Genomic DNA, 144,179 nt, shown 5'->3' on the forward strand with positions numbered 1-144,179 from the left:
TCCAGGCACCAGGCAACCAAGCACATGTTTGGGGCGGCACCTGGTAAGGGGCGGCCAATCTTGGGGTGGCGGGGGGCAGCGCGGCGTGGCGCGGCATTCCGTGGGGGGGGGGGGGGGCGGGCTCCAGCGGCGCGGCGCTCGGCGGGGGGGGCGGCGGCGCGGCGCTCGGCGCGGGGGGGCAGGCTCCAGCGGCGCAGTGCTCGGCGGGGGGGCGGCGCGGGGGGCGGCGCTCAGGGGGGAGGGTTCCGGTGGCACGGCGCTGGGGGGGGGTTCCGGCGGCACGGCGCTCGGCGGGGGGGGGGGGGCGGCGGCGCTTTTTTTTGCTGCTTGGGGCAGCAAAAAAGTTAGAGCCGGCCCTGACTCCACAGGGGGCAGGTTTTGCTGTCCCTATGGCACATCGGTGTGACTGCCATGGACACAGCAACTGAAATGGGGTCAGATTCTGGCTTTAAGACCAAAGAGTCTCTATTCCATTAAGTCTCTGAGTCACCAGGACTTCTGTTCCAACATGTTCTTTCTAAATACTTGTGAAAAATTCAAGGGATAGTTTAACAGAATTCCTTTCAGAAGAGAACAGGAGAACACCTCCATTGATATCAGAGAGACTGCAGAATACCTGCGCCTACTAAAAACGAAATCAAAATTCTGGAGGGAAACTGCAGATGAACAATGAATATTAAGACTCTATATGGCAGCGGTGTGAGAGTGTATTGTTGAGAAACACATGGGATTCCCTTTTCTACTAAAACACACAGCCAGCAGTTGTCATCTACAACAACCTATTGCATAGTGAAATGGAAAAATAAAATTCATTCTGGCTGGATCAATCATCAAGAGAGACATGGCTTTGGGCACCCCCTTCTGCTCCCCCAAAGAGTCTTCACTTTGAAAAACCTGTTCTAATTCTGTATGCCCAGCATTCCCGGTGATTTTCATTGTTTAGTCCCTTGGTCTGTGTGGGTCCAGAGTTAATACAATCCAGTACCCTATCTGTTTATACGGCTCCTATCACTGCCGCACAAGTACCAGCATGTTTCACATCATTGGGAGATCTCCAGTCGCAGCATCAGAATTTAACTAACCTGCAGGGAGCGGTCAGCTCCATCTCTGCAACTGAGCAACAATTCATTTCTCGTCACTGCAGCTAGCACTCACTGTGCTGCAGTGCTTGTCCAGTTACTTTTCCCACTGCAATGAGAAAGGTCACAGGTGACTTGAGATGAACGTCACGTGCCAATGAGAGAGGAGAGAAGGGGAGGAGACGTGCAATAAATCAGGGAGTCCCACTCCCACCCCTTTAAAAAAAAAAAGAGGTGCTTCAATGGCTAGATGATAAATTAACAAGGCAAAGCAAATCAGGAGTCAAGACATCTCCCACAATCTGTACAGAAACAACAAAATATACAATAGAAAATGTCACTACCACCCCATTCAGGCAGATGCATTGGTTTGTTTTTGTCAAAGACAGGTTAGCAAAGGAAATTTTTGACCAATGGTATTTTGCTGCATGGCTGTTTCTACAGCGGTCTCATGCAGTCTAAGTGACCTTCTGCTTGATGCTGGGTGTTTCTGGTCTGTAGTCCTTCCTCTCGGAGATGTTTCGCTTCACCTTGACAGTAACTGGAGACTCCTGATTTAATGAGGGACTCGAATGGGATTTCTTCAGTCCTGGCCCATCATTTTCTCCACTACTCAGCAGCTCCTTCCCCCCTTCTTTCAGTAGGGCAACATAAATCTCATAGCGGATTTTCTGGAAAAGGAACAAAGGAATGGATCAGCGTGAGTGAACTTCTCTGGGCTGTGATAGGCAGGAGGTCCGCCTGGATCATCAGACTGGCCCCTTGAAATCTAGGAGTCTAATATGTATGTGAACAATGGTGGCTAATATAAATTACACCACACAGAAATTGTCTGAGCCAGCCAGAGCCGAGGGATGTTGTACAATTGCCAACGTTTATTCCTCAACCAGGCAAATCTTTGCTCTGTACCTAATGGCCCTCAGCCAATAAGAGTGCAGGGAGATTTACATAACTGATGGGTGGCAGTTTCTGAATAGCCATGCAGGGCATGCTGAGCTGTACCTTCCTGCAGCACAAATAGCCCTAATTAAAGCAAACAGGGCTACACACACAGCAGGGCATTACTCAGCGTGCGTACGCATGGCAGGACGGTCCAAAGCAGCCGTTTTCAACCTTTCTTCATTTGTGGACCCCTAAAATAATTTTGAATGGAGCTGCGGACCCCTTTGGGAATCTTAGACATAGTCTGTGGACCCCCAGGGGGCTGCGGACCGTAGGTTGAAAACCACTGGTCCAAAGGCACTGCGAAAATCTCTCTGCTAAGATTTGCCACTGTCCTCAGAACTCCCCAAACTTCTGTGGCCACAATCAGCCTGGCCACCACAGGTTCTGCTCCCCCTGTCCCAGCCCGTGTTACCCTAGATATTAAACCCTAGATCACACAGCGTGCACAGAATCACACCGGTATGCTCTATGTGTGGCTCTCCCACAGAGAGTGGGTGGGTGGGCCAGCCGAACGTTAGCCTTCTCCAGGGCAGCTCTACCCCATTTTGCCTCCAAGAGGATATTCTGCAAGTCCAGTGTTCGGAAAACAGAATGGGGAAGCTCCTCCTGATAGCCTGAGGTCTACCGGACTCTGCTCCCTGTTCAGGCACCAATGTTTTTATGTACAGCAAAAGCACCCAATCCTAATTTGTTCCGTATCCGGACTAGGGTGTTTCCCTTTATTACAGAGCAATTGTTGCTTTGCAAGTCACAACCATACGGCACCTCACACAATGCCACAGCAATCAACAGGCACGAATAGTCAGTCATAGGAATTTGCCTGCAGGAGTTTAGCAAAGTTAGCCAGTACGGCTGGTGATGGGAAAGTGCCAATCCATCCCTCAGCAGCCATTAATGTTAGTGTAGGAATTGGAATTAAGGTGATCACAGTGGAGGGGGGGGGGGGGAAGGAACCCCACACTTCTACTGATTATTAATCCATTTTTCAAAGTAATAAAACAGTCTCTAAATTATGTTCCTGACTGAGCAAAAATGTTTAAAGAGAATTCTTTCCATTTATAATAAAATAATAACATTCAAGCAATAATAATAATTATTTGAATGCAAAATAGTTAAAAGCATTGGGAACTGCTTTGAAGAGGACAAAAGATGAGAGAACGTGACCAGGTTTCCAAAAAGTCCTTTGAGAAACAAAATCTTACTGAGAATGATCACAAGAGAAATCTGCTTAAAAATGAAATGAGGAAAAAACCAGTAGGATCAGTTCCATATCGGGAGGTCCAGCACAGCGCTGCAGAGACAAATAAAAGAAAGCGGTATCACCTGTCACTCAAACAAGAACCAATGAGCAGAATTCTGATGATGTGCCGTGCTTCACTGCATAATGAATGGACAGGTTGGCAAAAGGAGGAAATAGTTATTGCTGCAAGTGCTGGCTCATCATAACATTTATCAATGAGCAGAACTGCGTTCGCTCTGTGTGGCTCAAATGATTAAAATAAACACAAACCTAAGCCAATGGTAACAACAGAAATAAAACCCTGGGCTGGATTCCTGCCTCAACTGAAGTCGATGGGAGTTTTGCCATTGACTTCAATGGGGCCAGAATTCCACTGCTGCTGTCTGTCCTCAGCCTCAATTTAAACAAAGTACAAATAAAGGCTTTCTTTAAAGTTAAACTGTAAACATGCTCTCTTTTACAATTATGAGAGGCCATATGGGGCCAGATCCTCAGCTGATGGAAATAACATGGACTTGTTAAAAAAAAACACCGTAGGAAACCTCATCAAGAAAATAAGAACGTTAAAGTTGCAAAGGAAAATATTTAAAAGTCTAAATGCCCACACAACCTTATCTCTGTCCCCTGGTGCATGTGGATTACAGGGCAGTCTTCAGTGAGGCAGTCACACAGCACAGCCCCTGCCTCCTCTGATGCGCATACACTGCCTCATTCAAAGCCAAAGACGGTTCAGTACATAGCAGAAAGGAGAAACTACTTTGTTAGCAGTACTGTTTTCTGCAGAGAGCAAGAATGGGGGAAGCACAGGTAGCTGAAGGAAAAGAAATGACAAGAGCTTACGAGAAGGGGAATCTGGCCTTCTCCCTCCCTTTGGGAGCCGTGCCATTTCCTTTGGGCGAGTCAGGCCTTTTTTCACTACGTTTCTGTGTTTAATTTTTCCCTTCTCCTGCTGCTTTCAGTGGCCTGGTCTGCAGGCTTGGCTTGAGAGCACTCCCTGCATTCTCGCCCTACCTCAGCAAGGTCAGTCGCTCACTCACATTCGCTCCTCCAGGCTTTGCTCCAAACGATGGAAAAACCGGGGGAAGATTTCAAGTGCTGTTTTTTCACAGCTATCGTACGCTTTCTACAGCCAACCACCGATTTCATGCATTCTGTGAAATCTGTGACAAGTATGAAAATAGCCCCGCTTCACATATTAGCACGTTAAAAACACCTTCTCTCCCACATGGTGAAAGTAGGTGTAACCTCAGAGCTATTTACATAGGCACCTTCGGCAGCTTGCTTCATATCTATTCGCTCTGCAGCATTCAATTTTCATTTGAGGTTCTCTCTAAGAAAGAGGACATTATTTGTTATCATCACAGGATAGCTGGTCTCTGTGGATAGACTAAACCCAGCTCCCTGGACTGGAGCCCAATCCAGCCAATTAAAAGAGGGCTGGACCACACCTGGGCCTATAAAGGGCTGCTAGTAGGCAGCTGGGGAGGGAGGGATGAGACAGGCGGAGGAGCCTCAGAGGGAAGTCACACTGGAGTGGAGCTAGCGCCTGCGGTGGGTCCCGGGAGCAAAGGGCTGGGGGCTCAGGGGAACAGCCCTCTGACTGCTGCTCCAGAGGGGAGCAGAGCTGGCCGAGGCTAGGAAGCTTGCAGGAGCTGGAGGGCTGGAGACCCCTTGGAGGAGTGGCCCTGAAGCCTGTCACTGAGGATTGAGTTAAGACTGTGTTCTGCTTGTCTGATAACCTCTGTTGTGCAAATAAACCTCCTTGAAGAGCCGAGCGCATGGTTTGGAGCCGGGGAGAAGCGACAGCCCTGCTGACAGTTAAACGTGTGGTGGGCCGCTGGTGACGTGTACTGATGCACATGGCCATTTCTTTCCACGCCTCACTGCTAAAACTTGCTAAATATAAACAGGCACAGAAAGAGAACAATATAAACTCCCCAAGCCAGAAACAGACGGGGACACGATTCTCATGGCTGCAGTCTAACTTTCAACACCATATTCCATTACCTGTATTTTATCCTCTTCCCTCTCTGCTTTACCTGTTAGTCACCTGTGCACAGTGCCAAGAGTTCTGATGGTGCAGTGGGTGCATGTGCACTGAGTGGCTGGTACTAAGTTTAGAATGGCTGTTTCTCCTCTGAATACACAAATGACTGATTATTACCATTATTTATATTACGGCAGCATCCAGAGGTCCCAACTAAGATTGGGGCCCCACTGAACTAGGCACTCTGTCTGCCCATGGGGGCTAATAAACTAAAGAGACAGGAAATACAAAGGGAGAAAGGAAACATTATTCCCCATTTTACAGAGGGGGAACTGAGGCACAGAGAGGCTAAGTGACTTGCCCAAGGTCACACAGGAAGTCTGTGTCAGAGGCAGGAACTGAATTCCAAACTCTTGAGACCCTCCTGCCTGATGAGGTAACAGGTGACTGCAGTCAAAACTCTCAAACTGTGTCAAATGTGTGCGTCATTTGTATCTGCAGGCGCAGGAGAAGCTGAGAGTATAATGACCAACTTGCACAGTTTTCATCATATTTGACATACTGACTGCTTGCCCAGGTCTAAGCTTTGACTTATTTTAAGTGTTAAGGAGAGGTAATGTGTTAGGGAGAGTCTTGCAGATGTTTACTAGTAACAAAAAACAAAGAGCCCGCATTTGCACCACTGATAATACAGGCATACTATTACTGTCTTTATTGCTGTAGTAAATACTACAGTATTGTTATTCTTTTTCTTAGTTCTATGAGGAGTTCTGTAATTTCCAGAGCTTCTCTCCAAGGCAGATGCCAAGCCAACAAATTTAGTGCTGCATCCCATACATACCTCAAACTCCAGATAGTGGTCTTTCAGTTTGTAGTCATCTACTTCTTTGCCTTTAAGTTTCTTGTCTGGTGGGTAGGAACGATGCTCGGCTAGCTCGGTAGAGATTTGCTTCAGCTTAGCTTCATGTGACTTCAGCTGTTCATCCTTCAGAAACATATTAGTCATGTAAGTGTCAGACGCTCAAAGATTCAGTAAGTAAAAAGAAGAAAAAGATCTGCCCATACACTGAACAGCAACTTCTGGCAAGCGGCGTTTTTTAAACATTTCATTTTATTTATATGGTAAATTGTTAGGGCTAGATCTTCAAGAGCTTGGCTCCCAGCAGCTTCCTTGTAGGCATCCAGAAGAAATGGCCAGATTTTTTTAAGGTTCGCAGCACCCAGCACCTCCCCAGCGTACAAGGGAGAATCTATCACTCCTCCCCCAGGTAGGGTGACCAGATGTCCCAATTTTATAGGGACAGTCCCGATTTTTGGGTTTTTTTTCTTATATAGGCTCCTATTACCCCTACCCCTGTCCCGATTTTTCACATTTGCTGTCTGGTCACCCTACCCCCAGGTGAGAACAATGGGAGTTGCTGGCTGTGGAGCACTGCTGAAAATCCGGTCCTTCCACTTTACTAACCCCCGGGCCAAATTCAGCCAAGTCAATGATGTTATTTGGGGTACAAGAAAGGGCAGAGTTTGACCCCACACTTAAGGTCATCACAATTTGGAAGCAACTCTTGTGGTGACAGGATTGGTACAATTGTCAGACCCCTCCCCTCTGTCATTCTGCCAGTATGTGCTTTCCAGTCTGTAGCAGCCAGTGGTTAGAGCTATGCAAGGCACAGGCTCTCCTGGGAGGAGGATGTTCTGTCCTCTCCTGAAGGCTTATTTCCTTTTGTTAAACTTTACTCCACTGTGCAGTTGGAGGGGGCAAGGACTTGCTATTCTTTCTTTCTAGGCCATTTCCTTTGCCACAATCATCCCAAACCCACTCACCCCCTCCAGTCCATCTGGGCAGAGAATGGCACTCTTCTGCAACCCCCTTCAAAGCATGCACTCCTTAGGTCATGCAGGCCCTACAGAGTTGTCTTATTTCTGAACTTGGGTTGGACTGGGCTTTAAATCCAACACTGCACTTTAACGTTATTCCTCAGCCCTGCAGGAAAGAGCAGAAATGGTGAAATCTCATCCGTTTCTGACAACACAGGGCCTGGATCAGACCCAAAGTCCATCTAGTCCAGCAGCCTGTTTCTGACAATGGCCAACGCCAGATGCACCAGAGGAAAGTGCAAGGACCCTGCAGAGGGAGGCATCAGATCTCATCCTGATCTCTAACAGATTGGCCTAACCCTAACCCTTTTTTTGATCTAGCTAAATTCTTGGCCTCAACAACTTCCAGTGGCAGTGAGTTTCTCAGTCTAACTACACATGTGGAAAAAGCACTGCCTTTTATTGATTTGAATCTGCCACCTTTTAGTTTCACTGAACATCCCCTTGTTCAGGTGTTATGAGACAGGGAGAACAGAAGCTCTTCATCTACCTTCTGTAGACCATTCATTATATACTTTTATTACATCCCTGTTACCAGCGAACTATAGGATGTAGACACTGGAGGTGAACTTGGTGAAATGACTTAGTACAATTAATTTTGTCTTGTCTCCTCATCTCCTATTTCTGTCAGGGTCTGACCCTGCTGCCACTGATGCCAATGAAAATGACGACACTGATTTTACTCTGAGCAGGCGCAGGTCCTTTGAACTAAGTGCTGTAGTGGTCTTCTTGATTCAGCTCACAAACTCTAACACGGAGACCAGAAAGAGTTGATAATTCATATTTCATCCTCTGCAGAATGAGAAACAGCCTGCTTACCTCTCCAGCTTGCAGATAAAAGCAGACAGGTTTTAGCTTGTCTTTGAATTTATCTGCTTTGAAAAATTTAAGAATCTTTTGCCGTTAGCTCAAACAACTTCACTTATTCTGCTTCTCATGACACCCTTTTACCAGTACGCAAACCACAGGGGTTTGTTGTTTTTTTGTTATTCCTGATAAAATGGAAACAATGAAGCTAGGAAACTGTGCGCTAAATGGAATGATATCTCAGCGCAGTGAACGGTGGAAGGATCTTTTTGATGGCTGTGGGTGAATTATTGAAACCTCAAGCCGTGGCAGAGCGGCAGTGAAAAAATGGCAAAGAAGACGCTAGTTTGTATTAACAGAAGGTGAAAACCCAGAACAAGACAAGTACTATTACTCCTGTTTAAGGCACTTGTTAGACTTCCACCAAAAACACAGCTTGACGTGCTAATCTCCAGGCCACTGGATGAGTGATATTGTCAAAAGGTGGCTTTGAAGAATCTAGGTTATGAGGAAAGGCTCTGAGAGCAAAGCAGTTCTGAAGGCAAGTCAGTAAGTGGTGGTGATGGCATAAAGCCTTTCAAATTTAGGAAAAGGAGTAATGAAGTTCAGAGAGATTTCTTTCACAATGCTAGCAGGAGATAAAATACTCGGGATCGCGTCATTCCTAAGATTAGATTCTGTCCTCTGCTGCTGTGGTGCAAAGGGAGCACAGAGGAGACTCACCCATCCTACAGGACATTCCGCCGCTGGTGGACAGGGGCGGCTCTATGTATTTTGTTGCCCCAAGCACGGCAGTCAGGCGGCTTTCGGCGGCGCGCCTGCAGGAGGTCCGCCGGTCCTGCGGCTTTGGCGTACCCGCCGCCGAAGGCTCCCTGACTGCCGCCCCCATGGCGACCGGCAGGCTGCCCCCCGCGGCTTGCCACCCCAGGCACGCGCTTGGTGCGCTGGTGCCTGGAGCCTCCCCTGCTGGTGGAGAATCTGCGGGGAGCCAAGAGCCAGCCTAGCTAGGTGCATGCCAATCACCCTCACAGCCCGCATAGATGCACTGGGAGGGGGCCCAGAGCACATTATTCTACAGCGTGTACAGCTTAGAGCAGTCCTGAAGCTGCTCTAAAGTGACATTGGATGATGAACCGGCCCCTGGCTGGCCCCAGGGTCAATAAGCCAGGAAGGTAGCTTATGGCCCACTTTTCTCACCCAGCTAAGCCCAAAGAGTAATAAATGCATGGGATAAGATTTCAGGGAAGTCTGTGGGCACAAAGAAAATACCTAAATTCAAGAAACACCTACATTTTGTTTCAGGAGGAGGAGACTGAAGACTAAATTAAATCTTACAGGGTCAAGGAGTATAGGCATAATGTTGTGCTCCTGTGCCAGAAATGTCTTACATTCTTAGCCACACCCAGGAGACAAGGACTTTCTATCTGATGTGTAAATGGGCCTAAGGCTACAGGTGATACCTCCCTTTCTTCAGAAGCACAAACAAATCACATCAAGTCTCCATCCCCTCTCACCCTTAACTTTGCAAATATTTTTGGTCCTAAGAAGCAAGTAGAGATAAACTCCTTTAGATAGAGGTGTTAGCAAGACTGTTTGCACAGGAGCTTTACTAAATTGCATAGCTTCAAGGTTTCAGAAGAACCTTCCAAGCTCGTCTCTGGCCAAAGGACTCTCCACCCCGGGAGATATGCTTATTATAACAACAGCTCACCTGAGATAACTTTGTTGTGGTGGCCGGCAGAAGCGGACGACTGAACTTCTTCTGAGAGCCAATAGCAGCTGGAAACGGTGGAGCAGAAAATACAGCTGCCACACAATTGATTTTGTTGATCCATGCCTGCATTTCTTCTGGGCTCCTGTGGAAGAAAGACGGAGAGCAATCAGGATATTGGTGGACTCAGTGTCTCCTCCCTCTTCCTCCTTGCTGTCAGCTTTATCATCATAGGGACATATGAACTACCATCTAGCGCAGTGTCCTACCTCCAGTAGTGGCTAGTGTCAGAAGTCCTAGAGGGTGGCATACAGAGGAAGTTTCTTCCTAATCCATTTTGATGGCAGCCAAAATGCTCTCACCCCTTAATTTGCACATTTCTTCTTTACATCCTCAGTGGCTTCACTGAACCACAAACAGCCGCACCATTAGCTTGATTGCTAATAACTTCCCTTCCACAATCAACTACTGAGCCACAGAATACACAAGCAGCGACTACTTCCCCATTAAATTTAACCAAAGGAATGGCCCTTGCCCAAGCTTCTACTTTGCCTACCCAAGACACACAATCCTGCCTTTGACCTCACTTTTCCAATCCCTCTTCCCTACTTCTTACTGCAGAAGGGTATTAATAACACAATTCTTTCTGCACTTCTCAACCAACCAGCCTCTGTAAAACACTGAGTTTACTGCCGTGCCAGGACCCACAGCAAAGAACTCCAAGACCTTCAATTAAATCTATTGCATGCTATTAAAAATTGCTTGGGCAGTGCCACTGATTGAGGAATTGATGACCCTGGTGATGTAGGGAAGGGCCAAGCAAAGTATATTGAATGGTATAAAATCTGAGTTGGAGAAAATCATGCGTATGCAAGTCAAACGTGTCTCTTTTCCATCTCTTCCAACTATGGCCCTGATCCTGGCACTGTGATTGAAGTCACACTGCATAAAGACAAGCTCAAATCTTTGCCAGATACAGATGGAAAGGTGTGAAAATCATCCTCAGAAGGACATAACCACTATCAAACTAGGGCTCTTGGTGGGAACCTACAGGTACAGTAATCAACACAAAGAGAGAGACTAGAACTCATCTCTTCATCTAGTGCTTCCAGCCACACCTTGCTGCTTTTCTACCTAGCGGGAAACAGGAGTCTCCAGCCCCTTTCAAACTTGAATTCAAGTGCATTCTTGGGGCTCATCTGCATAGCGCTGCAGTGCAAACGAGGGCTGCGTGATTTCTAGGGCGCTCTACCTGCCCTGTGTAGACCCTGCGGGCAGGATCCACAGGGCACATAGTGCATGTTAACATAGTTCTGTTTGAAATGGGACTACGTCAGTACGAACTAGGTAACTTTTAGAGTGCGCCAGCAGGGTCTACACGTGGCAGGTGAAGAGCAACATGGTAGAGTGCTTTAGATATCACACACACCCCTAGGTCGACTGCAGCACAGCATAGTCAAGCCTTCAGTATGTGCTTACTCTCCAGCAAGCTGTGGGATCATTAATGGGGTTACATTTCTATACCATATCGTGGTTCAGCAGGAACATACAGTAACTCCTCACTTAAAGTCATCCCGGTTAACGCTGTTTCGTTGTTACGTTGCTGATCAATTAGGGAACATGCTCGTTTAAAGTTGCGCAATGCTCCCTTTCTAACCTCGTTTGGCAGCCTCCTGCTTTGTCCACAGCTTGCAGGAAGAGCAGCCCATTGCAGCTAGCTGGTGGGGGCTTGGAACCAGGGTGGACCGGCAGCCCCCCTATCAGCTCCCCGCTCCCCTAAGTTCCCTGTGCAGCAGCTGCCCAGCAGGCTATCAATTGCCAGCAGTTCGGCTGTCCCTCCCCCCACTGCCATGTGCTGCTCCTGCCCCTCTGCCTTGGAGCTGCTCCCCGAGCCTCCTGCTTGCTGTGCGGGGTGTGTGTGTGTGTGTGTGTGCTAATGTCAGGTGTCCCCCTCCCCCCTGCTCCTGCCCCCCACTTATCCCTTCTCCATATAGAGCAGGGAGGGGACACAGACGGAGAGACACAGAGAGAGCTTGGGGCAGCAGCTGCTGTCTTAACTTCCTGATCCACTTAAAAAGACAATGCACTTAAGAGTGGGTCAGCTTACTTAAAGGGACAGTGTGCATCTCTCTCTCCCACACACAAGGTGTGTGTCTGTCTCTGTCTGCTATGCTGTCTCCCCTCCCTCGTGTTCGTGCTGCCTTGTGTGAGAAGCTACATTAATAACAATGTGTTAACCCAGTGGTTCTCAAACTTTTGTACTGGTGACCCCTTTCACATAGCAAGCCTCTGAGTGCAACCCCCCCTTATCAATTAAAAATACTTTTTTATATATTTAACACCATTATAAATGCTGGATGTAAAGTGGGGTTTGGGGTGGAGGCTGACAGCTCGTGACCCCCCACGTAATAACCTCGTGACCTCCTGAGGGGTCCCGACCCTCAGTTTGAGAACCCCTGTGTTAACTCTTGAGGGCTCAGCGAGTGCTAGTTCATCATTTAGCACTAAGGCATTCCCTGGGAAATATCCCACCCTCTTCCACCCTCTGACTCCACCACCTCAACCAAGCTTCACAATCATCATTGCTGTGAACAGTATCAAATTGTTTGTTTAAAACGGTGTGTGTGTGTGTGTGTGTGTGTGTGTGTGTGTGTGTGTGTGTGTGTGTGTGTGTGTGTGTGTGTGTTTTGTCTGGTGAAAAAAATTTCCCTGGAACCTAACCCTCCCTATTTACATTAATCCTTATGTGGAAATTGGATTCACTTAACATTGTTTAGCTTACAGTCACATTTTTCAGGAACATAACGACAACGTTACGCGAGGAGTTACTGTACTGTGAACGGCTGCAAATGGGCTGAGACTACACAAACAAATCAAATCAAAAGCATTTGGATTTTCAGTGCTGAGTGCTGCAAGTGGCAGGTAAATTGCTAGCAAGGGCATGCAAATATAAACCCAGAATGCTCTACTGGTATTTCCTGCCTTCATTACCTGTGATTCAGCTGAGGTCCTCTAGGCCAGTGGTTTTCAAACTATTTTCCTGGCGACCCAGTTGAAGAAAATTGTTGATGCTCGTGACCCAACGGGGCTGGGGATGAGGGGTTTGGGGTGTGGGAGGGGCTCAGGGCTGAGGTAGAGTGTTGGGATGCAGGCGTGAGGGCTGCGGGGTAGGACCAGGAATGAGGGGTTCAGGGTGTGGGAGGGGGCTCTGGGCTGGGGCAGGGGTTGGGGTGCGGGAGGGGGTCAGGGCTCTGGGCTGAGGGTGCAGGCTCTGGGGTGGGGCCAGGGATGAGAGGTTTGGGGTGCAGAAAGGGGCTCCGGGTTTGAGGTGGGGCTCAGGGCTAGGGAAGGGGCTTACCTTGGGCGGCTCCTGGTCAGTGGCGCAGCGGGGGTGCAGAAACAGGCTTCCCGCCTGTCCTGGCCCTGTGGACCCCGCTGCGCCCCAGAAGTGGCCAGCAGCAGGTCTGGCTCCGAGGCAGAGGCACGCAAACAGCTCTTGCCCACAGGCACCGCCCCCCCAGCTCCCATTGGCTGGGGGAGTGGTGCCTGCGGGCGAGAGCTGGCCGCTGGCCGCTTCCGGGGCACAGCGCGGTATCAGAACAGGTAGGAACTAGCCTGCCTTAGCCGGGCAGCACCGCCGACGGGACTTTTAAAGGCCCAGTCGGCGGTGCTGACCAGAGCCGCCACGACCCAGAGCCTTACATTCCGCGACCCGGTACTGAAAACCACTGCTCTAGGCTATAAAATCCATCAGACAACCTATGGACTGGCTGGTATGCTATTTCGCTGCATATTCTAAGGCCCTGAGCGTGTATGCTGATTCTTGCAGGCTGACTCCTGTGCCCTCATGAAGCCTCGCTGGCCTGCTCGGGTCTCTGTGGGGGTGCAGCAGTCTGCCCATGCAGATCTCACGGGAAGATCGGGGCTCAAGCAGAACATAGGTTTTTTTTAAGGCCAGAATGGACCCTAAAATATCACACTTGGAGTTGCAGCTAGCAAGAGATGTTAAGAGTAACAAGAAGGGTTTCTTCAGGTATGTTAGCAACAAGAAGAAAGTCAAGGAAAGTGTGGGCCCCTTACTGAATGAGGGAGGCAACCTAGTGACAGAGGATGTGGAAAAAGCTAATGTACTCAATGATTTTTTTGCCTCTGTCTTCACGAACAAGGTCAACTCCCAGACTGCTGCACTGGGCAGCACAGTATGGGGAGGAGGTGACCAGCCCTCTGTGGAGAAAGAAGTGGTTCGGGACTATTTAGAAAAACTGGACGAGCACAAATCCATGGGGCCGGATGCGCTGCATCCGAGGGTGCTAAAGAAGTTGGCGGATGTGATTGCAGAGCCATTGGCCATTATCTTTGAAAACTCATGGCGATTGGGGGAGGTCCCGGATGACTGGAAAAAGGCTAATGTAGTGCCCATCTTTAAAAAAGGGAAGGAGGAGGATCCGGGGAACTACAGGCCAGTCAGCCTCACCTCAGTCCCTGGAAAAATCATGGAGCAGGTCCTCAAGGAATCAATTCTGAAGCACTCAGAGGAGAGGAAAGTGATCAGGAACAGTCAGCATGGATTCACTAAGGGCAGGTCATGCCTGACTAACCTAATTGCCTTCTATGAGGAGATAACTGGGTCTGTGGATGAGGGGAAAGCAGTGGATGTGTTATTCCTTGACTTTAGCAAAGCTTTTGATACGGTCTCCCACAGTATTCTTGCCAGCAAGTTAAAGAAGTATGGGCTGGATTAATGGACTATAAGGTGGATAGAAAGCTGGCTAGATTGTTGGGCTCAACGGGTAGTGATCAACGGCTCCATGTCTAGTTGGCAGCTGGTATCAAGCGGAGTGCCCCAAGGGTCGGTCCTGGGGCCGGTTTTGTTCAATATCTTCATTAATGATCTGGAGGATGGCGTGGATTGCACTCTCAGCAAGTTTGCAGATGACACTAAACTGGGAGGAGTGGTAGATACGCTGGAGGGTAGGGATAGGATACAGAGGAACCTAGACAAATTAGAGGATTGGGCCAAAAGAAGCCTGATGAGGTTCAACAAGGACAAGTGCAGAGTCCTGCACTTAGGACGGAAGAATCCCATGCACTGCTACAGGCTAGGGACCGAATGGCTAGGAAGCAGTTCTGCAGAAAAGGACCTAGGGGTTACAGTGGACGAGAAGCTGGATATGAGTCAACAGTGTGCCCTTGTTGCCAAGAAGGCTAACGGCATTTTGGGCTGTATAAGTAGGGGCATTGCCAGCAGATCGAGGGACGTGATCGTTCCCCTCTATTCGACATTGGTGAGGCCTCACCTGGAGTACTGTGTCCAGTTTTGGGCCCCACACTACAAGAAGGATGTGGAAAAATTGGAAAGAGTCCAGCGGAGGGCAACAAAAATGATAAGGGGGCTGGAGCACATGAGTTATGAGGAGAGGCTGAGGGAAATGGGATTGTTTAGTCTGCAGAAGAGAAGAATGAGGGGGGATTTGATAGCTGCTTTCAAATACCTGAAAGGGGGTTCCAAAGAGGATGGAGTTCGGCTGTTCACAGTGGTAGCAGAAAGAACAAGGAGTAATGGTCTCAAGTTGCAGTGGGGGAGGTTTAGGTTGGATATTAGGAAAAACTTTTTCACTAGGAGGGTGGTGAAGCACTGGAATGGGTTCCCTAGGGAGGTGGTGGAATCTCCTTCCTTAGAGGTTTTTAAGGTCAGGCTTGACAAAGCCCTGGCTGGGATGATTTAGTTGGGATTAGGTCCTGCTTTGAGCAGGGGGTTGGACTACATGACCTCCTGAGGTCCCTTCCAACCCTGATATTCTATGATTCTAATCTGACCTCCTGTCTAACACAGGCCATAGAATTTCATCCATTTACTCCTGAACTGAGCCCAGTAACTTGTGTTTGGCTAACATAAATCTTCCAGAAAGGCCTCCACTCTTGATCTGAAGAGATCAATAGAGGGAGAATCCACCACTGCCTTCCCTTGGCAGTTTGTTCCAATGGTTACTCACCCTCGCTGCTACACATTTGTGCTAACTTTATCTGGCTTCTAATGACAGCCATTGCTTCTCATGTCTTTCTCTGCTAGAGTAAAGAGCCCTTCAGTACTTGGTCTTTTCTCCCCATGAAGATACTCTCACATACTAATCAAGTCACCTCTTAATCACCTTTTTGATAAACTAAACAGACTGATCTCCGTTAGAGACCCACTTAACCCTCCAAGTCACGAACTTCCTGCACCCTCAGAGGGTACAATCACCCCTCTCTCCTCCCAATCCTTTTCTGCCCACAAACAAAACAGCCCTAGGAAAACTCTGAGTGAACGGAACATACTGGGCTTGGAAAAGCAGGACCCTCCAGTCAGCTGTTTTGAGCTTTAGGACGTTGGGCCTCTTCTCATAGTCTGTTGCCTTTGATGCCAATGCATGGTGCACGCTAACTGCATTTTTCAGATCCTCCTCAGACAAAGCCTTTTCTGGTTTATATTCATCCTGCAGTAATTAAAATGAAAAGATGGCAGAAGTTATTTCAGGTTGTTCATCTCTTCCTTTAACCTAACAAAGGCAATACAGTCATATTCCATAAAAGGCCATCAACAGTGATTATAAAAATATCAATTTAACCTAATCTGTCCTATAAACATTTCCATTTTCGGTTCTTAAAACATTACCTTTTAAGAGTCTTTAATATCTCTGCAAGGAAGTGAAGGAATTCCACCACCTTCCCGACAAGAAGAGGGAAGAACAGTAAGTGTCATGAAGAAGTTAAATAAATCCTAAAGGGCTAAATTCCACAGTGTTATTAAGTCATAGCCCAGAAACTGATTTTGGATCTCACGTGGTGTCGAACCAGTGTAAAATCAGAATCAATTAAAAAACCAGCATTCTAAATACAATCTGAGACCCAGCAGTGTTTTAAAGTGAAGCTGCAAAGACATTAGTCAACCAGGTGTGCATATGTATGCAACAACATGTGAAGGTGGCACAGCCAGCCAAAAATAGGGCATTCCAGAGGTATGTCAAGGGACAAGTCACCTCCCGGCAATGCTGCAGTGGTGTAAGTTTACACAAAGTTGCTTAAAGAGAATTTGCAACTAGCACTTAACCTCTATCCATCCCTAACCTATGACCACATGATGTTGATCAATCTTGATGTCAGATATGCCTCGTTAGGACTCCTGGTGCTGAGCAGGGTGAAGCGTGGCTGCCACATAATGGGGATCTAATGTTTAAGGGGGAAGAATAAGCTCTGGCCGTGGGTGATCTGTCTCCATGATTATCAAACACTACTGGGCAGAGATCTAGTAGGCAGACCTGCTCTAGGAACGACAATGCAGGGGGCAGCAATGCTTTAAACGGAGGCTCCGCTAAGGGAACTGACTCATTTGAGTGCCCTGCACTAGGTCAGATCCTCAGCTGGTGTAAATCAGGGTAACTCCATGGAGCCGGCCAACAGAGCACGAGTAAACCTACGTGGGAATTCTAAGGATATACAGGCCACTCTGCAGTCAGAGTTAATTAAGTTGCTGCCAAGCCTGGAATTAGGATTTCCTCGACTCATCACCTTGGCTAGTTCAGTGTCCACAGAAATTAAACCGTAGACTTGCTGAGTTAGGGTTTCATCAGGATTCCCCCAGGTGGCTCACGCAGCAGGACACAGCCTGCACCTGATCTTCATGCAGGGAGTGCAGTAAGCACACCACTCTCATGGACTGATCATCACTGACCCCTGAGCACAGGACAGCGCTTTCCATCCCCCCACCAGGGTCATGGAGTGACTGTGCTGGTTTGTCCACAGAGACTCTGCTGAGCGAGTGGTTTTCTCAGATACAAGACCCATGCACTGGTGGGTCTGGTAGGTCATTATCACCATTTGCTGTCCAAAACCAATGCACTGGCCTGTAGGCCTCCCCCTGCCTGTCATTTGCAAGAGTCACTGTGGTTCTGCTACGACCTGCAATGGAGAAAACAAGAGGGTAGGAGACTGGAGCAAAAGAACCCTTCTGAATCTAATCAAATGTGGTGTAAGGAGTGTACATGGTCCCACGGCAAGAAGGAAAGATGGAGATTGGCAATGCTTCATGGAGAGATGCAAGCTAGGATAAACCTCAAGCCTGCAGTGGTCTGGCTCTAAAACTGTCACCGGATGTCAATGATCTGGCCAGCTACTGCCCTGTCTCACACTTTCCCCCCTTCTTGGGAGGGGAGATGTTGGCAAGTCAACTCCAGCAGTATCTGACTCCCTCCAGTATCCCCCTCCCAATGAGGCTTCACACCTGGACAGGCATGGAGACAGAAGGATCCCTTCTTATCTACAGACCGAAGTCAAACACCTATGCGAACCCTACTAGGTCAACTGGCAGCCTACAATACCACTGATTTTGGGCCTCTGTTAACTTCCCTGAAAGCCCTGGGAAGGGAACCGTGGAATCTCTTAAAACAATTTTACTTTGTTACTCTCAAAGTCTAGAGAGGCTTGTGATGGGTAGTCAAACTTCCCCCACAAAGGCCCTCAGTCCTGTAGAGCTGATACAGGATGCTGAGACTTGGGCTGAAGGACCCCAGTAGTTGGAGAACACCAGGCTACACATCTCCTTTAAACATGCACAACACAATTCCCCTGCAGTTCCAGTGTCTGAATCGACACTCAAGCCCAAACCCAGTTACAGTGAGGCAGCATGACAGAAGAATTTGGCAGAAACTTTGGCCTCACTATCAGCTGAAGTCATCTTTTAATGCAGTGTTCGCTCTCAGCGTTCTACTGAACTCAGCTCTCCTTGGATATCCAGGTAGCCAGCCAGAAATGCCTTTTCCATTTTCCATTTCCATGACTCACAGGCTGTGCCTTCCTTAATCCATTTTTAGTGAACCCCAGTGTGAAATTTTGCTTGTTACCAGCTATTGTACAATGGGTGGACACCTTCACTGACTATGCAGGATCACTATAAAATTCTTTTCTTCCGAGGATCCTGTACGTGTCCAGGTGCCGATACTTAGGTATGGGCTCTGTCCTTACGTCATTTTTTATCTCCTGTCAATTTTTCCCCCCTCTCTAGTCGAAGAAAAGGGTCTGAGCAAATTTACACACGGAATATCCTAAAGCCCATAGCATTATAAAGATACAGTGCAACATCACAAAACTAGTATCGCTGCAAACAAACCCAATCCAAACAAACCGGTATGGCCTGCTTTACTATACCATTTGTCAAGAAACCATTTTTTATTGCATGAAAGTCAGCCCAAGCTCGCAGTCTTCTACACACACACCCCATTTCAGCTCAGGCTAATGATGAGACATTGTGACAGTCTCCTGTTCTGCTGATTTCCTGTCACATTAGAGCCACAGAGGGCAGGAAATTAACCTGGGGGTTCCATGCACAGGACAGACGTTAAAGCTTGTCAAATTTCTGATCTTGTATAATCTTGGGCAGATGTATTTAGTTGGCTAATTGCAAGTGTTTCAGCTAAGCCCCTCTGGCAGCCTGGCTGCTCATTGATTCAGAAAGCATCTTTCTCAAATCACTCATTTAATAATGGAACAATAGGCAACACAGCAGTTAGCACTGGCCCCGTTCCACCTAATATGTGGCCACAGGCTCTGATTCTGCTGATGCTTATACAAGTGTAAACTTGGAGTTACTGTCCCTTAGATACCTCCGTAATAGGCGTCTTTAAAAAAAAAAAACAAGGATAGAAAATCATGAGAGAGCAGAATCAGGTCCATATTGCCCTTTGGAAGATGATATATCTACCAATTATTATTACTGTAGCAACTAGAGGTCACTGCTGAGATTGGGGCTCCATTGTGCTAGGCGCTGTACAGAGATAGAGTGCCCTTGCAGCGAACAGCTCACCATCTCAACTGACAAAATGTGGGAGGGCAAAGAGAGGCACAGAGAAGGGACATGACTTGTCTAAGATCATACAGTCACTCAGTGGCAGAGCAATGCAATTCTCAGAATAGCTTCCATGGAAGCCAAGGTAGCTACAGCTCTTCTGGAAGTTAGGATAATTTGTGTATCGTTTAGGCTTTGTGTTCACTAGCACTTTTATCGACAAAACTTTTGTCGGTCAGGGGTGTGGGAAAAAACCCACCCCGACCGACATAAGTTTCACTGACAAAAGCACTGGTGTGGACTGTCCACAGAGCGGCTCCACGGGAGTTCTACAGCGGTGACAGCTGTGCTGTTGTAAGGTCCATAGCGTAAACACAGCCTTTGTGCTGAAAACCACAGTTCTGTAGCTTTCACTACAATGAAGCATGCCAGACTCTGCAAAAACTCTGTTTTTCCTGAAACAATGAACTTCTGGACTGCGATTTTCCATGCTTCGTTTCTCCCTAAGGTGGATTTCATGAAATCAAAACGTTTTGCAGAAACCTGTCACTTCTGACAAAAGCTTTGACTGGAAAAAGTCGAAACAAAGTTTTGACTTTCTTGTTTCCTTTTGATATGGTAAAACCATTTTGTTTCCAGTTGATCATTTAGTTTGGTCTTTTATATTTAATATTTCAACACTATGTAAAGTCAAAACAATTAGATGGTTTCAAACTGAATTTTTGTTCACTGCAGGAAATTTCAGCATTTCATGTTGATCTAGAATAAAATCCCCACCCTGTTTCTGGCCAGTTCGAAGGCAAACCCTCCCCCTAGCCTCCTCTCAGGCCATGATTAACCGACTAGTTTCTGACATGCATCATGGCAGATGGGGGTCTCACGAAGGGATCTGAAGGAGAAGGTAGAGGCCTTCTGCATGTGTCCATACACATAGGCAGCATGGAAGGCAGCACAGAGATATGCGTGTGACAAACAGGCAGATGATGTTGTCTTCACTGGTAGGGCAGAATGTGTGAAGCCGTGAATGACAGCAACAGACTAGTAGGGATGGACAGAGTTAAGAAAGAGAGAGCGAGACGTGGTCAAAGTGACAGGCAGGGAGAGGATCTGTGTACGGACTGGAGATGTGCCATGTGGGTCTTGGGAAACCAGAGTGGGTGCCCAACTGAAGGGAGGCACCAAGAGGAAAGGATTGGGAACCCTTGCTTTATCCGCCTCAAAGAAAGCTACTTCTTTTACCTTTTGCAAGTAAAGCACTGTTCCCTTCAGCACAGCGTAGAAGGTTTTCCAGCCACGCTTCCCTCTGGGAGCTAAAGAGAAAACAAAAGAAATGCAACCCATTTAACTCAAATCCATTTTACCCTTTGTCTAGGCAACAGGGAACCTACATTAATTCTGCATTCAACGTCTCTTGTATTCTGCTTTTCAAAGGGGAGCGTAACTAGCCAGAGTGCCTGCTCTGTAGCTAGGGCCGGGGGGAACAAAACAGCCATGATTACAGGCCAGGCCTGGGTCAGCAGGCGAATAGAGCTGATCCAGAAAACAGCTGCAGTACAGGTGCCTGTCCAATTCTGCGAGCCTGACCATATGGATTTCACCAGCCGCAGGAGTGGGAGACGCTATGCAGCGCAGTCTGAGCTCTGTGTGGTGGCAGAGGATTAGAGTAGTGAAGACCACCAGATAGTGGAGTTAGAGGGAACTTCTCTAACTGCAAGCAGGCACCACTCATAACTGGTACAGTGCCACTCTGTAGGGGGTAGCAAACCAAAGCATCCATCCCTCTTGCTGCAGCCACAAAGAAACCAGGATCAAGTTTTCAGCTGCTTCCCCAGTCCCTCCTTCCTGGCAGAAGGAGAGGAAATGATGGAAGACAACTAAAATCCCAGACAAACTCCTATATTAAGCTGGTGTTAAAGTTGAAGGACCACACCAGTGAAAACACAATAAACTTGTAACTATCCCAAAACAAGTATTACAAAGCCAGGGAATTCAGAGTTAAAGCTACACTTCAAAGTATAGCCCAAATAAATTTGTTCGTGTCTAAGGTGCCACAAGGACTCCTCGTTCTTTTTACTTCAAAGACATTCGAACATGTTAAAGTGTAAAAATGCACCATTCGTAGATTCATAGAGCTTAAGGCTACAAGGGACCATTAGATCATCTAGTCTGACCTCCTGCATAACACAGGCCATTACATTTCGCCCCATTATTCTCTGCTAAACCTATTTGTATTTGACTAAAGCATAAATTGTGATTGGCTAAAGCACCTCTTCCATGAAGACATTGAGAGATGGAGACTTCACCCCTTCCCTTGGGAGTAATCACCTTCTTGGTTACAAACGTGTGCCTCATTTCTAATTGGAATTTGTCTGACTTCAGCTGCCAGCCACTGGTTCTTGTTATGCCTTTCGCCGCTAGAATAAACAGCTCTTTAGCACCTGGTATTTTCTCCCCTGAAGGTTCCCACAGAACCTTAACTTGGCCTTGTAGTGACTCCATGAGAAAAATAAACGTGAAAAAAAAATCTATCTTTAAAAATGAGTTTAATCTCACTTTCCTGGGACCACAAAACCTACGGGGAAATTGTCAGAAGTGTCTGAGTGACTTAGGAGACGAAGTCCCATTGACTTTTCATGGGACTTCGGCTCCCGAGTCATGTAGGCACTTTTGAAAATGTCCTAAATACCTTAATCATGTGTATGGTTATCGCAGAAAATGGAATCTCGAGTCCATTCAATAATATGCAATTTTTATTGTTCTGATTAAGCAAAGGAAGCACAATTCTTCCTTAAGATTTGTAAAGGGAGTGGACACCACTAGCAAACCTGGAGTGGGATGTTGGTAAAATAATTCTAAGCCACTCAGAACCGGTTTAGAACATGAAGTTTAACCAATGAGGTGGCCTATTTATTAGGAAGAATCAGGCCACTTTGATTTCAAAAGTACCTAAATATGGGTTTAGGAGTCTATCTTCAAGGCTCCAACTCTGAAAATGTTGTTCGGTTCTAAGACATCCGGACCTAGCACAATACATGGCACAACCTTCAGCTACTTGTACACAACTGAAAAAGAGCAGCAGGTGTTCATAGTCCATAATAAAGTCAGATTTTGTTTTCAGTGTTAAACCCAGCAATTGTAATATGAGCTACCACCACATATACATTAACAACAATCGGGAAAACACAGATGCTCTCAGTAGTCACTGCTCTCAAAGCCACATTTCTGTCGCTTCCCCCACCCTAAAAACCAAGGCTTCATATAGCAGTGACTACAGCAGTTTTCAACAGTATAAAAATAGCATATGCACCAATACACTCCCCACCCCAAAAAGCCCTCAGTAATGAGTCCTCCATTATAGAGTTACAACAATGAGGAAATATGAAATTAAAAGCTGGAAATGCAACCAAACGTAGTTGCACATTTATTATGAATAGGGGGCCAGTAGGTACCAAACAACATCCTATTTCTGAAAGGATGCAAGGTCTAATTTGAAGAAGAGTATTATACCTCACGAAACAAGGAATGACCTGCTACAGGGTTATTCTGAAAGGCCAGTGAACTTCTACAGGGATGGATCAATCCTTGGATTCTCATCTGGGGACTGTGACACCCTGGGGGGGTTGCAAACAGGTGTTTCAACGGGTCAGGACCATCCTTCCCTTCTTTATGAAAAATTTCTGTTGTAACTTGGAATCACGGATGGCAAAAGTTGAGAAATATTGGGCTAGTCCATGAACAGAACCTACAGTAGTTCCAATAAAACTGGTCTGAGTTTTGTGAACAACACTTCAGTTTCTTTAAGCATAAAAGATACACATTGCTCTCCAATATTACATTTTCATTACACAAATTCACTAAAGCAAAGGACATGGGTACCATTAACTTTATGCTATGGGGCACGGAATAGTCCTCAAAATGGCCCAATAGTGTTCTTTTCTGCTGTGATAATCACATGGCTATTTTGTTTCTTATGCCTTCAATAACCTGGATGTAGCAGGCTTGTTCTTGTTTATGGGCACAAGGCCATAAGCCACTGGAGGGTGAAGAGCGGTACCTAAGAGATAAAACAATAAACATAAAAGATGCTCACTCCTCTTTCCATCCATATCTGCATGGATTTTCCGAGCCAGAAATCCAGTTTTATACACAGCAGCATTGGGGTCATGAGGAATGTCCAGGAAGGGGTTATTGGAATGGCCGATCCGAGTAACGGTCTTTGAATGGGGTCCATTATCCTTCTCATCAGTACCATCAGAGTGAGATTTTTTTTTCTCCTCTTCATCTCTAAAAACAGATGAACACAACAATGTTTAGGTGAAAAACCCATCGCCCAGCGCCATTATCCTGCAAGGTTTCATCTCCTTAATTTCTGCACGTGCTTTATTTTTCAGAATTTTTCCTCTCTTTAGGTTATTCTTATCAGCTTTTTTTTTACTATGGGCTTGATCTAAACCCACTGAAGACAGTGGGACGGCTCCCATTGGCTTCCATAAGTTTTGGATCAACAAAGTATTTAAGCACAACCCTAACTTAAAACATTTTGACACAAAAAAGCCATTTTCTATTAACAAAACTTATATGGGAAATATTTTCAGACAGCGCTATTTGTAACTAACCGTTTCTCCATGGCTTGGGTGCCTAACTCTACCATCCGCCCCTGGCAAGCTCTTATGGAAGTCATTGATTGAAAACTGCAGGATCAAGCCCTTGCTTTTGAAGAGACTGCTTCTCCCCTCCTCGCCAGGCAGGAGATATGGAAAAAGCAATCCCATGGCAAATAAATTGGTTTAGCAATGACAAGAAGATACGAATGCTTGACATCTTTATATTTGTGAGGTCCAGTTATGGAGATCTGTACCGCTGCTAATATTTGCCTCCATGAGTTCCAGCCTCTCACTTGACAAACCATCACACTCTCCCAGGACCCCAGACCCACGATGGGGGGGGGAGTAGCAGGAGACCCTGGTTCCCAAACCTAATTCTGGAACAGTGGCAAACAGGATGCATCTGAGAACTGGAGTTTAAAGGAGGCAGTTCCCATGGAGGAGGGAATCTCCAGACTGCATGTGCAGGAGGATCACACAAGTGCAGTTACAAGGCAGATTTCAGAACAGAATTGCAACACTAGTTTACAATACCCTGAATTTTAGCATTATTATTATTATTAATAATAAATTATAATTAATAATGGTAATAATAATTGGTACTACCATAGCACCTAGAGGCCCTAGTGGTAGGCGAGGACCCCATTGTAACAGGCACTGTTACAATTCTCAACAATACATTTAATTTGGGGATTTTCCTTTTCCCAAAAGTAGTAAAATTCTCCATCACAATTTCATTATTTTTTTCTCTTGGTGGAGTCATTTTTTCTGTAGACTTCAGACTAAAAAAGGAATCCCAATACCTCCATTTTATTAAAGGTAAAGTTTGTTTCACCAGCAGACTAAAAGACACCAATGTTTTTCTGTAATCTACACAGCCCTCCTTTGAAAAAGGCCTTACAGATACTGATAATTTGAATGCAGACCGTGGATTTGCAAGTGTCTTCTTCAGCGAACAATTCTTCAAGCATGTATATTATATATTGTGTCTCCAGTCACCCTATTCTACACTCTAATTCTTAATTCTATTGCCTGCATAGGGGAGCAAACATACTTCTTATAAACAATGGGGAAAATGCTGATCTCTGTGCTCCGTCTAAATATCAGGCAAATGAAACATATTTCACTTTAGATTATTCCACGCCTAAAATGGAGCAAGTCAAACTCAGTATCCTTCTCCGCTATGGAGCCGGTAAGGATCCATCTGATTCTATGGGCAGAAGGGTCCATTCTGACCATCTAGTCTGACCTCCAACATAGCACCAGACATGGAAATCATACCCATCTCGCCCAACAGCTTAGGGTTGATATTAGGAGAGGATGGTAAGACTTTAACTTCCTAATCCAAATGTACACACACAAGAACCTCATGGGGATACTGGAGACCATGAGGGGAGTTTAATTCAGTAGAAGGATGGAAAGTTACATACCAGTTATTGAGCTAAATTCATCCCAGCTGTAACTCTACTGACATCACTGGAGTTACCTCAGGGATTAATAGTGTGAAATTCCAGCTCCACTCAAGACAATGGGAGATTTGCTACTGACTTCAGTGATATCAGGATTTCAGTCATTCTCTTTGCCACGTTTCTGTCGCTTCCCCCACCCTAAAAAACAAGGCTTCATATAGCCCCAGTACAATTATAGCTCCACTTTCCAGGGAGCATGAGGCAAAAATACTATCAATCTCTACGTAGCCCGACTCCTCCACGTCTCTCACTCTTTAAACCACAGACCGAACATTTAACACAGCCAGAGGAGATCTGCATGTGTATGTAAACAAGCACAGATTATGGAAGAGTGGAATCAAGAGGGGAAAAGAGAAAGAACAACAACAATCACATTTCCTGGGATTTCCATTTCCCTCATCGTTCAATCCTACTAAACGGTATTTCATGCCAGAGGGATTGGGGAGCGGCGAAAATAAGGAATCTTTCCTGACCATGTTCTTCTCTGAAAAGCGACTGTAAGAAGGAAAAGAGAGATAGGATCCCATATTTACTGGCTTCCAGATCAGAGCTGCACACATTACAAATCACAAGACATGGCTCATTTTAATAGCCGACGGCTTTGCAGTGGGAGCTAAGTTAGCCCTTGTCTTTGATGGTACGTGAGAAGGAATGGACTGCAGCTCACCCTCCCAGAGCCGCACTTACTCTGCCCTGCTGATAAGAGAATAACAAAAAGCTTTCGCTCCTCACTGAAGTGTCTGTGACTTTGAACACACCAGGGAGTGGATGGTGTTGAAGACAGTGATGCTTTCCTGTCTACAGGTTCGATAATGAAATTTATGGGAGCCTTTCATGAACTTCAGTGGGCTCTGGATCCAGCCCTGTGGCTGCACTGTAAACAGCAGCACGGACAGCAAGTCTTTGAGAATGACGACAGGTCTAGCCAGTAACAAGCGATGAAGAATGAGATGAGGATCGTGTAGCTGTCCTCCATATATCATTTATCGTCGTCTTACCCTGCTCTGCCCCAGGTCTTTAATCCACCATGTAACAATTGCTGTCAAAGCTCTGAAACCCTTGTTTAACCTACAGGAACAAACAGAATCTTTGGCTATCAAAGAGACTCTGACCAGATTAACAGTATTTCTTCACACTTCAATATCCTAGGTCAGGGGTCGGCAACCTTTCAGAAGCGGTGTGCCGAGTCTTCATTTATTTACTTTAATTTAAGGTTTCGCGTGCCGGTAATACATTTCAATGTTTTTTAGAAGGTCTCTCTCTATAAGTCTGTATATTATATAACTAAACTATTATGTATGTAAAGTAAACAAGGTTTTCAAAATATTTAAGAAGCTTCATTTAAAATTAAATTAAAATGCTGATCTTACGCCACCAGGCTGCTCAGCCCGCTGCCAGCCTGGCGTTCTGTTCACCTAGGACGGCAGCGGGCTGAGTGGGGCCTGACCTCTGAAGCCCACACCCCCAGAAGGGTGGGTGTGGGGGGCTTCAGAGGTCAGGGCAGAGGGCTGGAGGGGTGTGGGGGGTGCAGGGCAGAAGGCTGGGGGTGTGGGGGGCTTCAGAGGTCAGGGCAGAGGGCTGGAGGGGTGTGGGGGGTGCAGGGCAGAAGGCTGGGGGTGTGGGGGGCTTCAGAGGTCAGGGCAGAGGGCTGGAGGGGTGTGGGGGGTGCAGGGCAGAAGGCTGGGTGTTGTGAGGGAGGGCAGAGGGCTGGGGTGTGTGTGGAGGTGCAGGGCAGAAGGCTGGGGGTGGGGTGGGTCAGGGCAGAGGGCTGGGTGTTGGGGGGGAGGGCAGAGGGCTGGGGTGTGTATGGAGATGGAGGGCAGAGGGCTGGGGTGTGTGTGGAGGTGCAGGGCAGAGGGCTGGGGTGTGTGTGGAGGTGCAGGGCAGAGGGCTGGGTGTTGGGGGGGGGGGGGAGGGCAGAAGGCTGGGTGTTGGGGGAGGTCAGGGCAGAGGGCTCGGGTGTGTGTGGAGGTGCAGGGCAGAAGGCTGGGGGTGGGTGGGTCAGGGCAGAGGGCTGGGGTGTGTGTGGAGGTGCAGGGCAGAGGGCTGGGTGTTGGGGGAGGTCAGGGCAGAGGGCTGGGTGTTGGGGGAGGTCAGGGCAGAGGGCTGGGGTGTGTGGGGAGGTGCAGGGCAGAAGGCTGGGGGTGGGGTGGGTCAGGGCAGAGGGCTGGGTGTTGGGGGGAGGGCAGAGGGCTGGGGTGTATGTGGAGGTGCAGGGCAGAGGGCTGGGTGTTGGGTGGGAGGGCAGATGGCTGGGGTGTGTGTGGAGGTTGCAGGGCAGAAGGCTGGGTGTTGGGGGGGAGGGCAGAGGGCTGGGGTGTGTGTGGAGGTGCAGGGCAGAAGGCTGGGGGTGGGGTGGGTCAGGGAAGAGGGCTGGGTGTTGGGGGGGGAGCGCAGAAGGCTGGGGTGTGTGTGGAGGTGCAGAGCAGAGGGCTGGGTGTTGGGGGGGAGGGCAGAGGGCTGGGGTGTGTGTGGAGGTGCAGGGCAGAAGGCTGGGTGTGAGGAGGGTTCAGGGCAGAGGGCTGGGGTGCTCAGCTCGTGGGGGTGCTCCCAGCCCCCTGCCCTCTGCCCGGAGCGGCTCATGACAGGGGGCTGGAAGGGACATGTCCTGTTCTACCCCCTTCCCTACCTCTTCTCTGCCTCCTTTACCCAGGGCCGGCTTTAGCAAGGGGCCGCGGGGCTGCCGCGAGCCAGCTGGAGCTCCGGCCGGGAGAGCGGGGCCGCGGGGCTTTTGCGGAGCAGGGAGCATGCTGCCACTCCTCCCCGCTCCCTTTGCAAGGGCCGGCACAGGGAAGGAGAGGAGGAGGGGCAGGAAAGCAGGCTGCACCATGGCTGGGGGAGGGGGGGAGCTTGGCTGCTGCAAGAGGAAGCTTCTGCCTCCTGCCCCAGCAGGGGAGAGCGGTGGGCGGGGGGGCTGAGTGCGGCTGGGGGTCGGAACCGCGGCAGGCGGCCACGTGCCATTCAAAATCGGCACGCGTGCCGTAGGTTGCCGACCCCTGTCCTAGGTGCATCTACACCGGGACTCCCCAGCATTTTTCTCACCGCTGGCCTAGCACTACAGCAGCTTTACCGGTGGTAATAAAGTGCTGCTCCATCCACTATGATGGAGCCGAGTGTTCTCATGTGTCCACCCTCCTTTGCAGGCCAGTCTAGAGGGGTGGGGAGGAGTCATGGTCCCTCTCTTTTCAAGATAAGTAGTCCCTGCGCTGCCGAGAGCCCAAGCACTGCTATTGCGAACAGCGACTGCACAACGAGGAAGCAAGCTTCGGGCTCAGCCCTTCACAGCCACTGCTCGCAGTCCAGCCCTAAGTTAACAGGATCGCCATTGGAGCTGTTCTCAGAATGTGCCCTGCATCCTCTGGGGTTGGAGACAGCTTGCTCATGAGCTTGGATTGCTCCTAAGATCCAGGCACTAATGGCTGATCAGTGACATGCAGCATTCCAGGAGGATAAGGTGGCCCTTTGCCCATATCCCAAATTCCTATCCAAGGGGGGTCTCCGATTTCCACCTCCGCGAACCTCCTGTATTTCCCCCCGAATCTCACTCACTATCATAGGCGTGCACAGGGGGTGTGCTGGGTGTGCCTGGGCACACCCTAATGCAGGGCAGGCAGAGCTGTGGGGGGGCGGGGCTACGTGCTCCCGCAAGGCAGCGTGTATGGCGCCGCGCTGAGCCAGACGCTGCTAGGAGCCTCCCTCATGGTTGGGGGGGGTTGGGGGGGTTGGAAGTGGCGGGGGCCAGTCGGGGGCCAGGGAGCAGGGTGGGGTGCTCTCACCTCGGGGGCAGCTCCCCCCTCCCCAGCGTCCCTGCGTGCAGGGGAGAGTCTCGGCAGAGGCCGGGCAACTCTGTACGCTGCCCCCCTCCCCCCTTCCAGTGCTGACCTGGTTCCCAGCCCATTGGCCAGGAACCCCGGCCAATGGGAGCTGTGGGGGGCGAGGGAGGGGGAGGGAGCTGCAGGCAGAGAGAGCCTCAGGAGATTCTTCAGGGGGACATGGAGTCCAGGGCAGCCTGGGGGGTTAGCGGGGGGTCTGGCGCTGGCAGCAGCAAGTGACCTGGCCCCAGCCCGCTCTGCTCCACCCCACCGGCTCCCAGCGTTGCTCAGTGGTGGGGGTTTGGGGGAAGGGGTGGGGCATGCTGGGGCCGGGTTGCTCGCTGGTGCCAGGCTCCCCGCTAAGCCCCCAGGCTGCCCTATACCCTGTGTCCCCCTGAAGCACAAGGCCCCCCAAAGCACGGGGTCCAGGGCGGTTGCCCCGATCCGTCCTATGGTGGGGACAGTTCTGCTTGGGCACCACCAAAAATCATACAAACCTGCCACCCCTGATTGGACAGGGGGTGGGATTATGGGGTGGTGGTTAGGGGCGGAGGTCTCTGGAGGAGGCGGTCAGGGAGCAGGGGGGGTTGGATGGGGCATGGGAGTCCCGGGGTCTGTCAGGAGGCGGGGGGTGGATAGGGGTCAGGGCAGTCAGGGGACAGGGAGCAAGGAGGGTCATGGGGGGGGGTCTTTGGAGGCGGTGGTCAGGGGACAAGGAGCTGGGGGGGTTGGATGAGTCAGGAGTTCTGGGGGGGCTGTCAGAAGGCAGGGGTGTGGAGAGGGGTTGGGGGAGGCAGGGAGCAGAGGGAGTTGTATGGGTCGGGAGTTCTGGGGGTCCTGTCAGGGGGTGGGGAGCAGGTGGATAGGCATGGGAGTTCCGGGGGTCTGTCTGGGGGCGGGGGTGTGGATAAGGGTCGGGGCAGTCAGGGGACAGGTAGAGTCCTAGGGGGGCAGTCAGGGGACAAGGAGCAGGGAGGCTTAGGTAGGGGGTGGGGTCCTGGGGAGCAGTTAGGGGCAGGGGTCCCAGGAGGGGGTAGTCAGGGGACAAGGAGCAGGAGGGGTTGGGAGTTCTGAGGGGGGAAGTCAGGGGGCGGGAAGTAGGAGGGAGTGGATGGGGGCAGGGTGGGGGCAGGGCTAGGGCATGGCAGGGGCGGGGCTCCCTGGGTGCACACCCTAATGAAATGGGCTGCGCACGCCTATGCTCACTATCAGGGGAGACTGGGCTGCGATGGCTAGACATTAAGAGGGCTTTAAGCTACTATCTGAACAGGACTACACCACCCCATAAATCACCTTGACGAAAAAGCATGGGAATAATGCTAGGAGCCAATCAATTCCCACCTAGGCTGTCCACGTGGATTAGTCTCTGTGCACGCTCTTGCCAAGAACGAGATGAAATTCTGGCACATTCCACCAGGCCTAAGGCAGCTGCAGGGGCTCGCCACAAAACGTCTGTTGCTGGGGTATATAAGATATGACATGGAGCTCCATACATATATTCATGCTGCGTTATTCTAGATCAGAGCCTCAGTTTGAGAGAGCAGTCCTGCGAAGTTTACTCGGGAGAGACTCCTCAGATCTACCCCCTTTGAGTCTTGCAGCTGTCTGTTAATTACCAAGAGTGGGGCTCTATGCAGGTAATGCTCACAGAAAGATCGGTTGCTCACCATAATAGCTGCATACTTCCAGACGATTGCGTGCATGGATTCTTATTACCTGTCCACCTTCCCTAATACTCCAAGTAATAAAACAGATGCTTGGTTGAGCAGAGGGAGCTGAGTAGTGGCTGGGGCGGCTCCCTTTTATGACCCCTCAGGTGGGGACACAAGGGCGTAGCCGGGATGCAAGCAGCCCCAATGGACTGTGCTATCCGGGAAGCTGAGCTTGCGTACGGAGCGTGCACATATCACCAAGGGTGTGGAGCCATGCAGGCAAACATCTCAAATAGACATAGCTACTCTGGGGTGTAACCCTTTTCTTTAACACCAAAATCCACTACTGAGCACGGACATCAATCTAGGGCTGGTGCATCCCTTTCCTGTTGGCGTATTCATGCCGCAAAGAAAATGAATAAGTGGAAATGCCGATTAATATGGTTAGAAGCAGAAGTTTTCTCTTGTGTTTAGCACTGAGTGCTGATGAAGTATTAGCTTGTCAAAAAGCAGATGTGTTGGGGGGGGGGGGGGGGGTATATCGGCCACTTCTGAATTAAGTCTCTTTAATATTAGGTTGTTGTCAAATTCTCCAGAGTTAATCCAAAGACAATACTAGACAACAAGCCAAGAACAGGAAACTCAATCCAAAACTTGCATTTCTATTCAGTGATTCCAACACAATGCACTGGAAGATAAAGAAAGAAACTCAACATCTGTTTTATTTATGTAGTCATAGAACAAACAGAGGTTTATATTTCTGCCTTTTGAAGCTGAAGTTTCCTACTGAATTAAATGTCTTTCTTCCTTGCAGACACAGCTGATTTACATAATTAACAACTTTCCTTACTGGAGAAAGGAAGTAGAACATGGAATTTTGCTAATGGAAGAGCGAATCCAATGTTTGAGTCTCATGGAACCAAGACTACAGGTTCCAGAGTCTAATCACAGTACAACGTATGTAGGAAATGGATTACCATACCAGGGACTGATTTTAAGATCATGAATTCTGTACAGTATACTTACACTGCCCAGTCAAGCTTCTCATTCTTGATTGAATTGTAGAGAGCCTGCGAAGAGAAAGAAACAAGAAGGAATTACTGTTTGGACTCTGTCATATATATTTGAAGATGTCAATGGAAAATGTGTAACTACCACTAGCAAGTGAGTTGCCTCTGAACAAGAAAGACCATTAGCCATGCATGGCAACTCTTAGACTTGAGCAGGAGCAAGAATACTGGTCAAGACTGGACAAAAATTTTAGAATATAGGGTCTGAGATTTCAATAATTCTCCAGCGGTAGAAACATCAGATACATTTTTTGTGCAAAATGTTGGTTTCGAAATATCACACAAGCTACTGAAATGCAAGATATTGTAAGACCACAGGACTGCATCTGGGGTCAAACCCTGGCCCTATGGAAATCACTGGGAGTTTTGCCATTGACTTCAATTAAGTCAATTTCATCCCTGGCTTTTATAGAGATCTGTACCAGAATAGCTTACCTGTGAAACACATCAAAATCACTCAGCCTGAAACACACTTTCATACGTCCATCAGATATGCATACACAAAAGCACCCATAAAAATATTGTTTCTATGTGCAATTAACTTGCATTAAATAAACTGCAAATATCCTGTACATTGCTGTAGTACTAAGGGCCAGTGTCTTTGGCATCGGAAGTCCCAATTTGTTTGGTGTCAATGGCCTGTTGTGACAGGTCTTTACAAAGTGGTGGCCTGTAGGGGAATTTGAACTCCTATGGACATCAGATAGTTGGAATGAGTTTCCTCTGAGCGGGAGAGTTCATACCACCTTGGCTAAGTGAGTTTGATCAGGTCTCCCTCATGTGGCTGACCCATATAGTGGATAAGAGCCTACTACTGCTAACAGCTAATGGAGTAACTCCTTTAATTTAAGTGGCCATGGCCTGTATTTTTGTTCGTGAAATGCCCCAGGTTGTAGTGCAGCGTAACCCTACACTTGGGGAGTACTTTACACACATAAGTAGATTTACTCCAGCTATCAGCTTATTCCTAAACACCCCCACACACAACTCTGTTAGCGTCTAGAAAAAGTAGAACTTGAAACAAGACAGACCATTATACACATGGTTACCAAAATACAGCACACCACCTTTGAGCAAATCTAGAAATCATCAGCTAAAGGTATGTAACCGTGGTACACCTCTACCCCGATATAACGCTGTCCTCGGGAGCCAAAAAGTCTTACCGCATTATATCGAACTTGCTTTGATCCACCGGAGCGCGCAGCCCCGACCCCCTGGAGCGCTGTTTTACCGCAGCGTTATATCGGGTCGCGTTATATCGGGGTAGAGATGTACCCTTGAAACCAATTCAAGTACGCACACCAATAAACAATTAATTCCTACTAACCAGCACCCAGACATCCTTAACTCTGCCCCAAAACAAAATTCACTTACAATTAGAGCTATGTGAAGAGTGGATTTTTCGGTTCACTGGCAAATCCGAAACCACCAAAACAAAATTTGGTCAAACCAAAAAAATGTTTAAGCAAATTGAAAAGTTAAAAAAAAAAAAAAAATTCCGGTCAAACAAAACATTTTATTCAACCCAAGACAAAATTTCATTTTGAACTTTTAGCTTTTTAAAATGTTTAAAATAAGACTGCTGTAGCCCACGAAAGCTTATGCTCAAATAAATTTGTTAGTCTCTAAGGTGCCACAAGTACTCCTGTTCTTCAAAACAAAACATCATTTCGAACTGAAAAATCCCAGGTTTCCTTTTGGCAGTGTTGACATGGAACATTTCAATTATTTTGGATTATTTTTCCTGTAAACAAAACAATTTGGCAAAATTTCACAAATTTGACACAAATTCCCAAAATGTTTCTCTCTCATCAAATCTGCATTTTACGCCAAAAAAAAAAAAAAAAAAAAAAAAAAAGGCTTAAATAAAAAAAAAGTAGCCGAGCTCTTCCTAGGCCTATCAAGTCTAATCCAGTCTTATCCACCCATCACACAACTCGCAAGTGGGCAGCCCTGACCCTGCAACACGAGCCTCCCAGGCAAGCCTCAGCAGTCCCATGGAGCCCCACATGCTTCCCAATGCAGGATCAGGGCCTTAATGTTTCACTCTTATTCATACAAAAGTTGGGAAAACTCTGGCCTTTAATTCCACCACTTGCAACCAGGTCAAACAAAGACACTCTTACAATCCAAATCTCCTCCAATGCCAGACACAACTGTGTAGCGGTTACTAGCACCTTCCAGCCACTGTGCAAAATAATTCCTTGCACCCAGAGCTTGAGAAATATCACATACTGGGCCAGATACAAAGGTGTGTCTGAGCTATATTCAGTACCCCTGAGAGGTACCTATTCGTGGGGCACAACTTAGCTTCATGGCCTCTCTAATGTGAAGTGACTAGAGCAAGCCTTCATGGCCATTCTGCAAACCCAGATTTGCCAGCGTGCAGCCTTTCCTGCCCGACATGCTCTGGCATACTACTATACTGCGGGAGCAGGGCCAGGCCTGAGTGGCACAGGGCCACGGTATCTTTATTTTATCTCTTAAGCAAGATCATAAAATTACGTTCCTTAGATTAAAACAGGAACGGCTAGTGTTGCAATGAAGCATCACATGTACTAGTATTATCTGTGTTACACCAGAGCACACGGCCCCCAAGCGACATCCATTGTGGTGGGCACTGGACACACATGTAGGATAATGCAGACCCTGCTCTGAATTGTTTACATAGTCTATTACTATTGATCTGCAGTAGTTCCCACTGCATGCTAACAGCTTTCCCTGGCCAGTGCTCCAAGGAGCTCATGAACCAAGGACAAACAATTAGACAGAGGTCAGGGAAAGGGGAATATTTACCTAATTCCAAGACAAGACATCACAAGTGGGTTTAACCAAACATAGGTGGGAGAAGGGGAAAGAGAACCAGGTTAACCCCAATGGTGCAGTTATAAATGAATTAGATCCAGGTTCCTTTTATCAGTATAGCATGAGCTGCCAGAGATGCCTATAGTTAAGAATTGCGTGATACTCTTCATTATGAGCCCGTTTTTATTTTGTTATAACTTTGCTAAACTTGTTCAGGCTGGTATTTCCATGTTTGTTCTCTGGCTCAGGCTTGCAAGAGACAGGGGGTAAAGAGGGAGGAGTTTCAGTTAAAACCGTTCAGCTGATTCCAAGAATGAGGTTAGGGGAAAACAGATAGTTTTGCCAACGTTAACTTTTTGGCCAGTTGTTTCTTTGAAGAGCTCTAGCACCCCCAGACTTTGTAGCAGGGATTGGAAATTTGGCAGAAGGATGGTCCTGGAGGTGCCTTTTGTTGTCATTTTGAAAGTCCAGCCAGATCTGGTCGAGTTAAAAACAAGTTAAAATGGTTATTTGCACACACTCAGTATTACTGATTACAGGTTTGCTGCTAAAAATCTCCAGAGATCCATCTGCACCGAGTACACTCCAGCCCAATGGGGCTTCCTACACAGTGGGCACAAAACCAGAGCTCCAGCTGGGGAAGGCAGCAGCGACTACCCCCCTAATTTTGCCTACAGGAAGGTACTTGGGGTTGGGACCAGCAGGAGACAATGGGTTCTCGTCTCAGCTCTTCCACTGACGGACGTTAATTATGTGCATTATTACAGAACAAGGCCTGACATTTCTACTTTAACAGGGTAGTGGGCATCATCCACCTAGTCAGATGGTGGGCATGTGGGGAGGAATAGAGAGCCCCCCAGAAAACAATATATTCTCTCCACAAGGTAGATCAATATTATTATTTTATTATTTACACAATGGACAGGAACTCATCCCTAGCCCCTTTCTCCTCTCACTGCTACAGAGGGTATTCCAGAGAGAGGATGGATTGTCTGGTAGTGAGAGACCTCGCTTGGGCTGTGGGAGATCCGGGTTCAAGCATCCTGAGAGAGCCTGGGCAAGTTACAGTGTCTTTCTGTGCCTCAGTTCCCCATCCATAAAACAGGGATAACAGCACTGCTCTGCCTCACAGCCATGCTTTGAAGACAAATACATTAAAGATTGGGATGCGCACAGATCTAGCACTGGAGTAACTTCTGCAGCCTCCATGGCGCTGGCAGGTATGCAGTGGGGAAGAGAGGCTGTGTTTCCCAGTGGGTAGGGGGCAGGGCTGGGCTAGGAGTCAGCAACACTTCACCTCTGTGTGCTAGGGTTGCCAATCCTCCAGGATTGTCCTGGAGTCTCCGGGAATTAAAGGTTCATCTTTAATTAAAGATTATGTCATGTGATGAAACCTCCAGGAATACGTCCAACCAAAACTGGCAACCCTACTCTGTGCCTGTTACTCCAAAGGCTTGAACCAGTGCTAGGCACTATACAGTTTGTCTTTCCCATTTAGATGGTAGCTCTATGACGGTCTCCCATTCGGGGTTTGTACAGCGACTAGCACAATCTTGTGTTGTGTCTCTAAGTGCTACTTCAATTCAAATAATAAAATAGAGGGTAGGGAGACCTGCAGTGCTGCTTAAAGGGGCAGCAGATAATTTCTGACTCTGCTTCCTGCATCTGCAGAGCAGTGCGCTGATGGCCCCTCCTTCTCCCAAGTCACCCTAATGCACAGCAGAGGTCTGGTGATGCTCACGCTCCCCCCACGACAACATCCACCAGATCTAATGCAGGGCCCGGTACAAACAAATCACACAAACCCCCAGTGTATTACCACAAAAACGCGGGAAGAGTCAACGTTCATTCAGAGTGGGAAGGTCACTCCAGTGGACAGGTCTCTGGGCTAGGACATGGGAGAGCAGGCTTCTATTCTCAGCTGCGCTACAGACCCGCTGCGTGACCCCGAGCAGGTCTATGCTGTGCTCTTCCCAATGGGCATATCCCTCGCCTTCCTCATAGGGGTCCGGAGAGGCAAAACATCCATTAACGAATGTGAAGTGCTCACGTACTACATCGAGGTAGCTAGACAGATTCCTTCAATCTCTGTTAGTCACAGGTGTCATCCTTAAAAAGCTTCAATGCTACCTCAGTATCTGAGGTATTCACTGCACTTGCTATGGGGAATAACTAGAGACTATTGAGGCAACGAACAAGTTTTTAAGGGGAACCGATATATTTACGCATCTTGGGGCAAGGAGCAGTTAACTGAGCAGAAGCTCAGGGTGTATCCCATTCTCACTCTCTGGGCAGCTGCTCTGCATCAGTCCAGGGATGTACCATGTCACTGAATCAGGCCCTGTGAGATTCCTTATTATCATAAAACCCCTCCGAATATTTGAAAGCCAGTGGCAGATCAACACATACAGCCTGAGGGCCTGCACTGCCATCTTATGGCTACTCCCCTACCCCAACCAAACATTACTCTGCCCATCCCAGAACCTCGGTTTCCTGTGTCCCTGTCTCTGCTGCTGCTCAGTGCTTTCCCGAGCAGCAGCTGAGGTCTGAGGTTAACATCCATGAAGTTGATCGTTTCATAACGGGCTGCACATACGGATAACAGCCGTGAACCCTGCTGAAACACCAACCCCCTACTAATGTCGTGGCCATTACTTGACAAAGCTCTACGCAGCTGTTGACATACCGAGGCTGACTGTCTGCAAGTTCAGGAACGTAGCGCTATCGGTTTATATTTAGTTCCTATTTTGGCAAGAAACTTTTCTTTTTTTTAATTGGAAGCCTAAATTCTGCAGAAATTGGTAGCTTAGTTCCCCTCCTCTTCCCCCCTCCATGACTGCCAGGGAAAACTTCCCCCTGGTGAGTGGGCGGGGGAATCTTTAAAGACCAAGGAAAGGGTGTTTTACTCCATCTCACTTTAAAGGTGAAGCCCACCTGGAGGAATGGAACTAAAGGAGTCTGTATATTTTCAAAGGCACTTGGCATTGGCCTCATTTTGCTCCTATTGAAGTCAGAAGCAGAGACTCTGACAACTCCTCCCTGTATATAAAGTATGTATATACTGTATTTTAATGAGCTAAGTCACATTATTATGACAACTGCCACGAAACTCCGGAATGCATTAAAATATAAGTTACCACCCATTGGATGATTAACTCTCCTTCCCCCAAGTGCTCGTGTGTAAGAGTCACTGAGTCACCAGAGCCATCTACTCCAAACAAAGTCTACAACATCTGCAAATCTTGGACGAGCCTACGAGACAGTCACGTAACACAAAATGAACACACAACCGAGTGTGAATGCAGACATGAAGCTGCAACTAACTATCCCAGCTGGTTATTGCTGAGAGGTAAATCGTTTAGCTAATAAGAAAGTCAGGTGATGCAAAACCTTCCAATGCAGATGAAAGCCAGGTCAGCAGGGTTCACCATGCTGATGAGCTGCAGGGGGATGCTGCATGATCCCCTTCTTTAAAAAGTCAGCCATGAGGCCTGCTAAAGGAGAATCCTGACTTTCTTTAAGAAGTAAGTAGATGATGCCGTCCCTTGTCCAGGCTGGCCAATAGGAACTGATTGCCAGGACTGAAAGGAACAAACAGAGTGCTAAGGCTGGCTCTGCTGGGTAACATTCACCAGCCTGCCTGCACACACCCACTGATTCCATGATCTCAGCAGCTACAGCAAAGGGAACTCCCACCTTGCATGTTCCCCTGCCTCTCCCCCAGCTTCCAGGTGCACCTGGGAGACACACCAGGTAGCCCTCACAGTCGTCATCAGACCTTCCAGCAATGTTCAAGAAAGAGAGGGGCCACGCCACAGCTGATGGATGGTGTGGAAGTCCTTTGGCTACTGCAGCCTGCCTATCGCCCTGCGAATGACAACCCCCCTTGTCCCCCCCCAGGTTGTGCTACAAGCCAACCTACAGTCCACTCACCCAACAAGAGAAGACCTGCTCCCCACCCCACTAGCCTGGGGAAATACATTCTCTGATACCCACCCCACACCAGCTGGAGGAGACTGGGTGAGAGGTGGAAGGAATGATGGATCTGAAAGGGGGAAGTGTACAGGAAGGATGGATGGTTTTGGTGTGCGTGGAGGGAAAGAGATGGGGCTTGATAAGGATTTTGGGGGAGGGGAATTTTGAGAGTATCACCAACTGAGGCAGAATATTTTGGAGGGAGCCTCCTATTATAAAAACCATTGTCCTTAGAATAAAAAACTGCCATCCGCCCCAGCAGCAGAAAATGGAGACGGAAGGTTAGCCAAGCTCCCGAGAGCTAAGGGTGATACACTGCGCAGGGTACCTGTACTCTGTAATCGCGACACATCAGGCTAGCTAGAAAGATCTGTCCTGCACTTGCCTGAGCTTTTCGTCAACGTTATGGTTAACGGGAGCCTATTGCATGACTGCGGACAAAGCTGTTTGGCTAGCTGCACAAAACCCAGTGAGGACAGACTAGAGATGTGCCTCAGAATATGGAAGCACTGGCAGAGCATGTTTCAAAAATCTAGTTGGGGGATTTTACCATTCATGTGCCTTTGTGGAACAGGCTTAAGCTTTTTGCAGGACTGCGATATCCCCAGGTATGTCTGCTTGGAGAAAAAGCTGCCGCCAGGCTAGATCATGCAGTCGGTTCTGAGGGCATTGAATGCATTTCATGTGACCCACATTTGAACCCAAGTCTCCCGAGGTGACCAAGATATGTTAACCTGCTGCGCCATCTACACAGGCCAACCTGCTGGCCAGCAGCTTTGAAAGCTGCAGATGCAGTTAGCATTAGCTACTGAAATATGGACCTGGCTAAGCCCAAGGGATGTGTGTTGTTTGGCAGTAGATGAATGCGAGTCAGGACCGCTGGGGTCTGTTCCCTCTGTGCCACGGGGCAGGTCACATGACATCTCTCCACTCATTTCTTCCAGCTACAAAATAAGGCGCATGCTAGTCCCCTTTGCTAAGTCCTCGAAGGTCCTGAAAGGGGTGTGCAAGTGCAAGGTACCAGAGAAGGAGTTTGTAGCCGGAGGGGCAAGGAGGGACTAACAGACCAGACCCCGCTCCCCCAGCCAATGGACTAGAAACACCTTCCAGCCCGGTGTCCACTGGCAGTCATGTGACAGGCCCTTAGGGTTTTATTCCAGAATGTGTGATGTACCAGGGATGCAAGCAGGTGTAGGTGGAGATGGGAACTTCGGCAAATAGCCACAGGCGACACAGGTGAAACAGGCTATAGGCTCAGGCTGAACACAAAAAGAGAATTTATATACAACCAGGACTGGGATCCCATTGTGCTAGGCACTGTACAAACACACATGACCTGATTTTCACTTCCCCAGGGCCTCTTTATACCTCTTGAACAATTACATTTACACTGTGCTGGCAGCACGGAAAGGCCTTGAAGGGGCTTTCATGTAAATGTGAATCAAGTCCACACAGAGAGACTGTCCTTACCCCAGAGAGCTACAACAAACGACATTGACCGGCCAGACTAAGAGCGGGAGGGGAAACAAGCAGAGAGAGGTGACATGATTTGCCCAAGGTTACATAGCAGGTCAGTAGCAGAGCCGGGAACAGAACAGCGGCTCCCAATCCAGTGAGCCAAGCGCTAGAATGTACTGCCTCCTCTAAAAAGGCAAACAGTCGCTAGCTAAAGAAGAGAATAATAGGAAAAGATCAAAGAAAAATCTTTATAGTGCATGCGTCCTTCTGCTCTGTTTTGTTTGGCTCTGTCTCTCCTGTTTTGACTGTAAGCTTTTGTGGGCCGACACAGGTCTTCCTACATGTCTGTAAAGCACCCAGCACACTTTTGGATGCCATATAAATAATAATGAGAATAGAGAAATATAGATCAATTCTGAGCAAAAAGTAATACGGTAAAAATAAAAATGCATCAACAAACTGGGAACTGGAGCTGAATAGTCTAGAGAAAAACAAACAGTATGTTTTCCATTTCAGCCGTCAGAGGCAAGCACTGCGGAGGCAGAATTCTATTAGCTTCAACAGGAATTCCACACATTATGATTATTATTTATATTACAGTAATACCTACAGGCACCAACTGAAATCAAAGGCCCACTGTGCTAGGAGCTGTCCATACACATAGTAAGAGATGGCCCCTGCCCTGAGAGCCTACGATCTAAAAAGATAGGAGAGACAAAGGGAAGGGAGGGAAAACTGAGGCACAAAGGGGTGAAGAGACTTGCTCAAGGTCACACAGCAGGTCAGTGGCAGAGACAGGAAGAGAAGGCAGGTCTCCTGATTCCCAATCCAGTGACCCACCCAGCATACCACAAGACCTCCCTACGCATGTGCATGGAGCAGCTTTATGAAAATGAATTGTCCCAGTGAATTCAGTGGAATCACTCACATCCCTAAAGTTAAAGAATGTTTGTGAAATCAGGGGCATGAAGTGCTTGAAGATCTATCCCTTACTTGGTAGCTTGTCAGAGTGGGAGACAGGAGAGTAAGAGAAATGGCTGCCATGTACTTAATCCTGCCTCAGTGGGGGGACTGGACTAGCTGACCTCATGAGATCCCTTCAGTCCTACATTTCCATGAGTCGGTGACATTGCACCAGCAATCTCCAGGAAACCCTATCATGTTATTTCACTGAAACAACCATGGCCATATTGTGTTCGTTATACTGAATAAAGTCCTTCTCAAAAGCAGTTTTACTGAAACTGAAGTAAAACCTTTGGAAAAGTTTGCACTGCTCCAAGGCTAAGAGCGTTAGGTCTTCACTGAACATTGCATGTACTATAAACTACGAGTGCATAACCCGGACAAAACAAAGAATACCTGCGGAGAGAAGGGATGTTTTCATCATCACATTCCTTCAGAAGAGTCTGCTGGAATGTAACTTCTGCACTGATGTATGTGGGATTTGGAACAAACAGACACAGTAGGTCTCCAGAATAAATAAAATGCGTGTGTGTGGGTGTAAACATGATACATGAGCACAGGCACACACACAAATCTTGGCTAGATGCCTTTAGATGTTCTTCAAAACCACTCTAGCCTTATCTTGTTTTAACACTCCCTAGTGAGCAGCTACTAGCATTCTAACCTGTGTTATAATCTGTGTGAGGTGGAAAGGAAGGTAGAGGGAAATTTGTTCACTATTTAAAGCATCTTGCTCACATACGGCCAGATGCTGTGAGGTGTTGGGCTGATGCTGAGTACCCCACTCCCACTGGAGGTGACCAGCACTTCTGGGAATGGGTACACAGAGAGTGGTGGAATGAGGCAGGCGCCAACCCTGCATACAATGGGTGTGTGTTTGCCTACAGCGCTCTGCTGCTTCAAAGCACACTAAACCCAGTTCCCGGAGCAGTTGGTTATATCCATGTTAAGCAAACAACCATAAATACATCCCTACCCGCGTACAGTGGAGCCTTCCTAATCAATATTTTATGGTAATATTTAATCATGCAGTTCAAGTGAGAGGATATTTTTATCTAACTCCCTCATAGACAAAAGCAGAGCCATTTAAAGAGGGAAGGAAAATGAATTTTAAAGAAATCTGTATAAATAATTTTCCAAAAATAAAAAAATTCCAAGACAGAGAATTTGCAAATACAGGCAGCCTGCCTAGGAGCAGAGCTCCAATTAGCATTCCAGCTAGCAAGTTTTCAGTGTTTACTGTTGCATCAAGCTTCGAGACAGGGCATCCCTCTAAAATCCGATCTATACAACACCAATCCTCTTTGCCTTCAGTCTCTTCTCAAACTGATGGATCTTTCCTGGCTTCACAGCAATTCTGTGATCACTAGAGATCACCCAGAGCCATATGAAATGCCTTCATTTCTCACCAGACCATCAGTACAAGATTTTCTATCATGTTATCCCTATTCACAGCAGACAGAAATATTGTGCATTTATTTTTTACCTTGCTTTCTTTAGCAGAAAACTCAGAGGAGTTGGAGATTTTCATAGACTTTGACCGGTGGGACTGTCGCCAGAGAGAGTCGTCTCGGGAGTATTTCACGGAACCTGTGGCTCTCACTCGGACCTTGCTGGTGCTCTGCACACTATTAACTCCAATCATTTCCAAGAGGGAGGGTGGGGGGAGAGGAGAAACAATGGCCCACCCTAGACCAGTGCAGTGTAGTAAAGCTGGAGACAAATCTGTAAGGACTGTCTGTGGAACCTAGGCTGGAGCTGTCAGTGTTTGCTTAAAATGCACCAGGCTGTTTGCTCCAGCATCTTCAACTACACTGTTTTGAGCCAGTCTGATTGTTCCAGGCATTGCTCACGTCACTGGCCCTGAAAAAAAAGAGACAAACTCCACCCCTGCTCCCCTCCCTTCTTCAGCATACGCTCCCCCTCCCCGGACACACACTAACACAGGCACAAACACAAAGCCACATATCCCAGATACGGGAACAAATGGCAACAGGCCAAGCAAAGCAAGTCATTCTCAATTCAAAGAGCAACCCTTTTATTCCTGTGATGTCATGCCTCCTTCATTAAGGTCTCCAGTAAAATAAAGACACCATGAATAAAAGCCTTCAGTAACCTGTCAGGCACTGGCCCTTGCAAGTGAAAAATGCTGATGGATTCCAGGACACTACAAAACCAATCCCAGGGCTCTGGAAAGTGGGTTAGAAAAATAAAGACGCCCCCGTCACTGTCTGCCCTTAATGAATAGTAACAATGCTTAGCACCTCTAGCTGCAGTGTTATCCAGATACCTCCAAGTGCCCTCAAAAGAGGCATGAAGGGGACACTGCAGTGCCCATTTTAAGATGGGGTAATTGAGGTGCAGGGGAGGGCAAGTGATTGTCCAAGGTCACCCAGTCAATCAGTTGCAGAACTGGGAATAGAAGCTCGGGCACGTGTCTCCCCTTTGCAGTGAAAATACGGGCAAAGGAAATAGATGCTCCAAAAATCATTCCAAAACAGGAATGCAGCCCATATCCTGTACCCTGTCCTGCCAGCACATCCACACGGGTTAACAAACCGAGGGCAATTTGCAGCCCCACGCAAGCCCTAGGCACCATCTAAAGCCCACTCAAACCCCACTTTGAGGGCTTAAGGGATATATGGCCCCTATGCTGGTCTCTGTGCAGGAACGAATGTCATCCAATCAGCATGCACAGTTTCAGACAGGGTGGATGCTCCCAGTAAGGGAGAGGAGCTGGTTACCTAAACGCTGCAAAAGCGCTATCATTTCCGGCTCCTGGAGACCCAGAACATAGCAGATTGCATGTAACCATAGCAACCAGCTCAGAGGCGAGAGCTCAGAGGTAGTGGCAGCTGCTGACACAGGATGGAGCAGGTAGCCAGCCAGTACAAGTGGGGAAGAGGAGCGGATGATGGGAACATAGCCCCGAACCCAGGAGAGATGGTACCCATACAAATGGAGGTGAATCACAGGTGTCTGGGATGCAGTGCTCAGCTGCCCCTGAGCTGAACAGGAAAACATTCCAGCATGTGCCAGTCACGTTGCTGCCCTCCGCAGTGGCCTTTGCACTGCTGTGATATACACGGCGGCTGACCAGCGGCTCTCACCAGGCAGCTGGAGATCCAGAACATCCAAGGGCCAGCAGGACTATTAAATCATCTAGTCTGACCCCCTGCACAACACAGGCCAGACAACCTCACCAGTCACATTCCCTCAGTGACAGGAAAATCCTCAGGTGGTAGAGAGCTGGGTTAGCTGCTGTATGCCACACTCTCCCGCCTCTGTAGGCAATGAAGAGGGCAACGAAAATGATCAAGGGGCTGGGGCACATGACTTACAAGGAGAGGCTGAGGGAACTGGGGTTATTTAGGTTGCAGAAGAGAAGAGTGAGGGGGGATTTGATAGCAGCCTTCAATTACCTGAAGGGGGGTTCCAAAGAGGATGGAGCTCGGGTGTTCTCAGTGGTGGCAGATGACAGAACAAGGAGTAATGGTCTCAAGTTGTGGTGGGGGAGGTTTAGGTTGGACATTAGGAAAAACCTTTTCACTAGGAGGGTGGTGAAGCACTGGAATGGGTTACCTAGGGAGGTGGTGGAATCTCCTTCCTTAGAGGTTTTTAAGGTCAGGCTTGACAAAGCCCTGGCTGGGATGATTTAGTTGGGGATTGGTCCTGCTTTGAGCAGGGAGCTGGACTAGATGACCTCCTGAGGTCCCTTCCAACCCCGATATTCTATGATTCTATGAGTCCCTCCCTCAGCTGGGGGGCAAGCCTGTGGGGTGGCCAGAGCACCGCAGTGCCAGCTGGCCTAAGGACTCTCAGGAAGTGCTGCTAGCCGCTGTAGGTTAGTGCAGAGACACATTTGTTACTGGAAACAAATGAACTGGGACTGGATGCAGTCCCCCTCGTCCCGCACTTGTTTACATACATCTGAACCGCAATCAGCATGCCTCACTGGCAGACACTTGGGTTCCCAGAGACAGAACGTGTATCGCCAACGCGGCAGCAGTGTGACAGGAGCAGAAGGCTTCTGCTACATCTGCCGCAGATCCATTCTGCTAGTTCTCAGAATCTCCCGGACCCTGACCCACCCAGCAGTCATGTCTGTTAACTCCCACATGCACTGGCTGGAAGAGGTGGAAATCACCACTACCGGGGACACCTCTAAACCTTTCTTACTTGTTAGCACCTGCGTTTTTCACGAAGAGTTAAGGGTTGGTCATAAACACACTTTCCTTTCTGAAAGGCATCTCTCTATTTGCTGGTGTGTCCCTGAGAAGTCCCGTCACATCCATTGTATTCTGCAACCCCTGTAGCTTTCCTTAGAATCTCGACAGGCATACCCATTGTATCAGGCCATGTGGACAATGGCCTTCCCCCCACACCACCACCACTAGCAACAGCCTAGTAATTTAGGGATTAAAATATGCATTTCAGACTATTTGTCATCTGACTCCATCGTGGATTGATTGCAGAAAAGTCTCCGTCATGGAAGATCCATGTGTGTGATGCAGCAAGAAACCATACTGAACTTGCCCTAGAACTGCTCCAAGCAGGTCAGAAAAACAGAACTTGGGTCAATAAAAAGATACTTCAAGGAAATAAAAGTCAGTGGGCCAGATCCTGGTATAAAATCAGCAGCACTCCCCTGGGGTCAGTGGAGCTACACAAAGGATCAGATCCTATTTCTGGAAGCTATAAATCAGCACCTCTGAAAATCAGGCCCTCGCTGTCTCTAGTTGGATACCCAAAATTGGGGAGGGGGGGGGTGCCTGTGCCATGATGCCTACAGAGCTCCAGCATGCTGCAAAGCCTAGGCAGGGGGCAAACTGAGCCCTTGGCTTACTGTACAGTGATTTGCTCCCTTTACTGCTACCTTCTCCTCTCGCTCCAACCCACCTGCAGAGTTTTATCATCACCGAGATTGTGAGCTCATCTCCCTGCACATCTGTACAGCACCTTGCACAGCTGGGCCCTGATTCCTGATTGGTGCTGCCAGGTGCTACTGCTGTATAAATAATAAACAGCAGCAGGAAGAAATTAGCGAATATTTGTCTGGACAGTTTGGAGAGATTCAATTAATGGAATATATTTTAGTTCAAAATATTAGACGGTGACATGAATGCGAAAGACCTGCATTGTGATATTGGAAGAGAAATTCGATATGGGCTTTGTGGAGCACAATCGAAGGCCTGGTCTACACGACAGAGTTAGGTCGACTTAAAGCAGCTGATACCTGGAGCCGTGGCGGGGCTCTGGCTGTTAGCACCCCACAAGGCCCCACACTGACAGTTCAATCGGTGCAAGTGCTGCTGGTGAGGGCATGTACCCCGACAGAAGGAGCTAGTGTGGACCTGCCAAACCGATTTATTTCCTGCAGTGGCTGTATGTCAACGTAACTTAAGTCAACTTCATTTTAGAGTGTAGACTTGCCCAAAGTAACTCCCACTACTGTACTGAAAGAAGAGCTTTGCTATCTACAAACAAAGAGACAAGAATCCATTAGTACCACTCAAGCCTGATCCTAGTGACAAAAAATAAACATTCGTTTAAAAAAATCCCAACCCACTCCTGAGACCAAATGACATATTTGTGCAGCACAGTTATTAGGACACAGGAAAGACAACAATATTAAGTGAATCTGTGTATTCGCCAGAGGAAGCTTTCCCTCTGTTTAAAAAAAACCAACCCCACAATCCAAACACACAAAATGCAAATGGGTTCCATTGCATGAATGAAGCGTATAGACTATATATCTTCTTAAACGTAGCCACCAAAAGGTGATCAGCAATCAGCTGTCTTTGGGGAGCTGATATTTAATATAACGATTTCTGAGGTCTGTTGACCAGTCAGAGGTTGACAACATAAATTAAATCTTAATGCCTCAATCGACCGTGTGTACAGCAGTCACGGATACCTGACCGCAACTACTTTTGTCTTCTACACGCACAAGTGGTCAGGTAAAGGCAAAAATGAGGAGATGCTGTAATAGGATAACAGCATGTTTCATGCATGGTAGGAGGAGGATGGATATCCATGTAGCTTTCTGATGTTATCTAGCTATGCTGTCTTCATGCTAGCCATCCATCCTCGGTTGACCGCAATACACTATACAAGACATTTACAGAAATGCTGGGTCTGATCCTGCCCCCATGGAAGTTTAGAGCAAAACTTCCATTGACTTCCACACAGGAGGATCAAGCTTGCTGTGTTCTTCCGAGGTAAGATGTGCTATGTACGTGTATGTATTCTGTGTCTGAACACAATGAAGAGTCCCATATGTCCATGGAGCTGATTCTGATCTCACCCTATGCTTTGCATCAGTAAATCGATTCAAGTGAGCAGAGTAACACCAACACAGTATTGGTGTGAGATCAGAATCAGGCCTCACCCTTCCATTTCCTTTTTTTTCCGGTGGGGGTGGGGGAAGAAGTGGTAGAGGGAGAAACTCTCCTTTCTCTTTCGCTGCTGAAATAAAGTGTCATGTTACTAACCATGGGGACTGATATGATAATGAAAACAAACTCCTTTGCAACAACTGGGATTTCACGGATACCACACAAATGCTGCAAAAATCACTCTGAATATTCCCTTTACAACTGCTCGAAATATAGCTGGAGAATGAGGAAACTTCACTCCCCAGCTAGGCCCTCCCCTCAGCCCACACTAACACAATATTGTAGGCCATACTATTTTTTATTTATACCAAAATAGGGATAACCTGCAAGGGAATCAGGTCCTGTTATTACATTACTTGTTTTAATAACTATATTCTAATTACATCCTCTGCTCACAAAGACAAATAGGGTTACACATTAATTGAGACTTCCATTTAAAAATTATCAGCATATTATTTAATATAAAAAAGGTTATTAAGTTAAAGTTGCAACAGAAGATGTACCATTGAATACAGCCATAAAAAAAAAAAAGCCCCTCTACTAAAAACCTCGACATCACAACTGAGGTTACAGAGGGGCTGGTTTCAGAAGCAACTGCTGAATCACACATATGCGTAAACACAGGAAAAAAATCTCTGGCTAGTTCACTGACAACCTCGTCTCTGCACCTGCAATAAACACTCCCAACAGTGCTGAAGCCTAAATTGCCCAGCTGAGACGCTCTTCATATGGCCTTCTCTCAGAACCGTACGTACGACCGTTCATGCCATCCCGATTCATAAAGCTGAGCGCAATCCAGGAAATGAAGGCTACTTTAACAATGGCGGGGGCTTTACATGGGTGTCCTGTCTTGCATTTGGTGCAATGCCTCCTAAGCGATGGAGCATGGAAGGCAAAGGCCAGGGGGCAAAGCTGGCCTGTGGTTTAAATTAGAGGTTCCTCCCCAGGGCTGCCTACAGGCTGCCCAGGACACCCTGTGGAGCTCCCTGCTATGGACACAGCCCCCCGACATGCTCCTTCCTGTTCCTAGCCCCACCTCCAGCATGCCCCTGAGGCCTGGGCCTGTGGAAGGGAATAGCACAGGGGCAATGAAGTCAGGTCCATGTTGCTCCGGTGCTAGGAGAACTCTGCCCCAGCCCCTCCAGCTCCTGTGTGGCTCCTACATGCCAGCGAGGCCAGAACCAGCCCCTCAGGGTATGACTGTACTGCACGCTAAGCCCACGCTCTGACTCAGTTTGAGCCCAAGCTCCACTTCCATCCACACACGGATGAGTTTGACTCGGGTCAGCCAGCACTCATGACCCAAGTCCTAGGACCCTCCTTTGGGGTGCGTCAGAGCCAGAGCCTGTCATTTTGCAGTGTGGACTCAGTTCAAGCCGCACGCTCAAGTCAGCAGGTCGGCATAGTGCGGTATGGACACGTGAGCACAGCTGAGAGACCTGGGTCCAGCAACTGGAAACCCAGGATTGCAGCACAGCGTGGACGCGCGAGTGCGGGCTGGGAAACACGAGTCCACAAGCCCAGTCCCACAGACCTGGGCTTACAATGCAGTGTAGACGTACCCTTAGTGTTTACTAATATCTTATTAATACCTTACACACGTCATCATCAGGTAATATGACCTTGAAAGAAAACTAAGTGCTCTATTTAACATCAGGCATCAAAGAAAAACATCAACATTCAAGTTGCTACCCAATGTTCTTGTTTGAAGGGATAATAGTTGAAGTAGGTCACAGAGAGTAGCCCAATGTCATTCTCAAGGTGTGATGACTAACAGAATGCAGGAGCACAGAGGGTTTATACAGCAGTCATTCCAAAACCAATGGAAACAGCATTTTTAAAAAATATGGTATAAATTGTATTTCTACTCCCCCTTCCCCCGAGTTGCAGTACAGAACTTAAATTTCTAGCAGATCAGTGGGTGGAAGATCAAAGAATGTTTTTCAGAATTTGTTTTCTACCCACGTGGAGGTGGGAGTAATATGTCAGAAGGACCAAAATGTGTGTGTGACATTGTATTAGAGATTTCCCGACTCAGAAGGATCCAAGGCTTCTGATTTTAAAGGGACAGTCATTTCTGAATAGTACTGTATGTATTTTCTGAACTGACAATCTTGACAATTTAGAGGGCTAGATGGAAAGCTCAGAATTTTCATGTTCATCTTCTAGAACTGCTAAACATTTCAGTTAACAAGTCAGACTGTAACTGACAGCTTTTATTATTTAACAGGATGAAGAAACTGATTGTTCCCACCTGGAAGAGTCCATTTTTAAATGGTCCATCCTCAGACAATACACATTAATGAGCCTTTGCCTTCTTGGATGAAAACAAACCCCCAAACAATCACTGAGAAACCGGTACTAAACTACATAGTTGCTGCTGCTAACGCTGGAGACTCTGAGCTGACTCTCCCTCATTCCCTGCCCCCTAGAGGTCCGCACAAAGATAGGAGCCCCATTGTGCTAGCTGCTCTATAAACGTGTAGGGAGAGAGAGTTTCTTCCCCAAAGAGTTTACAGTGCAAATAGCTAAAGAGCAAGAGCAGCACAGAGAGGTGAAGGTCACTCAATCCATCAGCGGCACAATCAGGAACACAACCCAGGTCTTCCAACTCCTAGCCCAATGCTCTGTTCACTGGGCAATCCCTGAAGCATATAAGAAGAAAATATGTATTTCTAAACAGCTATTAAAGGTTTTGTCTCTTGAGCTGTTGGTCATTGTTCAAAAAGTTTTATCTTCCTCTATTCAGAGGCACAAAGCTGGCATACATAATTAGACTTTTGCTGCTAGCTTGTGTTGATTTCCCAGACAAAACACTAGGGCTTATCTGCCTTTAGAGAAGAATACAGATATTAGATTTTTCTGCTTAGGTGGTTTGACTCAAAATCCTGGAATCTGGAAATAAAGTATTGTAGGAACTTTTCATTATCTAGCAATCATCTACCTTAACAACAACACAACACTTATCATGCTAATATACCTCTTTGGGACAGATTCCGATACCCCTTCTCACATCTGTATTCCAATGAGGCTATTCATAGAGTAAGGTACTATTCAATGTAAGGGTATCAGAATCTCACTGATTAGAGAGGCTAATTAGCAATACATGCTAATTATAACAACTATCTGCAACATATCATAGTTCACAGTTCTGCATGATAAACAAACAGGTTTGCTTTAACTGGCTAAGGTACCTAACAAGTTATAATCCACAACACTCGAAACCACTAGCTACAGGAAAGAAAGATTAATCCCACAGGAGCACTGGCAGCAAACAGTGGGCAGGATTAAGGTGATGTGGGTGTGACCTTGGTGACGAGTTGAGCAGTGTTAATTTGTTAGGGGAATGGGCAGTACATGTCTGTTTAGGATGATATATGCATCTAAGCAGATGGTTTTACTCTGCATTTTCTGGGCTTTGTGTTTTTCAAGATGGCATTATTACCTCTTAGCAACCTGAATGGTTTTTGGGCAAGTGTTTTTTTCATATTTAAATGTATTACAATGGGCTACAGAAAACAGCCTGTAAATTTTGTCCTTTCCGGGGTAAAAACTAAATCAGACTGCAGAAGATCAAATGCCTTCATATTTGGGGGGGGGGGGGGGGGGAGGAGGGTGTTGTTTTGTTTTGAGTGCTTTTGGTGAAATGTTCTCTAAATTCTTGATCCCATACTGAATAGAATTCTATATTTTTTTGCTGTCTATACTTTTTGCTGTCCTCATTTGCAATCTATACCAATAAAAGCACTGTAGGAATTAATGCTGTCAACCAGTGGTCCTCAGCCTTTCCCTGCTGACACTTCCCCAGGACTCCCTTCTCATCTAGCTGTGAAGTAGCTGGCCTCCCCTTTGCATTTTGCAGCAGCAGGGGGTTACGACCCCTTAGTGCAGAACCTATGCCGTACACAAATGTAAAGGCGTGCAGAGGATACAAAGGAAAGCAATTAATGTGCACACAGCAGCGTGATCAGTATGATTTCCTCCGGGTAAATAAGAGAGGAACAACTAAGCTACTTTAAGCTTGCCCCTTTTCTGCATTAGACATCAGAAATGACTGGACTGGACCAAACAGGATGCCAGGAATCCTTTTCTAACCACATGTTTGCTTTGGAGGGTCTAAGGGGCGGAAAAAAAACCATGCTAGACAGAAAGGCAAGAGACAAACTGAAACAAAACCTTAATGAAGTGCAAAAAACTGACGGCAAAATGAGAGACACACTGCCTCGCAGCTTCCATAGGAAACTGTGCAGCCCAGGAAACAGATCAAGTATTCATATGATTTCAGAAACTACGGGCCAGACTTTCAAGAGCTCAGCACCTAGTAGCTCCCACTTGAAAATGTGGCCACTTCATTTAGGTGCCTCTACGGGAGATGAGCTGGCACTCAAAATGGCTTTGAAAAATCGGGCCTTAAACGTCCAAGTCTTCAAGCTGGATTTGAATCCTACCCCCATCAGACATTTCCTGACAACAGTTATAACCAGCTAGTCTGTATTATCGTACGCTGTACTCCTGTCTCTTCTCCTTTTGGTACAGTTACCCCAGTGCACAGCTCTATGAATAGCCAACACCTTCCATCAACACAGCAAGCAGGTAACAATTACACAACTGGCCCATTTCCATTTCACGTGTTATGGGGAAATGGGGCAGCCACAGCCAGCCTGCTGGGGACCAGCCAGCTACAGGACGCACATGAGACAGACAGTTGTAGCTATGGAATAAAACCTTGTCTCATTCCAGCTTCCTCCATCATCAATAACTCTCAACAAATGATCTTGGTTCTCTAGGGACACTATACCAACCACTGGTTTCAGAGTAGCAGCCGTGTTAGTCTGTATCCGCAAAAATAACAGGAGTACTTGTGGCACCTTAGAGACTAACAAATTTATTAGAGCATAAGCTTTCGTGGGCTACAACCCACTTCTTCGGATGCATATGCTATATGCTATATGCTCTAATAAATTTGTTAGTCTCTAAGGTGCCACAAGTACTCCTGTTATTTATACCAACCACTGTGAGTCCAAAGAAAGCCAAGTACTGCCTTGGGCCCAATCGGCAGGGATCACCTTGGCTCAGAGCTCAATAACACAGTGTTCTTCCCTAAAACTATAGAGACCCTCTCATAGCCTAAACATTGCCTTTGAGGGTGCTGCAGCCACACTGCTATTTTTAGCACGCTAGCTCAAGCAGAGCTAGCATGTGTATGTCTACCCGCCCTAGCAACCAGACCTCCCAGCTGCTGTGTAGACATACTCACAAAGGCCTGCTTCCCTACTGAGTCCCAGCCACCTCTCTCTGCTCCCTTTCTCCCCCTTCATCCTTTCCACTCCCTTGCTGGACATGAGGTATACACACCTTGTCACAAGCCCTTCATTCATTACCACAGACAATTATTACAATGTCCAGTTTTTACAAATGTCGATCATTCGACACAAATCTACAAGGAATTACTACTCAGAGTGCACAGGACCAGTCAGAGCAGAAGAGACTAATGGTCCCCTCAGTCCACGATCCCATCTCCAAGCACAGCCACAGTGGATGCTTCAAAGGAAACCAAAATCCCCCCATTTCCCTTATTTCCCCCATGATTATGCCATGGGTGAAATTTCTACATGGCCCCAGGGTTGTTGACTAGCTTATGTGCTGCCATAATTGTACACGAGTTGAACCTGCAGATACTGTTCTTCACAGCCATAAGGCCAGAACTCCTGAGCAACAAGCCAGGGACTTCCACCCAGCAGGTCCCATATCAAGCCCGATAATTACACATGCAACTTTTCCTTTTAAAATGTTATTGGTTGATTGCCCTTGAATCTGACAGATCAGCTCTGCTCTGGATTGTGCCCGTTTGAAATTAGAGCTATTTGCCAGGATGAGAAAGGGTTAATATTTTGCCTTTCATGCCCTTTGATTCCATTTCCTCGTACTTGCCTCCTTTTTAAACTAAAAGCGTGCTGATTGTTTGGCTCTCGGGCTAGAACCCCCCACTCTACACCACGGATCACCCTCGTGGGCCTTCAGGAACCCTTTGCCAGACCTGGAGCTCTGGTGATCAAGCTGAACGTTGTATCCAAGGCGAGGATGCAGAGTACTGCTGATTTAGTGAGGACTGAAGTATCTGCTGGGTTTATTCTCCTGATCTCGTCTCACTGCGTACAGCTGGATATCTTCTAACTTTGTGAACACCCAGCGCCCTTCCAGGGGCCTCACTCATGCCAGTGTAAATCCACAAGAACTCCAGCGAAGTCAGTGGAGTTCTACCAGCGTAGAGGTGTTATGGGCTAGAGGAGAAAAGGGCCCCTAGATAAATTCCATCTATTATCTAGTCCAGTTCTCAACCTTCTCCATCCTGAGACCACCCAGCCAGGTTCTAGTCATGACCTCTCTCCTGACACTGCTCATTCATTTTCACTGGCTGCTGGTGAATTTCATCTGCCTCTGTGTTGCCCAATTTTAAAGTTTTATTATTAGATCCCTCAACACCCCCCCTCCCCATCCCACCCCCTGACTTTACAGTAACTAACCAGAATTTCAGGTATATTTGCTCTGAAGAGCCTTGAGTGCAGCTTGCTACCCTGGGTTCTTCTATTTATTGCAAATCTGCCGCTGGTCCCCAGTTGTACATTTCTGTAGCTGTGTGATTCCAGATTTGCTTTAGGAGTGAGCAACATAACTGCATAAGGCTATATAGATACAGTCATCACTGAAATTTCATATTCCTTGCAGGGGTTTATTAGACTTCCAAGGATCAAGGAATTTTTACTAGAAAAATGTACTATTTCAATGGGCTGAAAGTGAAACACTACCATGAAGTCAGGGTCAACTTGTCTGACAGATCACAGGCCGATATGATGCAAGATCCCTGGCATATGTAAGCTCAGAATCAAAGGGTGGGATTTTAAAAAAAGCTTCAGTGCCTTTGAAACATTTCACCCAAAAATCTAACTCTGCCTGGATTTAACGGGCCTGATTCTCCCTCTCTTACGCCAGTTAACACCATAGATGTCAATGAAATCCTTCCTGATTTACACCTATGCAAGGGAGGGGAGAATCACAGCCTGGGGGCCTGATTCTCATTTACCCCAAGACCCTTTACACCAGTCTGATGACATGAAGAGGCCTCTGAGTGAGTGTAGTAACAACTGGCACCCACTTCAAGGCCTCTGCACTGCCAGAGCACCATAAAGGGGCCTTAGGGTAAACAAGACTCAGGTCCAATATCTCCATTTATATTGTCCATTAGTAACTGATGGCAGCTGCATGGGACGTGTGACAGACGGTTTTACTGCAGCTAGGGTGGAATTAAAAGCAAGCCAAACATCTCTCCCTGCCTGGTAAAGTATTGATTGGATAAATACTGCAGTCAGATCTCAGGGGAACCAAGCTTTTAATCTCAGTTACTGATGCTTCTATTCCTCTCGGTTTTCAACATTAAAAAACCCAACCACCTCAGATCTGACAAAGGGGGGGGAATGGATCACAGACTGAGATATCAGAGTAAAGCTCTATTCAGTGTTAATGAGCAGATCTGCAGGAAGACACAAGGCGCTGAAGATCGGATCTGGATTTCTCATTTAAAATTCCAGCAAGAATAAAATCTCAGCTCCTGAGGAAGCCTAACTCTAAAGCTCTGTGCTGTATATCCAAGTGTCGATATTGTACAAGAAACTTTAGTAAAACAAAGAGTCGGCTCTTGGGGGAGGGGGGGAATCGGATCTCACCTCAAAGAGCTTCTCAAGCTGATAATGAAGAGAGTATTACCTAGCTCCAAGCAGTCTCACCACTCTACTTCACAGGATGCAGCAAGATTGATGTCAGCAAACCAAAATTTTGCCATTTCGAAGGCATACAAAATAAACTCACTGAGCCAGATTCTGCTCTCAGTGGCACTGAAGGTTAATGGGACTGACTGAGCATAATTACAGGCAAGAGTTAATTTTTACTTGATCTTTGGTTGTTTTAGATACCATGCAGGAGAGCAGTATCTGCAATATGGCTCTTCCTTGCCATGGCAATTCAGATTCCACTTTTGGCATACGTCAGGGCCAGCTTCCTGGAGAATTAGCTAGATGGTCCCTGAGGCTTTCAGTTATTTTCTTTTCCTGTAGAAGATCAGGGTTGGAAGAGACCTCAGGAGGTCATCTAGTCCAATCCCCTGCTCAAAGCAGGGCCAATCCCCAACTAAATCATCCCAGCCAGGGCTTTGTCAAGCCGGGCCTTAAAAACCTCTAAAGATGGAGATTCCACCACCTCCCTAGGTAACCCATTCCAGTGCTTCACCACCCTCCTAGTGAAATAGTGTTTCCTAATATTCAACCTAGACCTCCCCAACTGCAACTTGAGACCACTACTCCTTGTTCTGTCATCTGCCACCACTGAAAACAGCCGAGCTCCATCCTCTTTGGAACCCCCTTTCAGGTAGTTGAAGGCTGCTATCAAATCCCCCCTCACTCTTCTCTTCTGCAGACTAAACAAGCCCAGTTCCCTCAGCTTCTCCTCGTAAGTCATGTGCCCTGGCCCCCTAATCATTTTCGTTGCCCTCCGCTGGACTCTCTCCAATTTGTCCTCATCCCTTCTGTAGTGGGGAGACCAAAACTGGACACAATACTCCAGATGTGGCCTCACCAGTGCCAAATAGAGGGGAATAATCACTCCCCTCAATCTGCTGGCAATGCTCCTACTAATACAGCCCAATATGCCGTTGGCCTACTTGGCAACAAGGGTACACTGCTGACTTTTGATATGGTCTCCCACAGTATTCTTGCCGCCAAGTTATAGAAGTATGAGCTGGATGAATGGACTGTAAGGTGGATAGAAAGCTGGCTAGATCGTTGGGCTCAACGGGTAGTGATCAATGGCTCCATGTCTAGTTAGCAGCCGGTTTCAAGCGGAGTGCCCCAAGGGTCGGTCCTGGGGCCGGTTTTGTTTAATATCTTTATTAATGATCTGGAGGATGGTGTGGACTGCACTCTCAGCAAGTTTGCAGATGACACTAAACTGGGAGGCGTGGTAGATACCCTGGAGGGTAGGGATCAGATACAGAGGGACCTAGACAAATTAGAGGATTGGGCCAAAAAAAACCTGATGAGGTTCAACAAGGACAAGTGCAGAGTCCTGCACTTAGGACGGAAGAATCCCATGCACTGCTACAGACTAGGGACCAAATGGCTAGGCACCAGTTCTGCAGAAAAGGACCTAGGGGTCACAGTGGACGAGAAGCTGGATATGAGTCAACAGTGTGCTCTTGTTGCCAAGAAGGCTAACGGCATTTTGGGCTGTATAAGTAGGGGCATTGCCAGCAGATCGAGGAACGTGATCGTTCCCCTTTATTCGACATTGGTGAGGCCTCATCTGGAGTACTGTGTCCAGTTTTGGGCCCCACACTACAAGAAGGATGTGGAAAAATTGGAAAGAGTCCAGCGGAGGGCAACAAAAATGATTAGGGGTCTGGAGCACATGACTTATGAGGAGAGGCTGAGGGAACTGGGATTGTTTAGTCTCCAGAAGAGAAGAATGAGGGGGGATTTGATAGCTGCTTTCAACTACCTGAAGGGGGGTTCCAAAGAGGATGGAGCTCGGCTGTTCTCAGTGGTGGCAGATGACAGAACAAGGAGCAATGGTCTCAAGTTGCAGTGGGGGAGGTCTAGGTTGGATATAAGGAAACACTATTTCACTAGGAGGGTGGTGAAGCACTGGAATGGGTTCCCTAGGGAGGTGGTGGAATCTCCTTCTTGGAGGTTTTTAAGGCCCGGCTTGACAAAGCCCTGGCTGGGATGATTTAGTTGGGAATTGGTCCTGCTTTGAGCAGGGGGTTGGACTAGATGACCTCCTGAGGTCCCTTCCAACCCTGATATTCTATGATTCTATGACTCATATCCAGCTTCTCGTCCACTGTAATCCCCAGGTCCTTTTCTGCAGAACTGCTGCTTAGCCATGAGCCTACAAAAAATAAAAATTAACTTTCCCTGCATCCACTAAACTTGGAAAATATACCTTTAAGCCCAGCTCCATATAATGGCAAATGCCTAGCTTGCCAGCGGGAGGAGAAAGAATTGTGACTCGCAGAGGTCCAGTTCTCTCCCTGGCCCCTGCTGTATTGATGAGAGGTGGGCGTCTGGTATTCTCAAACTCTTGTTCGCTGTTACGTTTTCAGCTGTGACATCATGCCACCTTGTGGACTCTGCATAGATCTAACAGGAATTGCGAAGTCAAGAGCAAGGACCCTAGAGAGGCACCATTTTTAGGGGTTCTGAGTCAGACACTGAATTTGCTTTCATCCATAGTGTTGCTAATGGAACAGTTAAATTAAAAGCATTTTGCTGAAAAACCTTGCTGAATAAAGGCCTATGTGCCTGATTTTTATTTCTAAACATAAAGCCTGTATTGGCTGCTACGATATCCGCTGCAGACTGCCAGTAAGAGCTATTGAAAAACAAGGCTACTGCTTTTCGGTATATTCAGATTTACTAAGAAAAAACAACGAGAGGCAAACCCTCAGTTGTGCCAGAGCACATCTCAGCAGAGTCAGGGGACAGGCAACAGTGGCTCTAAAAGCCACGTTTCTGCCTCCTCCCCCTCTGATCCTGGGGCCGGATGGGGGTCTAATCAGCCTCCCACACAGATGAGAGTATCTGCCAGGAACCGGGACAAGGGCAGGCAGGGACTGATGGAGAGTACTGCATTCCTGCCAGACCCTCTTTAGCCCCCGAAACAACCCCTCCAAGCCCTATCCCACTCCCTATGCTGGGCTGGGCTGGGCTGGCACAGAGCCAGCTATCCCAGGTTTATAGCTACCCATTTAGGATAGCTTTAAGGTCAGTGCTAAAAGTCCTTAATAGCACAGGCCAGGATAATGATCATTATTCTTCCAGCAGCGGAAAAATAAACAGCAGGTGAGCCCAATGGAAATCTTCCTTTTGTACACACTAAACAGGCTATTTAAAGACAGCATTGGTGATCTAGCTAGTCAATAAGAGCCTTTAATTAGTCTGCCAAGTAATCCCACTATGCCTCTCCAAGGCAATGGTAGAAATGAGTTTACCTGCGACCGTCCTTTCAGCGACACTTCAGTTATTAACCACCCAGGCCAAGGTTTTTATTTTTTCCAAATAGGGGCTTAAATTTAGGAAACAGAGCCCAGGAGGAGCCAAAAGCAACCGGAGAAACCACAAAAATTAAAAAAATGACCTTGAACTATATACTGTGTCTTGCATTTCATTCGGGGCCTGATCCAAAGCCCATTGAAGGCAATGGGAATCTTTCCACTGACTTCCGTAGAGTTTGGGTCAGGCACCAGGTGCAAAAATATTTCGTATTTTCCCATTACTGAACAATTCCTGAACTCTAGTGTAAACTCTTGTCTCCCTTCAAACAGCCTGATGTTTCATGCCAACAACCAGACAAAGGAAAAGAAATATTCCCCACTATTATTGCTACTAAAATGAGATGAAGCCAGCTCAGGCTCTGCAGTTATTCACATTTAAAGACTCGCAAAAATTATACAAACAAACCCTGAAGAAAAGCAGTACTAATCTGAAATTATCTCTCTCGTTTTGATGTGAAAGCCCCTATGCGCCTCTTCCCAAGCTCTATATAAAACTTATATAATACACAATTCAGGGATCCCTCTTTAATATTCAGTTGCAATAACTGGCTGGCTTTGTACCTGCTCTTATCATTACATAGCACTCGTAGATTGTGCCACACCTTTGTTTCCTTTTATTAAAAACTCTGGCCTCAAACCCGCAGAGACTAATGCACAGACTTACCTTTATGCACTGCAAGTATCCTCATTGGGACTACTAATTGACTTTGCAGGAGTGAATTTTTTTATGTACTTTGGGAGCAGAGAAAAGCCCATTCACCATCGTGACTAACAAATAGGAATTCAATAAACCGCATGGTCTATTTTAACTGTGACTCAGGAACCAGTCAGTGAAGGCACAAGCAAATCTCTTATTTTAAAACCAGCCGTTAAATTCATCCCTTACCTTCAGCAGCCCCCTAGGGAAATCTTTGCCTTCGTTCATCCCTTGAAGGTTGGCAATGAATTCTTGGCAGGTCATCTTTTTCCCAATGTTCTGGAAATCACCAAAAGATACATTACAGAAACATACAATCAGATTGGTGCTGTTGTCCAACAACAGTTAGGCTTAAGAAAACCACATCTGGATGGATGGCATCTCCTTGCTTTAGTCTGAGCCCAAGGCAGGCCGTGCAGAGAAGCATTCCCAGAACTATACAGACATTGGTGCACGTACGTCTTCATAAACCCAGCAGGAAAACGCACAAGAAATGTGTGTTAATAACCCAGCCTCCCGTTCAAACAATGGATGTTAAGTAGTACACAAACATCATAATGAGGATGGAGGTGCAGGTGGTGTTTCCCAGCACTTGCCCTGTGCTTTTCATCCACAGATCTCCAAGCATTTCACAAAGGGTGGAGTTATGTTCATAGAACTTTAAGGTCTGAATTCACAGAAAGCTGGAGCCATGCTGCCAAAGCTGCTGTCCAGAAGCTGGGAAGAACGTCTTCCACCAGGTTAGAAACTGAAACTTGAACTGGAAAATAAAGCTCTGAATTAAACCCCATATTTCTAACCCTAACTTTCGGTGACTCCCTGAGGTTGGGGCTGCACTGGCATTTCCAATCCAAAGGTCCTTTTTTGGTTTATAGCAGGGGTGGGCAAACTTTTTGGGCTGAGGGCTATATCTGGGTGAGGAAATTGTATGCAGAGCCAGGGCAGAGGGTTGGGGTGCGGGAGGGGGTGCAGTGTGCAGGAAGGGGCTCAGGGCAAGGGATTGGGGCAGAGGAGGGGTGCGGGGTGCATGAGGGGGCTCAGGGCAGGGGTGCAGGAGGGGGCTCAGGGCAGGGGTGCAGGAGGGGGCTCAGCGCAGGGGGTTGGGGTGCACAGGGGTACAGGGTGCGGCAGGGGGCTCAGGGCAGGGATTTGGGGTGCAGGAGGGATGCAGAGTGTACGAGGGGGCTTAGGGCAGGGAGCTGGGGGCCAGAGTGCAGGAGGGGTTCGAGCTCCGGCCTGGCGCCGCTTACCTAAAGCGGCTCCGGGGTGGCAGCAATGCGCACTGGGAAAGGCTCCCTGCCTGCCCTGTCCCCGGCCCCGCGCCGCTCCCGGAAGCGCTGTGGCCCCTGGGGGAGGGTGGGGCGGAGAGCTCCGCGTGCGCTGCCCTTGCCACGCCTCCAGATACCTCCCCCAAAGCTCTTGGCCGCGGTTCCCCGTTCCCCACCAATGGGAGCTGCGGGGGGCGATGCCTGGAGGCAAGGGCAATGCACGGAGCCCTCTGCCCGCCCGCCCAACCGGGAGCCGCAGGGACGTGGTGCCGGCCGCTTCTGAGAGCGGCGTGGGGCCCACGGCGCCATGGGGGGCAATCCCGCGGGCTAGATCCAAAGCCCTGAGGGGCCGGATCCAGCCCACAGGCCGTAGTTTGCCCACCCCTGGTTTATAGTCTCACTTGCACTCAGGTGATCAGCAGCAGGGTCAGAGTACCCAGGTAAGCCTGGCCTGGCTGTGAGCAGCCATACTGCAAAGGCCCAGCCAAGTCACTGTGACCTCACTGGTGCTGCGCTCCCCCGTGTGTGTCACTAGGACTTCTGGGGGTATATCCCATGGTTCTTAGCACTACAATAAGCTGAGCCACTTTATGATTCTTTCCCGGTGAACTATGGAAGAACTTGTGTGTCCATCCGGGTATGTGCGGGAATCGTGGGAAGACAGTGAATCACTCACTACAAAGTGGGCAGGTTACCACCCTGAGTTAAAGCAGTGCTAGCCTATACCCCAGCTGGGTTGAAAGCACCAAAAAACTCTGATGAGAAGGCTCCATGTGCGACAGGAGCTGGGTTAGGGACAACACGTGAGGAAGAGCCCGGGTTAACTCTGCTGTGCAGACAGGCCCTGACAGACTGAAGGAGCTCCATCTATTATACAAGTTATGGACTTTTAGGGCTACATCATCCCTTGTTCCTTGTGCCTGCTACTCACCAGAGCACACGGGCAGGGAGAGGTGAGGAGTGGGCTGAGCCAGGATTCCACCCCCACCACATCACCTAGCAATGCTGATCCAACAAGGAGATGCTGCACTTTGCTACTGTATAAGCCAGCAATAAATCACTCCCCCTTCTCACAGAGCAAAGGGGCGACCAGGAAGGAACTTTTTTCAGAGTAGCAGCCGTGTTAGTCTGTATCCGCAAAAATAACAGGAGTACTTGTGGCACCTTAGAGACTAACAAATTTATTAGAGCATAAGCTTTCGTGGGCTACAACCCACTTCTTCGGATGCATATAGAGTGAGATGCTAACAGGAAGGAACTGTGCCATCGGAGGGGTGTCTGACCTACACTCTCTCCTGGAGCAGTACAACATACACACCAGCCCCCTAACTCCTGCTTGTATTAAGCTTCAAGAAACAGCTCTGAACGGGTGAGGTTTTAATTTTAGATTTAGGCTTTTGCTGCTATAGTCAGACCCTAAAATTACAATTCATTTCCCCACCTGAAGTGGGTTGCTACCCATATTAATAGGTTCCTTCTTAGATCTTCTTTTCCAGCACATGGTAACTGAAGTAGCTCACTCCAGTACATGGAAAGAGGATGAACTGCAGCAAGACAGGGAGGAATAAATGGGGTTCATTAGATCCATTCATTTACTTCTTTGGTAGGCTTCACTGCATAGCAGAGACATGCTAACAGGCTGGAACACTATACTGGAGTTAGAAAACAGGAGTTACCATATGTGCAGAAGAGGCTGCATTCAAAGTTATAAACACCCAACTTACCACCTATAAGGGAAATGCAAAAGAATAAAAAGATTACAGGTGATCCAAGGAAGAAAAGGACAAGAGAAGTACATGCAGGACTCTGTTACTTGTTATGGCAGCTGCTCTGTGTTCTCCACACTTAAGACAACATGGTAATAACCACCAGTCACAGAAATCTGCAGGGTTACACGGTCTTACGACAAACAGAATCAGCTTAGCCTCAGCAGCAGTGTAAAGGGATAGTCTCCAGCTAAACAACGGAGCAATCTCTGGGGCACATTCCTGGATCTTTATTTTTACTCATGATGAGTGCTGCCTTATTCCTTGTGATGTGCCATCAACTTCAATGAGACTCCTGGAGGAGAAAGGCACTGTTCTCAACATGAGAGGGTAGCGGAATGTGGCTCTCTGGGAGTAGAGTTTGCTTGTAACTATTTTTCCCTTATAAAATCTGGAGGCTGAGATCTGCAAAGCCACTTAGGGGCTTTGGACTCCCACTCCCCATTAAAACTAATGGGAAATGGATGTTGAAGTCCCTTAGACAACTTTGAAAGTCTTAGTTGTAACTTTTATAAATTCCTTGGAGTTCCTCTGAAGTCTGTACAAGGGGCAACCTCCTTTCTTGTAAGAGCCACCCCGAAAGGTTCCCAAATGTTTGAAGGACAGCTCTGCCTTGCTTCGGTTAGAATACCCCCTCCCCATTAAGAGCCCAGTCTGGGTCGGTCCCTGGGGTGCTTTAAGGCAGGTCTCCATGCATTGTAAATACATTTTCTGAAATACAAATTAAACAGCCACATCAAACCAATGTACGGTTGTATTCGTCCCACCCTACCCCCACATCTCAGCGTCTGATCACACAGCTCCCCTCCCCTCGGATGGCGATAGGGCGGCTGAAGTACAGTTTGTGTCCATGCGTTAATTTTAACCTGTAGGGCACAGAGAGGCCACCTGGAACGGTCTGCTGGAGCAAGGATAACTCAGGCAAATGCCAGTCCTTCTCTGCCACCTAGTGGCTATGAGTAGAATGGCACTGAACGAAAAGGGGCTAGAAATTGTGGTTAGATTCTCCCAGGCTCTTACACTGTGTCAAGGAGTCTTGCCCTCCCTTGAACAAGTGCCTGTCAGAATTGTTCCTTCTAGGTGACCAGACAGCAAGTGTGAAAAATCGGGACAGGGGATGGGGGGTAATAGGCGCCTATAGACAAAGCCCCAAATATCGGGACTGTCCCTATAAAATTGGGACATCTGGTCACCCTAGTTCCTTCTGTGCGCCAATGGGAAACAAGAAGACCCCCCCCCCCCCCCAAGAGGCAGGGAGGGGGCGTGGCCACAAAGTGAGACCACCAAGCAGGGAGTTAGGGAGGGAGTTCGCTGCACCCATTGTAGGGATGTGGCTCCTCCTGGGGGCTACTTGCTTCTCGGAGGGCAGAATCCCTCCTGGCACTCCTTCGGGAGAGGGAGTTCTGCACTGCACCCAACGCGGATTGATGTCTAGCAGGCATGGTAGAGCCCTGTATTACGTCTCCAGTTAAAGCATCACTGTGTTACACCTTTTCTGGCTTTGTCCAACAAGAAGAAACTCCACTTCCCACTGGAAATCGGCATGGAATCCAGATTTCCACAAGAATCTCACTCTACTCTCTGTATTGCCGATACCATTATCTTGGAGAGTAAATTACTCTGGGCCTGATGCTGCAGTCATTCACGCAGGCAAAGCTACTACTAACTTCAGTGAGGTTTCACCTGCATGACAGACTGCAAGGTGGAGCTGTTGTTGGGTAGCATTTGCTTTTGTGCAAATGCATGTGTTTTCTGGAAACGGCATATGCGGAGTAGTTCTTATTCATGCAAGCCAGCCGGCTGACGCCAATACTCCTGAGGGTAAGTGCTATTCCACGTAACTTAAGGAGTGCAGAATTAGACCCTAAATGTGTAGTGGAGACTCCCAAAAAATGTGCAGCAAACGGTTAAAATTCAGAGCAGTCATATCTCACCATGAGCACATACAACGGGGTGCTTAGAGCACTGAAATATATGTTATGTAGTCTCCTACTGCATCAAGTGCGCCGGACACACCCTTTGCCTTATTTGGCTCATGTGTGTTTTCACATCAGCTGCAGAGGATACTGAATGGACGTTAACTGTGGTCACTTCATCCAAGAAGCTCTCAGTTCATAACTGGCTGCCCAAACATCCCCATTTCCTCCCAGGTTCTCTCTCCTCCTCCCCAGGATAGCAAAGCCCCAGGGAAGGTAGAAGCCAACAGACACTGCTGCTGCCAGGCCAGAACAGGCTGCTGTCCCCAGGAAGAGCAACACAAAGGAGGATGAGGATCAGAAGGAGGAGTGCTTTCAGTTCCCCCACCCAAGGGATGGGCAATGCTGCAACTGGGGTAGTGGGCGCAACCCTCCTGGAGGTCGGGAGGGGCATGCAGGGAACCACACCCACTGTCACGCCCCTTCTGGGGGTGCAGCTTTTCCCCCCAACAGGATCTGTTGGCCAGTTGTCAGATGACCGCCTTTGAGATATCCCATGGAGGAAGCAGTATCTGTGCTCTGGGGAGCATAAGGACTGCAACTGTATCCAAGCACACGGGCGGCGAGGATGCCTATGCACCTTGTGCTGCTAGCAGAGCAGCCAGTGGCAGTCCTGCTCCCAAGGAGGAGCACCGTGCAAAACAAGGAGCGCCTGAGAGGGCTGATCTGCGACCAGCACCACTTCCTGAAAGCTCAACTTTGACAGGCAAGCACTTCCTGAAAACAAGGGCAGAGCATGTTCTTAGCACGTGCACTCACATGGCCATGTAGGTCAGTGTTCAGCAGCATCACTGCACAGGTGAGACAATGGACTCCATCTGGGAAAAGAAACAGAGCAAATATCACACACAAATAGGGTGACCAGAGAGCAGTGTGAAAAAATGGGACACTCTTTTTTGGGGTAGGGTGGGGATATAGTTACATATATAAGACAAAGCCCCTAATATCGGGAAGGTCCTGATAACATTGGGACGTCTGGTCACCCTACACATAAACTCACACTACCCAGGACAATGTATTTAAGATCAGCTCAGATTGCACTAGGACCTTGCTCCCCAACTGAGTCTGTCTCTGCCTTTAAGGGGAATCTGCTCATCAAGTAACACACAGAAAAATGCAGGAAAATCAATCTAAAGTCATTTAACGAAAGTCAGTTCATCTCATACTTCCTTTCGTCTTTTATCACCTGTCAAAACTGTCTTGCAGCATCGACTGATAAAATAAAGTAAAAACCACACTTTCACGGCTACTTTGCTGGTATCAGTACACCAAATGGAATCAGTTCTTTTTTTTGTTTTTTTGCTCGTTAGGGCCAGAATAGAAAGAATAAACCCCCTGTCTCCTTGCCTGGGACACCACTGACCTTCCAGCAAGGAGATGTTATAGCCTCTCTCAGTTGGCATGTCTGGTCTTCCAGAAACATAGTCCTGAATAACATGAGCACATCCTATTTCCCCGCACAGGACCCCTGACTCCTGAACTGCTGGTCTTAGACTCTGAATGAGGCAGGGCTGCACAACGAAAGAGGCTGCGGGTGCTCACAGGACCCCAGCCTCATATGCAGCAGAAGCTGCCTGTTGTGTAGTCAGTGTGGCAGGGATCCATGGGAAGAGGCTCTTGAGGTGACAGCACTGGATTAGAAGTCGGAAGAAATGGGTTCTCTTTCAGGCTTTGCCACTGGCTGATTATGTGGCATTGGGAAAGTCACGTAGGCCAACATTTGCAGAAGCAGCCACTGACTGTGTTCCTCATTTTCCTGAGGCCTCATTTTGAGACATCTGGAGCCAGCTTTCCAAAGTGCTGATGGCCCACTAATCCACCTGAAATTGATGGGAGTTGTGGGAGCTTAGGCCCTAGGCATCTCGCATTGGTCACCCCAAACTAGCAAACACTTGAAAATATCGATCTTCATCTCTCTGCGCCTCAGTACCCCCATCTGTAAAGTGAGGGTCATAGTATCACCTCACCGGGGATGGGTGAAGACACATTCATCCCTCTCTATGAAGCATTCAACTATTACACTGATGAGCACCATAAAAAAAAACCAGTGAGGAAATTAACCATTTCCTGTTCAGTGGGCACTCTGGATGATGTGCAGTGAGTAAGGCATTGGGCCGTACGCACTGTCCATCCTGTGTACTGAACAGAAATAAATAGTATGTGATCGAATCTTGAAGCCAGTGGGACTAGGTATGTGCTAGGCTCGTTGCCGGATCAGGCCCTAAGGCTATGTCTATGTCTTTCAGTGGGGTGTAGTGTACCTGTAGTTACGTACCCCAATGAGAAGCAGGCTGTGTCCACACTGATGTGGGTAGCTACGGGTGTCCGTAAAAGGCTCTGGCAGAGGGGAGGCGATCGGAAAGGGTTCAGCTGCTCCCCACTGCCAGAGCCTTTCACTGCAGCAAGGAAAGGCTCCAGCAGCAGGAGGCAGCAGGATCTACACTGCTAAAAACAGCGGTGTAGATGGGAAGTCATGGCCTGGGCCAATATAGATCGTGTAGGATACGTACTCAGTACACAACCACACCCTTCTTGTGCACCTTCACCCTACAGGCTTAATCCGTGCATCACATCTACACTGCTGTTTATACCCATGCTGGGGGGTTATGCATGTACGTACACTACCCGTAGCTGAAAGAATCCTGCTGTGTAGACGCACCTTAAGAGAGTAAGTTCTTTGAGGCAGGAACCATTTTTCCTTAGGTGTTTGTACTGCAGAGTACAATCCAGAGTGGTGTATCTGGGTACTACAGTAGTATTAAATAAAACAACAGCAGCCACCATCACCAGCAATGGTAACTCCCATTCACCCAGGGTTTCGATTTGTGGTGTTCCGGTACTGGCATCACGCATCCTTCGGTGGACCCCTCCTGGGATGCAGCAGCTAACCACACTTCCCCGTAGAGGGCTGAGCCAAAAGACACAATCAACCCCTCGGATCTGGGTGAAGCTAAACATTTATTTTAGATTCAACAATTCACTTCCCAAGAGTGTCATGGAGGAACATATCAATTTAGTATGGAGTCAGCTACAGTAGATTTAATTCTAATCCTCTCTATACCCAATTCTTGACTCTGACTCCAAACAATGTCTTATTTCATCTGTGATGTGCACAGTTGGTTATTCATCTTCTTTTACCCCAATTTTAATGTATTAGTAGCTAAAATCATCTAGGTAGCTGGGATTAAGGGGGGCCTGAAATACATTTTTCCTCTTTCTTTCTTTCTTTCTTTCTTTCTTTCTTTTCCTACTATCTTTATTTTAGACTTACGCATGATCTGAAGTAGTTGGAATTTTTAGGTCAAATTCTCTGTTGGTATAACTATCGAATTCAATGGAGTTATGTCAGCAGATAGTTTGTTCTCTTATTCGGGAATGTTTTCTTTCTTGGTTTTGTTTTTTCCTTTCCAAATTTTAAAAATTACTGAGAGTGCTGAAGAGGAAGTTGCCTACTAATTGATGTTAGCTGGCCTACATGCAATGAGGCCAGGGAGGACATGCCCAATTTTAAGCATGTACGTAGCCATGCTGAGGAACTACTCAAGTACTTAGGCATGTTTAAATACCGTATTGAACAGAGGCCAATATGAATAAGGTTGCCCTGCCTCTGTCCATACCATTCTTCTGGCAAGGATAAATTAGAGGACTACCATTCTCACTGTTGTCAATCTCTCGCCTTCCACAAACAGTCCATTTTCATGCATATACTTGTTTTGCCTCAGGCAGGAGAATATTTCTAGCAGGAAACATACAGGCTATAGCCAAAAGTGAAAGAACAAAGAGGAATGCCCATGACCTAGAAATCAGAAGCAAAATTACCTTGAGTAGAAACAGTGTTCGGGTTACACTGATAGTATCTGTTGGAGAAGTGGATTAATACTCTCTCTCTTTCCTGAGTTTCTCCAATAAGTGAAAAGGCTTTAAAGAAACTCCTAAAAGAAGTTTAAAGAAAGCTGAAATTAAAAACATAGATCTCTACTGGCTTGGCATTGCCCTTATAATATAGCACATTTCACAGTAAGGGATTGATGACTGCATATCAAAAACTTGTTTCCAAGAGTCTTCTAATGGAAGAAAGCCCAACTAGATAATTATTCCCTATGTATTTAACCTGAAAGGGGCAAGCAAGTTATTGATGGTCTGAGCAGTAGGATAAATGTACTGATACAAAACTGTATTATTTTAAATATTTTCCTCTTGTATTTTGAGGCTTTTTGGACAGAGAATATGCAAGGGATAAAAAAAGAAGAGCACAGCTGGGACCACTACCTATTTGGGCTTTGACGGAAGACTGGTGCAGGCCTGTTATTGTGGATGGTGCCATTTTTAAATGCATTTTCTGTTGTTCTTTAAATGATCACTTTGGTCCCTATCCTGCAGACACCTAGGCACATGCTTAACTTTACTGCTGTGAATAGTCCCACTGAAATCAATGGCACCACTCATGGTAGTAACATAGGCAAGTGCATTAAGGTTCTGCAGGATTGAGGCCTGGATTAAATAGCTTCAGAGACAATGATGTTTATGGTTAGCCATCTCTCTAGCATCTATCACCACAGTACCCCAGGCCTCCCACATGTTAAGGGCCAGACTGTGCCCTGAGGATCCCCAGTATGGGGGGGTGGTGTGGGGCCACCCCACCCTATGGGGAGCTCCAGGGAAGGGAGGAAGGAAAGCGAGGCTCCCTCACCCAAGTGCATCAAGAGCAGGAACCATCTGGCCCTAACGAATCTGTCCTCACCACAGCCCTGTAAGCTGAGGCACAGGGAGACTGTAACTTGCCCACGGTTACAGGAAAGTTTGTGCAGAGCCACTAGTACACCCCCCCCCCCCGACCCTTCCACTCCCCACCCCCACGCCTTCTGAGTCTCAGAGCAGTTTCCTAACCATAAGAGCATCCTTCCTCCCGGCAGCATTGCCAACTCCCCCAGTGAAATCTGGTGCTCTTCGTAAACTCCCAAATCCTGCAGTCAGGTGACCGCATGGGAGTCTCCACTTTCTTTTCTTTTTTTTAAAGGGTGTTTCCAGCCCTTATGGTTGCAGAGAAAAACTTTAAAACGTAAATCGTGAAGTCTCAACACAAGAAGGCAAATACAACGTACACCAGATGTGCTATTTCTGAAACGCTCGGGATGTTTGGGGGCCTGACTCATGATTTTTGAGCCCTTGTGGTTGGCAAAACTGTATTAGTAAATGCTCCTTTTGTTTACACTACATGATGGAGGAAGTCCACAGCGGTGTAGCTGAATAATCTCATATTTTATATATAGAGAGAGAGTGAGTTGATGCTGGCTGCCTAGGAGATCTCTGCACCACCAGACCTTATATCTGTGTGCGCGCAGGCACGCGCTAGAACTGTTGTTAATTTTATGTACGTATTTTTAAACAATCTACTTCATAGTTAAACATAACTGTGCCACGCTCTAGTCTCTCCCCAGTTCATATCGCTGCCCTCCATTTTGCAAACAGAGAAGACATGTTCTCTGCCCCAACAACTCTACAATCTAACAAACAAGACAAAAGGCAAGGGAAGCCACAGGACCACAGAAATTAATATTCAGTACAAAATATACCCTCCATTATTTTATCCAAAAAATACTGCAATGTTGAGTGGGCCAGGGCCAAATGCAGTAGGGGCTAGATTATTGCCAATATACACGACCCTACGTTGTGGGTGATATGAAGCCGCTTCACCCCATCAAGAGCCCTGGGGTGGACTGCGTCTCAGGGTTCCAATTGGGTGAAGCTATGGCCCCACCTCCTCCTTGCCTCTCCCATCCTCCTTTGCTGTGATATGTGCCCCTAGGGAGCAGGGTCTGTGACTGAGACAGGCCTTAAGATGGTGGGTGAAAGGCTCTCTGCACGCTCGCCCCTGCACACCATGTAATGACCAGGCACAATCTGGATCTGTAGTAACACTGCTGTTGCAATGTTCTGAACAGCTACTGTACCATATATTTTATTGAAGGGCACTACTATTAATATAAATGGGAGTTATGAATAATCATGGGGAGAACACCCCCCTGAAACATGCACTGAAAGGTACTGGATTTCACCATTTAAAATATAAAGTATATTTGGAATCACACTGCATGGCTTATCAAACTGAAACATGCAGCGATTATTCCACACCAGGAAGTTAAAATGCTACAGCCAGAGTTTCAGAAGAGCACTGAGCACCCAGCAGCTCCCATTGGTCTAGACGTTCTTAGGTGCTTACACGATTTCAGAAGAGCTCAGCACCTCGAGTGTGCAGTGCAACTGGAGAGCCGGAATGCCAAACCCGGCTAGCCAAAAAGGCTTGGCGCATAGCATGATTCTGCTGTCAAATTCCCTCATTCTTCTGATTTATAGCACTTCTGCACTGGCTCAATCATGTCTTTCCTATTAACTTTTAACGCACCACAGCTAGGCCACAGTGCTACTATTTGTTCCCCTCGATCACCAGAACAGGCAAGAAGATTACCAACTGTGACAGTCTATACCTCTATGTTCACCCCTTTTACAAGACTATATTAAATTTTGTACAAAGTATGCCTTGTGAGGGATCATTTGAAAAAGGACAGTTACCTGTTCCGTAACTGGTGTTCTTCGAGATGCGTTGCTCCTGTCTATTCCACAGTAGGTGTGCGTGCTCGCCACCTGCACCGGTGCCGGAAGTTTTTCCCTTAGCAGCATCCGTAGTGGGGGAGCACCCGCTGCGACCCCTGGAGTGGTGCCTGTATATGGGGAGCTATGGGCTCCCCCCACCCTCGGTTCCTTCTTGACGGACAACTCCGACAGAGGGGAAGGAGGGCGGGATGTGGAATAGACAGGAACAACACATCTCGAAGAAAGCCAGTTACGGAACAGGTCACTGTCCTTTCTTCTTCGAGTGATTGCTCATGTGTATTCCACAGTAGGTGATTCCAAGCAATATCCGTTGGAGGTGTGTAGGAGTTCACAATGGTTCGGGACGAAGTACCGCCCTGCCGAACCCGGCGTCATCCCTAGACTGGGAGACGATCGCGTAATGCGAAGTAAATGTGTGAACCGAGGCCCACGTGGCCGCCCTACAAACGTCCTGGATGGGGACATGGGTGACGTAGGCAGCTGATGAGGCCTGAGACCTCGTAGAGTGTGCCCTTACAATCGGTGGCGGGGGACTTTATCCCTATGGAAAACCGTATAGGGGGGTTCTGAGGTTAAGGCCCTGAGCTCCGAGACACGTCAGGCCAACGTGATCGCTACTAGGAAGGCCACCTTCCACGAGAGGTGTGACCAGGAACACGTGGCCAGGGGTTCAAAGGGGGGCCCCGTGAGCTGGGACAAGACCAGGTTGAGGTCCCATTGCGGCACAGGGGGCCTAGCGTACGGGAACGAACGGTCAAGGCCCTTCAGGAAACGGGAGGTCATCGAGTGGGAGAATACCGAGCGGTCTTGCACCGGCGGGTGAAAGGCCGATATGGCCGCCAGGTGCACCCTGACCGAGGCAGGTGCCAGTCCCTGAGCGATAAGAGGTAGTCCAGGATAAACTGGAGAGGTGCGGCAGAAGGGGACACTCCCTGCTCACTCGCCCACCTGGCGAACCTGGACCACTTCGTCACGTACGTCCTACACGTGGACGGCTTCCTGCTTTCCAGGAGGACTCGCCTTACCTGCTCCGAACACCAATTCTCCTCCTCATTCAGCCACGGAGCAGCCACGCTGTCAGGTGAAGCGCGGCCAGATTGGGATGGAGGAGGCGCCCCCCCGTCCTGGGAGAAGAGGTCCGGGCGGAGCGGCAGCGCCCTCGGGGGGGGCCGCTAAGAGGCGTAGGAAGGGCCCGTACCAGTGCTGGCGGGCCCACGCTGGGGCTATGAGAATGACTCTCGCCCTGTCCGCTTTCACCTTCTGAAGGACCTTGGCGATGAGGGGCAACAGGGAAAAGGCATAGAGGAGCTGGCCCGACCAGCTCAGGAGGAACGCGTCGGAGATCGCGCCTTCCCCCACCCCTCCCCTGGAGCAGAACCGGGGGCAACGCCAGTTCTGACGATTTGCAAACAGGTCGATCTGGGGAGCTCCCCACTCTTGGAAGAGCCAGTGAGCGACCTCCGAGTGGAGCGACCACTAGTACTGGGGGGAGAAGACCCTGCTGAGGCGGTCCGCCTGCGTATTGCGGACGCCCGGGAGGTCAGCCGCCCTCAGGGAGATATCGTGGGCTATGCAGAACTCCCATAGGTTTAGGGCTTCTCGGCAGAGGGCTAGGGAACGAGTCCCGCCTTGCCTGTTGATATAGTACATGGCGGCGGTGTTGTCCATGAGGACTCTGACCACCTTACCGCGGAGGTGCGTGAGAAACGCCACGCACGCCAACTGAACAGCCCTGAGCTCCTTGACGTTTATGTGAAGGGGCAAGTCCGGGGCCGACCACGTTCCCTGGGTTTGCATGTCCCTCATGTGGGCTCCCCAGCCCAGGTCCGAAACGTCGGACATCAGGTCTATGGACGGGTTGGCCTCCCTGAAGGGAATCCCTTGCAACATATTGCTCGGGCAGGACCACCATAGAAGGGAAGCAAGTATCGGGGACAGGACCGTGAGAACCTTGTCCAGACCATCCCGAGCCTGGGAGAACTGGGAGGCCAGCCATAATTGGAGGAGCCTCATACGGAGCCTGGCATGGCGGACCACGTAAGTGCACGCCGCCATGTGTCCCAGAATCTGAAGACACGCCCTCGCCGTGGTCACCGGGAAGGATGAGACCTCTTAGGGTCTCGAACCTGTCCGGGGGAGAGAGGCTGTGGCCCTGGAGGAGTCCAGCAGGGCCCCAATGAACTCTATGTGCTGAACGGGCACTAATGTCGATTTGGTCTCGTTCACGACCAGGCCTAGATCGGCGCATGTCGAGAGGAGCAGCTCTATATGGGACTCCGCCTTGAAACGAGACTCCCCCTTGAGGAGCCAGTCGTCCAGGTAAGGGAAGATTTGTACGCCCTCCCGCCTGAGGTACGCCGCTACCACCGACATACATTTCGTGAAGACCCTGGGAGCCGTGGATAGGCCAAAGGGGAGGACCGTGAATTGGTAATGGTCCATCCCCACCATGAATCGGAGGAAGCGTCTGTGTCCCTCTAAAATATGGACATGAAAGTACGCGTCCTTAATAACGTAGCTGAATTCGAAGTACCTTAGTTCGAACTTACCGCGGGTCCAGACGCGGCAGGCAGGCTCCCCCGTCGATGCCGCGTACTCCTCTCGCCGAGCTGGAGTACCGGCGTCGACGGCGAGCACTTCCGGGATCGATTTATCGCGTCTAGACAAGACGCGATAAATCGATCCCAGAAGATCGATTGCTTACGGCCGGACCAGGAAGTAAGTGTAGACCTGCCCTGAGACTGACGCTTCTGGTCTCTGGGCCTTTTGTACGGGGGCTCATATCTGCTCCTCGCAGGTTGAGCCGCCAGAACAGATCTGACCTTGTCCTTAGCCGGGGGACATAAAGGCCCAAGGTCTGCAAGGTGGTTCGGGAATCCTTCATCCCATGCAGCCTGACGTCCATCAGGTCCGCGAAGAGCGCCTTGCCATCGAACGGGAGGTCCTGCATCAGCGATTGTTGTCCGGGCTGTCGACGGAGGCACAAGAGCCACGACACCCTGTGCATGGTGATCGCGGAAGCCATCGAGCAGGCCACCGTGTCCGCTGCATCGGACGTCGCTTGCAGGGCCACTTTTGCCGCCGCCGCCGCCGACCCCTCTTCCACCAGGGCCCTGAAGACCTTCCTGTCCCGGTCCGGGAGGAGAGGCTCAAATTTAGGCAGGGACTCCCACAGGTTGAAGTCGTACCTGCTCAGTAAGGCCTGGTGGTTGGCTACGCGAAGCTGGAAGCTAGCCGACGAATAAAATTTTCTGCCAAAGGAGTCCAGTCTCCTGGCGTCTTTATTTTTTGGGGTGGGCGTGGGCTGGCCTGATGCTCTCTGTGGTTTACCTATTCCACGACGAGCGAGTTGGGTGCCGGGTGTGAATACAGGTATTCATGGTCCTTCACCGGCACAAAGTATTTTCTCTCGGCCTTTTTCGAGATTGGGGCCAAGGAGGCGGGGGTTTGCCACAGGGAGTTTGAAATGTTGGCAATACCCTGGTGCAGAGGCAGGGCCACGCAACCCAGTGCCGAGGGAGACAGGACGTTAAAGAGGGACTCGGATGGACCCTCCATCTCCTCGGCCTGCAGCTGTAGGTTGGAAGCCACCCACTTTAGCAGGTCCTGGTGCGCCTTGAAGTCCTCCTGCGGGACCGAAGGTGAAGGCGAAGGCGCCGCTATGGTGTCGTCCGTTACCGGGGAGATGGCCCATACGGAGCCGGGCACCTCGGTCGGTGCCAGGGCGTCGATACCGAGATCAGAGTCCCGGCGCGTGTCTGCCGACTCGTGGCCCGCCGATTTGTCTCGTGGGCGGCCGGAGGAGGCCGATGGAGCCCGGGACACTCCGGCGACCGAACGGGCCTCCACTTGGGCTGGCACCGATGGCCACGGTTGCCCATTGGCACCACTGTCCTTGCCACGGAGTCCCTTGCCATTGGTTTGGCTGAGCACAGAATGGCAATATGTGCTCCGGCGGGATGGCACGTGCCGAGGGTGGGTGGACGTGTGCCGCAGCCGAGGTCACCGAAGAACGTTCGGTGCCGCGGGAGCGGTAGGAGCGGCGTCTGTAGCGTCGTCTCCCTCGGGACCGGGATCTTGACGACGACTAACAGTACCCACGCGACGAACTGCTTCGGTACGCATGGGGGCGATGCGAAGCCCGGTGCCTTGACGCCGAGGTACCCCAAGGGGAGTCTCCGGCGTGGTGCCTCGACGAGCGGGAGCTGGAATGGGAGCGGCGACGTCTGTCCCGTCGAGAGCGGCTCCGGTACCCACGTCTAGCAGATGAGCGTTCCCGGTGCCTCCCTCGGTGCCTCTGCTCGCTGGCAGGGGGCATGGAGGGTCCCCGCAACTCCCGTCCCGACGGCGGCCCTGACGGTCTGGACGACGTCGAGGGTGGCCGGGAGCTGTCCGAAGAGCGGCCGCTGCGGTGCGGGGATCGATCTTCAGAGCGGGAACTGCGGCTGCTCGGAGAGGTCTGGTGGGCACCCAAAGGGGGCTTGCCCCGCGACCTAGGGCCCATACCCGATTGCGAGCTCAGGACAGGCAGGGACATAATGTCCTTCGCCGCCTGCACCACCTCTGGTGTCGACAGCATCCGTACCAGTGGGGATGCCTGGGTCAATGGTACTGGGCTGCTCCGCTCCACACGAGTCGGAGCCTTAGAGCCCGGAGGGGATCGAGGGCTGCCCAGCGCGGGACCAGCCTCCCCCTTGTCCTTATCGCGGCGGTGTTGCGAGGCCGAGCCCTTCCCTTGCTTTCTGGAGGGAGAACGGCGCCGACTGGTCGAAGGGGCCTCGCTACGTACTGATGACGCGGCGGCCAGTTCCAAGTCCGATCTGTGCACCGGCGTCGGAGTCAGTGCCGACTCCATCAGGAGAGCTCGAAGTCTGACGTCTCTCTCCTTCTTGGTTCTTGGCTTGAACGACCTACAGATCTTGCAACGGTCGCTTATGTGAGTCTCACCCAGGCAGTGAAGACAGTCAGCGTGAGGGTTGCTCCTGGGCATAGAGCGGCGACAGGAGGCGCACGACTTGAAGCCCGGGGCATGCCCTAAGCCCGCTCTAACGACTGAAGAACAATGTACAACGGTACCACTACGGTCGAAAAGAAGGGTTACAGCAGAGCTGGAGCACAAAAGTTCCGACTATCTTCACTGGCGGCAAGAAGGAACTGAGGGTGGGGGGAGCCCGTAGCTCCCCTTATAGCGCGATATACAGGCGCCACTCCAGGGGTCGCCGCGGTGCTCCCTCACTACGGGTACTGCTAAGGGAAAAACTTCCGGCACCGGTGCACGTGGCGAGCACGCACACCTACTGTGGAATACACAGGAGCAATCACTCGAAGAAGCACTCATAATTTGCTGATCATTATTGTCCTGGTGAAATATGTGTGGTAGCATTGTATGCAAAGTTATAAATGTCTACTGTATAACATTCCTGAAACATGTTTTAAGTTTAGAAAAAGCAGAAACAAACCAGTTCCTCAGAGATAAAAGGCAAACTGGTGTCAACCAGGTGTTAATTAAATCAAATGGACCTGCACCTGGTTAAGTGGCCATTCTTTTGGCAGGAAAAAGGGTATGAACAGGAAATTTACATCTTGGCAAAGAAACAGCTGGAGGTTCCCGTCCCCACAGACTTTCTGTCTCCTGACCCCCAGCTAGAGATAATTCTCAAAGAAGAGGAAAAGGTGCAAGAATGGGGAACAGAGGCCCCAAATTTCTCCTTTCATCTCTACTCACGGCATTGGCAACACTTGAAGGACAAAGGACGGATCACTGGACTGGGGAGGGATCCTGGCAGAATGGAATTCAGCCAGTAAGACTGCTGAAACATGGTGAGAGAGGCCTTTGCTTTGAATTCACTCTAACTTCTTAAGTTAGGTATTAGTAGCGTTTATTTTTATTTTCTTGTAACCAACTCTGACTTTTATGCCTCATTACTTGTAACCATTGAAAATTTATCTTTTTGTAGTTAATAAACTTGTTTTATTGTTTTATCTAAGCCAGTGTATGCTTGGACTGAAGTGTTTGGGAAACTCCATGTGAGATAACAGGATTTGTGCATATCATTTTCTATTAATAAAATGACAGACTTTATATGAGCCAGGAGCGAGCTGGGCGGTACAAGATGCACATTTCTGGGGAAAGTCTGGGACTGGGAATTGGCTGGTGTTGCCGTGCAGTGTAATTCAAGAGTGGCTGCCCGTACCACTCATACGGTATAGCTGGGAGTAATTTACATGCTGGAGGGTGGGTGAGAGCAGACCAGGAGTGGTTGCTCTCACAGCAAAGCAGTGTAAAAGGCACCCCAAGTTGGGACACAGCTGTTCAGCAGTCCAGATTGCACCCTGGGTAATGTCACATCAAGAATTTTAACAATTCAACAGAAGTGCTTCCCTCCAGGGAATGTCACCAATTTCTAGTTTCTTTAGTAATGTTATGATAATATTAGGGCTGTCAAGCGATTACAAAAATTAATCGTGATTAATCGCGCTGTTAAACAACAATAGAATACCATTTATTTTAAATATTTTTGGATGTTTTCTACATTTTCAAATATATTGATTTCAATTACAACATAGAATACAAAGTGTACAGTGCTCACTTTATATTTATTTTTTAGTACAAATATTTGCACTGTAAAAAAAACAAAAAAAAATATTTTTCAATTCACCTAATACAAGTACTGTAGTGCAATCTCTTTATCATGAAAGTTGACTTACAAATGTAGAATTATCTATAAAAAAACTGCATTCAAAAATAAAACAATGTAAAACTTTAGAGCCTACAAGTCCACTCAGTCCTACTCCTTGGTCAGACAATCACTCAGACAAACAAGGTTGGTTACAATTTGCAGGAGATAATGCTGCCTGCTTCTTGTTTACAATGTCACCTGAAAGTGAGAACAGACTTTCACATGGCACTGTTGTAGCTGGTGTTGCAAGATATTTACATGCCAGATGCGCTAAAGATTCATATGTCCCTTCATGCTTCAAACACCATTCCAGAGGATATGCCTCCATGCTGATGATGGGTTCTACGCTCCAAAGCAGTGCAGACTGACATGTTCATTTTCATCATCTGAGTCAGATGCCACCAGCAGAAGCTTGATTTTCTTTTTTGGTGGTTCTGGTTCTGTAGTTTCCACATCAGAGTGTTGCTCTTTAAGACTTCTGAAAGCTCCACACCTCGTCCATCTCCGATTTTGGATGGCACTTCGGATTCTTAAACCTTGGGTACAGTGCTGTAGCTATTTTTAGAAATCTCACATCGGTACCTTCTTTGCGTTTTGTCAAATCTACTGTGAAAGTGTTCTTCAAATGAACATGTGCTGGGTCATCATCCAAGACTGCTATAACAACATGAAATATATGCAGAATGCCGGTAAAACAGAGCAGGAGACATACAATTCTCCCCCCAAGGAGGACAGTCACAAATTTAATTGACGCATTATTTTTTTAACGCGCATCATCAGCATGGAAGCATGTCCTCTGGAATGGTGGCCGAAGCATGAAGGGGCATACGAATGTTTAGCATATCTGGCACGTAAATACCTTGCAACGCCGGCTACAAAAGTGCCATGCGAACGCCTGTTCTCGCTTTCAGGTGACATTGTAAATAAGAAGCAAGCAGCAGTATCCAGGGCCGGCTCTAAGTTTTTTGCTGCCCCAAGCAGCAAAAAAAAGCACCACCCCCTGAGCCCGCCCAGCCGAGCGCCGCGCTGCGGAACCCCCCCCCCGAGCGCCGCGCCCCGTGCCGCCCCCCCGCCCTGCGCCGCGCTGCCGGAACCCCCCCCGAGCGCCGCGCCCCGTGCCGCCCCCCCCGCCGAGCGCCGCGCCGCCGGAGCCCGCCCCCCCCCCGCCGAGCACCGCTCCGCCGGAGCCCGCCCCCCCCCGCGGAATGCCGCGCCGCCGGGGCCCGCCCCCCCCACCGCCCCCCCACCGCCCCCCCAAGATTGGCCGCCCCTTACCAGGTGCCGCCCCAAGCATGTGCTTGGTTGCCTGGTGCCTGGAGCCGGCCCTGGCAGTATCTCCCGTTAATGTAAACAAACTTTTTGTCTTAGCGATTGGCAGAATAAGTAGGACTGAGTGAACATGTAGGCTCTATAGTTTTATAGTGTTTTGTTTTTGAGTGCAGTTATGTAACAAAAAAAAATCTGCATTTGGAAGTTACACTTCAGTACTTGCATGAGGTGAACTGAAAAATACTATTTCTTTTGTTCATCATTTTACAGTGCATGTATTTGTAATAAAAAATAATAATAGAAAGTGAACACTGTGCACTTTCTATTCTGTGTTGTAATTGAAATCAATATTGAAAATGTAGAAAATCATCCAAAAATATTTAATAAATTTTAATTGGTATTCTATTGTTATATGTGCGATTAATCACAATTAATTTTTCTGAGTTAATCGCATGAGTTAACTGCAATTAATTGACAGCCCTAGATAATATTATTTACCCCTTCATATAACACAAAAACTAGGGTCATCCAATGAAATTATTAGACAGCAGGTTTAATACAAACAAGAGGAAGTACTTTTTCACACAGCACACAATTAACCTGCAGAACTCATTGCCATGGGATGTTGTGATGGCCAAAAGTATAAATGGGTTCAAAAAAGAACTAGGTAAATTTATGGCTGTTAGCCAAGATAGTCAGAGATGCAACTCCAGCTGCAGGTGTCCCTAAACCTCTGACTACCAGAAGCCAGGAGGGGAAGACAGAGGTGGATCACTCCAACTGCCCTGTTCTGTACACTCCCTCTGAAGCTCTGGTAGTGTCGGAGACAAGACTTGTCTGCTACTTGTCTGGTACTGTCGGAGACAGGATACCGGGTTAGATGGATCATTGGTCTGACCCGGGATGGCAGTTCTTATGTTCTTATGTTTTTATACACTCGAACTGCAAACTGAAAGAATGGGAATTAACCTCCCCTAGGACTCCATCTTCAATTCCTTAGATTCTCTAGGGATAATTATATCTATTGAGACAACGTGAAAAGAATATGAGGTTTGGACATGAGCACATACCTGAGGGAGTGATCCAGCGTCATACCCGTGAAATCAAAAAACTTCAGGTATTCCTCAGCCACAAGTTTGCTGAACTCATTGCTTAAAAAAAACCCAAAAAGTTTATTATTAAAAATCAAACTTCAAGCTGCTCTTATTATTGTACAGAATCGACCATACGAATGACAGTTCATGAAAAGCCCTGTGTCAACACATACTTTTTACCCAGGTGCTTTGCCACATCAGAGCGCTTGAATCGGTCCAGTTGGTAGAGGCGCTTAGCCAGCCTCCTGGCGGCTTCCAAATTGCTGTCGGTGCCATTGCTGAGATCTTTACTACGGTTTTCAGTGCCATCTTTCTCCAGGAGCTGATTGCTACCCATGGCAGCTGTGGAGTCGAACAGCGAGTTTTTCAGTCCAGCATTGCTATGTGATGAAAGGAATGTGAAGGGGAGAAAAAAAGAATAAAGACCTCATGAACATTTTCAAGAAAGATTTATTTTCCAACTGGCAGGAAGGTGATTAATTGGCAAGATTGCAAGATACGATAAACTCCACTCAGCTAAAGAACTGTTGAGAACTGACATATTTGTTTAGTAAAATCCTGTGTTTTGTGGTTTGTACTGACTTTTCATAACATGTGTAACTGTGCATAGCAGGGGCTTGACATGTTGTGCTCGAACTGATGCATCAAAAAGAGTTGCCAAAATGAGCTACTTGTAAATTGTGGACCATTATCTCAGAGTAACTCATCTGCAATCCTATGGTGAGCAAATTGGGATTTACAATGGTTCACTCAAGTTATCTACTCCATCTTCCCAGGCTGCCCTATGTACCAGACCTTGGTTCTGCTCCCAGACCCAGACTGGCCTCCCAGTGCACTGGCTACAGCAAGGGCTACAGCAGGTCCTGTGAATTTTAGAAGGTGCAGAGGGAAGCAAAAGTGGGAAGGGGAGCAGGAATCAAGATAAGGGGTCTGAGGTGCAGAGGAAGCCGCACTGAAGTGGGGAGCTGACTCACAAAGGCTGGCTGGAGACTGCAAGAAGCAGGGACCATGTGGAGCATCTACATTCTACAGCTTTCCCTGCTCCTGGTACTTTGTGGCTCCGGGGCTCTACACCACTGGGTCCAAGCACCTTGTGAAGCTTAGGGGATCCACTGGTTATGCTGCCCCTGCCTATCCTGAATCTCCCCTCAGACATGCAGCCAACAGCCTGTTAGCTAATATGTATACTTATACGTACTGCACACCATACTAATAAGTATTGCGCGTTATATTCTATCTAAATGTTAGCACAAAGCTTTACAGTTGAATGGTAGCATGCGTGAACAAGAGTAAGCATACTAAGTATCCCATAATGCTTTGCAAAGCTGAAGTCAACTTTGGCACTAGCAAATACAAAATTAGTCAAAATCAAAGTACATTTGTTCTGGGTCCTAGTACAAGTACCATTCCACCCAACTGGTTTGGAATGTAGTATGCAAAACAGAGGAAAGAAAAGTACAGCCCAGAACAAGAAGTTAAGGAACTGTTACAACCAGTGGGCTGGATTTAGTGACATATAAAGAGCTGTGTAACTTGTAAAGTCATACTACAAATCGCTGAAATGCAGATCTTTGAAGCATACCTTTGGTGTAAGGGGAACACGCTGCGAGACAAGAATTGCTTCCTGGAAGAAGGGTTCGTATGTCCCCTTTTCATACTGTACTGCTTTGTCTTTAGACAATGAATTTGGCTACATTCAGTTATTTGGTTACAGTTAGATGGCTGTAAACACTATAGCAGAAGGTGTTATAGCAGCCTAGAACACATAGTTATAAACCACTAACTGATCTGTTGGACTCTATAACAACATAGCAGCTGTTTAATAAAAATGTCTGATAATCATTCATTAATTCTTTATAAATGGATCCTTAATATAAAGTGTGACCCAAAAAACTTTGCTAAGCTGGATTCCCCACCACACAAATCACCACCTGCTTTCTGCCGTGGAAGCACGCACATCAGAAGAAGGGGTGAGAACTGCAGCTTTCTTCCCATGTTACAGTATCCATTGCATTCAAAGCAAGAAAGGGGTATTTTTTATCAACTCCATCTGTACTCACTTCCTTCCAGCTCTGTTACAGAAGAATCACTTAAACACATATTTTGTGAGTGACATTTTCAGTAATCCTCTCAAACTGAGGGCAGGTCTACACTACCCGCCTGAATCGGCGGGTAGAAATCGATCTCTCGGGGATCGAATTATCACGTCTCGTCGGGACGCGACAATCGATCCCTGAATCGACGCTTCTACTCCACCAGCGGAGGTGGGAGTAAGCGCCGTCGACGGGGGAGCCGCGGAGGTCGATTTGCCGCCGTCCTCACAGCGGGGTAAGTCGGCTCCGATACGTCAAATTCAGCTACGCTATTCGCGTAGCTGAATTTGTGTATCTTAAATCGACCCCCGCCCCCGTAGTGAGGACGTGGCCTCAGATTTTCAAAGCAGCTAAGGGAACTGAACACCCAATTGCCGTTGCAGTTACTGGGAATTTATTTATTTGGATTTAAATAATAAAAAGACACCTATAAAAGGCTCCAGATGCCTGAATGCACAATTAATACTGCAACGTAGTCCCAGCGGCACTGAAACAATGGCTCCTGCAGGAACTCCACCTGACAGCCACCTGCAGTACAAAACCACTCCTTTCTATTCCATCATTGTGGGAATTAGACCCTCAGCCCTCCCCAAAAGCCTTATCCATCTTCTGCAGCGTGCCTTTCAGGTTACCAAATCTGGACTATTTCAGACTAAGTGCAGGGAGTAAATTCTAGAGCCCAGGGTGGATAAAAATCAATGATTTTTTTTTTTTTTTTTTTAAAGAAACAACCAGATTTTTTTAATTTAAATCGGATTTTTTTTTATAAAATGCTTTTTGAGGAAAAAACCTATCTAAAGATAGTTTGAATTAAGATACATTATAGCTCAAAGAGATCTCATCATGGAATAGGGATTATAAATTCTAATTCTATAGTATGAGACGGTGTATTCATGTAATGTTTAAGAAAAGTTTTGTAAATGAGTTCCAATAGTTCATGGATTGGGGACCCAATCTTATGGGGTTCCAGGGGCTTCTGTATAGATTATTTAGGTTAATCTTTCGATCTACTCAATGGGACTCAGTGCTCAGTCTAGAACAGAGGTGGGCAAACTACGGCCCGTGGGCCACATCAGGCCCGCGGGACCGGCCTGCCCGGCCCCTGAGCTCCTGCCCCCGGCCCCTCCCCTGCTGTTTCCCCTCCCCCGCAGCCTCAGCGTGCCCCGCCGCTGGCACAATGCTCTGGGGCTGCGGCCTGACCCAGTGCTTTGTGTTGCACAGCGTGGCTGTAGTGCCGCCAGCCACCAGTGCTCCAGGCAGCGCGGTAAGGGGGGCAGGAAGCAGGGGGGGTTGGATAGAGGGCAGGGGAGTTTGGGGGGGTGGTCAGGGGGCAGGGGGGTGGATGGGGTCGGGGCGGTCAGAGGGCGGGGAACAGGAGGGTTGAATGGGGGCAGAGGTCCCGGGGGGCAGTCAGGAAGGAGAGAGAGGGTTGGATGGGACGGCGGGGGCCAGTCAGGGGTGGGGGTTCTGGGGGCTGTCAGGGAACAGGGAGCGGGGGGCAGTCAGGGGCAGGAGTTCCAGGGGCGGTCAGGGAACAGGGAGTGGGGGGGTGGATGGGGCAGGGGTCCCGGGGGGCCGTCAGGGAACAGGGTGGGTTGGATGGGACAGGAGTCCCGGGGGGGGAGGGGCCTCAAGGGGCGGCCCTCCGTACAATTTCCGAAACCCGGCCAAAAAGTTTGCCCGCCCCGGTCTAGAAGATACCATCAAAGATGCTTAGTTTTGCAGTTTTCAAACTGGATTTGTATTGTTAACAGCAAAAATGTTTTTAAACAAATAAATAATATATAGAGGTGAGAAATAACAGACCTCAACCCTATTGGCCCTCTGCAAATGTGTACACAGAGTCGATCCCTTATCTCTCTCTAAAAGTGCAAAGTTTCAAAAAGTTCAATGAATAGAAGATTGTTGGGGGCGGAATAGATCTGGACAAGGAGAAGAAGTCTGGAGATAAATGTGAGAAGGAAGGGACAGGCAGTAGAAATAAAAGTGAAACTGTTTGAGCAGCATATTCCAGAAGTCTTGAGGTCTTTCTGAGTGTAGCCTTCATTGATTTGAGATCTACCAGACCATTCTCTCACTAGAAGAGAAAACCTATAATGGCAGCAGGCCGTAAAAGAGACCCAGTTTGGGAATATTTTAATGAAGTTCCTCTACCTTTGGGTAAGACAGGCATGCGTACAAAATGCAAACAGTGCAACAAAGAAATGCAAGGCCTGGTTTCCCGAATGAAACAACATCGTGAGAAGTGTTCCTTCTCAGGAGGAAGCTGCGTTGAAGATGATGAAAGGAACATGTCTGAACATGCAGGATCTTCAGGTTGGTAAACTTTTTTATTCCATGCTTCTTTCTTAAGGACTGCCTGTCTTCCTTCTGGACTATTCTTGAATTCTCATGTTTGAGCAAAAAATATAGCTGTTACTCTATGGTACTAGCATTTTAGATGCAGTTGTGATAAAAAATAAACAGCTGAAATAGGCAGATCTTCCTTTTACAATTTCACCTTTATAGTAGTACTGTCAGTGAATGCAATGAATAATACTAAATGAGCAGTACGGTACTAATAATTAAATAACTGCATTGACTTATTTTGTTTAGGAGAATCCAACCTCAACATAGAGGATTCTGAAGACTATCCACCTTCAAGATCACCATCATTTTCTATAGTTTCAGAGTTATCTGCCAATGATAGTGTTTCAGTCGCATCATGTATGTCACATGACCACAGTATATCGCCTGTAGCAAAAAGAAAAAAAAAATCTCCATCATCCAGAAACAACCATAGATAAGAACCAGCAGATTACAAAAAGATGAAAAAATTGCCTGGTTTGTTTATGCAACAAACTCTCCTTTCTGTAGGACTGAGAACCCACACTTCATTAACATGGTTCAGTCATTAAGACCAGGATACAGTCCACCCAACAGAGCAGATGTCACAGGCAAATTGCTGGATAAAGTGTATGAAAGAGAAATTGAGCAGTGTGCAAAAGGTCTAGAGGGTAAAATTGTTAACCTGAGTCTTGATGGGTTAGAGACATTGTGGACCAATGTCCACAATGGTCCTGTTGTATGTGCTTGTGTCACAACAGAAGAAGGGAATGTCTTCCTTACTGAAACAATTGATACATCAGGAAATGCACACACAGCAGAATACTTACAAGAAGTAGCAGTAACAATTATAACAAACTGCGAACAAAAATTCAAATGTCTAGTACGCAGCTTGGTCACAGACAATGCTGCAAACGTATCCAAGAGGAGAAGAAATTATTAGAAGAGAGTGAAGAGAGCCCCAAGCTAATAACATATGGTTGCAGTGCTCATTTGATGCACCTCCTAGCCAAAGACTTCAGTGTTCCAGAAATAAAGGCTAATGCTGTTGAAATTGCAAAATACTTCCGTAACAACCACTTTGCAGCAGCTGCTCTGAAAAAAGTGGGAGGAACCAAGCTAACTCTCCCACAAGACGTGCGATGGAACTCAGTAGTGGACTGTTTTGGGGACTATATCAAGAACTGGCCTAATCTGATGACAGTTTGTGAACAAAATGGTGAAAAAGTAGATGGCTCTGTCACAGCCAAAGTTCTCAACATTGGGCTTCAGAGAAATGTTGAACACATGCTGAGTACCCTGAAGCCTATTTCTCTAGCCTTGAACAAAAAGCAGGGAAATAGCTGTTTTATTGCTGACGCTGTTGAAATTTGGAAGGAACTGAGTGAGATCTTAAAAAGAGAAATATAAAATGAGAGAGTTAAATTCCAGCATTAAAAAAACAAATGGGACAAGCACTATCTCCAGCTCATTTTCTTGCAAATATTCTCAGTGCTCGGGACCAGGGTCAAGCCTTAACTGCTGAAGAAGAGAAGTTGGCTATGACATGGACATCCAGCAATCATCCCTCCATAATGCCAATTATAATAAACTTCAGAGCTTTTAACAGCAGTAGCTTTTTCTGCCGGTGTAGAAAGAATATTTTCTTCCTTTGGACTAATTCATTCCAAATTAAAAAATCGTTTTGGACCTGAAAAAGCAGGACAGCTTGTTTTTCTTTTCCAAATTATGAACAAACAGGAAAATGAAGGTGAAGACGACGGAGTTAGCTGCAGAAGCCAATATTCTAAGTTTCTCATGTTGACCTGGCTGACATAGTTGATTTAATTTTTGTTTTTTAAATATTTCATTTAACTATTTTAGTTAAAAACAATTTTAACAAAAACAAGCCTGATTTTATAAAACTTGAATGTTTAACTAAATTCAAAAATTCATATGTTTGTTTTGTTAAAATATTATATGTTTGCTGTTGAAGAAAAATATCCAGAATACATAATGTTGTTGTTTTAGTTAAATAAAACAATTTAAATGTCTGTCTGGTGATGTTCTCTTCCTAATATAGCATGGCAAGAAAAGCCTCCAAATATTAATGATTAACCTGTTGAACTGGAGATAGTTCACCTCCCAATGACCTCTCAAATATCTGCTTCAATTACCTTTGGTAAATGAAATAACCAAACAATCATTCATTTTCTAATATAGCTGTAAAACTAATCTGAAAAGTTTTCAAAATAAATCACTGTTTAAAAATGTATAGTGTGTACCTTCTAAAAATGAAACCTACATCTATCTCCGAGTTGTGAAGAATATGTATTAAGGTTATAACAACCAACAAGAATGAACTTTTATGTAGAAATCCATGATTAAATCATGCCAGCAGCCTCCTCTCTCTTCATACTGGACATCTGACTCCCTTAGACATATTTAAAAAATCTCAGCTTTAATGTTGAACAATACAAAGGGTAAACAGCTACAATGCAAACTACTGCTATACACCCAATATGCTTACAGTGCCTTCCAAACAAACACACACACACACCCCTTCAAAAGCCATGTCATGTCAACCTACGCACAACCTCTGATTTTGTCACAGAGATCACGGTGGCCACAGAAATCGTGAATTTGAATAAAGTCTGAGAAACCTTGGAAATCTCTTGTAAAAACGCATTTGATTAGTCCACCACAGTGAGTGGCGCAGTGCACCTGTGCACTAGGTCGCAACGCCACTCAGGTTTGGCCTGTCCACCCCTCCGCTGATAGAGGCAGAGGGGTGAATGAGCCAAATCGGAGTGGCGCTGTGACCTTGTGCGCTAGATTTAGGGTGACCAGATGTCCCGATTTTATAGGGACAGTCCCCATTTTTGGGTCTTTTTCTTATATAGGCTCCTATTACCCCCCACCCCCCATCCCGATTTTTCATACTTGCTGTCTGGTCACCCTAGCTAGATCACAAACTAAGAGCAGGGAGTCCGGTCAGGAGCCACTGCTGTGGGTGAGTGCAGTGTGGACTTGCTCTCCAAAACCCCCTTCCTAGGCCCCATCTTTCAGCACCCCACTATACTCTTATGTTGATGTACTGGTCTGTCTCATCTTACGCTGGGGTTACATCAGCGCGTAAAGCGAAAACTGCGTATAGTCAAAATTACGTTGAGTGTAATGGCGGGCGAAATCGCCCGCACTACAGGAACAATATTTAAATTGTTATTTTTCTCTTTTTGTTTTTGTTTTTGCCGACCGCGTAAAGCTGAATTCGCGCATGTTAAATGCGCGTAAGATGCGACAGACCTGTAATGCAAACTACATTATTTGGTGAACTTTCCGTGACTTATCTTCTTTTTCCTGCATCTCCACCGTGAAATTTACTAAACATTTCTGTGCCAAAATCATAGCCTTAACTACCACCAATAAAACACAGCCCTGTTTCCCCCCTACTCCTTATTACAGGCAATATTTATAACCCTGGAAGGTGGCCAGCACTGACAGAAAACATCTGCATCCTGAAGTCAAATACAAGAATGAACGCAACCACAAACCATGACCGGTTATATGGAAATGCCAGCAACTACCATACAGTGACCTATATTCCACAGCAACTTCCGACACAGCACTTTAGAAACGAAGTGGGAATAGAAAAGGCGAAGAGAGCTTGTTTCTTTTGCTGTTGGCAGCTTGCCAAAGTAGTCTTAGAGGGAATTTCACTAGTCTAACTTCCCAGATATAAAATGCAGTCCAAGTCAGGTGTTTCATTCACAAAAGCATCATCTCAAAGCAGCTGACTATTTGATTCAATGTTCTTTGAGTTTTCCTTACAACTAAGCAATATCCTACTAGTAGGAGTGGGGTAAAAGTGGTGTTTGGACTTATTCAACACCTAAATTTAGCATTCATATGAAAGAGGCCAACTTGACAATACTAGAGATTGAGGGTGAGATTTTAATGCTCAGCTCTCATTAGAAATTAATGCATGTCCAAATCACTTAAGCAGCTTTGAAAATATGAAGCCCCAACATATGCAACATCTTTTGCAATCCTTGTTCTCTAGATGTGTAATGAGGTTTATTTAATTAGTTCCTAGATCTCTGTTGACAATGATGCTAGTAGCCAATTAGGGCCAACTGTGATGGTGGTTTATGTGGATACCTATTCGTTAAGAAATAGACCAAGATGACCTCGGGTAGGGATTCAGATCTATTATATAGATGTGAAAGCTCTTGTGCCCGTCAACTCTGGTGTTTATGTGATAAAAATGAAAACCTGCCACATGGTATAAGCTAGATGGGTGTATAATGGAGTTTATTTAATCAATGCCTAGAATTTAAGGCCAAGAGGGACCATAATGATAATCTAATGTGATCTCCTGTGTATCACTGGCCACAGAATTTGACCCAGTGATTCTTGCAAAATTAATCACAGGGATCAGGCAAGAAGGGAACTTGAACTCCTAGTCATTGGGGTCACAGACCAGCACAACACTCCCAGTGCCACCAGCGGAGTTTGAGCTAACTATTTCTGTCTCCTGGTGAATTTTTACAGCCTCCTCTGTCCTTTCTGTCCCAGCATTCTCAGATTCTTATCTGAAAACTCTGACGTGGTGTGCCATAGTATCCAATCAAAAATTAAAATAATATGATGAAAAGCTGCAGCCTTAAATTCAGTGCATGGCACCAACAGTGACCAGATCCCTGATGGTCTCTCCTCCAATAAATACAGATTTAAAATATCACCACGATGGGACATAACTGGGCAGGAGCCCTAAAACAATCTATAATGGTTATCCCACTTTTATTATTATTAATCGCACATTGTGCTAGCACCTAGAGACCAAACAAATCATTGTGCTGAATCCTACACACACATATAGTAATCGACATTCCTGGGCCTAAACAGTTTATAGTCTAAAAGACAACACACAAAGTGGGTGAGATACACAAGCAGGAGGAGGAGGCGGCAAAAGGAGGAGGGAGGGACAAAAGCCAGAGGGTGTTTTAGCACAGTTTAGCTATGTGCGCATTTCTTTACCAAGCAGTAACAGCGGTCACTTGCCTAGCTGTGATCAGTTTAATATGGGCATTAAGGCAGATGCCTTTGACTTATAGTCTCATTTGGTTATGCCTGGAGCCCTTCCCCCAGGAATGTTGCATCCAGAAGAGAGTGCACAGAATTCAGGGAGAGTTGGGGGAAGATGGGGCTGAGGTTTTTATAAGAGTTATGTGGTGGTTGGGGGAGGGGGTGGTAATTACAGCTGTTTTCTCTTTTCTTAAAGAGCTATACATTACTGTGATAGCAGCTTTATTTAAAGTCAAGATAAGGCAGCATCTGTCAGGAAAGCCCATTCCAGCAAAGAGAGTAATGATTGGAAATAAAAGGGTGAACATCCTGGCCCAATGAAGTCAATGGCAAAACTCCCATCAAATTCAATCAGTGCAGGATTGCTCCCAGGTGCCTAACATGTGTTGATGTGCTGTTATGAAACTAAAGTTTTTTTTAAACACGCCTTCAGTTTCAGTCTTTTTTACACTTTTTACAAAGAACACAGTTTCCCAAACAGTCAGCATCTCTGACTGTAAACAGTCTTATCCATCGTTAATTTATCTGTCCTGCAACAGCACCTAAAGGCTGCAAGAAGGGACTGGCGACCCGTTCTACTAGGCATTGCGGGCGGGATCTTCCAGTGCTGAGTACTGAACTCTGCTCTCACTGAAGTCAGCGTTGACCTCCATGGGAGCAGAATTAGGCTGGCTGTTGAGAAACTCCCACCCTGCACATATAATCACTTATTGAAAGAGGCAATCCCTGCCCTAACAAGTGTACGATTTAAGGAAAGTTAATATTAAACTGGGGACAGATACCTGGAACCCTCCAGACATTTTGTTGTGTTACGAGAATTTCTTTCTTACATTGCTTTAAGATCCCATTACATCCCATGCGGGCAGGGGACTGGACTCGATGACCTCTCGAGGTCCCTTCCAGTCCTAGAATCTATGAATCTATGAAAAAGCTGAAATCAGGGGTGCGAGAGGGGAACCACTGTGGAAGAAACATCCCCTGGGGATGAAGGCTTCTAGCCAGCTTTAGAACATGACAAGTCATTGCTTGTGATAAATGACTGGCAGCACGGAGAGCCAGAGGGCTTCCAAACCGCTTCTAATAGATCTCAAGACTGATTATTAGGTTGTTCGGTGTCCTGCAGCTCATTAGAAACTCATGTCAAACAATGATTTACCTTGTCAATTAGCTTCTATTACAGGCTCTCCCAAGGAAAATTTCCCTTTCTTGGAAGGTGATTCACGGTGCTACTTTGCTCTAAATGGTTTAATATGCTTTGAAGTCCCACATCTGAACTCTCTTCAAAGACATGCTTTAAAGTGGATCAGTCTTCTCTGAGCCGCACAGCGGCTCTTGCTTGCATCTCCAGCTTACTTTGCGGCTCCCTAGTATAGTATCAATGAGTATATGAATGGAGTATATGAATGGAGGATCAATGTCTCTGTGAGCAGCTACCAAGAAGCCATTAAAAAATACCAAACACTCAGATGTGTCACACTCCAAAGAAAGGAACAAAGTAATATGTATCTACATATCCACTATGATCTATCACTTCTCATTCTTTACTAAGAAGATTTCACACTCAAAGTAGTTTTTAGGAACTAGAACAGGCCCAGCTGCTTAACATAAACACCAGCTGTATATAATCCTCCTCCTTATCGCTCTCCTTTTGCTTCCATTAACGAAAAACTCACTAATCATAAATAGGAGTAAACATCTAAAATGTCAGAAAATTCCATTTCTAGGAGGCATGTAATGAAGCAAGTACAAACCCTCTCCAGATAGGATCATAGTATTACAACATCAAGACCGTCCACCTAAAAGCACAGGATTAGAGTCTCTCAACAGCCAGCATGCCCCAATGTTACACTGATATTACAGCTGACTGTAGCCTCAAGTACAAGCAGCAATCAAATGTTTTGCTGAAAATACTGTGGACCTGATTCTTAAATGTAACCCAAGACCCTTTCACACTGCTGTGGCAATGTAAAGAGACCTGAAAGTGGGTGTAAATGTATGCCCACTTTAAGGCCCCTTTGAACTGCTAGAGCAGCATAAGGGGAATTTATTGTACATGAAAATCAGACCCTTTCTGATTCGGCTGCTCTGTGGTAGTACTCTTCTGAAGTCGTTTTCAAATATTAAAAAGAATTTTTTTTAAAAATCCACTCCTCTGATGTAAACTGGCATAGCCCCAGGGTCTTCAATGGGATCTGGCCAGTCTGCCTCTCATTGAGATCAGAAATAGACCAAAAAAATATATATATATTAAATCCCAGTTACCTCTGTTAGAACATGCTCAGCCGCTAACTGTTCCATGCATGGGATAGTTTTCTATCCCATCTGTTCAGCAAACATTCCTCTCCCTTGGAGTTTCTTGCATGCGTTGCAGCTTTCGAGAGCAGTACAAATACGGTGCACTGGTTCTGCCTGGTATTTCCCTGCAACACTTTAATATAGCTTCCTCAGGAGCAAGAATGAAAACTTGAAAGACATTTAACTACTTCCCCTGCTCTTCCTGGTTCCCCACAACAACTTCCCTCCACCAGACCTGCTTCAAATGCCCACAATACAATGAAGTCACACATGACCCCACGCTAGCATTAAAGTTTAACTGTTTGGAGACTGGCCCAGAAAGCTCATGTGAAATGTGCAGCTGTTGCAGCTTAATTCTTTTGCAGGCAACTTGGAAAACTGATGCTCAAAAATACAGCGTTTGTTCCTTTCTTTAAAGTCTGTTCTTTTTAAAGAACAAACAAACATACAGATGGTGTGTAGCAGGCCACTCATTTTCCACAGGAGTTTTATTTCATAATTCTACAGTGAAACAAACTTTCCTCCTTTTCACAACTGATAGAACAGCCAACTGCTCTACCAAGTAGTTTCAATGTTATTTACATGGTTTTGGCTACCCATAGTTCTCCTTGTAGCAAAAACAAGTCACCATTCACACACAGCTCCCTACAATTGTTTGCTTCTGCCTCTTCTCCAAGCAGGCAGCTGAGAAAAGCAGAGTTTACCAGCAAGAATGCAGAAGGGCTTGACTGACAGCCAGACATGACCAATGGATAAGAGGACAGATTGCACTTTGGGCCAGGCCATCAGCAGGGCATAAAACAATATAATTCCATGGATCTCAGTAAATGGATGTATGAAAAGTGTAGGTTACTCACCTAAAAAGCATTGACTTTAACGGGGCTATGGCAACACATGCGAGCTGAGCACCTGATCACTGATGCTTTGTACTGAATAGGTGTGTGCAGTTTTCTGATCAGCTTCTGGTGTGTTGTGAGGGGATTTTTGGTCAGCTCCTGGATTTTTTTGCTTTGCTTTGGGAGGGGGTTGGGAACAGAAGTGGTGTCAGCAGCCTGGGTTTTTTTGTTTGTTTGTTTTTTCCAATAACTGCTTATTTGGGAAGTATAAGCAGTTTTACAAATCCTCATCAAACATGCATGAGAAATACAGTATTAACCAGTACAAAAGTCAACTCAGCCCTTTTTTGTTTAGAGAAACATTATATGCAATGATACCATTGTCAAGTTTTTCTACTAAGCAAAGTATTTCCAAGATGTTCATAATGGTTCCTCCTGGCCTTATAATCTATGAAGTTAGAGGATGAACCTTCTGACACAACCCAGGCATGTTTTCTTAACCCAAAAGAAACGCCTCTCTGACCAACAGAAGTTGTTCCAATAAAAGATATTACCTCACCCACCTTGTCTCTCTAAAGGCCTGGTGTACACTAAAGTTAGATCTACATGAGGTAGCTTACGTCAACCTAAGTCTGTAAGCGTGTACACTGAAATGTTGCTCCCACTGATGTAACTCGCCCACTATACTGACTTAATAACTCCACCTCCGTGAGAGACATAGCGCTTAGGTCGAGCAGCAGTGAGAGTGTAGACATTGCTTACATCAACTGTTGCTGCCTCTCAGAAACCATCCCACAACAACTCACGCTGACGGTTAAATCGGTGCAAGTGCTCCTGGTGCATAGTGTGGACGTATAAAACCGATTCAATTACTGCAGTGGGTGTACGTGGATGTAACTTAGGTCGACTTAATTTTGTAGTGTAGACTTGCCCCTAATATCTATTTGTCCTCTCTATTTGGCTGTGCAGGCATTTGATGCATTAATTTTCCATAACCGTAACTTCACATATTTCTTGGAACCATTCTGGGCAATTTTTTTCTTTTGCTACCAGCAGCCTAGCACCTCCATTAAATTTTCAAAGGAGCGCTACCGGAGTTAGGAGCCCAACTCCACCCCTTCTGGGGGCTCTCCCATACGAGGGGACTCCTCTGCGGGGTGACTTATGGGGGATTTCTGCTCCCTCTCTGCCACATGAGCATTGCAAAGGAAGTGGATTGAGGCCAAGATTCTGGCCCATTAATTGTACTGTTGCATGATGCTTCTCTAAACAAAATGTGATGAGCTCATTTCTTAATTGCTGATAGTGCATCATTGGTGCTTTTACGGTAAAAATTTGAAAAACTGTTCATGCTTCCTAAATAAACAGCTATTTTAAAAAGCAAGCAAGCAAAGAAGTTACATTTGATGGGGTCTTCAAAACTGTTAAGAAGCATTTCCCCTTTCAGTTTAAGACCGACAACCTATTACTGTGAAACTCTGGGAAAGGCCCCAAAAAAATCACATCACCATGCTAAGGAGAACCCTGCTGCACGCTGGAAGCTTTGTTGTGGACTGTTGCTGAGACCCTTCAGGGTTGCTTTTTTATAAAATGGGGTGATACCAATATTTTTAAATCTGTGTTGTCTAAATTCAGGGCACCTAGATAAAAGTGGCCTGATTTTCTGCAAGCCTGAGCACCCGAATCCCTTGAAGACAATGGCAGCTGCTGGTTGCTCAGCACTTTCGAAAATCAGTTCTCTTATTTAGGTGCCTAAATATGGATTTAAGAGCCTAACGTCAGGAAATTGTGGCCCAAATCTTCACATTCTGAGATCAGCCTGCCCCCTTTGAAAACTTCCAGAAGATCCAGGAAGAGGAAATACCATGTTTTTCTTCTCACCCCAAGGGTAAAGCTAGTGAGAACAAGGACAGGACAATTAAAGAAACAGTATCTAAGAGAAAACCAGTAACCCCAGATACAAGAAGTATAGAGGAATCACAAGAACTGAGCAGAGAGAAGTTTGCAAATGCACTAGCTGGGCATACCGGGGCTGGTGCACCGTTGTCCTGCATTCTGGGTAAGCATTTACACCCAATGAATGCAAAGTCGATGCAAAATGCTACCCAATCAGAATGGTTGCATTTTGCCCCCACTTTGCACTGGTATAAATCACTACACAATGGCAGGGCAATGGGGATTCAGGCCTAATGTCTGGGTGCTGCAGTGCAGCTATAAAGGCACACACCCCTTCTAAGCTAACCGGTCTTAAAGGTTATACACCCTGCCACAAGGGAGTGACAGGAAGACAAAGTACAAGCTCCCAATTCTCTGCTGTTCTGACTAAATGAAACCCTCCATCTTGACTATAGCAAACCTGCACGTCGCAGGGAAACGATAGTTACACAGACCCACCGGCTGGAGGAGAGAAAGAGAGATCTCCAGCTATTAAACCCCACAGGAAATAGAAAATTGAAAATCTTTCCCCAGGAATACAAGCAGCACCCAGGTCTCATTCATCCCCATTTCTCCCCTCCTCCGTTGAGCTCTAAGCACCATCAGCAAAAATAGCTGGATAACTGAACTGTACATATGAGGAGAGGATTCCTTTTAAAAACAAGCAAACCTGTACTTCAGAGAGACTCAGCAAAGCTCCCGCCTAAGAACCTGCCAGCTGGCTGATTTCAGCAAAGCAAGGCAGTGCCCCTCTCCCGGCCCCCATTCAGGATTCTGCAGGCCATTGTCATAGTGATCCTGGTTTTTGTCATGCATAGTTTGTGTTAGGACTTAGGGAATGTAGTCACGGTCAGCAGCTGATAGGCTGTCAGGGGAGATTTGTTAGTCTCTAAGGTGCCACAAGTACTCCGGTTATTTTTGCGGATACAGACTAACACGGCTGCTACTCTGAAACCTGTCAGGGGAGAAACACCCAGACACCAAGGAGCCCATAGGAACTTGTAGCCTGGAAGTCTCTAATCATTATTTATTTCTTTATTTCAGAGCCATGTGAGTGGCGTTCACAGAGCAGTGTTTCTCCCTCCAAGAGAGCGCTCCTACCAGCTGAGCAGCGTCCCTGTCTGCACTACTTCTGCACATTCATTAACAGACTGAGTTGCATTATTGCCGTACATTACACCCAGACTGATCAACATCTAGGGCCTGATTCTCATCCGCACTACGGCCCCTTTATACGGCCAGCACTGCATAAAAGGGCATCTCAGAGTACATGAAACCAGGCCTTTCGCGACTATCTATCAAGATGATTTCATTCTGAGTTCGTGAGGACTGGGGGAATGTCAAGTGGCTGCTTCTCCTTTCTTTACACCAAAAAAAAAAAAAAAAAGCTATTTTCGAGTTTTAACATGGAACTCATTGACCCTTCCCTGTCAAGCCTGTATCTTCTGCATAGATATTGGATTTAAAGAACCAGCTGTCTTTCGTGAACTGTTACTCCAGAAACCAGAATCTGCATCTGGGAACGTTTTTCTTGCACTTTCCACCCCAAATTGTGTGTGTCTGAATCTGAGGAGACAGTAAACTGTCCTGGGTGGTTGTTAGTTTGGTGTGGTTTGGCTGAAGCCGTGAGCCCCGGGGCCTGCTGCAAGGCTGAATCAGGGAGGGGCACAGGGCTGAAGCCGCGAGTCCTGGTACCCCCTGCGGGGCTGAAATGGGGTGCGGCGTAGGGTTGAGGCCCCGGCACCTCCCCGTGGGGCTGAAGCCGGGAGCAGTGCGGGGCTAAAACCCCAAGCCCCCCAACCTCCCTGCAGCTGGGAGCAGTGTGGGGCTAAAACCCCGAGCCCCCCCGTCCCCCTGAAGCCAGGAGCGGCGGGGCTGAAGCACCACCACCACGGGCAGAAACCCTGAGCCCATGGGCAGAGTTGGGGGGGCACGAGGGTCTTGCCCCCCAAACTGCAGCGCCTTACCCAGAGTGGGGTAGTCCTGGGGGCAGCTTCCCCCCTCCCCCCACCTCCTCTTCTCCCTCAGCCCCCCTCAGGCCCCACCCTCTGGCCAGGTCCTAGGCAGGAAGCCAGAGCCAGGCACTGCGGGGCAGCTGCTCCTCCGGCTGGTGGTGCCATGGAGTGGGCAGCCCTGGCATTCCCCGTCTGCTGCTGGTGCCCGGGGTTGTGGCTGCTCCTTAGCTCCCAGCCCCCTTTGACTGCTCACGCAGCTGGTCCAAGCTGCCCGGGCATCTCCAGACCCAGCAGAGCCCTCGGGGAGTAGCCACTGGCACACAGCCTCAGACAGGTGGGTGGCCTGAGGAGGTGAGTCAGGGACTAGAGGTGGCGCTCCCTTCCTGGACCCTGCTGTGCAGAGCTGGCCTGAGCCCTGCCGGCCCCTGGGCCCCCACCCCCAATAGAAGTCAAACTACACCTATGCCCCAGGGTCCCTCCTCCCCCACAGCTGGGCCCCGGAGTTTTTATAGCATGCTGAGGGGGGCTCAGAAAGAAAAAGGTTGAGAACGCCTGCCCTCGACCCCATTTAAGTCAGAATTTGATCCCCGAATCTCAATTTTTATGCGTCAGCCCTGAAAATTCTGACAGGCATACGTGGCTTTAAGCATGGGATTGAATGCAGTGGAACTGCTCACATGCTGAACACCAAGCCCATGTGTAAATCTTCACAGGATTGGGCCTCAACCAGCTCTCCTGGGTGTACCCTCCATCCATCAACCAACCCCTCAGGCTGCGGAGAGCCCCATTGGAGCTACATGGAACTTGAGTCCACTTCCAGGGGATCACACCATGACAGCAATCTTGGGCCCACTGAAGTCAATGGTAACAATCCCATTAAATTCAACCGGGCCTGGATTTCACCCTTTATCTGGAACAATATACAGCACACAGTGGCATCTAGTGACTGCATGCTATACTGCATGCAAATTTCTCATTACAATGCCTACCTAGCGTTTAAAGCCGTGGCTCTCAACCTTTCTAGACAACTGTACCCCTTTCAGGAGTCTGATTTGTCTTGTGTACCCCCAAGTTTCACCTCACTTAAAAACTACTTTGCTTACAAAATACAAAAAAAATACAAAGAAGTGTCACAGCACGCTATTACTGACAAATGGCTTACTTTCTCATTTTTACCATATGATTATAAAATAAATCAACTGGAATATAAATGTTGTACTTACATTTCAGTGTATAGTATATAGAGCAGTATAAACAAGTCATTGTCTGTATGAAAGTCTGTACTAACTTCACTAGTGCTTTTTATGTAGCCTGTTGTAAAACTAGGCAAATATCTAGATGAGTTGATGTATCCCCTGGAAGACCTCTGCATACCCCCAGGGGTCCAAGTACCCCAGGTTGAGAACACTGGTTTAAAGCAGGGAACACAGAGAGAATAGTGGAAAATCTCAGGAGAGGAGATGACCAGAGAACCCAGTTAGGGAAACTCAGAAGCTGGCGAAAACGATATATTTTTTCATAACCTCATGGTCAAACCATTTTAACTGAAAATTTCCCATAAAATTCAACCTGAGGCAGATTCCCAGCATGGGAAATTGACAAAGTAATCAGTAACCCCAAACAGGGTCTTATAATGGGAAGTGTTGGGCAACCTTATCTATAGGAGATGCTTCCAGGAAGTCTGGGATATGGGTGGCTGGACTCAGGCCCACATAACGTAGCATAGATGCTGGAGCCCCAGGTTGGGACCAGTATTCCCTCTAATTTTTTACATCCATGTTCGGAATGAATTTTGTTACGTGCACCAATATGGGGGCAATGTGTGACACATGACCTTCATACTGGTGCACATAACAAAATTAATGTGGTGGGGGTGGGGCCGAGGAGTTTGGAGAGTGGGCCGGGGTGTGGGCTCTGGGGTAGGGCCAGGGATGAGGGGCTTGGGGTGCAGGCTGTCCAGGGGCTGCAGTGGGGAGAGAGAGGACTCCCCCCAGCCCTCTCTTGCCTCAGCAGCTCGGGGCTGGGGAAGAGGCGCCTCTCCCCGGCTGCAGCAGCTCTGGCGGGGCTAGGCCGAGGGAGGGGCTCCTCTCCCCTGGCCGCGGCAAGTCCAGGGCAGGTCCAAGCTGGGGCCAGCGGGGAGGAGTGCCTCTCCCCGCTGGGCCAGCTCCATGCTGGGGAAGAGGCTTCTCTCCCCGCCACAGCCCTGAGCCCCTGTGCGGGGCTTAATAGACAGCTGTGTGGCCACGCAGCTTAGAGGGAACTTAGGTTGGGACCCAAGGTTCAATAATTGCCTGGGTTACACATGAGGGTAGATGTTCAAGCCCCAGGCAATAATACCCAGGGTCTGCTAACTTGAGTTCTACTAATCCTGGTCTTTCCTTGCTGTGTAAACATATCCTGAAGGGCCAGTTTGGGCACTTCCCAGACAGATCCTTTCTATTCATTGGCTGCTAGGAGCTGCAGTAATGTAACAACTGCTCATGGAGATTTGCCCATTACCTTGCCTTTCTGCTGTCATGTCTAGGGGCAATTCCACTGAGCAGCATTTCTGTGGAATTCAGGGCTGCCAGTGTTGGGATCTATACAGGTTTCTGGCCTCATGCTGTTTGCAGCATGTCTGCAAATGCTTTGTTCCTATTTACTTCAAATAGCACAACGTTGTCCAAGGCTTGTTAAAAAAAAATTGGGGAAGGGAGGGAGAAATAACTAAATGATGGGTCTAAACTACTGAGAGCGTCCCTGTACAGGTAGCTTGACCTTTTAATAACTTTTATTCATTAGCAGACAGTATTTCTATTCTATTTCTAAGGGTTAACTTTGTGAGCCTAGCACAAAAGGAAAAAAAGAAGTGAAGTCAATGCACACGCTGTATCCTAGCATACACAGCCTGGCAAGATCATACCAGTCCAGTCCTTCCTGGTCTCTCTGTTCCCCAAGGTACAAAATGCACAACGTGTGTACTGCTTTCTCAAGCCTACCTTTGTGACAACACCCTGCCCTGCTCAGCCCGGTTGGCATCAGTCTACTTTTGGTTCCATCTCTCCTCTTTGTGCAGCAAAGCCATTAAAACCCTTCTTGAGGGGCTCATTCAGCAATCTGAGCCCCCCCTCATCAAGAGTCATTTGTAGCTTCATCTGTAAACCAGGGTTGTTGTAATTTGTACGACTGTAGCATTAGATGTACCACTCTAAGCACCAGGGCTTCCTGCCACTATTGATAGGCTGGCAGATTGAAAACAATTTGACTTTATTGCTTGTGTCTGACTTGCCTCTCTTTCCTCCCCCCATCCCCACCCTGCACTCTTCAGCCTCCAAACCAGCACAGAGCGTGATGTCTAGCTTACCAAACAGGTGTTCCAAAAAACAAGAAACTGCCTACAAATATACTGCCTCCTCTTGCATTTTCCCTGTCACTCTTCTCTAGTTTGTCTTCCTTGTCATTCTCCTTGCATAGCAGGCAGCATGTAGTATTTTTGTACTTTGTAATAAATTATTAAATTTGTTTCACTGGACACAGTTATACACCCTGATTAAAAATCTTCCTCATTACGAATTCCAAAATGAATTCTGAGATATGCTGCAGAAGCAAATGCCCGTTAAAAAAAATTTTTTTTACCTGTCCAAATGAGTAACCTCTGTGACGTCTCTTCTGAAGAGGGTGTCACTTACGTCCCTTAGTCCACTGGAGATCTCTCCGCATTGACTCTTGATCTCACCATTTGTGGGAAGATTACAGACATCTTGCTGTCCTGAAGCAGAAGTTCTTTCTAAGAACTGACTGCCTTCCTTGATACGTTGCTGGATCATCGGAGTGAGTGGCATTTCAAAACTAAAGTAGCTATCGGGTTCCGAGTATAAAGTCTCCAGGGATTCCGCACTATAATATAAAGAAGCATTGTCTAGAATGTTTTCAAACTGTGAGCTATACACATCAATGGAGACTTCTACATGCCTTTGTCCAAGGACAGCTTCACATCCTCCCGTGGCTGCTTCTTCCTCCTCCATGATCCTAGGAATAAACCAAAAAGAGTCGGTTTAACTTTTGTTCGATTAGAACTGTTGAGTAAATCTGCTTCTTTTCCCTGTGAGTGAGTCACACATATAAAAAGGAACTCAATAGTCTTGAGTTCTAGTTATTCAAATACAATGCAGAACTGATACTTTGGTTCCAGTGCCGTGCTGCAGTACAGAACTGACACAGTCTTCCTCCCTGGTGTGCTACAGTTCTGAGAAGGGAGGAAATAATGTTCGGAGAAAAGAAAACATGATGTTTACTAAGAAACAACATCAGCTTGCTGTGTTCAGTGAAAGATACAGTGTGCTTTTCTGAGCAAGAGTACTAGTCACAAATACAGACATCTAGCTCCCCCCCACACACACACAGCACCTCTACTGACTGCAACACAAAAGGAATTATAGTAGATAAGATGCTTCACCAGGAGCTTAGTCCCAATCCAGCGGGGGGGGGGGGGAGGGGGGAGCAACTCAGCCCCACACAATCCCAGTGAGATGTCAGGGCCTCAGAGGAAAAACTAATACAAACCTCTATTAAATGCAACCTAATACACTAATGCAACAGAGTAAACACCCAGCACAGATAGTATCAAAATTTAAGTGGAATGTGCAACGCTGTTTGGCCTTTCTGCAGATGGCCATACCAGGGTTCTAAACCTCCCCTTGGAGAGCTCTGATTTCTTTAAGTCAAAGAGGGATGAGGTACTTGAGAAACAGAAGGCAACCAAGCGAGGTTGTTTGGTCTTCATCAGACTTCTAATAAAACAGGAGTACTTGTGGCACCTTAGAGACTAACAAATTTATTAGAGCATAAGCATAAGCTTTCGTGGGCTACAGCCCACTTCTTCGGATGCATCCGAAGAAGTGGGCTGTACCCCACGAAAGCTTATGCTCTAATAAATTTGTTAGTCTCTAAGGTGCCACAAGTACTCCTGTTCTTTTTGCGGATACAGACTAACACGGCTGCTACTCTGAGACTTCTAATAAGCAGTCTTCCTTCCCTGGTCCTCAGACATCTTCTGGTTAGGGGCATACGCTCAGCAGTCCTGGGTTAACGTTTTCAAACTGGCCTATGTGATTTAGGAGTCTGCGTCTCACTGAAAGTCAATAGGGCTTAGGACAAGTCTTTAAGTCACTTTTCAAAATGGAACTTAGGTGCTAATGAAAATGTTACCCTTGGTCCTCCAGGAGGCAACCCAAATCTAGGCAGGGATCATCTTCTTCTGCCACTTCACCCTCTGAAATAGCAGTCTCAGATGCAGATCTTATCATTACTGTGTCCCAGTCCTTCTTCCCAAAGCCCACGACCAAGCTCGTTTATAACTTACGTGCTAATGCGTTCTGAGGATTAACATGGGTTTGGTTTGGCACACCATTCTTCTGTAGCTGGGTTTCTAACGGAAGCGCAGGAAGGGTGGCAGCGGAGAGCTGTGACTTTCTGCACTGTTTATGGAATGTGATGTTAGCAACTGTGCTAAATTGGACAGTGGTTTTCATGCAGAAATGACAGCACTGAAACCAGTGCATTGCTTGCAGTGGAGTTTCGGCTGTGTTTCAACTGCGCAGGATGAGGAAAGAGAAATGTGTGTCGAGGGTGGAGGAAGAGAGATTTGTTGTGGTTAATAAGGGGAACTGATGAGTGGATGTAGATGGGATATTGAAAGACATAACTACTTATTTCCTTGGTTTTTTATGGGCTCTATTGCTTAGTCTGCCAGGTTTGTGGGGAAATCCCCCAGCTATTTTAGTAAGTAGGTATTGGCACTGAGAGCTGTCCATCACATAGCAGTGTTGATACATGCTATCCTCTGCCAGGCCCCATGCAGTGCCCCAGCTCCCTGCAGAACTGAATTCCCAGCCATCATCCCCTATGAAGTCCTATTCCCCATCACAATGCTTAGATTGCCACCATCTTCCTGACCCTACAGCCCTGCTACGCTCCCAGACACCCCACACCCCATAATGTGCTCCCCACCCACTCATTCGATATTACATGCAGCTTTTGGACATGGTCCTGGATGTATAAGTTGGGGGGAATCCAGGGGAGAGCCTGGGGCTGCAGAGCTGGGCTGTTAGAGCATGTGGGGGGCCCTGGGACAAAGTGAAGATGGAGCTGGGAGGAGCGGCAAGGGGAGCTCTATGACGACAAATCACAGGTGGTTTGTCAGTACACAGCGCCTCTCCCCTCTGCTTCTCCGACTCCAGGCTCCACCTAACTCAAGCCACACACTCCCTCGTGCTCCCCTCACATAACTCTGCTCTCCCTCATCCCTACCCTTCCCATTCCCTCTCAAATTAGCTGCTCACCTCTCCTCAGCCCCCAAGGCGCTGCTGCTTGGTGAGCCTGAGCCTGTCGGTGGTATCGGGTAAGTGCCTCCCCATTTAGGGAGAGCAGGGGGAGGCACCTGTCCCATCCCCCGTTTCATATCTCGTGGTGCTCACCCCAGCCCCAGGTGGAGCTCTGACCTGCAGCGCCGCACAGCCAGATCTCCTCCTCCAGGAGAAAGGGTTCTCCGCTACGGCTCCCGCTGTGCCAGCTCTCCCACCCGTCCCCTCGTCTGCCTCTGAGGGTGGGGCAGGCAAGGAAGGGGTCAGTCGGGGGAGGGGGGGGAGAGCACAGGGTCCCGAGTGGTGATGGGGGGGGGGGGGGGAAGGAAGAGAAGGAGACAGTCCCCAGATGTGGTGGTGGTGGGAAGGAGAGGGCCCCCAGTGGTGGGGGGTGTTGGAGCCTGGGTGGGAGAGGTCCAGTGGGGTGGGAAAGGGGAGTCAACATCCAGGGGAAGAAAGAGATGAGGGCATAGGGCTGTGCCCTGAGGGAGGGAGCAGGGGGTGTGGGAGCAGGCCCTGGGGCAAGGGGAGGTGAAGAAGGGGAGGCTAGGAGCAGCTACATGGGTGTGGAGGTCCGTTTGCCCTCAGAGAAGCAGGGAGCAACCTCTCCACTCCTTAAGAGACCGGGCACAGGCCCTTCTGCTCCAGAGCCCTCATGTCCACTAGTGGTTGCAGCTTCAAGGACAGGTGTCCCCCCCAGGCTGTGCTGCAAATTCTGCCAGCAGGTGCTGAGCTGGCAGGGGATGAAGGCCGTGCTGCTGGCCAGCACAGAGATCGACCTGTACTCCACCGGCATCCCACCCACCCGGTAAGTCCCCTTCAGCTACCACCAGCAGGCATCTCAACAGCTGACTAATGTTACAGTAGCGCCCAAAGACCTTAATCAGTAGGAGTCCCCCATTGTGCTAGGCACCATACAAACCACTAAGAAGGCCCAGTTCCGGTCCCACAGATCTCAATCTAACCCTTATAATTCCATATGGCAGGCAGGCATGTATTGTTATTCCCATTTTACAGCAATGGTAACTAAGGCACAGTGTCCAAACACAGACTGGTACTCTATACACACATATATACACACACACACACACACACACAAACTCTAAATAATAAACAAGACTCAATTTTTTCTCAACATTAAAACGTGGAATTTTCTTGGTGCTTGGTTTTAGATATTCTCCAGTGAGAACTGCAGATCAATCACCGTAGTGTTGTGTTTAAGAGCCTTCTGGAAAGCAACTAGCCTTTAACCAGAAGTGAAAGTGACTTTAAAGTATCAGTTTCACTCCTGTTTAAAGTCAGTTTCTAGTCTATTATTATTTGTACTAGGGTAACACCCCGAGAGCCCCAGGCAGGTGCAGTATAAACTCACAGGGCCTTGCCCTAGTAGGATGTTTCCAAGAGTTAAATAATCTATTTGAAGTTTGGTGAACTGCAAAAAGTAAGTAGCCTAACTGATAGAAAGTAATCTAGATTTTTCTACAATTATTTCAATTGTAACAAAGTAGGAATATACTTTAACATTTTAAACCTAACCAGTGTCCCTTACCTGCCACAAAATGTCGGAAGATGTTAGGACTACATCAGAAGCACATCATCAGTTGCGCCACTGTAGCACATCTGGTGAAGACGCTCTATGCCTCTCTCCCCTCGGCATAACAACTCCAACTCCGTGAGCAGCAGAAGCTATGTTGGTAGGAGCAGCTCTTACGCCAACATAGCGCTGTCCACACCGGCACTTAGGTCGGTGTAACTTACGTCGCTCGGGGGGGGTGGCTTATTCACACCCCTGAGCGACATACGCTTTACTGAAGTACGTGGTAGTGTAGACAAGGACAAGAGCTGGAAATGTATCTCAGCCCTGATCCCCATTCTGCTACTCTACCCTCAAAACCGCACACTCTCCTAGCTAATGACTTAGATGATGGATAATAAGGTTGTTCATTGGCACATCTTGTATGTCCAGCCTGACAATAATAAATGTTGTTTTCTTCTTTAAAGTCCAGTTGTGGTCAGAAAAGTGGCCCTGTAAAAACGTCACCACAATCAAATACTTCTACTTTCTATTTCAAGTCAAATCCCTTTATTTTAGGACTACAAACATGTTTTTACTCTTAATGGTGCAGGAACCAATATCAGTCAAGGAAAGCAAGCTGTATTCTGTTTGGCCTCACACACCAACAGAATTGTGAACTGCATTACTGGTGAAGATGAAAGAAGCAGAAATAACCCAATTTGTCTTTCAAGATTAAGCCAGGGCAGGAATTAAAAAAATCTTCCTAGTTACTGGGTAATTGATCAAATTTAATCTGAGAATGAGTAACTTGTGTTTCTGATATCTGTAGTAAGGCTCCAAAACTGGTACCTCAAGGCTTGGCATTGGGAATATCCTGCTGTATTATCTCCTGATTGTTCTAAATTTACATATAAATTTAAAATTTGTTGTCATGGGGTAGGTACACCCCATCAGGGGGTGTCGGGTCACGTAGGGTTAGATGGAAGGGCGGAGGCGATTCTGCAGCCGGTCAAGTCCTATGCCGATGACCCTTACTGTAACATGGGGTAGTATTACTTAGCAACCAGAGTCAGTGAGCGGCCCTTCCCATCAGGGCAGCGTGGCTCAATGGCCAGAGTCAGTGAAGGAGGCTCTGTGAGATTGCACGGCCGGTTGGCCCGTTGGGAGAGTGAGGCGCCACTCAGGGGTGTGTGGCACTCCGGGTTAGGGGACTCATGCCCTCCCTGCTCCTCCAAGCCCCTGCCCAGAGCCCTAGCGGTGGTGGGGGTGCTCACCACCGAGTCAGCGGGGATCCTCCCAAAACATGCTGACCAATCCCCCGGTTTACTCACCGGCAAAGAGTTCAAGACCCCTGGCTGCTTCTTACCCTTTCCCCCTCGTCGAAACTCCCTGGGTCCCCACATGGCCAGGCTCCCACTGGTACCGTCCTTTCTCTGGGCTCGTCGGGCAGCCTGGAGTCTCCAGTCAGGAACTCTGTGAGCCATAGTCCCATAATCGGAGTTTGTAGCAACTCCCTGCAGTGATCTTGCAGCCTGAATCCTTCCCCATCAGCAGCCTCTCCAGACTGAGCTGGGCTGCTACCTTTTATATGCTGCCTCCAGGGTGAGCATGCCCAGCAGGGGCGGAGGGGCGGAGCTTCCTCAGCCTGCAAAGCAGAGTTAACCCTTTCGGGGCTAGTGCGGGGTAGCTACACCCCATCACATGTCTTTATTTGATGTTTGTATATATACTTTTTTCTTTCTTTATAGATACAGTGCTGTTGTCAGCTAATTTCTAAGTTGGGCATAAGCTTTCGTGGGTAAAAAACCACACTTCTTCAGATGTTTATGCCCAAATAAATACCCCACGAAAGCTTATGCCCAAATAAATCTGTTAGTCTTTAAGTTGCCACCGGACTCCTCGTTGTTTTTGTGGATACAGACTAACGCGACTACCCCTCTGATAATTTCTAAGTTATCATCTGCCAAAAACCTAGAGTTTTCAGGTGCCTAAGTAGCCCCTGAAACAGGGCCGCCCAGAGGATTCAGGGGGTCTGGGGGTCTTCGGCGGCGAGGGGCCCCGCCGCCGAATTGCCGCCGAAGACCCGGCACTTCGGTGGCGGGTCCCGGGGCGGAAGGACCCCCTGCTGCGGGTCTTCGGAGCACTTCGGCGGCGGGTCCTGGAGCGGAAGGACCCCCGCCGCCGAATTGCCGCCGAAGACCCAGAGCGGAAGAAGCTCCGGGGGCCCGGTACCTGCGACAGTTTTCCGGGGGCCCCGGAGCGAGTGAAGGACCCTGCTCCAGGGGCCCCGAAAAACTCTCCTGGGGACCCCTGCGGGGCCTGGGGCAAATTGCCCCACTTGCCCCCCCCTCTGGGCGGCCCTGCCCTGAAATGGCTCTCCTGGTATCGGGGAAGTCAAAGGAACCAGGCAATTGATAAAGTGGGTTTGGTTGGTGGCGGGCAGGGAACAATGCTATGTGGACACTCTGGAAGGAGGAGACGGAGATCGGTGCCTCAGCACCAAATCAGCGCTTGGAAGGCTTGCTTGAAGCTGCCACCTATACTCCCTGGTGCACAGAGACAGCAGCACCATGGGGTGCTCTTGATGCACTGTGTGATAAATGAAAGGGGGGCAGCTTGCTTTTGTGGACATCCAGCCAACCAGTTAGCTATAGAATCCCTCTTGGTAGCTGTTCTCTACTTGCTTTACCTTTAAAGGGTTAAAAAGTCGGTAAAGGGAAGTGAGTGGACACCTGACCAAAAGAGTCAACGGGAGGGCTAGAACTTCTTAAAATTGGGGGAAAACTTCCCTTTGTCTGTGGTTGTTGTTCATAGAATATCAGGGTTGGAAAGGACCTCAGGAGGTCATCTAGTCCAACCCCCTGCTCAAAGCAGGACCAACGCCCAGGCAGCTTTTTGCCCCAGATCCCTAAATGGCCCCCTCAAGGATTAAACTCACAACCCTGGGTTTAGCAGGCCAATGCTCAAACCACTGAGCTATCCCTCCCCCCTTTCTCTGGGGAAGAGGGGAACATGGCAGCAGTTATGATGTGAGAAGCTGAAAGCCAGATATGAAAATCATGAGAAATATACCTAGAAATTGCTTATTTGGAAACCCAGATATGTAAGTAGACCAGAAAATAAGTAGGAAGACGCGATTAGGTTTATTTTGTTTATTTCTTAGGGCTTGTGGACTCCTCTATGCTAACCCCAAATGCTTTTGTTTTGCTTGTAACCTTTAATCTGGACCTCAAGAAGGTTATTCTTGATGCTTAATTTTTGTAAGTGGGTTTTGTAAATCTAGCAAAAGCCTAAGTTCCAGATGTATTTTCTTTCTTTTTGTTTTTAATAACATTTACCTTTTTTAAGAACAGGATTGGATTTCCGGTGTCCTAAGAGGTTTGTGCATGTGTTGTTTAATTAGCTGGTGGCAACAGCTGATTTCCTTTGTTTTCTTTCTCAGCTCTTCCCTGGTGGGGGGGTAAAAGGGCTTGAGGGTACCCCACAGGAAGGAATTCTCAAGTGTGCCTTCCTCGGTTCCCAAAAGGGGGGCGTTCTTTTGCACTTGGGTGATGGCAGCATCTCTCTGACCTTGGATGGGTAGAAGCTGTAACGTTGGGAGTTTAATACCAGCCTGGAGTGGCCAGTATTAATTTTTAGAATCCTTGCGGGCCCCCACCTTCTGCACTCCAAGTGCCAGAGTGGGGAATCAGCCCTGACACACACTGATCATGCCGTACAGAAATAATGGCTCCCCTGGAGTTGTGGCCTGGTGTGCCAGAGAGCTGATGGAGCAACCGGCAGAGCCTTTCTAATGCCAATGCCTTTGCATAGAGACACAGACCTGCCCTCCACCATACCAACCCTCGCTTTATACAACCCTGTTCCCCACAAATTCTGGGCCCCAGCACTACACAGCTCCCCCCCATTTTGCCAAAGCCCCACATAATCCCTCAAGCCACATCCCTGCCCCAGTGCCCACCCTCACACTCCATGCTGTGCAGCCTGCCTACAACTGCTCGGGAAACTTTCACAAAAAGAAAGGTTTGAACACCTTTCAAGTGTTCCTTTTCCCCACTGGTCTTTTGCCTCTCATCAGGGAACCAACTCCAAGTATTGAAAAATCAAAAGCCAGGGCCCCCAAAAGCATGAGATGGCTTAAAAATCATGAGATTTTAAAAACATAATACAATACATTTGAGGGGTTTTTGTCTTCTGGTTTCTGAGCCTTCAGGGTGCACTCGGACCACATTTTTAAGCTTTTCTCCACAACCAGGAGGGCTCAAAACTTTTTGTTTTAAAATGACCGCTGAAATTCTCACATATTCACATGGCTCCGGGATTTCGAGCTTTAAGAAATCCAACAAATATCATGAGATTAGTGATAAAATCACAAGAGTAATCAACACTACAGAGCCATTCCATTGGGCAATCATGGCAAAACTCAGAGGATCCTGAGTAATAAAAGGACTGACTCCATATATGTTTTAATGTGAGCCTTTCAAAAAACAGCCGGCATCTGATCTAAGATCTGTATGTGTGTGCAGTAGGGTGACCAGATGAGATGAAGAAAATATTGGGACACCGGAGTGGGGGAGTGGGGGGGGAGCAAAAAAAAAAAAGCCAAGTGCTGCCGGCCGAGCAACAAAAACAAACAACAAAAAAGCTGAGATCGGTTGGGACGCGGGACAAACAGCTCAAAATCGGGACGGTCCCGATTTTATCGGGACGTCTGGTCACCCTAGTGTGCAGGTTCGCAGGGAGGCCCTATCGTCATTCACCAAGAGCAGTGGTTCTCAAACTTTTGTACTGGTGACCCCTTTCACATAGGAAGCCTCTAAGGGCAACCCCCCCTAATAAATTAAAAATACTTTTTAATATATTTAACACCATTATAAATGCTGGAGGCAGAGAGGGGTTTGGGGTCGAGGCTGACAGCTCGCGACCCCCCACGTAATAACCTCCCAACCCCCAGTTTGAGAACCCCTGACCAAGAGGAATACAAACAAATGTGACGAAAACCGGACACAATTTGAATAAGGGACAAACATTCACAATTTTTTTATATATGTAATATAAAAAAATGCCATTATCCTCTTGTAGTGTATAGGAATAGGGCGGTATCCTTTTAAATAATTTGTGATCCTTCTGGAGACACTCACTGTGTTCTATGTTTAAAACCCTGCCAGAAATCAGTCAGAGCAGCAGTACGTATGTAGCTAGGCCTTGCCTGTTGTGTATATTTAGTCAACACAGTTATCTGGGACCTAACTGTGCCCATGTGGGTTTCTTCATGTTGTCTTGTGTAAAGAGCAAACAACAGAATTCCTCTTCAGAGTTATTGTGCCCAATTTGGAGACTAAATTCAAACTTTAGAAGTGTAGAACAGAGGGATTTTAGTCCTGCTTCAGCACAACCCTCAACTCCACATTAACTTTGCCATCACTACAGTCATCTCCATAACATTCTATACAGGAGGCAAATAATATAATCAGTCATTTGCACAGCAGCAACTCCCACAGGGTGTTAGGCATGGCCCACACATGGGAATTCAGTCCCTGCCCCAAAGAATGTTCTTACCTTTCACTGTCTGTGTTTAGCACATGGTTCTTTTCTTCTGCAAGTTTATCCTTCACAAAGACTTCATCCTCCCCACCTTCAGCTAGCAAAGCTAGAGAAAAGGACTCTGAGCCAACTCCTGGTTTGAAATCTGCCTGGGCTTCGTTCCAAACACTCTCAGACAAAGTGACTAACTCTGAGGAGACCGAGGCTGGAATGGGGTGGCTTGATGCTTTGGAGAACTTCTTTTCTACAGACACGGCCCTTTGTAAGTGTGCATTGGCCTCTAGCGCTGAATGCTTCACTCCCTTCTGCTCCTCTGCTTTCTGTATCCATAAAATCTCCACCCCTTGAAATTCTACATGTTTGCTCACAGCTGCCTCTTTCGATATCCTCCTCCCAGGACCCGTTTGCATCTCGCCTGGATTGTACGCTGAAAATTCCTTCTCAAAATCTGACCATCCCTCCCCCAGAATACTGATAACGCCCCCAACTTTGCTGTCTGCCTCCAGGGCTGGTACAGATGGTCTGTGACAGCTTGTCTCCTTCACTTTGGGGACCTCCTCAGTTTTATTATTGATGGCTTGCAAGGACTCTAACTGCATTTCTCCAGTTACTATTGTAGCCAGATCTTTTTCTATGATCAAATACAATTTCTCCTCAGCTCTTACTTCAGATGGAAGAGGCTTGTCTGAGGGTTTTTCTTGGCCTGCTGGAACCAATTCTCTGGCTGCCTGTATGCCTTGGCTGCCAATATTCCTTTCTTTTTCCATTTGCAGCTCTGAACAAAGAGAAGCATTTGCTCCCTTCTGTACTTTTGCAGCTTCTAGCTCTTGAGAAATTTTCATAATCCCGGTCTGTCTATCAGCACGTGGCAAAGTTTCTTCTTTCGATGGTAGCAGTGATGCCTCAATGCAAGATATTGGCACATCTGCATAAGTGCCACTTGCAAGAAGAGTAGGCAACTGGTCATCCTCCCTCCTTTCTGAACTGCATGTTATAGCCTCTGCTAGAAACTCAGATGAACTCCTCAGTGCTTCTGCACCTTGCTCCATCGTGCCATATTCTGGAAATTCATTGGAAACGTTATGTGGGAGCAGAGTGCTATCTCCTTGTCCACCTACACAAAAGAAAGAGAGTGTATTTGTCTATTGGGTACATCCATCTACTTGTTAAGGGTATTAGCTCCATTCCCAGTGTTCTGCTAACAGATTAGCTGCATTGCTTCTGCAAGCCCACTGCAGAGAAATGCTATTGTATTTAGCTCTTTTTGAATGCTACTGCACTGTATTTATTCAAAATCGGGCTTTTTACATTTGAGTTTCGGGGGAGCATATTTTTGGAAGTTAGCACTGCCAAGTTAAGAATGCCAAAAATATTTGCGGAGCTTCACAGGGTCCCAGTGGCCCGTGAATAGCATGGGACACATGCCAGATGAGGGAACTGAAGTAAGCAGGTATCTGGAGGTTTAACATCCGTCCACGATGTGTGCATTACCTTGTGTTTTATACATTAATGTTATTATCATTTTCTCTTTTTAGCTGTTCTAAAGAGCAATGGTATGGAAAGCAACTGGTCAGATCCCACATATCCCACAAGTACAGACAAACAAAACGGGAAATGCTAGCAAGATTCCAATTAGCTGATTATAAGGTAATTAATAAACTATGACACTCTCTAGCACTACACCCTCGTCTTTTCAGAACTTGTATAACTGAAGACCAAACTGCAGTGACGCATGGACATTTATCAGCACACTTTACAACTTTCTAGTAAAAGATTAAATCCAGCGTCACACATGAAGGCTGGGGGGGTTTCAGTCTTGTTTTTCAAGCTGATAAAAATAAAGCAATTGAGAAAACTGATGGCCAGATTTTCAAAGGAGCTAAGCATCCAGCAGCTCCGATTGTTCTCAGTCAACACTAATTCAACTGTTCTCAATGGGAGCTGCTGGAGGCTACACTTATGAATCTCTGGCCACTTCAGTTAGGTGCCTATGTTGAGGCTGAGCACTTTTGGAAAAATCTGGCCTTGAGTACTTACTTAGTCATTCAGAAGAAAACTAAAAGCATGTTTTAGAACCCAGTTGTATCTATTATTATTATTATTACAATACCGAGATGGGCTGAGATCCAAATCGAAACCATCTCCTGGCTTCATACCCCATCCCTACTCTGACATGGGCCTGGGGAATATATCTGGAATTGGACATGGACCTACATTTCATAAATTTGAACAAATCTGGAGGGTTTAGGATTTAGATCCCATTTCATAGCCCATGTCTAATTGCCATGTAGCCCCAAAGTAATGAAGTCAAAGGCTCTCCTATAACTGTGAATAGCTAGATTCTGTTTACTTCATCTCTCTGAGATGAAAATTCATAGGGAAGTTATTAATGGCACCCAACTCTTTCAGATAATCCTAACATGTCCTTAGCAGTGCATCGTGGCAATACAGTTTGTGGCCCTATCTCCAAAGATAGATCAAATGGAATTTTTAAAAGAGGAATAGGCAGATGCTGAACCAGTTTTTTAACCTACTAGTTCTTCAGCAAAGGTTTTCAAATTTATAGGAGAGTGAAAGAAGGCTGAACAGTTTCTAAGCAGTAATATTTATTAACCACTACCTAAGCACACGGATAGGCTGAATTATTTGTATTTGTACCTGCATCCGAGCCGCAAAAATGGTCGGCGGATATCTGCATCTGATATAAAGCAGATATCCACAGGTTTGCAGGGCTCTACTTATAAGGAGTCCCTTACTTAAATATTTTTGCCTAAACACATCTAAACGGCCATGACTTCCTCTCATATGCTGAAGAACTGCTTAGAAAATGCATTTCTAGAAGCAGCCAGAATGCTTCCAACATGCGTTCAGCTTTGCCTGCATGAGTTTCACAAGCCAGCTGCATGCTGACTGTAGCAAGTAAGCTACAAGGACAATCAGTGACCATGTTTTAAACCTAAAACCCTTGCAAGGGATTTGTCAGTCTCAAAGGCCATCTTGGCTTCTGAAGCAATCCAAGAAAAAGAGTGCAGAGCTTAGTTTTCAGGCAATGAATATAGGGCACAGCTGTGAGCTTCCCCACTCACTCTACGTGACAAGGCAGTTGCTTAGTAAAGCAGTAAACAACTCACAACAAGTTTCTGATGTTTTTATTTTTTTTCATTAACTCCATGAGTAACCTAATCCCTAGCAAAACCATGGCCAAAGCTCTACGGTGCATCCAAAGAATAGAGGAGTGCTAGTTAAAAGACTCACTGGGCTAAAGCAAAAACTACAAGTTTGCAGGAGAGATTTAGGGTCTTATTCTCATTTACACTACATCCCCCGTTATACTGATCTTCCAATATAAAGCCCACTCTAAGGTCCCTTTACACTGCCAGTGTTGTGAAAGAGCCCTACTGTAAATAAGAATCTGGCCCTTTATTGGAGTCCCAGGAAGAAACAGCAAATTGATTATCTCAAACTAGTTTCAATCTAAAATGCTCCTAAAGAAAACATGTGAAATAAGCAATCAAAGCAATAACTTTTTCTGATATGACCTACAGAACCAACTTCCACAGTCAACTTTACCATGGTCTCTATTCTTTGCAGGAACACATTCTGGAAGGTCGACCAGCAACCACCTGTTCTTAAAAAAGGCTCACTACAACGCTAGTGGAGCACATGCCTTATTTCAGGTAGCAGTGTTTAAAGGAGCTCGAGTTCTTTAAGGGAAACCCCTCCCCTCTTCCCATCCACCACCACAGCATCATGTCTTGCTACAGCTCCCAGCATATCCTGTCTAGCCCCCATCCCCCAACATGACTGCATTACAGACAAGGCTAGAAAAGGAACCGCAAAATCAGGTGCTCCGCTGAAGATAAGCCGAACAATAAACGATGAAAGGATACACTCTTTCAGGTAACACCAATTTCTACTTTCCATTTAAGGTTGCTTCTTTCGATAAAGCAAAATAAAAAATAAAAAGGCTCTAAGCTAAAACAGCAAGAGAGGTGTATGGAAGGAACGCTGAGACACTGGGAAAATAGAGCCTGAGAGCAGCTGACACTTCTTTGATGCCTAGAGATTTAAAGAATCCATTACTTAATCTGCACTGGCATAAAGACGATACTTCACATGTAAATAATCAACCATCAAATTTCAGTCTAACACAGGAGCTTGGTCATGGCATAATAAAGGAAAGGCTAGGAAGCAAAAAGAAAATAAATCAAACACACATTACAAATATAGAAAGACATTTTCACAGGAACATTTTACAAAAATGTCTCTCTCTGTTAGCTAGCTAGCTAAATATATATTTATTTCAACAAAGTCTCCTACTCACAGAGATTACTGTAGCTCCAGCAGTTACCCATTGGTCAATGAATATGCATAGATCATCAGTTTATCTATAATGATACAAGCTAATTCAATTGCTGCTGTTCTAGTCAACTGGAATCAAAATAGTTTCAAATTTCCTGGCAGCCCGCTGCCCTGCATTGCACACGGAGATGTAAATGGAAGCATTCTGAGCATTATGAAACTGATGAGGGAACTGCAGTCTCATTCACTCTATCACAGAAGCTAAGGAGTCCAACTTGGCAGCTTATAGAAAATAGCTCCACTAGGGATTTTCTATAGTTGAGGAGATTATTTCCGGGGAGATATTTATGATTAACAGGAGTTTGTTTTATTATAATCAGATTCATCAACACAAAAGGATCAAGAGTACAAAGGCAGTTCTGAGAGTGTAATACTAGCCTTGTAGTAACAGAGGCACAATGGCACTTTCGCATTATAGCGCATCTTCTCTGATGCAAGCATGACTGCACACAAAGACAAGTTTCTTATATTTTAATTGCCCCCAAGCCCGTGCACTGTTCATAAGCTATATTTTAAATTAAAAAGATTGAAGAATTTATACTAATTATGCTTTCCTTTTTTTTTTTTTTCTTTTTTTCAAATTTAAGCAAAAAAAAAAAAAATCTGTTTAAGGGGGGAAAGTACCATTGGTGATACAGAATATTAGTGTATATCACTGAACAACAACTTGCAGGAGTCATGGAATTTTCTTACTAACTTAACCATCTCAAAGGCACAGAACCCCCTAAAGTGTCATCTTAAAGTCCCTCTAACAATACTGGAACTATTTGATTTTATCAAGAGTATCTCGTATCACACAGAAATGGAACTGGCTCAGCCAATCAGACAGCAGGGATACTGTACACTTACAAATCGTTTTTTTCTGCAGTTCTTTAGTTTCTAAATGATGCAACTCCCTGTGCCTTGATTGGTTCCGACTGGTGGATGAACTTTATTAGTCAAAATAGAAGGATTTGCATAATCATAGTACAACTCTTCTATAATGGAACAGCAAATATCCACATCTCTCTGTTTTGATTGGCTACATTGATCTTCCTGCTCTGCCTGGCACCTCTCCTCAGGATTTTCAAGCTGTCTGCTAGCAACAAAGATATTGCCTGAGCTTCATATGCCCTTTAGCTGAAACCAGGAAACCTCCAGAATTTACATGAAAGAAAGGAGAGAAAGGGCTGGGAGATGTATGAAAGGGAAATTGTTTTACAGGAGGAGGTGGAGAGAGACAGCCAAAAGGAAAGAAGTGGGGGTCAGAAGTTCCTGCTATCTTCATTGTGACCAAGTATTACGATGTTATCACGAACTCCTGATAGTATTCTTTTTGAACTCCCAGTGCCTGGAGTCCTGTGGTTATGTCAGAATCCCAGCATTCATTTAAAAAAAAAAAAAAAAAAGCTTGAAAATGTAAACTCTAACAAGCTCAAAGATCAGACAGCAACTGAAAAGAACACAAGATTTATTCTTTAAGTCTCATGATATTTTGGGTCCTGACTTCAACACTTCAGGTTGGCAATACTGTGTAACTCAACCTTAAACGCCATCTTTTCAAACACTGCCAACTCCTCCAAATGGTTAGGAGTGTTGTGAAGTCTACAGTGCAACTAAAAACGCATAAAAACTAAAAATCCAATGGTAGCAGGCTTCACTAGACTACCCCGCAGGCTGGAGAGAAGACGCCATCATTCTGCACCAACTCAGAGGCCTGCACGTAACAATACCCTTGGAACAAGACAAAAGTTCAAGAATAACATCCAGCATGTCCTAGGAGAATTCAGCACAAAGGATTATTAATTACAAACTGCTGTAGTGGCCACAGATGGCCAATGAGATGGCTCAATCTCTAGGGTCATTACCTTGAAAGCTGCAATAGTAGAACAGAGCAGCTGCTAGCACAGGCTGAAATGAGTTCCTGGAACAGGGATGGATGGAAAAACAACTGAACTCAGTATTCTGATGCATTACCAATTCTCACAATGTTTTTGCCAGTCTCATAATATTTGGTATTCTTCTTAAAGCCCCAGCTCCTGGATTCAAGTAATTACATGAGACTCTCAGCTTCCCTTTTTTTTTTTTTTTTTAAAAAGAGTTAATAGCCTCATGGTTGCAGTAAAAATGTGACCCCCTAACAGCTCAAAAAAACACAAAGCACATTAAAAAAAAACCCACAAATTTATTATTTTTAAAATCTCATTATTTGCGTGGGATCTGACTTATGCTTTTTAAAATGGTTGGGCTCAGGAAAAGTTTTTTAAAAACCCAGTCTTTAGCTATAATATTGAATTTTTGGAAAACCAACAACATGTAATTGCTGATAGGGCTGTCAAGCGATTAAAAAAGTTAATCATGATTAATCATGCAATTAACCGTGCTGTTAAACAATAATAGAATAGCATTTATTTAAATATTTTTGGATGTTTTCTACATTTTCAAATATATTGATTCCAATTACAACACAGAATACAAAGTGTACACTGCTCACTTTATATTTATTTTTATTAGTGCAAATATTTGCACTGTCAAAAACAAAAGAAATAGTATTTTTCAATTCACCCAATACAAGTACTGTAGTGCAATCTCTTTATCATGAAAGTTGACCTTACAAATGTAGAATTATGTACAAAAAATTAACTGCATTCAAAAATAAAACAATGTAAAACTTTAGAGCCTACAAGACCACTCAGTCCTCCTTCTTGTTCAGCCAATCGCTCAGACAAACAAGCTTGTTTACATTTGCAGCAGATAATGCTGCCCGCTTCTTGTTTACAATGTCACCTGAAAGTGAGAACAGGCGTTCGCATGGCACTGTTGTAGCCGGCGTCGCAAGATATTTACCTGCCAGATGCGCTAAAGATTCATATGTCCCTTCATGCTTCGACCACCATTCCAGACGACACGTGTCCATGCTGATGATGGGTTCTGCTCGATAACGATCCAAAGCAGAACGAACCGACACATGTTCATTTTCATCATCTGAGTCAGATACCATCAAATATTGATTTTCTTTTTTGATGGTTCGGGTTCTGTAGTTTCCGCATTGGAGTGTTGCTCTTTTAAGACTTCTGAAAGCATGCTCCACACCTCATCCCTCTGAGATTTTGGAAAGCACTTCAGATTCTTGGGTACAGTGCTGTAGCTATCTTTAGAAATCACATTGGTACCTTCTTTGCATTTTGTCAAATCTGCAGTGAAAGTGTTCTTAAAACAAACATGTGCTGGGTCATCATCCGAGACTGCTATAACATGAAATATATGGCAGAATGCAGGTAAAAAAGAGCAGGAGACATACAATTCTCCCCCAAGGAGTTCAGTCACAAATTTAATTAACACATTATTTTTTTAACAAGTGTCATCAGCATGGAAGCATGTCCTCTGGAATGGTGGCCCAAACATGAAGGGACATATGAATGTTTAGCATATCTGGCATGTAACGCCTGTTCTCACTTTCAGGTGACATTGTAAATAAGAAGCAGACACCATTATCTCCCGTAAATGTAAACAAACTTGTTTGTCTTAGCGATTGGCTGAAAAAGTAGGACTAAGTGGACCTGTAGGCTCTAAAGTTTTACACTGTTTTGTTTGAGTGCAGTTATGTAACAACAACAAAAATCTACATTTGTAAGTTGCACTTTCATGATAAAGAGATTGCACTACAGTGCCTGTATGAGGTGAATTGAAAAATACTATTTCTTTTATCATTTTTACAGTGCAAATATTTGTAGTCAAAATAATAATACAAAGTGAGCACTGTACACTTTGTATTCTGTGTTGTAATTGAAATTAATATATTTGAAAATATAGAAAAAAAATCCAAACATATTTAATAAATTTCAATTGCATTCCATTGTTTAACAGTGTAATTAAAACTGCGATTAATCACAATTAATTTTTTATCACGATTAATCTTTTTAGTTAATCGCATGAGCTAACTGCGATTAATCGACAGCCCTAATTGCTGAGGTTCTCGGGGCATCTGAGGGGCAAGTGAGGGTTAGGAGTAAGGACTGTACTGCATTTCTTAATGCACCACTACTTAAGACACTCATGCTAAATGCTTGAAGGAGACCAAACTTACACACAGAGAATCTGCAGACTTCCAAGGAGGGTTTTTATTGGCAATGAGGGTCTAAAGGAAATGATCATATTCCCATATTCCCCATATCAGCATTTAGCGACAAACTATGGATCTTTGCAGCCACCCCAAAAGAAATCACACACAAAAATGTTCAGATGTATTTTATTTTCAGACTTGGGACCAATCAGCCACCCCACAAAACATTACAGGCACTGAATATTGAGGCAGACAGGCACAAAGACTACCTATATTTTTGGGACTTAAACCAAGAGGAGACGTTGCTGGTAAAGGTGCAGCCGGATATTAAGCAGACACTTTTCAGCAGGGTTCTACAGTGAACGAGGAGTTTCCCCTTAGGAGGTTGGACAATGTAAAAAGAAGGGCGTTACAGCAGGGGAAAGCTGGCCTTGTGGTTACAGCATCAGCTTGTGACCCAGAAAATGTCAGTTCAATTCCTGGCTATGCCACAAATCTCCATGTTATGTCAGACCCCTGCTGTGCACATCCATTATAAGACCGTGTTTAATAGTATGACCACATACTATTTTTTCCACAGCATACTCTGGGGCTCAGTCAGGGTTGTGCAGTGAAGGAGACTGTTGTGCCCCTGCCTTATTTGTTGCAAAGCTGCCAGGTGTACAGTGAAGGAGGAAGGGGATTACAGGACAATGAAGGACAGTTTTGTGGTTAAGGCAGTTGAATGCTGTCCTGGGGGAATCAGATTCTATCCTGCTTCTGCCAGAGTTCCCTTGTGAGGCTGGGCAAGTTACTTAAAGCAAACTTTTCACAGGCGGTCACTAATGATGGGTTCCTCGTTTTCTGGGTGTCCAATGCAAGGCACCTGGGGCCTGAATTTCAGAAGCGCTGAGTGCTCACAACTGCAATTGAAGTCAGGGGGAATCACGGATGCCCAGTGCCTTTGAAAAAGTCAGGCCCCAAGTGGCTCAAAACAGGTATCCAAAATGAATGGACTCTTTTGCAAATTTTGCCCTTGATCTCTGTGTTTCTGTTCCCACTCTGTAGTATGAAGATACTGTTACCTTAAGACTGGCACTTCCTTACTCCTGAGCGCTTGATTCTGCAACCTTAATAATATACTTTCAACTTCTTTTCTTTAACTCGTTTGCTGTGATATCCTTGACCCTGAGCTGCAGTGTTTATTGAGTCTAAGATGTGGTTATCTCCTTCACAGTAAGCAGCTGCCGGTTATTATAACAACTTTAACCACCCTGTTTTCAGATTTAGGTCAGGTTGTTTCCAGAGCCCTCTTACAAAACAATATAGTTGTTAGTATAATGCATCAGAGCCTTTTATTTTGTTTCCTCAGGTCGTTATTGAAGTCTGGATTTCTAGTCTGTCAGTGCTGATTCTGGGGCTAGCCCCACATCTGCAGCATTCAGTCCTTGACTGGCCATGGAGCATGCCAAAGGGAGGAATAACAAAATGGGAGCTGCCACACTTGATCAGACTCATGGTTCATCTGACTGTGGCCAGTACCAGATGTTTCAGAGGAAGGTGCAAGCAACTGCATAGTGAAAAAGCATTGAATAATCTGCCTGAAAGGATGGTTCTTCCTAAATCCCCATCAATTAGGCACTGTTTGATGGCCTGAACTATTATGGTGTTTATATCTTTCATTTAATAAAAAAAAAAGTTTAATCCTGTCAAATGTAGCTATGAATATCCTCTTCCTTACTAAGCTATTTGCCACACTGCATCTTGTGACAATGAGTTCCAGGTGTTAACTATGAGACAATGTAACACAGTCCCACACTAATGTTTCAGAACTCTTGCTACTCTTTAATATAGCCAGTATTGCAGTGGGGTAACTAGCTGAAAATCCATTCACAACCTGTGGATTCAAATACATCTGACAAAGTGATGAATTTACAGATGGAGGCTTGAATTTCACCATTTTAAAAATTTTGCATTTGAATCCCATTTAATTTGGGCACATTCCATATATTTCTCCTTGTGTTTTCTGTCCATTCCAATTAACCACTTATACATAAAGAATAATCTCTGCTTTGGCCTCTTAGAAAAAGAAGTTTTGGGGCTCACCAAGAGAGCACAGCTGCAGAGGGGAACCTCAGAGAAAGAAATCCAGGTGTTCAGAATTGCCTTGGGAGTGGAAAGAGTGAGAGATGAAGAGGTCATGGCTGATTGGGTTTTTAGATGAGGGGGCAGTCGAGAGGAAACAGGAGAAAGGTAGGGAGAGGGGAGCAGGGTAGGAATGTAGGTGAGAGAACATGTGGAACCTAAGGGACAGGAATTTGGCAGGGAATTTAGCGACAAGGAAGGGATATAGGGAGAACAAAGGTTCAGGGAAACATTATCTGATGGAAGGAGGATGCGGAAAGTAGGGATGGGGATGGGAAGGGGAGGTTTATCTGTTGAGAGGAGTGGAGGCAGGAAGAAAGAGGAAATGATGTGGAGAAGGGCAGTGAGGCAAGTGGGGCAGAGGAGGAGAGCAAAGGGAGGCAGAAAGATTAATGAGACAAGCAAAGTGCTTAGTCAAGTGTGTGAGAAAAGTATTCTGATATTTTCTTTACATAAGGCGACCAGACTCTTTTGCCACAAGTTGACAGTCCCAGGCTACAGAAGGGACTGAGCTTTAGGGTGATCAGATGTCCCGATTTTATAGGGACAGTCACGATTTTTGGGTCTTTTTCTTATATAGGTTCCTATTACCCCCCATCCCCTGTCCTGATTTTTCACACTTGCTGTCTGGTCACCCTACTGAGCTTGTACAAACAACAGCCATAGTGCGGTGCTCTGGATTGAGGCTCGGGAGGTTTGTAGGTGTAGAAATACAGGCTCCGATTCTTGCCTTGCGTAATTGGTAGCACATGGCATCTTAATGTAACCCAGAAGATAATGGCCCCTTGAACTGTGAACTGGCTCATCAGGAATTTGTAAAGCAAGTCTTTTCCTGTGGCTGTAAAGGCGGCTAGAATTTGCATGACAACTGTACTGTTAAGAGGAAAGCATTCTAAGATGTTTGATGACTGGTAAGATTAGACTGTTCATTGGGATAAGGTTGTCAGAGTTACCGCCCTCAAAGAATCAACACAGGGTCCGAATAAAGGTTATTCAGGTGCCCTAACTGTATTTCCATACCAAACATTTTGGTTTCTTTTCCAACTTCACTGTAATGATGAATTTCCTGGCTCTCTCATTTCTTTTAAAAACAAACATTTTGTAGGAACTTTTTTTTTTTTTTTTTTTTTTTTTACCCTCAAGTTGCTGAGATGTACCTTCTACCTTCACATGGAGTTATCTGGATTTTTTCTTTTTTAATTTTATTTAAAAAAATACATTGAAGCTACAAAGGGGTGTGCCTAAATGTAAGAGATAAGAATATTTAACCAATAGCTATCTGATTTCCATACATACTTACATACTCCAGGTTTCCAAATCCACGTAAATAAGTGATTTTTCAATTAGTGAGTAGACTCAGGAAGTATCTTGTATAGTCATGTTTAGTTTTGCTTTTGAAAAGTTTTGAGAAGCCGAAGGGATGGGATTTGGGTAAGGAAAGCACCAAGGTAGCAGGAGGATAAGTGGGATTGCCTCCTGCAGGATACCCGGAGGGGGTGAACTCCTTTCTGCTCCCTACAGCATGTCTATCTGCTCACTCCCTATTTCCCAGACAGCTTCCTGCTCTGTGAAATACACGTGGGAAGAGGGAACAACCTTGGGCAGGTATTGAGCTCTGGTGAAGTTTTTTCAAGTTGTGTTTTTAAAGCCTCTTGGAAAGAGCCCTCTGACAAGACTTAGACTTTATTAGCTTTAAACAAGACAGGGAAGAGACACTTTGTTTTTTTCCTGACAACTTTATAAGTGCTTCAACAGGACTGGGTAAGATACCATTTGCCTACAATCTGCTTTATCCTTCTGGCCTTCAACTAGTGCCCATTTTCATAGTTGTGGCAAAACATGCTGAAGCTTATTCCACTTACTGTCAATTTCTCTAAACAGAATTCGCCATTTTGTTAAACTTCTGGACAAACCACTTCTTTCTCACAGCTAATCACCTCAACCCCTCCCTCCTTTTCAGGGCAATCGCCCTTTTCTGATTGGCGTAGGAATAAGGAGCTGCTTTTTACCACCCAACAAAAAAACAGACTTGGAGTGGTTGGGAGACTTCACATGTATTCTGTGAAGTTCCTGGGGGACCCGACCTGTAATTGGGTGCTGAAGTGATTGAGCCGTACAGCAACACAAATATTTCCCCACATTTTAACAAGACAAGCAAAAGACGAACGAATGGAATGCCCATCTCAAGTCAAACTACGTTTGGCTTTGTTTCTGAAAGTTATTAGCAGCATATGGCTAAGAAGCTGTCTTCGTTTACTTTAATAACATCTGCTTTCCCCCCCCTTTCTTAGTACATCAACCCTTGCTTGTGTGTAATTTCATACTAGTCTGGCATGTCCACTGTAGCGGGGTGGACACCCGCTCCTGCCTGGGAGGGGAGACCCTGAGAGAAAGGGGTTACTGCTAGGGGGCAGCACCCCAGCTAACAGGGCACCAGAGTCTCCCTCTGCCTGTAGAGGGAGAAGGGCCTGGCTGCAGGGAGCTAGAGACAGGGTACCTGAGTGGAGCAGGGCTGGGGAAAGGCAGAGGAGCTGGGGAGCTCCAGCCTGGAAAGCCCCAGGCTGCGGCCTAGCATTAGGCCAAGGGGTACTGGGGGTTGCAGAGGGCAGCCCAGGGGTAGGCAAAGGCAGCAGGTCCAAACCCAACCTTGCCTGTGATGAGTGGCTGATACTGCAGTTTGCCCCAGGGAGTGGGGCTAGATGGTGACTGGCAGTAGCCTTACACTGAGGCAAGGTGGGGTTAGTGGGTGGGGAGACCCAGAATGTGGGGGTACTGCAAGGGGGGCAGCAATCCGGAGAAAGGGACACTGGGGTCCTGGGAGGGACACGGGGGCCAGCGGTAAGGCGGATCACCGGCCTGCAGAGGGCGCTCCAAGGCTGGCAGAGCTAATTCCCATGGACGACCAGCAGGAGGCGCCGCAGGGGTGAGTCCACTCCCTTACACCACGTTTTCAAAAACTGAAGAAACAGCATGCAAGTTTGTCCTGTGATTTTTAAAAGGCTTTCAATAAGGTAGAGGAGAGGATCTTCCAGGCCCAGAGCCTCTTCCCAACTGACCCCAAAAGTGGTGCTTGGTTAAACAGAAATGCCAGACAAATGCTGCCTTCCCAGTTGGTCAGTGGCCTCTGTAAGTTCATACCCATGCTTTGGCAAGGCTGTGTTTGAGACAGAGAGAGCTAAAGATAAAATTATTTTCCATCCGTCACACACACACACACACACACACACACTCTTCAACTAAGGAGCACTCTGGTCCATTTTTCTCCCAGGATAAAGATTGGGAGAGCCATGGAATACATGAAATTAGCCAATTGTTTACTGGCATCTTTTCTTAACACAGCTGGTCCACTTTCCCACAGTACCAGTACCTTCAGGTCAGACAGTGTGGTCTCGCAACATTTTTAGAGAATTTGTTTTATAAGAAAGGCAGTAAAACTGAATAGGAGAGAGGGCTTCTGGACTAAAAGGAAACAAAGAATTAACTAGTTTATACTTGGCTTTTGCAAACAACTTTGCTAAGAAGAATGAGTCCATAAGAGGGAATAGATTTGGGTATTCTTTCCTCCAGAGGAGTGGGTTTTGGTTTTGGACTGAGGTGTGGACGGGCAACCCCAATTTGTACTAAAATAAGAGTTTCTCTGAGCTACTGTTTGAATAGTACCTTAAACCAGAAAGGTTAAAATACAGACATACACACAGAGTGGGGAAAGATATTGATGAAATTATGGGGGGGAAGTGCCTATATGGTGGACATGTTCAATTATTAAATAGTATTAGGGTGCAATTGTAACCAAGTATTACAATTGTTGAACATTTATTACCACATATTCCTTTTAAACCACTCCCTCTAGGGAGCCCTTAAGCAGATTACCAAAAACAAATCTTTCATTTATTAATAGCTCCTAGACTATTGGTAATTTCTCACTGGTAACAGGGTTGGCGGGGGTGAGGAATGGCTCTGAGAAATACTGGAAGTTGTTGACGTTATGTACACAGCCCAGCAGACAGAGGACTAATAGATAGGTAGGTAGGTAGTAAGTATTTATTCAATACGTTTGCCCACAAAAGCCATTGCATTTGACAAATTTCTCTGAATGGTAGCACATATGAGGACTTGCTTTGGTTTGTTAGTTAGTAAAGACAGAATTCTCAGGTTTAAGATGTTCCCAGAAACACTGAACATGCATGACAACTATGCTGTTGCCTAATGATACTCTAAACAAGAGATTAGTTCATAATGAATCATGTTGTACTTTGGTAACATGTTTGGTGATGATCTGTAAAGTTGTTTACATTTCCTAAATAAACAAGTTAAAAAATTAGGCGTGTTGGATTTCCTGATAAAAACAAAGATAAAATTCAGCAAGAGCCTTGGAGAAATTGCTCATCGTCTGGACTTGAATTCTGTTCATTTAGTTTTTCTGCCCACTTCAAAATCTGCTTCTGAACAGATTCTTGCACAATTTTGGTGATAAAAGACTCCTCCTTTTAACTAAAAATGGCATCCTAACGACAGCCCATGATCTGGAAGGTTTAAACTTACCAAGATGCAAGGAGTAGCATCTCCTCAGACTAGACTGCCTCTCACTCCTGAAATAAAGGCAAGGATTTGTAATAATCCAAACAAGAACGGAGAGAAATGGGCATCTCCACTATAGTTCTTTACTCTGCTTGGCCCAGGGCTAGCTGGGGGAGGAGGCGAATGTCCTTACTACCGAACTGGAGGCTGACCCCTAGATATTACTTCTTGCTGCTGCATCCAGAAAATAAAATGGTGAGTGGAGTTTTTCCAATACAAACAGAGAAAAAAGTTTAGCTTGAGTGTTTAGCCTAGAATATCTAAATTAAATCTTAGGTAATTGTAGCTACAGATATAGAATCATCCAGAAACACTTTAAGTGTACATGCAGTGAATATCAAAAGAATTGGCAATGATTTGATTCATACAGTGTTAGAAAGTGTGGTTAAAATTACTCACATTGTACAGCTGGCAGAAATAGGAGCTGTGAGACTTACTGTACAGACTCCTGGAGAAATACTGAACGTGTCTGGCACACAACTTTTACAGTCACGTGATAGTGTCCCCATTTAAACAGACAGGAAGGCAGTGCTACATGCTACAGGATTGCAGTCACATCAGTGCTGACACAAGGGGTCCAATTCTCATTTAGAATTTGCTCCTTTACACTGCAAATTAGGTCAACATGCACTTTTAAGCACCTTTACATCAGTACACTGTAAGGTAGCTTTAATGTAACTGAGAATCAGGCTCTGTATGTCCTTCAAGCCGTGGAAAAAGCACTTACCTGTTTCTGAAGGTTTCTGTGTTTCTGACCCATCAAACAGAAATTCATATCTGGCCTTGGCAACACTCTGGGAATGAGCCAATACATCGTTAACCCAAACAAACGCTTCTGCCTGTAGAGTCAACACAAAAACAGGGTTAGTCTTTCACTTAAAACGTGGAATGTTAATACTGAATCATTCTGCATGTCATCAGACTAGGGATTTTCAAAATCACTTTGCACAGAGCAAACCCTTCCGCCTCTGAAGTCAATGGGAGGAGAGTTAGGCCAAGGCTAAGCACTTTTGAGAAGTCCATCTCTAAGTCTTACGGTCAAGATTTTCAGGAGTGAGCAGTGATTTTGGGGCCCCAACTTGCAGCACCTTAAGGGGCTTAGAAAGCAACAGAGGGTCCTGTGGCACCTTTAAGACTAACAGAAGTATTGGGAGCTTAGTTAACAGAGGGTGGGTACTCAGCAAAGTCAGTGACCACTTTCAAGGGACCTTGGCCTATGCATATAGCTTTAGGCACCCAGGTTTGAAAACCGGACCCCAAGTCACTGTAGGAACAAATACTGAAAGGCACATTAAAATCTTTAAAAATTACCATTCTCCCAATTGAGGAGCACACTCAAGTTTTTCAAGATGAATTCTGCAACACTGAATAAATAGTACCTTCTATACTAGGTGATATTTCTTTGTAGTAAGTTTTGGGCACTGGATTTCTTCTGTCATGTGTGACTGTGCATGTAACAGAATTATAAGCAATGGGGGAAAGAGCGAAATGATCAACTATAAAGAATACTGATTAGTAAGTTTTGCTCCCAAATCTCTTTCCACTTTGGGAGCATTACAGCCTGGAAGACTTAGGCATAAAAGGTGCACACTAAGAAAAGGTATGACTAAGAGTTCAAAATTTACTCCATATTAAAAGAAGGCCTTGTTTTGTGGAGAAGTTAGTGTCGCAATCTACTGAACAAGCAGGATTACAGCTTGTTAAAGGTGGGTCCTCGCTAAGGGCTCATGAAAGACTTAGAAACACAAACTTCATGATAAGGATCTATATTGATGGGGCTATTTAATCACAGAATCTAGAGATGGAGATGACCTTTCGGGTGGAATCCTGGCCCCACTGAAGTCAATGGAAGTTTTGTAGCTGAATTCAGCAGGTTCAGGATTTCACCCATTACGTTTTCTGCAATGGATGGATGGGAAGATGAGCACCTCACCCCACATTCCAAAACAACTGTTGCAGTCTTTTCTGGCCACTCCTCTCCTCCCCCACCCCTAACTTTCTTCTTCTGAGCCAGCTTTGCTGAATTTGGCTCAGCATTTTGATGGTTGGTGTATAAAATCCTACACAGAGAGTCATGAGTATTTGGACAGTAAAAAGAACAAGGGTCTCAAGAGGGAAGCATTTTAGGAGGCCTGATCCATCAGGATAGCTATTAACAGTGAACCTCCTGAAGTTGCCCGATCAAGTCAGCTGCATACTACACCCAGCTACAACAATGTATAACAAAAGATTTGTCCAAATGATTAAACAAGCTATGCATTCTTCATAAGGAAGCTACTTGGATTAGACATGCTTCTCATTGTACAGTTGTGGCATGCGCACAAATGAGGCCTCTTCATGTGTAGAGAAAAAATGCATGTACCTGGTTTGACTTTCTAAAAGTGTAACAGTTGCTGCTTGAGCAACAGGTGCCAGTAGATCAATAGGTGATGAAAGTCAAAGTCTTTAAACCAGCATATTCGCTCTTCACTACCCTAAGGAGTTAGATGGGATCCTACCCATACAGAACCGGTATCAAATTGTGCCATGCTGTCAGGAAAGAAATTCTTGTTCCAGTTCACTACACCCTAAGCATCATCCAACAAGAGCCAGAAATTCCTGTCATTTTAATTTATAGGCTAAGATTTATAAAAATGAGTGCCTAAAATTAGACTAAAATCTTCCTTCAGATACCTAAAAAAAAACAGCAGAGTGCTCAACATTCTTGGAAACAATATGGCCACTTACTCAGGTGTCTAAGTATAGACTTGGGCTACAATTCTTATTTACTAGGGCTGTCAATTAGTCGCAGTTAACTCACGCAATTAACTCAAAAAAATTAATCGCAATTAATTGCAATGTTAAACAATAGAATACCAACTGAAATTTATTAAATATTTGTGGATGTTTTTCTACATTTTCAAATATATTGATTTATATTACAACACAGAACACAAAGTGTACAGTGCTCACTTTATATTATTTTTATTACAAATATTTGCACTGTAAAAATGATAAACAAAAGAAATAGTATTTTTCAATTCACCTCATACAAGTACTGTAGTGCAATCTCTTTATCCTGAAAGTGTAACTTACAAATGTAGATTTGTTTTATTACATAACTGCACTCAAAAACAAAACAATGTAAAACTTCAGAGCCTACAAGTCCACTCAGTCCTACTTCTTGTTCAGCCAATCGCTCAGACAAACAAGTTTGTTTACATTTATGGGAGATACTGCTGCTGCCTGCTGCTTATTTACAATGTCACCTGAAAGTGAGAACAGGCGTTTGCATGACACTTTTGTAGCTAGAGTTGCAAGGTATTTACATGCCAGATATGCTAAACATTCGTATGCCCCTTCATGCTTTGGCCACCATTCCAGAGGACATGCTTCCATGCTGATGATGCTCGTTAAAAAAATAGTGCATTAATCAAATTTCTCTCCTTGGGGGAGAACTGTATGTCTCTGCTCTGTTTTACCCGCATTCTGCCATATATTTCATGTTATAGCAGTTTTGGATGATCACCCAGCACATGTTGTTCATTTTAAGAACACTTTCACAGCAGATCTGACAAAACGCAAAGAAGGTACCAATGTGAGATTTCTAAAAATAGCTACAGCACTCGACCCAAGGTTTAAGAATCTGAAGTGCCGTCCAAAATCTGATCGAAACAGGGTGGGGGCATGCTTTCAGAAGTCCTAAAAGAGCAACACTCAGATACGGAAACTACAGAATCCAAACCATCAAAAAAAGAAAATCAACCTGCTGGTGGCATCTGACTCAGATGATGAAAATGAACATACGTCAGTCCACTTGGCTTTGGATCGTTATCGAGCAAAACCAATCATCAGCACGGAGGCATGTCCTCTGAAATAGTGGTTGAAGCATGAAGGGACATATGAATCTTTAGCACATCTGGCACGTAAATATCTTGTGACGTTGGCTACATCAGTGCCATGCGAACTCCTGTTCTCACTTTCGGGTGACATTGTAAACAAGAAGTGGGCAACATTATGTCCTGCAAATTGTAACCAACCTTGTTTGTCTGAGCGATTGGCTGAAGTAGGATTGAGTGGACTTGTAGGCTCTAAAGTTTTACATTGTTTTATTTTTGAATGCAGGTTTTTTTGTATATAATTCTACATTTGTAAGTTCAACTTTCACGATAAAGAGATTGCACTACAGTACTTGTATTAGATGAATTGAAAAATACTATTTATTTTGTTTTTTACTGTGAAAATATTTGTAATAAAAAATAAAGCACTGTACAGTTTGTATTCTGTGTTGTAATTGAAATCAATATATTTGAAAATGTAGAAAACATCGAAAGATATTTAAATAAATGGTATTCTATTGTTATTTAATTGCGCTTAATTTTTTTAATTGCTAGACAGCCCTATTATTTTCACTGGAATATATCCTGACTTTCAGACCTCTTTTATACTGCTTTGGCATTATAAAGGGGCTTTACTGTAAATGAGGTTCAGGCCCTTACGACCAGGGCCGGCTCCAGGCACCAGCTGAGCAAGCTGGTGCTTGGGGCGGCAGATTGTTCGAGGCGGCATTCTGCCCAATCCTACGGTGGCACGGCCGCTTTTTTTTTTTTTTTTGTTCCGCTCCGGCCGCCCTGTAGGGGGCAGCGGCGTGGAGAACCAGAGCGCCCTTCCCTCCCCGCCGACCGGAGCCCTCGCGGCAGGCGGCAGTGCAGCGGGAGGGGCCGCGTGGCAGCGCCCCTGCTGTAGCCCTGGCCGCCCCCTTCTCTCTCTCTCCCGCCCGCTCCCTCCCCCTCCCCCTCCCCCAGCCGGTCCCCCTGCACCCGCGCTCTGGTTGCGCCGCAGGATTTTTTTTTTTTTTTGCTTTGCTGTTCTGGCCGCCCCATTTTTTTTTTTGCTTGGGGCGGCCAAAAAGCCAGAGCCGGCCCTGCTTAGGACTTTAACTTTAGGCACCCATTTTTAAAGATCTTAGCCAGAAGTAGTGCAGTTTTAACATCATGGAGTGACAGCTGCCATTAAGTCTGTCTCTGAAGACTGTGCTGCAGTAAAGGGCCCGGCTGGAATTGTTGGCTCAAGCACAATGCTGGGAGTTAAGGTTCCTGATTTCTGTTCCCAATTTTGCCACTAACTTTGGGGCTGATTGAAAGCCCATTGAAGCCACAAGGTCTCAGAAGCCAAGAGCTTAGCAGCATTCAGAAAAAGCCTGGACGTTTACAGGGAACATTCCGAGCTGCATTAGTAAGGATTAAAAAATAAATACAAGTTTGGAAGGGATATAAATCCTCATACTTCAGGGCATAAGCCAACTCCCTCAGCTGGAGGTTAGGAAGAAACATGCCTCATAAGCAAGTTATAACACTCTTTCAATCATATTCAGCTCTTAGCCTTGTGGCAGCGAAGTCCCACCCTACTCACCAACTCCATTTCTGCAGCATGTCATGCTTGGGCTTGCTAAATACATGAAGCTATTTGAAAGGGCACAGCACACATGGCTCTCTCCCATGTCACACAGACCCGCTGTTCTCATTTACCAGCTTGAGGACTGCATGAAGTAACAAAAAAAAAGGTAGCAAATTATGTGTCTCTCAGTGTAGTTTCCCATGAAAATTCCCTAGGCATTTGTGTATGCAGTTCATATCCATTAAAACTGACTCCAATGCAAAGAATTCTCACTAAGGCTTCAGCGGTGCATTAGGCCCTTAATGTTGGTCCTTAGTGATACTCCAGTGCAGTGCGCCTGTATGTGGTTTACCCTGATGTTTTACCCTTAATGGCAGAACAGTACATTTTTAAAAGACACAGAGGCCTTGAAGGTGTCTAAGGCCAAGATTTATTTATTTTGTTTAAATCTGAAGCTAGGTTGCTGAATCAGTCTTTAGGTATCTACGTGGATGGCCTGATTTCCCGGAGTGCCAAGCCCTCACCAGATCCCCCAGTGGAAGCTCCTGTGTGTGCACTTTTAAGAGTCAGGCCACTTATCTAGACATCGACCCACAAACTTAAAGCCCCACATTTGACTACCTTGGCCAGAACACACTGGTCTAGTATTCGCAACGAAAGCCACTTGTGTGCAACCACCTTCAAAAGGACGTTAATCAGACTGATGCTGAGTTATTGAACATTAGACCAGTGATTCTCAAAGTTTTGTACTGGTGACCCCTTTCACATAGCAAGCCTCTGAGTGCGACCCCCCTTATAAATCATAGAATCATAGAATATCAGGGTTGGAAGGGACCTTAGGAGGTCATCTAGTCCAACCCCCTACTCAAAGCAGGACCAATCCCCAGCCAGTTTTTTGCCCCAGATCCCTAAGTGGCCCCCTCAAGGATTGAACTCACAACCCTGGGTTTAGCAGGCCAATGCTCAAACCACTGAGCTATCCCTCCCCCTTTTAAAAGTGTTTTTAATTTAATACCATTATAAATGCTGGAGGCAAAGCGGGGTTTGGGGTGGAGACTGACAGCTCGTGACCCCCCATGTAATAACCTCGTGACCCCCTGAGGGGTCCTGACCCCCAGTTTGAGAACCTCTGCATTAGACAGTGTCCCTTCTGGGGCATAATGATTTCTGGAGGGGCATGTTTAACTGTAATAAGGGGCTTGTTTAAATCAGACTCAAAAATCCCACTGCCACTATTACAGCCAGATTCACATCGAGAGCTATCCGAGGGTAAGGAACAGGGCCAGATCAGCCCATCGCTGGGCCCTAAGCACACATACACAGTTGTTGCTTAGTTAACCCCCCTCCTCCCCAGATCAGTCAGCAACTGGCTCCCACTGCACATATACTGCCCCCCTCATGCCCACCCCCAGGGCTCTCGCTGCCGCTCTCCTGGCCAGCTTCCCTGTGCAGGCACAATTGCGGTTCCCCATCCTGTGCCTGGGGCGGCGAATCTCTGGCTGGTGGTCTGGGGCAGGAGCTGGCCCCACAGCAGCAGAGTGGAGGAGCAGCACTGGCCACCCCACTGCCCACTCAGGTTGGGCCCTGCCACCCCTCCATCACAATGGGGGCGAGGCCAAATTTGAGTGAGTGGCATTGCAACCTAGTGCACGGTTGTTGCATCCCTGCTCGGTGTCCGTCCCCCCCCCCCAAAAAAAAACAAACCTGGGCCCTTGGCATGTGCCTAGGCTGCCTATGCGTTAATCTGGCCCTGGGGAGGAAGTCTCCCCCCTCGAGAATGCCGCTTCCCCCATGAAGGAAGAAGGTATTTTTTGTCCTTTTTGGACATCTTCCTTTTCTTCTTGGGGGCAGGGGCCAGCAGGTGAATTCCAGACAAACAGAGAATGCAGAAGGGTCACGAGCATAATACCCCAGGCCAGAGCTTGGGCCTTAGCAACCACTAGCATCTGAGGAGGTAGCAGAGCAGTTGGGGCTTCCTCTATGTGGACTGCCCATGTAAGGAGCAAAAGCAGAGCCCTGGAGACGAGTACAACCCTGTGCACAACAGACCAGTCAGATACAAGCGAGTTTCCAGCACCCCAGGGCAGTGGTGGAACAGCCAGCATCACAGGGTAACATTTCGAAAGATCACAGTAGTGCAGTCCCTGTCGGCTAGAGTCCCCCTGTCTCATGGCTGATAATCCTCACTCCCCAGGGACCTCTGTGCAGCTTGGGAAGGCCAGGTCCATGGCAGCCAGTGAAAGACCATGCAACATGAAAGTAATATAATCAATGCCAATCAACAGGGGCTTGTGGAAAACAGATCTGAAACGAACATGATATTTTGTGACTCTAAAAAAGAGTTTCCACAGCAGTGTCCCGGTTGGTTTTGGAAATAGTCACTGGAGTATAAAAACCTGAAGGTTCTTCCTGTTAACTAGAATAAAACCATCTCCTGAGCCTAAAAGACTCTTGCTATTAATCCTGACATTTGTTGTTCAGTGTGTAGAGATAAATGTGTCATTGAGGTAATAATTGTATGAGCTGCTGTTATTTGAAGATAAGCCAACACTTCAGCTGTGCATTTGATAGTAAAAAAGGAAGTAGAGAACCATGTTCATTACCAGATCAGATTAGATTTTCTGTTAAATATCTGATTAATCAATGTAACTTTCCTGAGAAACCAGGTCAAATGTCCCAGAGACAGGATATGCATGCCTGATCACTTAATCCTCTAATCAGATGTTGTTTATACATTCTGATTACTTGGTTTTGTAGCCAAATATTAGCAGAGTACAAATAGTATCTTCGCTCTTAACTTGTGTAAGTCTGCTGCTAATGGACTCGTGAGGCAATGTCAACTCAAGACCTGGATAGTCTCTTTTCAGACTAAGGGTTGGGTCTTTTGAGCTTTCAGAGAACAGCTGATACCACTCCACTACCTCCCACTGATCCTCAGTTCACCAACCTAGCAGCACACAGCCTCCAGAGCTGGGAGCCATTCAGGTACCCCTCCAGTCAGGGCCCTAACATATAGTCAGTTATGCACGGGATGGCCTTTAACTCCCTCTACCATCAACACTACTCCACAACCACGCACACTCAGCTTAAAACCCATCCCTGGCTCTCCGGTCCCATACCTGTTTATAGAGCTGGAAGCTTTTCTGCATTCAAACAGTAACCTGTGCTGATCTCACCTTATCAGCCATGGCTGCCAAAGTGCCTTCCCTTCGTTGGTGAAAGGGCAGCTGCATCTTGCACCATCAGACCGGGCTTGGCCACTGTGATTCACACCTTTGTGGCTTCCAGGCTGATCACTGCAACTCCCTGTGCTTGGGAATAAGCACATTGACCTTAAAGCTCCAGACCATGGCAGCAACCCTAGCTGCCAACAGCACATCACTCCATTGCACTTCTCATAATATGGGCTATCAACAGCACTCATCTTGAAGACCCTACACTGCACTGGCCCAGGCTATGTCAAAGAGCCCCTCTTACTCAGGTATTGCACCCTTATTCCTCAAGAGCTGCTTTCCTAGCAACTAGCCCAAAAGTATGGCACTCCTTTCCAGAGGAGATAGCTCTGAGTGCTGAGGTGTGTGGTCATTCCTAGGTGCAAACCCACTTTTTTAGCCACAAGAGCAACAGAAGAAAACTTGCACTCTTCCCTCACCTCTTGGAAAGGAAGGAGAAATCTAGTTTACTTGATGGATTCCTTGCTCTATTGTCTCCAATTTGCAGGCACCCAGATATTAGTGGTAGGTCCCTGGTAAGAACCCAGTTTATGCACATGCAAACAGAACAACTGGGTCCCTTAGCTACAGTTACTGAAGTTGTGTGATGCTAATTCCCACAAACCTATCAAAAAATTCTTATATCAAGACTGGAAATTGAAGTCCTGTCATGCAAATCCACCAGACATATACAGAGATGGCCCAGCCATTGCAGAGCCATCGACTGCAGTAGCAAGCCACTCCATAGGATTTCGATTCCCTCTTTCCCAATTTTCATGGGACTACCTAGCACCAAGCCCTTAACCCTATGGTGACAGACCCATTAGAAATCCTAATAGAGCCCATTTCCTCAAGCACTGCATAGGGGAAAGGATTTGGGCCATATGAATAATGCAGGAGAAATACCTTTTCATATAGATTCAGAAGCCAAGTGATGCCAGAAAGAAAGAAAGAAGCCCCAACAAAGTGCAACTGCCTATATGTAGCCAGATCCTCAGATGCTGTTAATCAATGGTGTATTTCAGTGAAACTAGGACAGGTTCTTAGCTGGTGCAAACTAGCACAGCTCCACTGAAATACACCATCTCAGGATCTGCCCCATAGTTTCACTAACTGATGAAATAGCATTTCAAGGAAGCGGTTTCTTTCCACAACACTAGCTAAACAAATATAGCTCAAATGACTGAAGTGATCATAATTAGCTACTGAGAAAGAGGCGATTTGTACAGGTTTGTGAATGACAACTTAGTTAATACACCGTTTTACATTTTTCTCTACATTTTGTAGTAGAATCTTAATTTTACAAACGCCAATCTTATGAACAACTAGTTATATAGACCATGTTTACTTGACAGGGAAAAAAGTCATATAATGGAAGTGATGTTGATGAAGAACAAGTTGACATCCCTGCACATTCTGATGCCCTCAGTGCACTGGAAATCACTTTTCAGCGGTCTGAAGGACAAGAAGAAAAAAAAGCAACACAGTGCACCGTACTGCAACTTATGGAGTATACCTACTGTCATTTTGAAGTGGTCACTTTTATGAACTTTTTGATTTTATGAAACCCTTAGTCCCCAATTAGTTCATAAAATAGGGATTCCATTGTTATCTACTTTGCATAAAGGACCATTAGGCTATGGCTGAAGTTACTACAAGAGCAATAACATTTCCAGTTATCAGTTGATCTCCCACACCGTTTCAGTCATGTTTTATCTCAGACAAAGCACCCCTGTCCAGCGGTATCCTGTGGGGTTATGCTAACTGTTTACAGTGACATGCGTCCTTCTGCGGCTAGGAGACACAGAGGAACAAGTTGTTGATTCAGCCCAAGTCTCTGCCTTGCCCCCAACAATAGATGTAATGCTAGACAGTGGAATTATGAACAAATAAAACCTGTCAGTGCAGCAGAGTACACCGCCTGCTATGTAGTCAGAGTGTTAGATGAAGACACCTGATGTGACACTAGCAGCACAACACAGTGGAAATCCGAGAAGTTTCAACGTCTAGCACACACTAACTTTCCCGCTAGCTAAACTCAAGATTATCAAAGAAAAACACAGGGGTTGTTTCTTTTCTTTTGGCAAGACGCTGACGTGCGGAACACAGATTGCTACCGTGAGCCTGATCCCACTTTCCTGCCTCATCTAAAACCCCCTGGAACCCAAGGGAATGTTGCCTGGGAAGTAACAACAAGACAGGGTCTCTAGGGTGTTATTGTTTCATTACCAGCATTGCATCTGAAAGTAAAAGACTCCAGGAAATTGCACTGATGGCGATACCTGCTCATTAAAACCTGATCTTCACCTGCAGCATAACTGATATTTTCGTTTGCAATACTCAACAGAGAGCGCGATTACAGGCGGAAGAAACCTTCTGCAAAGATCAACTTCATTTTGTGCACACCGCTTTCCAGAGAGCAGCAGGAACTTCGCTTCGAAGCCGATGCCTGGTGGGCAGGGACGGGGCAGCCCCGAGAGACAGGGTCTCTGCCAGTGTGGGGCGAGCCGCAGGCCAGGGGCCCGAGCGCCCGGTGCTGCAAACCGGGAAGTCCCGCGGAACTCCCGGGGACTGGGTCAATGCGAACTGGTGCGGGGGGCGGGCCCGGGCTCCCCCGCGCAGCGCAGCGCAGCTCAGCGCGCCGCGTTACACACGCGCCCCGCTCCCCGCGGGCGTGTCCGAGCCTCCCCGCACGCACCCGGCGGGGGAGCGATTCCCCGCACGCACCCGGGCGGGGCCCCCCGGGGCAGCTGCTCCCGAGCCCGGGGCAGGGGAATCAAGTTCCGCCCGCGGGCCGCGCTCCCTTACCCCGCCATCTCCTCGGTCCATCGCCCATCGCCAGCCCCAGGAGCGGCGGCGCCTCCCCCCGCCCAGCGGGGCTGCTGCTGCTGCTGCCGCCGGCGCCGCCGAACTTCCCCGCGAGCCGGCGTCTGGGCATGTGCGAGCCTGCCGCCGCGGCTCCCCTGCGCGCATGCGCCGGCGGACCTGCTCCTGCGGCCGGGGCCGGCTCAGGGAGGTGGCTGGCGGGCGGGCGCGTGGGGACCGGGGAGCCGCGCGCCGGGACACCCGCTGCAGGGCTCGCGCGGGGACAGGCCGAGCACTGCTGGGGCTGGGCGGGCGTCGGACCGCCAGTTGTGGGGTTTGCGCACCCCCGGAGCGGGGCTCCTCACCTGCCGGGAGAAGGGTGCCCTGTCCCATGGCTGTACTGTGCCCGCCTGCAGCCGGGGCTCCCAAGCGAGCTGTGCGAGCTGCCCGAAGTAGAGACAGCAGCAGCAACCCAGGAGGGAAAAGCACATAGACCCCCTGCTGTGCAATAAGGAATTTGAGGATTACAGGAAGCACCAGGCTTAAAAATACAGAGATTGGGTGTGTGCCCATAGGCATATGGCATTTAAGGGGAGAGGTTTTTCTGATGCACCTAAGGGGCGCCACTGATTTATGCCCCTAAACCCCTTAGGTTCTTTTTAAAAACTCAATCCAAAATAATAAATGCTTAAAATGTCAAGATTTCTCTGTAACCATGAGATGTAGAAACTTGTTTTTAAATATCAGGGGGTCGCCGTGTTAGTCTGTATCTACAAAAACAACAAGGAGTCTGGTGGCACCTTAAAGACTAACAGATTTATTTGGGCATAAGCTTTCGTGGGTAAAAACCTCACTTCTTCAGATGCTTATGCCCAAATAAATCTGTTAGTCTTTAAGGTGCCACCAGACTCCTTGTTGTTTTTGTAGATACAGACTAACACGGCTACCCCGTGATACTTGACACCATGCAAGGCACTAAATTTAGCCGTATGGAGTGGAAATCCATCAACCTCAACAAAAAACTTGCACAGATACAGACAGACATCATCTTCCTCTCCAAATGCAAATAGATGGACATCATACCAAATGGACTGAAGGTAAAAAATCCATTGCAATCAACATACTACACTGACTATGGTGAGAGACTGTGCCACACACTCTCAAAGAAACTGAGGAACCACCTGATCAGCATCCTGTACAGCAGACAGGAGAAGATCAAGAATGAGCTCTCAAAACTGGAGACTCTCATACAATACCAACCTTCCACACAAACTTCCACGTGGCTGGACTTTACAAAAATGAGACAAGCCATTTACAATGCACACTTCACTTCTCTACAGAGGAAAAAAGACAGTAAGCTATCTAAACTCCTACCTGCCACAGGGGGCTACAACAGTGGTACCCTCAACTCATCTAACAACATTGTCAATCTTTCCAACCACACACTTAGCCCAGCAGAAGAGTCTGTCCTATCTCGGGGACTCTCTTTCTGTCCCACCATCCCCACGAACACAATACAGTTCTGCGGTGATCTGGAAGCCTACTTTCGTTGTCTCCGACTCAAGGAATATTTTCAACGCACCACTGAACAGTGCACTGACCCACAGGAACCCTCCTACCAACACTACAAGAAGAAGAACTCTGCGTGGACTCCTCCTGACGGTCGAAATGACAGACTGGACCTCTACATAGAGTGCTTCCGCAGACGTGCACAGGCTGAAATTGTGGACAAACAACATCACTTGTCCCATAACCTCAGCCGTACGGAACGCAATGCCATCCACAGCCTCAGAAACAACTCTGACATTATCATCAAAGGGGCTGACAAAGGAGGTGCTGTAGTCATAATGAACAGGTCGGATTATGAACAGGAGGCTGCCAGGCAACTCTCCAAGACCACATTCTACAGGCCACTATCCTCTGATCCCACAGAGGAATACCAAAAGAAACTACACCATCTGCTCAAGAAATTCCCGGCTACAGTAGGAGAACAAATCTACATGGACACACCCCCAGAACCCCGACCAGGGGTATTCTATCTGCTACCCAAGATCCATAAACCCTGGACGCCCCATCATCTCAGGCATTGGCACTCTTACAGCAGGATTATCTGGCTATTTGGACTCTCTCCTCAGACCCTACGCTACCAGCACTCCCAGCTATCTTCGAGACACCACCGACTTCCTGAGGAAACTACAATGCATTGGTGTTCTTCCTGAAAACACCATCCTGGCCACCATGGATGTAGAAGCACTTTACACCAATATTCCACATGAGGATGGACTACAAGCTGTCAGGAACAGTATCCCTGATGAGGCCACAGCACGCCTGGTGGGTGAGCTTTGTGACTTTGTCCTCACCCACAACCACTTCAGATTTGGGGACAACTTATACCTTCAAGTCAGTGGCACTGCTATGGGTACCCGCATGGCCCCACAGTATGCCAACGTTTTTATGGCTGACTTAGAACAACGCTCCCTTAGCTCTCGTCCCCTAGTGCCCCTCCTCTACTTGCGCTACATTGATGACAGCGCAAATGTCATATGGACCCACGGAAAGGAGGCCCTTGAAGAATTCCACTTGGACTTCAACAATTTCCACCACACCATCAACCTCAGCGTGGACCAGTCCACACAAGAGATCCACTTCCTGGACACTACAGTGCAAATAAGTGATGGTCACATAAACACCACCCTATACCGGAAACCTACTGACCGCTATACGTACCTACATGCCTCCAGCTTCCATCCAAGACACATCACACGATCCATTGTCTACAGCCAAGCTCTAAGATACAACCGAATTTGCTCCAACTCCTCAGACAGAGACAAACACCTACAAGATCTTTATCAAGCATTCTTAAAACTACAATACCCACCTGGGGAAGTTAGGAAACAGATTGACAGAGCAAGACGGGTACCCAGAAATCACCTACTACAGGACAGGCCCCACAAGGACAATAACAGAACACCACTGGCCATCACATACAGCCCCCAGCTAAAACCTCTCCAGCGCATTATCCACGATCTACAACCTATCCTGGAAAATGATCCCTCACTCTCACAGACATTGGGAGGCAGGCCAGTCCTCGCTTACAGACAACCCTCCAACCTGAAGCAAATACTCACCAGCAACTACACACCACACCACAGAAACACCAACCCAGGAACCAATCCCTGTAGCAAACCTCGTTGCCTACTCTGTCCCCATATCTACTCTGGCGACACCATCAGAGGACCCAACCACATCAGCCACACCATCAAGGGCTCATTCACCTGCACATCTGCTAATGTTATATATGCCATCACGTGCCAGCAATGCCCCTCTGCCATGTACATTGGCCAGACCGGACAGTCCCTCCGCAAAAGAATAAATGGACACAAATCGGACATAAGGAATGGTAACTTACATAAGCCAGTAAGTGAACACTTCAGTCTTCCTGGTCATTCTATTACAGATTTAAAAGTCACTATCATTGAACAAAAAAACTTCAGAAACAGACTTCAAAGAGAAACAGCAGAACTAAAATTCATTTGCAAATTTAACACCATTAATCTGGGCTTGAATAGGGACTGGGAGTGGCTGGCTCATTACAGAAGCAGCTTTTCCTCTCCTGGAATTGACACCTCCTCATCTATTATTGGGAGTGGACTACATCCACCCTGATTGAATTGGCCCTGTCAACACTGGTTCTCCACTTGCGAAGTAACTCCCTGCTCTCCATGTGTCAGTATATAATGCCTGCATCTGTAACTTTCACTCTATGCATCTGAAAAAGTGAGGTTTTTACCCACGAAAGCTTATGCCCAAATAAATCTGTTAGTCTTTAAGGTGCCACCAGACTCCTTGTTGTTTTTGTTTTTAAATGAAAGTTGAGATTCTTATATAATCATGGGCTTCCAGGAGCTGGAGCTTTAAGAAAAACAAGTACACCTCTACCCCGATATAACACAACCCGATATAACACGAATTCGGATATAACGCTATAAAGCAGCACTCCGTAGGGGGCGGGGCTGCGCACTCCGGCGGATCAAAGCAAGTTCGATATAACGCGGTTTCACCTATAACGTGGCAAGATTTTTTGGCTCCCGAGGACAGCGTTATATCGTGGTAGAGGTGTATCGTGAGTCTCACAGGAGGTGGCTACAATGGCTGTAGTTGACAATCCGGATTAAGCAGGGCATTAACTTGGTTGCATTTGTCCATTATTTCTGTACACTCAAGTACATGTTGTTTTAGTGCAGCATTTCTCGAATGTGGCCACCATGGACTTTTCTTGTGGCCACAGCCTCCTGGGATGGCAAAGTATTGGCCCCTCCTGTGATGTTGCACTCCATATGCTTTATGGAAATATGCTTATGAATATGACATAACAGGAATATGCTTTACGCTAAATACCCCTTGTATGGTGTCATTAGCTTGTAATCTACTAAGTGTGTTCATCCTGTGTATTATTTCTATATCTGGAGTTAGGAGAATAAGATATAAACTGGTATCACTAATGTAAACATATTAAGTGGAGGCCATTAAGGGTGCTCCGGAAACAATCAGTTGTAAATGGCCTTAGTTACTTGAAAGCCTTCCTGTGTACGTGTGGGCCAGCCCATGGGGAATGGAGACTAGGGATCTTACAGTGACATGTGACCATGTCACCTGATAATGAAATGCATCTTAAATCTGATACTTTTCCATTTAGAAGGAGGGGTGGGGACCGAGAGAGAGACAAAAGATTCCCACCTTGTGCCAAAGCTATAAAAGGGGGTGGAGCAGGACAAAGGGCAGCCAGTCATGAGAAAACCCCTGCTTACCACCTAAGATGTCTGCTGGATTTAACAAGGACTGTACCAGGGAAAGGATTGGGCCCAGACTAGGAAAGAGTCTAGTCTGTGAAAGAAGCTTAGTGGAACATCTTTGAGGGTGAGATATTACCTGTAATCAGTTTCTTAATGTATTAGGCTTAGACTTGTGTGTTTTGTTTTATTTTGCTTTGTGACTTACTTTGTTCTGTCTGTTATTACTTAAAAACCACTTAAATCCTACTTTTTATACTTAATAAAATCAATTTTGTTTATTAGTAAACCCAGAATAAGTGATTTAATACCTGGGGGAGCAAACAGCTGTGCATCTCTCTCTATCAGAGGGCAGACAATTTACGAATTTACCCTATATAAGCTTTATATAGAGTAAAACAGAATTATTTGGGGTTTGGATCCCATTGGGAGCTGGGTGTCTGGGTGCTGGAGACAGGTAACCTGCTGAGCTGTTTTTAGTTAAAGTCTGCAGCTTTGGGGGTGTGGACCAGACCTGGGTCTGTGTCGCTGCAGGCTAGCGTGCCTGGCTCAACAAGGCAGGGTTCTGGAGTCCCAAGCTGGCAGGGAAAACTGGCTCAGAGGTAATTTCAGCACATCAGGTGACAGTCCCAAGGGGGTCTCTGTTACTGAATCTGTCACTCCTCCTCCTCCTGGATGCCCCACCTTGGTGTTGATTACTGGGGCTGCCAGCACTGGTTGGGCAGACACCTGGGGCACAACGCTGGAAGAGCAGGAACCCAGTGAGTTCCCTACCTTCCCAGGGGCGGTGGGGCTCAGTCTTTGGGGTTCAGCCCGGGGGTGGCAGGCTCTGGCCACAGGGCTTCGGGCTCCAGTCCCGGGCTCCAGCTGCTCAGCAGCAGGCCCTGGGCCCCGGCAGCAGGGCTTCAGGCTCTAGCTGCCTCCCTTGGCCCCCACATCCAGGGCTTAATTTTTCTCCAGGCTTGCCAGTGCTGTGAAAAGTGATATTCGTATGTTTGTTAATATCACTTTTCACAACGGACTTACTAGCTAGCAATAAATAAATTACACTGATTTGGACGTGTATATGTGCATATTTATTTGTTTTTCCTAAAGCTAATTAAGTATCTTAGGGAAGAGTGTGAGCACAGCCACCAGCAAGAGTTGATGGCCGAACTCTGAGGCCACCAAAAAATTTGCCCTGAGAACCCGTTTTTGCGGGACTCAAAAAGTTCACTGCTGGGGCTCATGCTGTGACCAATAGTGATGATAGGCTAGTGTATTAAGTTGTTTTCAGTTAACTTATTCAATATTTTCTCCCTTGTATTTTTGTGATATTTCACATGATTTTCAGTTCATGAAATTTAAACAGTTATCAGCCGTGTGTTTCAGTTGTAACAGTTTGTGAAGTTGGCAGTACCATAAGTTCTAACAAGAAAGTTTACCTCAGGGTTGAGTCAGCACCTGTTTATAGTTTGAGCATGATCAAGTTTATGTCTGAGAAGGCACAGTGATGCAGACCAGGTGCCAGCTCATGCCAAGGCCCCTAGGCAGCACTGAACACTGACAAATGCATAGCTGGAAACCAGGCTGGCTCACCTGTGTGTAAGTATTATTAAAATAGATAGTAGAGTTATAAGAACAGATTTAGACTTTATGGAACGCTTGTAGGATGCTGCGTGTATTAATCCTACTTATAAATATCTGTAGCCCATGTTGTAAGGTAATGTTTAAATGTTTCCTTGGTAACCCTAAAAACATTTGCTAAAGCTTCTCCCCTGAGTGTGGGGGATTTACAGTATTGCCAAGTGTGAAATGCTAGTTCACCACAAGAGGTGTTATGTTCTCTCCAACAAAAGAAGGTCTACAGCCATCAGACAAACCATTGTGGGCAAAAGACATTGTTGATTGCTTCTCCCCCTCCACCCCACCCGAAAGAGGCTACATGCACAAGTTCATGTCCCATGACAGCTTGAATGCTGGGGGACGGGAATAAAAGGACCTGTTAAGGTGAACTTGGGATCTTTGTGCTGTCTGGACTCTGAGGGGCAAAGATTCCTAAACACAAGAAGGAGATCCCCCAGCTACTTGGCTTGGGTTAGCCCTAAAGGACATAAAAGTTTGCTTCTTATAGAAGCTTCTGTTACCTTTTGAACTGAAGATTGTACCTCATTTGTGTGTGTTTACTTGCTTTAACCTTGTAAATAACCCTCATTTCTTTTTCCTAGTTAATAAACCTTTAGTTTGTTACAGGGTTGGCTACAAGCATTCTCTTTGGTTTGAGATCTGCGTAAAACTGACCTGGGGTAAGTGACTGGTCCTGTGGGACTGGGAGTAACCTGAATATTGTTGTGATTTTGTTGTATGGGACCATCTATCTCGGGCAGGTTTCCTTAGGGCGGCAATTCTTCCAGCCCCAGAATCAGCCGAACACATGCACACACATTAACAGAGCGCGTCTGAGAGGACCAGGTTCATCACATCCCAAGCTGACCCCTTATATGTTCCTGGACTCAGCAGGCTGGGTCGAGCAGCACTTCCAAGCTGCCACCCTCCTATGCCCCAGGTTCACCACGTCCCTATCCCCACTTTCACGTTACAATTGTTCTGGTAGTAACCCACCTGATGAGCAAACCCCACGGGATTTTTGGGCGCTGCAGGGATCTTTAGCTTAGGTACGAGGAGTGTTGCTGCAGAGTGAATGAGGGAGCCAAAAAACAACAATGAGGGAGAGAGAAGCAACCAGCTTAACCATGAAAGTTATTTATTGCCAGGTAATAACCATAGGGGAGCCAAACAAACAAAACAGTTATAATATTAAATCTAGCACATTTGATTATAAAAGTCAGGTTTAGAAAACTATAACTG

The 144,179-nt window shown here is 46.7% G+C and overlaps 1 protein-coding gene across 4 annotated transcripts; it reads right to left on the bottom strand.

Moving 5' to 3' along the window:
• Nucleotides 1–1,537: 1,537 nt before the first annotated feature.
• On the bottom strand, nt 1,538–111,107 carry PSD3 (pleckstrin and Sec7 domain containing 3). Of its 4 annotated transcripts, XM_065406129.1 has the most exons (15): nt 100,275–100,568; nt 100,192–100,208; nt 80,310–80,516; nt 80,113–80,193; nt 68,301–68,413; nt 65,241–65,299; nt 62,464–62,466; nt 59,661–59,750; nt 32,028–32,071; nt 23,555–23,748; nt 20,704–20,774; nt 15,963–16,120; nt 9,648–9,792; nt 6,093–6,236; nt 1,538–1,750 (listed from the first exon to the last, which is right to left on the bottom strand). In XM_065406129.1, exons 1-15 carry the CDS (start codon nt 100,461–100,463, stop codon nt 1,538–1,540), a joined length of 1,728 nt encoding a protein of 575 aa, XP_065262201.1. In that variant the 5' UTR covers nt 100,464–100,568. The 4 variants fall into 4 exon arrangements, with proteins under 4 accessions (XP_065262201.1, XP_065262198.1, XP_065262200.1 ...); XM_065406126.1 differs by lacking the exons at nt 62,464–62,466; nt 100,192–100,208 and adding an exon at nt 110,059–111,107 and having other exon boundaries at nt 100,258–100,650; XM_065406128.1 differs by lacking the exon at nt 62,464–62,466.
• Nucleotides 111,108–144,179: the final 33,072 nt, after the last annotated feature.

Source organism: Emys orbicularis, chromosome 6 (genome assembly GCF_028017835.1).
Source record: "Emys orbicularis isolate rEmyOrb1 chromosome 6, rEmyOrb1.hap1, whole genome shotgun sequence".
NCBI lineage: Eukaryota > Metazoa > Chordata > Testudines > Emydidae > Emys > Emys orbicularis.

Bases quoted from the DNA above. Each gene is read 5' to 3' on its own strand.
- PSD3 (XM_065406126.1), bottom strand. From the start codon at position 111,092: ATGGAGCAAGGTGCAGAAGCACTGAGGAGTTCATCTGAGTTTCTAGCA. The intron at 100,651-110,058 runs GTAAGAACATTC...GTTTATTCCTAG, and splicing joins CTAAACACAGACAGTGAAAG to GATCATGGAGGAGGAAGAAG. The intron at 20,775-23,554 runs GTGAGCATCTTT...TTTTCTCTTTAG, and splicing joins AGATATGGATGGAAAGAGGA to CTCCCAGAGGGAAGCGTGGC.